Raw genomic sequence first — 126,357 nt, forward strand, 5'->3', positions numbered from 1 at the left:
ATCTGTAATATACATAAAAATATGTATATTGCAGAATCTGCAACAAATGCAGATACAAATCATTTCTGATGGGAACACAAGTAATTGTCGAAAACTTTTCAGTTTAAATTTATTTATGTTCCGTTTCTTAGTGTAATAAAACATTATGACGTGTATGATATTTTTAATATTAACATGAGCCCAACAAAAACAATAGAACATAACACAATTTCAATATCAAGGTAGCAAGATGCACTTAAACTCCATTGGGAGGAATGCTAAGGCAATCAACGTATCTAACAAACATGTATGGCTCTACTGTACATTGTACAACTTGTTTTTCAAATAAGCGTTTCAAGAAAGATAAAAGTAAGACGAGTGTCAGCATAAAACAGCCAAATATTTTCAGAATTTACTTTTTGCTATATTACTGCAGTCCCATCTTAATTTTTGAGGAAGCACAAGGTCATGTGATCTTTACTAATTGAATTAACATGCTAGTCGATAGTCTGAGATGTTGTGTTATTATCTTTTTTCTTCCATGTGTTGAGCATCGGATACAATGTCCACGATTATAAACAAATCTCACAGCATTTTTATATTTTGATTTTTTCATCATCGTCTAGTTTTTATCTAACTGGAAGTAATTTCAGCTCGTTTGTATTGCATCGTTTTTATTATTTGACGCTTGTATTGTCAAATATTAGCTCAGTAAAGATTACAGTCAGCAAGTCGGTATCAGTCCATTAACAATAAAGTTACTGAATGATTGCAATACACAGACAGGAAAGGCATTTACGGAGTAACAACTGAGAGGTGAAAATTTATGAAGTTTGCAATAGCAACGTTGTTCTAATTTTGTAAAATAGAAAAAAAAATTTACAAAAAAATAAAAATGTTGTTGAGACGCTTGTACTTCAAAGTACCAAATCGTCCTGCTAAACAATAAGAGACTGCAATGCTTCTCAACTGGTTTGTTGCTTGCCACCACAAGGAACTGGGGCAAATTGTGTAAATGCATTTGTTTCTTGTGGGCTGAAATGAAGCAGCAACTATTGCAAGGCTGGCGCTCTTTGCTGGATACTGTAATTTACATTTGTTCTATCACTCAGTGTTTCCTAAGCTACATTTAATCTATCAAATGTCTCGGGGTTAAAGTTAAATTGAGTTAAGTTAAAGTTAAGTTGGTTTAAGTTAATCTTGTCTAATGCAAATAAACGTTGATAATAAAAAAAGAAATATATCTCGCTGATTTTCATACAATGCTGATGTATAATTTTTGCCTAGTATCTCGTTGTATGATTAGTGTAGTACAGTATCTCGTCTAGCATGTCAATAGTATCTAGAAAGTATGGAACTGCAAAACCACCCCCTCAAAAACGACACCTTATTAAATTGAACTAAGCGAAACTAATCATTATATTGGCTGCCAATCCAGAGATGCGCCTTTGCGAGGTGAGAAGCAAACATTTTCATTACAGCGATGCTTAAAATTTATTTACGCTTAATTAAAATGTTTGTTTCGGAGTGTTCGGTTTGTTTGTTTCACGATACAATGGTTTGCATCCACGGATCGTTCTTTGTATATTGCAAGTATGAAGGAGTTTGCTGTTATGATAACTGTGAAATAGTTGTGCTGCAATGCTTGAGGTTACAATCTCCGTTCATACGCTATAGAGAATGGTTGTTAATTTAATCTTTTGAATTGTAATTTGGTTGTTTATTTTTCAGCTTTGTAACTATAAGATAAATAAATCTGAACTTATGGCTGTACTTAGTATAAGTGAAGAGTCATAATGATTGATAAAGCAGAAATCTTACTTTCACTTATTCTCATCTTTTCTTTTATCGATCTTACGGTAAGTGTTGTGGTTTTAAACTCATTCAACGTATCGTACTGCAGTTCTGTTTTATTAAAAAAGCGTGCAACCAAAATATAGTGTAAAACCTCTAAAAACATTTTTCACACATTAGATTTCAATCTACCAAAGGCGATAGATGCTTTGGTTACTCTGCTGTTGATATCCAAGTCAATGGTGGTTGTGTTAGAAAGACAACTCGTTTCTAACACTAGTTGCAACGTTCATCTGATAAAAGTAAAAGTGAAAGCAACAACAAACATGTTGATTTATTGCTTCAATGATGTTTCGTGCACCATGACAATGCGCAATTGCGCATCCTCAGAGGGAAAGATTCGTCATTTTTAACGCAAAATTAAGTGTTTTGCAGTGATTTAAGATTCAGTGATCACACTTTGGCAATTTGGATTCTCAAAACTATCATTTCAAAGAAATATAAAGTAAATTTAACTTAAAGTGAAAATCGCAATTACATCGGCCTTCAGTCAGGCTTCAACCTTGTACATTATCAAGGCCTTTATAATATAGATCGCTATGGGCATACAACGTGATTGAGCAAACAAAACTAGCGAAAAATTTTGTAACAAATTAAAGTAATTAAATTTGTCCTTTTTTTTTTTGAGATGAGAAGCGTGAACAAGTCCTTTCAGAGATCAGGTACTCCTAACATTAGCCTACTCATTGGATGAATCTAACTTTTTTTTTTGGAGCTATCTTTTACACAGCATTATCGTTAAAGCATTTTTTTAGTTGACAAAAGTCTGTGCAACCTGAGATTTATATTGCAGAGCTCTCAAAACACCTATAAACCAAACAAAGCTGCATTAGCTAAAATATATTCTACATCAGTCGTTGTAACATGGGACGCAGTAGATGGTGAAACATACATTGTCAAAGCAATAACAAACAAAGATGGTGTTGTGTCGAATTGTTATGGAGGGGAGGAAAACGCACTTTCTCCGGTAAGTATGTAGAGCAGCAACTATTTTATTTCTAACGTCACAGGAGCTTCAAAAATCAGACGTGACTTATGCTTGAAAGCGTTTCTTGTCTACTGTCTTTTTAGTTTTTTTGCTATTTGCGAATGGCTGTTCTTTGGGTAGTGGATGTATACCGAGTATGTTAACACTGGAAGTAGCCACTAAGTGGTGATTTTTCACCTATTTCATTTTCAAGTAAATCGTACTTCGTCTAATTCAAAATCTGAACTTTGACCTTTTATGGCATTAACGACTTTAACTTAAAATCATTTTTTGTTAAAGCGTAGGCTACGTCGGGGTGTACCAAAAACCCGACCTACTCTGAATGTGCTGTCAGTGGTTCCGAATTTGCATTTGGGTTAAAAAATAACTCAGTTAATTTTGTTGAAATCCGTTTGACGCTCTAGAAGTGACGTCATATTTTTCAAAATTTAGCGAAAGACAAAATTAGCTAAAAATTGCATTTCACGAAAAGAACTGAACATAGAGACCTGGTTGATGACTCATTTGAGTCAGAAGATACGATTTCCTGTACGACTTTATAATACATTTATAGTTCTTAATGCTCTTATTAACGTGCTTTTGTCAAAAACTGTTTTTTCATTGATTTCTTGTTTCTGGTACAGCCATTTTTTCTATTAACTAACCAAAATCACGGCGTAGCAGTTAAATCATTTGATTTGATACATTTACGAATAAGTTTGCGTTGCTGTCCAAGCTATTAAATTTCAACAAAGAGTAGCCAAAGCTAAAAATTGATGATATGATAGCCCTGCGGCCTGCACTGAAAGGTTAATGTTAACAGCAATTGATTGCTCAAGATCAGGAATAAGATAAAACTTCACAAAACACTCACAACGTCAGTCAAAATTTCTGGTGTAAATTGGGATAAAATCTGAAAACTACAGTATTGATAAAATCTGTGGTACAAATTAAATATTAATTGCTCTCGCTTTTCCGTAAGAGTAAATTTCAACCCTTTCCTTAATCTCCTCAATCCCAGTCTTTATCCCAGTTTACAGAATAGATTATGTAGTTTGATTTTGGAGCAAAACAATCAAAAGTTAATATCACGCAGAAAAGTTTTACTACTAGAAGCAGCATCACGGTTTTGCATGGCATTTTGAGCATGCCTTTTCAGCTTCTGTTTGTATGCATGCTTGACAGTAACTAATAGGCTACTTCTTGTTAGACTTTAAGTTTTGGGGCTGATGGTGATAAATGTATGTACGGTATGTCATAAGCGACAAGGCCTTTCAGCAGCATCATTGGTACAAGGCATTTTTTCGATTAGCTTTTTCGTGGTTATGTATGCAGGATTTTGAGCCCATTCTTTGGGATGATTCTGAAAGAATCGTGATGCACTTGGGATTAATTCTTTATTGGATAAGAATCTTGACTAATCAAATCTTTAATATGTGTTGAGTGCCTAATTTCTGGCATTTTGATCAACCCTTTGCCAACAGTGCCTTCATTTTGCTTCACTTTGTGATCTTTCGGCTTGCTCCATATCCCCGCAACATTTTCTGATATGGATACCTGGTTGCCGAAAAGTGAAGACACGACATTTCTTTCAGAGAGATACCACATGTGGTTTTGTAATTTTTTCTGTGCTGATTCAGCAAAATCATAATACAGGGTAGGGTATGATTTTAAAGTGCTTTGGTCAGAGCTTTTGATCATGCCCAAGTCCTTCCAGAGTTGAAGGTCATTAACTGAGGCATTTGTGAGTTAACATGCTGTGCACCAGTGTTTCACATAAAATAGTGCAAGAAATGATGCCAAGGATAACATTTCTATCAAAAAAAATTCACTTTTATACCCAGTTGCCAGAAGCTTCTGGTTAAAAAGAGCTATCTCTACATTGATGGGACAATTTTTTCTGTAATGTTTATAGTTTGTGTAATATTTGGTTTAACACATAAATATCAAGCGGTCATTTCTGACAGCTGTTTCAATTTAGACTCCGTTACTATGTAATTTGCGTCTATAACCTCCTTTTTTTTGGAAGATCTTTACAAAGAATAAAATATTCTATTGTTGCATGAAAACGAGGTCAACCGTTAAAAAAATACAAATCAAAAATTCTTTTTTTGTGCTTTAGTCCTCATTCGATTTTTTTACTGTTTTTCATTTTCTAGTAAATGGTATTGTGTTTATTTTAAAAATTGTATTTAGAGCACCCACAAGTTTAAATTATTGTTATTACAGTTTACGGTGATAAGTTTACAAATGCTAAAAACTAAAAACTATAAACAAAAACAACCTTTGTACTTAAATTGTACTAAAAAATATGTTTTCACCACAAATAACATTGGTATTTTGAAACAGCGGGAATTTGTTACGCTTATCTGTTTTATAGTTTCGGGAGAGAGTTTGCTTTTTTATACCAAAGACAGGCAAGACACAACAATAACACAGGGTTGAGCATTACAACAGTATATTACATATTTACAAATAGTTCAACATTCAAACGTTTTCGACTTAACTTAAGTCCTCATCAGGAATCTGTAAATAATTATAAACTACAATAAATTTCACTTCTTGACAGTGACTACCGTAACTAACTGACTAACTAAAAGCATCGAGAAACACGCACGAAAAGCACTGGAGTGGAAAACATACAGACAGACGAAAAATTACAATAAGAAGGCAACTGCATGACTAAGTTACAAACGAATTTGCACCACGGAGTACGTGATACAACTAGGCTAATAAATATTGAGGAGAATGGAGGCGCCACCGGCAAATAATTGTTTGTTTAGATTTGGATTGTAGCGTTTGATTAACAACGCTTCCTGAATTTTTGTGTCAAATTGGGATTTGCCTTTGCGTAAAATTTTAAATGATTCAGCAGAGAATTTTTGATCAGTGCAAAAAGAACAATCCATGATATGGTCCTTGATGGCACTTTTCTTTAAGTCTTTAAAGTTCAGATGCTCCCGTACTCTCGTGGTCAAATGTCTGGTGGACATACCGATGTACGTCAATGCCGAATCACACGGACATGTAAAACAATATACGACATTTGAGCAGAGAGACGAAGGCGTCTGGGACTTTAGTTGAAAATACGAACTAATTTTAAATGTTTTATAAACAGGAAAAACGTCCACATCAAATTTATTTTTCATAAACTGTCCGATTTTACGAGCAAACGTTTTGGATTCTTTTCCCACAAACGGAATGGACAAGCAATGTTGTGAAACAATCTCGATAGGCTCATTCTACATGTAGTGTTAAAATTTTTATTCATGAATTTTTATTTCATTAAATCGTACTTTGCATTTACGCGTTTTCATTCATAGATGTACAGTAGGGTGGCTCGTTTTTGAACAATTTAGTGTGTGGATCAGTTATTTATTTCAATATAGATGTAAAATCAGTTATTTTTTCGTTACTTGAAAAGGGCTAACATGTGTATGGCTGAAAACGTTCTTAGTCTATAGTTTATGTTCAGTTTAATATATTATATGTTAAATGCCGTGTGGTTGTTTGGTTTTATCTGTTTAACCACGATGGTTCTCAGTCTGAGCATTTCAATAACTTTGGCATTATGACTGAACAAACACCTCGACAGCACGATGCTTTAATACCGTTTGAGAATGGTTTATACAAAATGGTCCGTAACATTAGGTTCAAACCTGCTTACAATTCTTTTCAGAACAAACTGATTAATTAAAAAGAAAATATATACGTTAGCGTAAAATGGAAAATAAAAAGCCGACAATGGGAGATTTTTTTTATATAAGTTCATGTACACATTGTAGTATCTATTGGCACAAGATTAAGAGCTTCATGAGAAATAATACATTTCTTTCATAAATGAGGATATTGCTCTCAATTCATCCAACGTTGAAATGCAAAAAATGTTTTTCTTTTGTATATAAATTTTTTTTTAGTTTACATTGACAAAAGCTAGAGACGGAGAACCATTTCAATCTAGAATGAAGTACGACATTGGTGTGTGCACAGCTTCCCTTTCCGACATGAGTAATCCTGCAACCTTGGATGGTGTTGAGACAGGTGATATATTTACAATATTTCCAGACAGATTGCATGTTGTTTGTAAAGATTGCATTGACAAAAGATAAATAAGATTCTTCTTTTTAACTTGGAACCAAGCATGACATTGGTGCATGTGGGGCTCGATTCCGAAACCTTTTGGTTGACGAACATTTATGAGTGAGTTGAGAAGGTTCGGTGGGATCAAAACAGGTAACACTTCCGAGTGGACGAAAAATCGCAAATGTTGAATTATCGTATTTGAGAGTATTATGTTCAAATTGAAATGTTAGTCAAAATTTATATAATCTTGGCACATGTAGCCCTGCTTTGCACATCTTCAAATCAACATCACACAATTCTGGAGCATTTTACTTGTGAAGTTTACTTCAAAATGATGATTGCATCATACAACCAAGTACAACATAATTTTGATTTTCATAGTTGTAAATGCAAGTCAACAAGCTTTAGCGTTGGATTCATTATCAAATGAACTCACAAAACTTGATTCTTCGAAATTATTCATCCGTGTGTGATACACGTTAGAAATTAGCCTACTCTAAATTAGCCTATGTAGTTGGTAAGACAATATTTAATACACAAAAATTTTTTATGCAAAGTATATAATTTTAAAAAGTCAAGCATATGATAAAAAGCAACTCTGCTAACCCATGAAGTCTGCACCCTAGTCGTCCGCGGACCTGCTCAAACGTAAACGACTGCGCTGCGTCAAAATGATTTTCACCTAGTGCCATCATAGTCAAACTGCAAAAGATCACTCTACGGCCCAATCACCTTCCTTCAGCTTACACCAGACATTAAAGTATCACCTAGCTCAGACATAGACTTCTAAATAGTAGCATCTGGACTGGACACTCAGTGGTCAACATGAGGCCAAACAGTTGGTACAACAGTAGGCTAACAGTGGGCCAACAGGGTTAGTTACTTGGCTGAGTGTCCAGTCCAGATGCTACTATTTAGAAGTCCATGGCTCAGACCAGCCAAAAAAAAAGGGTGACTTTAAATTGCCTAGGTACTAGTGGTGGTCGCTTTAAGCACAAAATTGTCACTGCGGTTAGCGTGACTCACCAGACCGCGCTTATAGCGAACCTTAAAGCAGCGCAGCACATCATACACTATTGTGCAGTTTTTTACCTATAAAACATGTGGACCTCATGAACCCTAACACTGAGACAGTGCACTGGTTGTACCAGCTAAGGGATGTTGCCTAAACTGCTGTATCACGACCAAAAAAAGTGAGAATTGGGCTAGAAATTAAAAAAAGTTAAAATGATATCTGGACACCTTGTTTTTATACTTCATTTATTTATTTTTTAAATGATTGCTTCTAGTAGCCAGAAAATAGAATTCGAACCATATCCGTTTCAAAAAAGATTTTTGTTATGCTTTTTCGTTTACATGTCAAAATTCTGCCGCCCACAAGCTGCTGTCCGGGAGGGGGAGACTGCCTACTGGGGGGACCGCCCTCTCACTAGCTACGCCGATGGTTACCGTGAATATAATATGTTTATACAATAATTTAGAAACACGTCCTGCAAGAAAAATCTGACAAATTTTTACAGAAACAAACACTTGTTTCTGTTAATGTATCGCGAGATTTATATTTGACCATGTGGCCGGTGGCCTTTTAAAAGGCAAGCAAAAAATGTATCAAAAAAGAAAAAATCACCAGATTTTTTTGATCTAATTAAAAAGTTATGACAATACAACTTTGTGGCTGAAATATCACCTAAAAAGAGCAACGGAAACTTGTGGCGGCTTTTAATGGGTTAACACGAATGTCATTCACATTGTTGATGGAAAAAGTTCCCGATAAATTTTTAAAACTCAAAAAGGATTCTTATGCAAGAGACTTATTCAGAGAAAAATCAATCACTGGAATTTGACCATTAATGTGTAATTCCTATACCAAAATGGCAGAAAAAGCTGGTTTGGTGATGGAAAAAGTTCCCGATAAATTTTTAAAACTCAAAAAGGATTCTTATGCAAGAGACTTATTCAGAGAAAAATCAATCACTGGAATTTGACCATTAATGTGTAATTCCTATCCCAAAGTGGCAGAAAAAGCTGGTTTGGTTTGGAATCTTTATCCTCGGACTTACAAAGCCTTCATAGGTTATTCCTGGTAGTTTCGCATACTTGTAGAGGCTCTTGACGCAAGGTCGATTACCGAGATTGGCAGAGTGAAGTTTTCCGATTGTTGAAGTGTTGTTTCCGCGGAATTAGTTTATTCACTGGGTGCCGCTGAATGGAGAGCAGTTTCTGAAATGTTTCTGAAACGAGTTTTTAACAAGCTAAATTTATAGGGGGAATTTAGATTTGAATATTGACTAAAAGGGTCCACCGGATAAAAAAGGTTGGGAACCACTGTACTAACATCAGAAAATGAAAAAAAATTAACTTCTAGAAATAGGTGCGGCGTTTAATGGGTTAACCCTCTGTTTGCCGTGGAGTCCAATGCATCCCAAAACAAATTTTTAAGGACACATAGCATGTGTGATATTGGTATACTCTGACTTTTCACAGCTTTGCTTGATGTTTAGAAGCACGTAATAATTATTATTGATGTCGAACAATCGTTTTTAGAATTAAAAAAAACAATTGCAGTTTGTATCATGGGTCCAATAGACCTCAAGCCTTCCATATTCCAAAATAATCCTGTACTACAACAACACCAAAAGTGGAGGCCACACTCTAGTCTAGACAGAATGGTTAGAACATACAACTCCAAGATAATGATGAGAAGATGGCCGTTAGATCTATGATCGATGTCACTGCTGTTAATACTTTTGTGATATGGTATCAATTGCAAGCCCAAAATAGCAGCACATTCAGCATGAAAGAAAAAAAAAATGATAACTAGGAAAGAGCTTGAAACTATAAAACTAGGAAAGAGCTTATTGGATTATCAGCTTCGATTTCAACATCAACAAGACATTTAACTCCGCAACAAACTAAAAGAAATGGAACAGCTGTTGGAGATCAGGTGGCAAAATCAAAGAAGGCTAGATGCTATCTTTGCCAAAGATACTAAGACCAAAAATGCAGACAATTCTGTACAACTTGCATTCTCAACGTTTGCCAAGAACATTCGCAAATCCTCTGCAATTAATGTGATAACAAATAGACTCACAATATTTTTGTGAACTATCATGTAATATGCGTTTTGATGCTTTTTGTTTGCTATATCTCTCAATAGTTTGACCATTAGGCTATTCAAGAATAGATTAATTCCGTATTAGCTTGGTTCGTGCATGGGTTACTGTATGACTTGTTCGTCAAACTTCGTGTATTTTTGTTTTTTCTGTAGTGTTTAAAAGTTATTGTGTTTGTAATTTGTTACAAACCGACAAAACCAACACCAACATACACCTAATACACACAGCAAAAAAACGATGGTCATGAAATTTTTTTTTATACAAGAGGCAGCCAATGCTTGGAACCAAGTACGACAATAAAAGTACAAAAATCTGTTACGTCCTTTCCTATTGAGCTTTAATTTTATCATCGGAGCTGATTTTTTGTTCAAAACAAATATTAATATTTCATGTCTATTGGACCCTCGTGTATATTGTGTATTGAGTGTTGAGCTAGTCAAAAGCACTGTGCAGTTTTGTTCTTTTCTGCTGATTTTAACCATTGTGTTTTGCTCAGATGCAGACAAAACTACTGCATGTAATTCCTGAAGAGGTCATCATTTATGTTGAAAACATTCGATGTGTAATGTGTTTCTAAGGAGCTTTTATCTTCTACAAATGTTAAAATCAGCTTGAATATGTTAAATCTGATCACTTTACTCGACTTCGTATGCTTATGCTTTCAACAAGACAAACTCTCTACTCAAGCTCTAGTTTAAAACTGCTTCAGGAGCACTCAAGGAGCATAACTCAGTCAGTTTGTTTTACAAGAAAAGAGTAAACTTTGAGACTCATTTGAAAAATGAGGAATATCTACGAATTTCCCCAACTGCGCAATTACACATTAGGGATTTCTCCGTAAGCCGCGAAATCCTTGCTCTCAATCACGATCTTCGTCGGTATGTTTAAAATTGTTGGATAATTGATTGAGTTTCGCTTTTAGCAGCATGATCGTTGCTTACTTCACAGTGTGAACTTCATAGCACATGACTAGGGAACTGTGTTCTGAAAGCTCGTGTAATTCGATATTACCACAGCTAACTCGCAACATCAGGCTTAAACAGATCGTTACAATCTACACTGTGAAGAAAGTTGTTGGAGTTTTTAGCTGAAACTAATTCTTTGTAACGTAGACGCAAGTAGCTAGAAGTGATTACCACCAAAAAACATATATATTATTGGATTAAAGAATTAAAGAGTGGGTGAAAAAAAATATTTCGTGTTTTTGAAAACAAAATTGTGGTTAGGGAAATTACTATACCTGGAAGGGGGGCCGGTACTTTACCATCTGACTGCTGAAGTGGGTGTTTTAACCTCTGATGGCAATTCGTTTAGATCTGGTTATATTAAGATCTTGATAATGTTTGAATTCGCGGGGAATCTTTTAAATACGGGCCACCTAAATATTCCGGGCCCGGGTCCAAAAGTACCACCTAGACCCCCTGTCAACGCCCCTGCCGAGAGTCGTGCCAGGGCCACTTGATCTTAAAGGGGTACTAAAGGAAAAACCTGACTTGGCGATTTTCCACGTTCTTTGTGTTTAACATGCTACCATAAAACGATTTTCAATAAAATTTTGCCCCATTGCGGTCTGACCACCATTGTGGGCGTGCTTTTGTCAGAGCTTTCAAAATGAGATTGAGCCTGAGCAACGAAGCGTGCGACTGTGCAGTCTACGTCATAAAGGCTAGCAATCAACCGATCACGCAATAATTGTTACTGCGGGCGATTTGACTGTAGGCTATGTATGTATTTACATCAAAACAGCACATTTTAACATCAAAACAGCATACAGTTTGCTCAAAACATCAGATTGGTAACGTGGCTTTTGTTATTGCTGGCCTTTATGACGTATTCTCGAGCAGTGTTTGCACGTTTTGGTCATTTTGAAAAAAAATGAAAATAAATGAAACTCTGGACTTTGGGCCTTGCCAGCGCCATTGAAAACAAATTTTTTTCGGTAATTGTTTTTGAAATGTATTCTTGAATGTTCAGTTTACTCATTTTAATGCTTAATTCCGGTTTGAAATTTTCCTTTAGTATGCCTTTAAAGCTTCTTCGTTACAGAAGTCACGCACTAACCAACTGAACTATATAGGGGCGTACCCATGTCTAGCATATTGGGAATTAATGGCAATCTGTTCACCACATGCACTTTTTGCACCAACAACAAATTTAGATCGTTTTGTTTTGCGTGCAGTACTCACCTGTTTGACACTGCTAACGCGTAGGCTTATTGGCTTCCAAATATAGCTGAAAGGCAACCAAAAGAAAGTCTGCCATTCTATGGGAAAAGCGTGATCGACTGACCGGATTACTCGACAAGGACATTCTGATATGCGCGTCTTGACTTGAAAACATATACAAATACTGAACTAACTATAGACGAACTTTTCCTCAACCAATTCTTGCAAAATCATCTTGCAGTTGAGCCACCTCGGCATTAATTGATAACGACGAGGAAAATCATGGAGAGTCAGATTGGTTGTGGATGTTTATACGGTAGTTGGTTGTCAAAAATGCAACATATTGTGTCTCATCCATTAACCGGATTTATGTGTTGCAGCCTAAATCTTTCTGAAGTGTGTTATAGATACAGGAAAAGTGTCGGCTGCATAGCCGAGTGGTGAGAGCCCTGGAACGGCAATCGAAAGGGCGCCGGTACGACACCGCTTAAGATCATGCAGCTGTGTCTTTGGCAGGACACTTAAAGGCATGCCTGAAGGGGGACACTTGCCTTCCCGTCTGAAGGGGCTTCCTTGCCTTCCTGTCCACTTAATCTAAATCTTCAACCACCAGGTATAAGCCTGGATATGACAAACAAAACAGGAAAAGCTGCAGTGTTATACATGATGGTGCAGTTACTCAGTGACCTATTTCTAGTTTACCTCAAAACATTAACTTCTTGCATGGCAAGAACAAATTGTAGTCTATTTGGGGTATTGACAAAACTAAACATAAATGATCATTAATTTTAATTTACTAACTACAGTGGCGTATAAATAGTTAGTGCAGGAAATTACGTTACATTAATGTAACTTTATATTGTTACACTATGTTGGTCTAAAATTTTCCAACAATACTTATATCGCGTGCAACAAACAAATGACGAGGCTTTAATTTTGTTATTTTTCTCTTTAAAATCATTTTTACTTTAAGGCCCTTCACCAGCAACAAACTTGAAAACATCAAGTTCTACACCAAATGAAATGTTTGTTGAATGGCATGATGATGACGCAGCTTCCATTCATCCTGTCATACAATATATCGTATATTATAAACCAACTGGTAGCACTGAAGAAATTGAAACTACAACAACTGACCGCACTACAAGCATAACAATCGATGGACTCCAATCCAACACTGAATATACGATCAGTGTTGTTTCGATTACAAGCAAGCCGATAAAAACCAGTGATCGAAGTTTGGAAGCAACTGGGACTACAAGTAAGATACAAATAATTATGATAATAATTAACCTGCATCGTTTCAAACCAAAGTGAATAAAACCAATACTTGAAGTTTTTTTATAACTGGGACAACAAGTCAAGGATGAAACAATATAACATAGAAAGTATTAAACAATATAACAGATAAAAAATATGTTCCAAAACATTGATTCTTCTGGAAATCGATGCATGTAGAAGAGCCTAAATACCAAAGAGCTAAACGTTTGCGAACTTTTTATCAAGTTCCCGAAAAGCAAACATGAATTAACTAGTTTCAATGTAGCAGCGCTTTTAATTAATTTAAAAAAAGTTTTATATTTGTTTGTCACAAGCATGGACTTCTAAATAGTAGAACCTGGACTGGACACGCAGTGGACAACATGAGGCCAAACAGTTGGTACAACAGTTGGCCAACAGTGAGCCAACAGGGTTAGTTACTTGGCTGTTGGCCAACTGTTGAACCAACTGTTTGGCCTAATGTTTTCCACTGCGTGTCCAGTCCAGGTTCTACTATTTAGAAGTCCATGTCACAAGTAAGCCAAACCAAGTAACAGCCCGGCGTATTCCTCAAGCTTTTTGGCAAGTTTATTGCTCAAAGGGGAATCGTGTTGGATCAAATTCAATCAGCTGTTAAGTGTGATCCGTTGGTGTTATTTCACCAAACGTCATACGGTTCTGTAGAAAATTCATTTCTCTGTATGTTTGAAAAATTAATGTTTAAAATTTCACATGTTTAACTTGATCTTTTAATTTTTGAAGAGGTATCAAAACAAAAAAAGTTTGCTTTATTTCGGCACCGTTTAATTATCGCGTTAAACCGATTTCATGCAAAGGTATGGATAACAATGAGCTCAAACGCACAAATTCCGTCTGATTACTCATTGTAAGGACCATGATTTACTGATTGCGGGCAAATGTTGCATTACGCTTCACTTTTGATTATGAGTTTGAAACTAAACAGCATTTGTTATTCTAATAACTTCATGTGTTGTCTATTACTGGATAGAATATCTTATCGATCTTTTGTTTTATTTGGTTTACATAAGTAATATCTCAATTAACTTTGAGTTCTTATGAACTTTCCTCCATCGGCGGAGAGAGTTAAGTCAATTGAAATTTTATTTCATCGGCAAAGTGGCCTACACACGTAAAATATGCAACGATGTTAAATTTATTTTCCAGTTTGTATTTGATGGTGAGTATTTAATTTCAGTTCACCAATAAATTTTTCTTATGAATGAAGATAAATATTCAGCAAAGTAGAAAAGTCAGCTCATCTCTATTAAGTGTCTCAAACTATACTTTCTCACATTTTGGATAGAGTACGTTTTGTTATTTATCCTTCTATCCCATTAAAATCGGTAATTCCGCGTCAATTTTAGTATAATTTGACACTTTTTGCTTTTTAAACCACCTAGTGTAAAAGTACAGTAATTAAGCAAAAAAAAGCACATAACTATATCCAACTGCTGTTTTAATTTTGCACCTTATGCTTTACAGGAAAATTACAGAGTGGCAACTTATAGCATATTTTACCACTTTTTTTTAATTGGCAACAAAAAAAAAATAATACAAAATTAAAAATCTTATAACTAAAAACAAATCAGTGCCATGTTCGAATACATCACCACAAGTATACATCACGATTGATGAAACATTTAATATTACAAAAACTGCGTTGATGAGAAAATTTTTTACAATGTACAGCAACCGAGAGAACAGCGGAAAAGCGAACAGTACAAGGCAAAACACTTGAAAATGTTTTCTTTCCATAATAACACATGGACTCAATAGATTTTAATTTTTATGAATCTAATTTAGAAAATTATTTTTTATTTTTTCTAGTACCAAAGCAAGTCAGTCCACCAACAAGTAGCGGTATAACAAATTCATCGTTTGTCTTGGAGTGGAATGAAGTAAATGAAGGAACACTCGATAAAACCTACACCGTCGCGTGCGACTCTATTGATGACAGTGAGACCCGCGGTAGAGATGGAATCGATGCAACTTCATTACAAATTGATGATCTATTGTCCAACGCTGAATACACCTGCACTGTGGCTGCTGTTAATCAAGGTGGTAGCGGATTGAAATCTTTTGGGACGTCTGTTATAACTTGTAAGTTGGTGTAACCAGAATTCATCTACACGTAAAAGGATACTGTATTATATTTTATAATTGAATTTGCAGTAACAGTAAAAACAGATTAGATCTCATTTTATCATATAGTTCCTGAGCAAGTCAGTCCACCAACATGTAGTAACGTAACAAGTTCATCGTTTGTCTTGGAGTGGAAAGAAGCAGATGAAGGAACACTCGATAAAAACTACACCGTCGCGTGCGACTCTGCTGATGACAATGAAACCCGCGGTAGAGATGAAATCGGTGCAACTTTATTACAAATTAATGATCTATTGTCCAACGCTGAATACACTTGCACTGTGGCTGCTGTCAATCAAGGTGGCAGCGGATTGAAATCTTCCGGGACGTCTGTTATAACTTGTAAGTTGGTGTAAAAAAAATGAATTTTATGTAATTTGCGTTTTCTTGACAACTACTCAACCGATGAAAACATAATTTGACATATCTCCTTTTTACGGTGTGAGGGTTTTGTTTCTGGCATTTGTTCATTGTAATACTGCCACTTAAGGGCAGCAAACATTTTCTGTATCAAATCAAGTGATTTGATTCACTATAGTGCAGTAATCTACTGAATGCTTTTACCAAGTATAACACCATAGTAATTTGATTGTATGGTGATACCTTTTCTCACCATTTTACAAATCTTATGCAATAATATACTTTCCATGCCTTAAAATGAAATCGTCCCATGAAAAATAATGAAATTACTGTATCCAAAGTTCCAAAAAGATGATGCAATCAATCATAATCTTTCAAACATTTGGAAGAAATGTAAAGCTTTTGTTTGTTACTTGTTAGTTAGACTCTGATACAGTCTACATGTTAAGGTGTCAGTTACTCATATTTTGCTCAGAATACAGAAATTTATGTAAAGTATAGTTCAGCAGGCCATAGCCAAAGTTGTAAGCATTTTTGTCAAAAGCATCGTACTGTTACTCATAATCATAAGAGAAAGCAAGGGCTATATAGTCTAAGGATGCCACTCCGCAATGTAAAGCTATTAAAACCAGAGAGTTGATCAGACAACAAAAAAACATAAAAAATTAAAAGCAAAAATCAGTCTTACATTGTCATATTGACCCAGGGATGATCAAAAAATTGAAAGAGTAAAAAAAGAAATCCTCAAGTAAAAAAAAAACTTTTGAAGATGATTTGATGTTTTTTAAAGTATGAAGATTGGCCGAGTTGAGCAATACACCACGACATTAATCAATACCTGAAAGATTGAACGAAAAAAGCGTTACAGGAAAAAAACACTAAAAGATGTGGTCAAAGGCTGTAGTTATGAACACAGTAAAGGTTAATAGTAAACAGGAAAACAAAGAGAAAATCTAAAATGCTGCAGCAGAAGCAAAGATTTCAACTTAAAACTTCTGACTGAATTCTGTCTTTCAACTTCAACGCTGACCGCCGATTTTGAGCTTTCCTGAGTTGGTGAAGCATGGAAGGTTCATTTAGGCCTACTGCTTCATAAAACAGGTTAAAGTGAATATGATCTGCCCATCGGATTTTGGAAAGTTGCCTTTATTCAATAAGAAACAACGTTATTGTGATATAATTCACTGTCATATTCAACTGTTTATTGTAATGTTTGTTGTCACCTGTTATTATGATTTGTGTTACACTAACATGTGCTAACACTTCAAAGCAAGCTCGGTAGACCACTTTTTGACTGGATTTGACTGAGAAAGGTTCTTCTCAACCTTGAGTGGGAATTGCTTAAAATTGAAACTTCCAAGTTACTTGAGATTTAGATATTTCAAAGGCTTCGAGATAAAGGTTTTCCTTAACTTGCATCAGCTTCACTGCGTACAAGAGACCCAAAGAACCGTGGAATTTTGCAATTGCACAATCAAAAAAGCTTACGGCGGTAATATATATCATCCAGGAAGCTCAGGTTTATCCAAGAAGATTCTTAAATTTGATGGAAGCCTACATTGGAAGCGATGGCTTAAAGGCTAATTTACGTTTTTGAAGTGTGAAGTTGTCCATAAAGCAAGATGGATGGGAAAGTAACTTTATTGCTACAAAGTGATTATACAGCACAAGTCTATCTTACCAAGAATTGCTTCAAACTCCCAACCACAAAACATTACAAGATTTGTGGACTTTGTAGTTTTTTTTTAATAGACTAAGTAGTAGTTTAATTGCCCGCTTGCAACACCAGCACCACATGTTGATCTTGATTTTGTCAACAATATCAAGAGCTTCGCTGATGTTGATCCCATTGTAAGTGCTGCTGCAGTTAAAGCTTTTTTTAAGGCATACAAGGCATTTGTCAGGAAAACTCATGTATGAAGAAGCCTGTTGGATGAAGATATAATCTTAAGACAAAAGATATCTTTGATAAAGTTTTGTAAGAGTAGCTTCTGAAAAATTAATTCATTACGAGGTTTTGTGTTTAATTTGGCCAGCTAAAACTACCTGACATTCAAATGCGTTCTTTGACACAAAATTTCACGTTTGATAGCAAACCGTTTTTCAAATTTTGCAATCCTTCTTGCTTTTTTTAAAACGCCTGCAGTATAGTGGAAGAAAATAAAGAGAACGCCGTTTGTAGAGCGACTAGGAACTCTTTGAGAGCTTGCAAAGATTGAGAGGGAAGTGAAGCTTGTGACCAATTTTTTTGCATTCCTTTAAAACCGAAGAAAATTTTCAAAATTGTTTCCAGGTTGCGGAAAATAAAAGAAGGAAGATTCCCAACATGCATTTAACGTTCCCAGAGGTCTGATTGTGAAAAGTATTTGTAACGTGTTTGTATATACTTTGTTGGTTGTTTGAACTAATAAAAGTTTAGAAAGTTTTAAATTTTTTCCGTAATTTGTTACGGAAAAAATAGTACAACCAAATCATTTAAATGGATACATCACTGCCCTCTAGTGGCAGTATTACAACAGGCCAGCAACCGAAACAAAACTTTCACACCATAAAAGGGGGCTATGCCAAACTTTGTTCAAATCGGTTAAAAGTGGTTGCCAAGAAAATACAAATTATAATTTCGACACTAATGACAGTAAAGAGCATAAGTGCGTACTAATAATCCTTTAGACTCTAATAATATCTTTAGACTCAAAGGCTCAATCAAAGCAAATTTTTATGAGTGGTGCAGTGACACAAGAGGCATGTTTTAAAGTATATAAACTTTAATATTTTTAGTTACACTTTAATGATGTAATTTAAAACAGCGTCATCTAGAGGCAAAATAGTTAATTTTTTACTAAATGAGCTAAAAAACTGGGCCTGTGTCGTGGGGCAAACACTGATGAATTCTTTTGAAAATTGGAATTTATGATCAATAATCAGTTAACACGAAACCAAAAAAAAAATCCAAACAAGTTAAGATTAGAATTTAAACATTATGGGACGTGTGCACTGTGCAACACCCTAAATAACCTGATTTACGATAAAGTCTGCTAAGGAAAAAGCATGATGACACAATATATAGCAATGTATACCAATCAACAAACTCTTCTACTTGTGTCTCTGTTGTAATATAATTATTGCAAAAAGGTCTTTCACATCTTGAAGATGAAGTTCTCTACGGTTAATCAATTCATTAATCAATAAGTGTACATTACATTTGGTGTTAATTTTTCAGTTATTAGTTCAGCAATCAATTTGACTTATAACACAAATACTGAAACCACTAAAATGACAAGATGCTAAATTGTAAATATGACAACTCAATCTGCTTACACTTCTTGACACTCAGTGCCCAAAGTCCCACCACCCCCAACAAATACCTCAACATCAACAACCACAAAGATATTCCTACAATGGGAAGATGTTGATGGTGGCTCAGTTGATAAAACCTACTTTGTGAGGTGGCGTTCTATTGATAAGGTCACCAAAGAACTTAACACGAGTTCAAATTCAACCACGATTTCCGGATTAACTCCAAGTACAAGCTACAATGTTTCGGTGTTGGCTTTAAATGAAGCTGGAAACAGTTCATGGTCACTTCAAGGAATGTTCATAACGGGTTAGTTTAGTTAAACTAAATGTTTTGATACGTTTTGTTGATAATTTTTCATAGTCATGTTTAATAACTTATTGGAATAACTGTCAAGTTAACCAGTGTGCTTTCTCCTATTCGATGTTAATGTCTACACATTTGTTTGTTGTACAACAATCTACCAGTTGAAAATAAAACTATTTATTGTTTATGCTCAATTCATTAGACGTATGAAAGCTTTGTTGAAAAAAAAATTGAAGTTATTAACCTGTTAAGTGCGTATGACGACAATTGTCGTCCGAGACAGTCGCTCTTGCTGTGCGTAAGACGACAATTGTCGTTTTCGTGATCGCAGCTATTCATGGCACTTTTAATTTCGCTTTCCTGTATTCGCTTTGTCTGGAAGGCGCAATTGTGACCTGTGAAGAAACATAGATGCATTGTTTACACTACAATAACGATTGTAGCCTGACAGAAATCATTAATCCCTAAATCACTCTATTACAATATTTGGTGGCTTCTGCACTCACCTACAATATAACCACAATTGCAAGAATAAAAATATTTCATCCTAAACGTTTTCTTCTAAAATGGCTTCTTTCCGGTGTATAAAAGTCGTACCACATCATGCGCGTTCAGTCAGTGTGGTCATTTTCATGTAATGTTGCAAGCAGTTTCAGAAATATTTTGTTGTGTTCGAAAACATATTTTGTAACATATAGTCAACAAAACAATAGGGTTTGTGTTGCTGCTAATGTTAGAACAAGCGTCAGAAAATGATACAGTTTGAATATTTCCAAACTAAACTTACGTGTGCTTTGTTTAGTGTCCTATAAATGCTTAGAAATTTTTCTGTTCTGTGAACTAATGTATTTTTTTTTCATAATAAACAACTATAGTTGAATAATTTCACAATGGTGAAAGATATAATCACTTGAGATTTGCGATTACATCAGAAAACAATAGTCCAGCTGGAGACTTCTCCGCAATAGTCGATGAAAAAATAAACCAATATACACAAAAGGAAATTGAACAAAAGCGTGTTGTGCTACGTCATGGGGGTTCCCCAATATCTTAGCGAGCAATAATGCGACGAAAAATACTGCGAGTGATCAAATTAAATACGCACAGTAAGGAGAGTTTCGGAAAATTAATTACGCACTTAACGGGTTAAATCAAATAATACCAATTGACTCGTAGCTTCAGAAGTTTAAAGCGCAAAAATCTTTCCGACATAAAGCAAGCCTGCTGCATTCCAAAGATGACTAGGTTATGTGAATAAACTTAATTAAAGCTAAACTATCTTATTGTGCATTTCTCATCGCATGATTGGGGAAAATGATCGCATGATTAACGAAAAAATTGTTTCAACTCCCCAACATAGATTCTGTTGAACGACATAAGGGCTAATATTTCTAGTGTGGTTTTGCAGCTGAATTTAGTTTAAAATTAAAACCACTTCAGTTAGCCAAAATTATTCAGCTATACAAATTCTTTTTAACAAGCTATTTTCTACTACATTTCCAGTACCCATTGAAACAAAGCAATCAAAGCTATCATCTGTGCCCACCAATCCCACAACAATGCTGGAGGTGGAATGGTTGAAGCCTGACGGTGGAGAAGAGATTAAAGGTTATCTGGTTCAATGGATGGTTTCTTCTTCTAGTACATATTTTGACTCTCATGATGAACAACATAAAGGAAATATCCAATATTCTTACACGATTGCAAACTTAACTCCTGGAGAGATTTATGACGTATCAGTGCAAGCGTACAATTCTGCTAATAGTGGAAACCCCCAAGTGATGCGATCTACACTAGGTAAGTTGCGAATGATTGCAAGATGATTTATTTCCAGATGTTTGCAATACAAATTAAGAAAATAGTAGTAAAATAGATGAAGTAGTGGTAATCAGTCCCCCCATGTCTGGCTTTTCATTTTATATGAAAATATGTTATTATTGTAAATACTGCTTAACATTTTCAGCGATCATATAAATTGAAGAATTTACCTTAGGTTAGGTTTTCTCCTTTACTGTAAAGCATGCTTAAGTGTGACTGCTAGTGATGACTACATCTGAATGTAACAAATTCCACAATACGCAAAGTTTTCGTTTTAATATTTTTTTCTTTTTTGTTCAAACCTTGCCTCAAATTTGAAAAAAAAATTTGGTACGTTAGACTCATCATCATTAAGTTCCTTCCTCTCGTCGAGGGTTGGAGGCCAAGTTTCCCTATTGTGAGATTCTTTTACTGCAGTTTTGTAATTAAGTCCTGACCAGTCTTCAATATCATTAGTCCAAATTCTTTGTGGTCTGCCTCTATTTCGTTTACCGTTCATTTTTCCTTCGAGCAGTTGTCTTTGAATAGAATTGTTGCAAATCATGTGGCCAAAATATTTCAATTTTCTTGATTTAATTGTTTGTAGAATTTCCATGTTGGTTTGTATTCTGGATAGTACATCTTTGTTTGTGATTTTATCCTTCCATGAAATTTTAAGCATTCTTCTATAAATCCACATTAGACTAAGGCAATTTTAAAATTACAATCTACATTTATACTGGACATGTCAACATGTTTTATGAAGAAAACGTCTTAGCAAAATTTTCTCATCAGTGACTATTTTGCGCGGATTCTTCAAAATATACTTTTAGATCCAGAGATCGTTGGAAGTTTGAAGACAATTGAGGCGTCAGACCCAACACGCCGCTTGAAGTTAACTTGGAAAACACCAGAAGGAACAGGAGATGAGATTCAGGTGCTCTTTTTTGATTTGATAATGTTGTAACTTAACAGACAATTTTTTGTTTCCTTAAAGTGATGAGTGGTGTACAATGTTGTTGTACGATTTTCTTTATGAATTAACAATATCAAAAAGAATCAAAAAGCTGTCACAAATTTTTAAACCTCGAAACTTGACGCAGTGAACCAAATTGCAAAAAGTGCTTAAGAAAATTTGACTCTAGATGGTGATAAAGTTTAATTCGTAAAACAAATATAATAATAATAAGATTAAAAGTTCCTTTATTTCTGAACAAAATCGAGTAGCAAATATAAATGCTGAAAGTACTTAAAAAAATCTAAATAATATTAAAAAATATTTAAATTTAGTTTAGTTTTGAACAATACTGGGTAACAAAAAAGCCTTCAAAGCTCTGATACGAATAACACTTACGTATACATATACTGTTCCTTTCTGTCCAGGTAACCTACAACAGCACAACCACTGGCACTATCAGTGAACCAGTTGCGCTTCCTTTCACAACCACTGAAGGGGAAATCCCGGTTGCTCCAGGCAACAACTACACAGTATCAGTGAAAACTGTGTCTAATGGACTCTGGAGTAGAGAAGATGAAAGCACGAAACTTCAAATGAATTCTGGTGAGTTATTTTCAATACTGTCTTAATTCTTAAACGCCCAACTATTTCATCAACCATTATTAGCCACCTGCGACTCTAATGACCTGGTTTGTCGAAGCTCATAAATGTATTTTTCAACTCTTATATGTTTCTTAAACACGATTACGAAACCAATCATCTTGTTGCAAACTCAGTATTGTCTGCCCCAATAGATGATATCGTCAGACTAATAAAATAATGGCGTAACTCACTTTTTGACGAAATTGAGATATTAGTGTTTTGTAGGTCCCTAAAATGTAGCGCATCTGCCACATAATTTTCTAAGACCTACGTTAACGGGAAAGTGGTATTTTCGTAAAAATGTCAAATGGCCTAACTCAAACGCATGACTTAGGCCATTTTACAAATCTTTTTAATCGTTTGCTGGAAGTTAAGCTTTCCTCCAACAGAGCAGATGGTCAGAAGACGACGATCTCAATTGTACAGAAATAGAGCTTTCATTTTATCACAAGGCTAGACGATTAATTTAACACAAAATATTTATGTTTTTTCTATTCTAGGTATCGTAATCTTGGCCATTTTCAAGTAACCACCCTACTTAAATCAATCTGTTTTCTCTCTGTTCCTTTGAGAAGCTTCCTTTTCCTAGCACTCTGGTAATGCGACTAATCACCTCACACTGTGATACAGGTCAGATCTTCTCAATGCGCCGTTTCTCGGAGTCTTCTCGTACCCATGGCAGGTTTTTGTAGCAAGCTATTGTTGGATACGGTACCTAATTAATTCTCATCTTAATATCACACTTAGCGACTTCATAAGCTCGTTGCTGAGTTCTTCGCCATCATTCTTGAGTTTCACAGATGGGAGAAGGAGAACATAGGAAAACATAGATTTCAAAACGTTTGAATTGACTTTTATGTGTAGGTAGCTTAAATGTGCCAAAGTGGGAAAAGAGGAAAATCACTTTTTGGCGAAATTTCTCAATGACTTGCCTACTGTAGATTCCCATTACTGTAGAAAGGTCACAATGTACAGAAAGAAGAAATTCTTGTACTCTGGAACTATACCATAACCCAACTTCATCGGCAATACAAAGAGCTTCCTTCTTCTTCTTCTCTCGTTTGACTTGTAGTAGCTTAGATTGGCAATGCCTCATCGTGCAGCCATGATACGGTAGTTGGGTCCAGTTGTCGAATACCAATGATTTCACTTGGGGGCCGTAAGATGGGACATTCGTGGAGTATGTGTTGCATTGTTTGTTCTACCGCTCAGCAGACACATATCGGGCGGCGCATTATGCAACCCCCACCTAAACAGATTAGCTCCAGTGCAACCAACGTCACATCTGATCCTGTTCAATGTGACCCATGCCTTTCTTGAGAGGTCTGCTCCAGGAGGGATGGAGAGCGCTGGTATAACTGAAAACTGAGGAGGGATATGTGGCAGCTCGTTCCATTCCTGGGCCCATGTCTCCATGCAGCTGAAGTTCTTATCCACAAGCTAAAGAGCTTGCTGAATCATCAGGAATACTACCATGGAGCACAGTCTATTTTAGGGAAGTATTTCATAATGAGAACTTCTCCGTTTTCATCGTCGGCTCCAGCTCGTGTCCGAGCATTGGTTGATCTTCAAATTGAGTTTGGATGGTGATGTCGTATGTGGCTTTGGAGGCCCAGTCTGTGATGGAAAATACGTGGGCAAAAGGCACTGGAAGACGATTATCGTAGATCCGCCGCCAATATGTGAAACCGGGCTGGAGGCTTCCAACTCTACCACGCCTGTCCCCATTACCCGTGATATCATCGCCATTGGGCTTTGTTTGTTCTAGGTCCAAATTGAAACAATTTAGGCCATTTGCTTGTATGTTTATTTACGGTGATCGTAACTACGCGAGGGCTACGCACACACTCTTGGCCAGCTTCATGTCCAATGCGGCCCAATAAAATCGAAACGTGCAGCTTCAGGGGAACTGGTTGCAACGGGCTGCCGGGTGCTCTGTTCATACCACGTAAAAGGGTCAGTGCGACGTGTGTGTTTCATTCAAATACAGTATTACTACCAAGGAACAATACGATGACCATATCAAGTTGAAGAATGAAGCTTTAAATGAGAAGACGAAGACAAAGAGTCCGCTAGCACAGTAAAATCCGTATGGACAATGGATTTACAGGCTGTACTTCTGTGTCCTAAAACTAAGGCAAGCAGTATGTAGCCTACTATAAAACCAAGCTGCAGGTACACAATTTTACACTATTCAATCTTGAATCAAAAGATGCTTATTGCTCTATTTGGAATGAAACAGAAAGTGGAGTGATGGGTGTGGATATCAAAATAGTAACTCTAATGTCTCTAGTGCCTACTATGCCCTTGCATGGAAGCATGACATCACTATTACTCAGAAGGACCTCGTGGCTGGTCACACTCAAATGGAGTGCGATAGCATGCACATTGCACAGTACTATCGAGTGAAAATTGGTAAACAACATTTTTACGACGAGAGATTACGAAATTATCATCCAGAATGCCAAGATCAGACCGCATCCCAACAATGTACAGAGGATGCAACACAGTGATTTTATGAAAATCGATGGATGATGGTTGTTGAGTATTAGGCCTGGAAAGAAAGCTGAAGATCCCACGGTTCATTATCTTATAGGCCGAAATCATGAAAGCAGTGGAAAGGCATTGTACAAGGTCCCATTATGTGAGGCTGCACAGTGGGAGGATCTGCCACAGCGGTCACACACAAACTTAAACGACACTACATGGATTCCTATTTTTTCAAGCCATCTTCCAATCAAATTGAGGAAATACATGATCTCCAATCTATGAAACATGTAATGCCAACATTGTGCCACTCCTTTTTTGATAATTTGCCTCATTACTGATAATTTATTCAGCTTGTCTTGCCAACTGTGAACTGTTTTTGGGCGAAATATGCAGTCTAGCATGAAATATAACTCCTATCGTTAGATTGGAGTTGCTATTAGGGATTTTCCTGTTAATTCTAGTCGTATTATCACTGTTATTATGTCACCGTTAAAAAACTCATATTGATAAAGTCAAAATATCAAATGGCCTAAGTCATGTCAGTGCATTCAGAAAATGGCCTAAGTCATGCCAGCCCATTATGGGATGCAAAATGAAAAAAATCAAAGTATACATGCTCATTGTACTCCCATCGACATGCTATTTTCGTTTAACTGTACAATAAATATGATAAAAACAACCGTGTAGACAGTTTTTTTCGATTATCTCAAAACAAGAAAAAATGAGTTACGCCATTATTTTATTAGTCTGACGATATTACGATATAAACTGACAAAGTTCGAATCTCTTGCATGTGTAACGTTATTTCTTGTATAACAACTAACAATTTTAAAAACAAACCTGCAAACTGTCAACAACAAACAAAGAATTGAAGTAATGCGTAGCCTAACTTCAAAATACAACAAAAATCGAGGCAAAAAACAATCCATTGCAGTTCATTGAGTGCTAGAATGTGATAGCCATGAGGGCACTAAGGCACAAGAATCATGCTGCACAATAGAAGCACAAAACCTTGGCTTGTAGGCGATTGACACAACATCACCCATCATATTGAGTGCACACATGAGGTGTATTACGATCTATTGAAGATGGACAGATGTAACACCGTTAATTTTTACATTTTCCATTCTCATGTACGGTTAATTGAGCAGAGCCAGTGTCAATTAGTACCCACATTTTTGTATAGATAGTTTAGTAGCTCTTGGAAGTTATACAACTTGCACTCGACGCTACAGCAAAATGAAGCAACTCATACCTAGAGTTTGTTTATGTATTTTACGCACTTTTGTCAATTTGAGAAACGAAATGGTGGAGGCCACCATGCTGTTGGTGCCTGTAATATTGAAGCAGTTGTAGTAGACATTAGACAAGTGGCCAGCGCTTAGTCTCTTTCTTAACTCTGCAATTGTGGCAAAGGTGGTCAACAGCTGCTTCTGCAGCGTTTTTGTCCTGCATCATTGCAGGCGAGTCTTTATTTCCATTCACTGACGTTTTTCTTTTTAGAAAATTTTTGTTGAACGTAATTAAGAGCGTCTTTAGCTTTTTTAATGTATGCTCTATTCATTCTATTGTTTGTTAGCTTAGATTTGTAAATTTTCTTTGTTGCTAATCTGCCTTTGTTTGGAATTCATCAACATCATTTATTTTGAACATAGAATTAATCGTGCGTTTGCACAAAAATAATAGCACGTCAAAACCATGTCCGTAAAAATAGTCCTGGCCATTGTTGTATATAGTGGTGTAGATGGGTACGAACATAGAGCATGCTTCAATGAGGTAGAACAAAGGTCGTCGTCAGCGTATGCTCAAATTCTATGAATGGAGACAAAGGACCAGATGATGACCAGATGATTTTCGCTATAAATACCAGTTCATTTGTAGTGTTATTCATTCGCAATTCAAAAGTTGTACTGAAGAGAGCTAAATGCTCGAAATCCGGATATACAACAAATTCATGTTGTGTATGAATTGGAATTAAAAGCGAATTGAAGTTCATCTGGTCCTTTGTCTCCATTCATAGAATTTGAGCATACGCTGACGACGACGAACAAAGGTTAAAAAAATGCTTTAATTGAAACGATGAGAATTAAATTGAAAAAATTAACAACAAAGTTCAATCGTATGCTCTTACACGAATTCAATAGTAACCAGGTAAAAGAAAGTAAATAATCATGTTTCCAGAGCCTGAGCAAGTTATTATTCACAACATCACAACATCAAAGAACTCACTGACGGTTTATTGGACTCATCCAGAAGGTTACGTTGAGGGATACTACATACAAATCTTACAAGGCGACTTTGTACAAGTAGGTTTACTGCATAACTTCTGATGTGCACGTTAGTAGCAAACTTAAACTTTCTGCAAAGTAAACCAGTGGATAGGTTCTTATTTGTGTTATAGCAGAGTACCTTGAGTAATTTAGTGTTTGAAAAGAAATATTTTTCTTTCATCCCTGGATGTAAATGCAGAGACTGTAGATGACAACATTGTAACTATTATAACCCTAGAAATACCATATATTTTTTCTTCAAGACTACCAAAGAGGTCAATTGACCCTAGCACTTAATATTGCTTGAAAACAAGCTCCTGGACACTTTGCAGTTGAAATAATCCTAATTTAAGTTTATCTATCTGAAATCCGTTGACAACAAAGGAATTCAATTGTGTGATCAAGCGATATTTAATTAACACTTTAGTCAGAACTAGCCTACTGTTTGATATCTGATTGAAAGGCAGTTGTTGAAAGGAGGTTTGAAAGCCGTAGTTATGGCTACGTTATAGGTCGTATACAGGCAAATAATTAATGAACAACAGATGTTTGCAATTGCTTGCTGGAAGTCAGGGATATCTATAACTACGTCGGGATGGGAAACTCTGTGGAGCTGAAAACACTTTTATACAACAATAGGGTCACTGTCCTTTGCGTCGCTGTGATAAAGGTTTACATAAGTTGACTTAAAAAAATAGCAAGTAGTAAACAGACAAGGAAAAGTGTAACAATCAATGCACCTGCCGTAAACTGTAAAGTATACACTTGCCTTGTTTGTTTATTGTGTTTGCATTCCATTTGTGTAATCATGTCGTATTTCGTTTGCTGCTAAATAAATTCAAAACCGAGTATTAGTTTTAGTTCTTATGACATCTTAAACGTATTGATTTCGTAATTACTGGCTTGGTCTGTGAATAAGTTTATAATAAAAGCCTACGACAACACATTTCACTGATTGTTGAATATTCCTCGTTTACTTCTATTCCGGTTTGCAATACGCAAAATGCTGAAGAACAGAGAATTTTTGGATTCTTTGCATTCATTTATTTTTTGATTTTTTAGATTCGTGGTTTAAACTTTTATACATCAAATAAGTTTTGATGCGAGTGAACATTTTATATTGTTATTGCGAAATTGAATTTTATACATTCTTTAGTTGATACAAAAAGTATTTTCTTTAAACAATTCTTTTATAGTCATAGTATCATGTTGACCCTACTGATGCACTGAAAAGAGTTTCCAATCCCGTAGTTATAGATATCCCTGCTGGAAGTGCTACGGGAAGCTCATTATCAGATCGAAATATTATCACTGACTGAGTAATACCACTGAGCAAGTATTAGCAGTCTTTACTGCGTAATAATTTTTTGGGTAACTATGTTTTTGGGAGCTTTTATGAAAGGAAGTAGTCGTGGGGTTCAATTGACCCCTTTGGTAGTTGGCGTAAAACTGGACAAAAATGCACCATTTTTTGATCGAATTTTTTCACTATTCATTTGGAGTGTGTCATAACCAAAATAAGAAGAATTCAAAAAATATCATGGCATTACATGGAATGACAGGAAACCAACCAAATGGATACGACAACAAACACAAATCAAAGATATCATTCAAACAATAACAAGTTTGAAGTGGAATTGGGCAGGACATATCATGCAAACAACTGACAACAGATGGACAAGAAGAGCTACTGACTGGATACCGCTTGACAATAAACGCAAAAGAAGGAAACAGAAGACAAGATGGCGAGTAGAACTCTACCAATTCGACAAACACTGGACACAAACGTGCAAAAACAGACAAAATTATAAAGATATGGGGAAGGCCTTCATCCTGCAGTGGAACAACAATGGCTGATAATGATGATGATGATAACCAAAATAAGAAGAAGTTAAAAAATATCAACTTGCTATGTTATGCATGTTTTGTTTATTTAAAAACAAACAAACCAAAAGGGGTCAATTGACCCCTTTGGGAGTGCTAGGGCTAATGTGACAAACTTAAGCGACTTTTGTTTGTAGAGTTATGAGTATAATCGTCAAACATCTCTTCCTCAGGAAAGCATTCTAAGCAATAAACAAACATCGTATGTAGCTGGTGGGCTCACACCGAAAACTGCATACGTGGTAACGTTACAATCTTTTATCATTGACATCAATGGCAGCCCAAGCCAGACCTATGCACCAGCGTCAAATCCAGTCACGACAGAACCATCTGATCCAAGTAAGACCATTTGTTGAGATGATTACATTTATATGTGGGCCTTGCGCAGTAGGGTGGAGTGAAAATAACTTTTTTGCAAAATTCAAAAACATAGCCCCCTAAAAAGTTGCTTTTGTTCATAAAAAACACATTTGTGAAAAAAAAATAAATAAAAAATAATGTCTTAATGAAGCTCAATCCACAAATCAAAGATGGCCGCCAACTTTGCTTGAAAATACAGTAAATTCACCATAACTTTGCCAATAATTGCCCAATTTTCATCATATTTCAACAAGCATTTCTCGTTCATGTTATAAAACACTAGAAATACATATGATGACAGCGTGAGCAAATTATGACGTCACCAAATCCAATATGGCCGCCAAATTCAGTTTTTCACATTTCCTATCCATGTTACACACTTCTTTTTCAATTTGCTCCAACGTTTGATAGTTATATGGTTATGCTGTCTTCTGTCGTGGGTACGATTTTTCCTCTTGATAATAGTAAATACAGATGGAAGCTTTATTTAGTATAGTATTCATCTAGAAATTAAAAATACCTTCAATAATTGCAACAGAGTAGGATAGGACGTTTAGCCGTTAAGCCCGTAGAATTAACGTTTCCAGTTCACGCCACATGGAGGCAGTCCTACATGTGAACCTTTTAGGGGACAAACCGGGAATGAAATGCGTTTGTCGCCCAAGGGCATTCTGGGAAGTCCAAGGGATAGGAATTTCATCCCAGAATGACCTGTTCAATGTAACCTTCACTGAAATTCTAAACTTTGAAATCAGCGTTGCTGTCAAACTTTGGCATTTTGCACCTGTTCTCTAATCGAGCCCTGATGAAACCATCTCTGTTATATTCTCCACAAACGGAGCCTGAAGCCTCTGTCACAAGCTTAACATGGCGTTCCACAGCCTGGTTACGACAGGGGAAACTTTCAACTGTGAGAGGACTCATCGTGAATGGATTTGTTTTGATCTTACTAATCAAATCTTCATTGCTAAGGTTCTTGGTGTGGGGAGTTTCAGTGATATCTTCGGTCTGCCAGTCAATTATTTCTTTATAATTCCTAGCGTGAAGGTTCAAGGTTGGCACTCTAAAAACTCGCACTGTACTGCTGCTGCTCTTGCGTTCTCTGGACTTCAGTATTCGCCTGAGAGCCAGTTCTCTGATACTGATGTTTTCGTCTGCCAACATTGCCAGCAGAACGTTTTCAGGGTGCGCAAAAAAGGCATTTCTCTGGATAGCATTCATAACAACTTCCTTCAGCTCATCCTCAAGATATCTGGCCTTGTCTACCATGTTGTAGACATGTTTTGCTCCATCTGTACACAAAGATGCCTTTTTAATAGAGATCCACATCGATGCATACACTTTCAAAATAAAGGTGACGACAGTCTTCAATTCTATGGACGGTGCTTCTGTTGAAATATACAACCGCAATATGCGATTTGTTAACGTCAGCCATCTTGCTTGATTAATTGTACCAGGGCATTTGAGTGAAAGGTCCAAGGAGCAACAACCTTTGCTAATAGCCAGACAGATTTCAAACAGATACTTCTGATCGGTGCTTAAGTCTTTGGGTTGCAGTATGTGCTCTAAATCACAAGGTATTTTGTCAAAATTTACCAGTGGTTGACGGTCACAGGTATGAACAGCTTTGCCGATTGGTCCAGCAAATCCATGGGGGCCAGTAGTTGGACCATCGATCTTCTGAAAAAGATACCTGAGAGGAATCTCATTTGCATGCAACAGGCAAATACACCATTGTAATGGTCTACCTAGTGACTCTTCAATTAATCGAATGACTCCCTTCTTTACACCAGTATTGACGACTGTTCCATCAGTACTAATTACATTGAGTTCATTTGTATCTACCCCCCTTTTTTCTAAATAATCTAACAACTTTGAAGCTATCTCAGCCCCTGTCCCGTTACTTTCACAAACATGCCCGAAGTAAGATGATCCTGGTTCTGCTATAATTGTTATGTGTTCCTCTGATGTTATTTTACGGTGAAATTTGCCATCAATCTCTTTTGCATTAAACATTGTCTTATCGTTTCGGCCATCAAAATATAAACCTGTAATCTTTGTGCTGGCTTCACCTGACAAAGCTGTGCGTTTCTTCATCCTTTCCAGCGAACTTTGCTTCTGTCGATCACCAAGGAGTTGCCGCCTTGAACATCAGCAAGAACAGAACTCGCTATGGCTGCCGCTGCACTATTTGAGACTCCATATCTGTCACAAATGGTTGCCATTGTTTGCAAAGATTTGGGAAAGACCTTTCTCTTCTTTGGACAGGAAGCATCTATATATGTACCACTATTGTTAGGACATTCTGTGTCACTGTTACTGTCACTAACAGTGACACAGAATGTCCTAAGCTGGGATTTTAATAACTCACCAGAGATAAGGAGAAGAATAGCGCTGGGAAGAAATGCATTTGTTGGAATGAATAGCATTTAGAAGAGCAAGGATATAAAATTAGAAACAAAAAAGAAGCTGATCAAAACTATAATATTCCCAATTGCAACTTACGGATGCGAAACATGGACAATGAACAAAACAGACAGAAGAAAAATTGACGCATTTGAATTGTGGTGTTGGAGAAGGTTACTGCGTGTTCCTTGGACAGCCAAAATAACAAACGAGAAAATTCTTGAACAAATTAAACCGGACATATCCCTAGAAGCTAGAATCGTCAGGCAGAAACTTTCATATTTTGGCCACATAATGAGAAGCAAATCAATGGAAAAAGACATCATGCTTGGTTTGGTGAGCGGAGGAAGAGGAAGGGGGCGCCCGAAAACAAGATGGCTTGACACGATTGTAAATGACAGTGGCATGGGAGTGCATGAATTGAAGGAAGCTGCGTGGGATCGAGAGATGTGGAGAAAGATGACCTATAGAGTGACCGAGAGTCGTAAACGACTGAACGGATGATGATGATGTTACTGTCACTATGATAAACCTGAGATGATGCAGACGACTGAGTTGCACAACTTCTTGGAGTCATTTCACAATGCTTTAACAATGTTCTCCTTTTGTTTCTTTTTTCTAGCTTTTGTGTTTCTGCTTTATTAATACTACCAATAATCATTTGCCTGGCATTTCGTTGATCTATCAGAAATTCCTTTTCGACATTAGGCAATTTACACTCCTTCTCACACTTGCAGTTATACAAGTTAGCACACTTGCAAGCCGAAACGTCAAATAGATGGTCAGCTTTCTCCTTGAACTTGCAAAGTCTTTCTTTGTAACTATCTTTGTCTTTATCTCGCTTCTAGTTCTTCAGAAGAAGCCTGTATTCCTTGTAGATTGAGTCCATCATTTGTTCCATCCTAAGATACGTCACAAAAGGGATTGATTTCTGGTATAAGATGAACACTTTTGAACAGGTCTGCAATACGCAATTATACCCATTGAAGAAGAGAACGTAGCTTATACGTCATGGACTTATTATAACTATAAAAAAATGAAAGAAGAAATAGTAGAAATGGTAAAAATGCAAACAAAACATAATTTGGGGGCCATATTGGATTTGGTGACGTCATAATTTGCTCACGCTGTCATCATATGTATTTCTAGTGTTTTATGACATGAACGAGGAAAGCTTGTTGAAATATGATGAAAATTGGGCAAGTATTGGCAAAGTTATGGTGAATTTACTGTATTTTCAAGCAAAGTTGGCGGCCATCTTTGATTTGAGGATTGAGCTTCATCAAGACATTATTTTTTTTATTTTTTTTAACAAATGTGTTTTTCATGAACAAAAGCAACTTTTTAGGGGGCTATGTTTTTGAATTTTGCAAAAAAGTTATTTTCACTCCACCCTATTGCGCAGTTTTTACTTTTTTATTCAAGTAGCCTACGATCTGTAAATATTTGATTGTAAACAAAATCAATACTGAACTACCATTAAACTAATTGCACCGCAAATGACATCCTTTGGCAAAATTCCGGGACTGAGAAGGCCCTCAGTAGAAGAAGATAAATCTTACCCGCCATCTTCCTCTTTTGTCACATTTTTTATTATTTTCTTAGCCACTATGAACAAAAATTCTGAAACTTACTTATTAGAGTCTATTGAACTTCTACTACATTTCATCAAATTATTTCCATTAAGAAAATATCAATACAAATATTTGACATAAATTGAAACATCGAATGCTTTGGCCTGAACCTTCTGCAGCCTTGTTTATAACTCTTAGGGAATATAAAATGAAGTTCCTAAATTATTTGCTTAATTTTTTAGTGTGTAGTAAAAATTCTTCCTAAATTTTCGAACTTTTATAATTTTCTAAACTCCTTTTAATTCTTAGAAAAATGTTTGATTCTCTTTTTGGTATTTCCATTCTGCTTTTTTGCTTAATTTTTGATGTACACTACACGCATAGTATTACAATGAACCATCATTGTCGAATGTTACTTATTCAGGTTTAGCTTGGATTGCTGGTGTTGTCGTGGGATTGCTAGCGGCAGTGGTGATTGTTGCTGGGTTGGTTTACTACCGCAAGAGGAAAACGTTTAAGCAAAATGGTGACAGGTATAAATGCTATTGCCGCTCATGGAACAACAATTTATCGAATTATTGCAGCTTTATTTTATCACAGTTGCGATTGCTATTTGTTTTATCACAACTACTTTGTGCATGGAGTTGAGCTTTGTTGACAAAAGCAATGCAAAGTTGGCCTAGCAGTGCTTTGTAGGCCTATATATTTGTGGTTAAGACCGCGAACTGTGTAGCTCACTGGATGCATCAGAACTACCTCGACCTCACACACCGTGTATTCACGCACTGAACACATCTACCCACAAACACCACGTATTCACACACTGAACACCTCCACCAACAAACAACGCGTATTCACGCACTGAACACATCCACTCACAAACAACACGTATTCACGCACTAAGCACAACCACCCACAAACACCACGTATTCAAACACTAAATACCTCCACCCACAAACACTACGGGCTTGGATTTGCGTAATAGGCAATATTCAAATGAAAGTTCGAAGATACGAAAGGTATCTAAAATTATTCTGAGCGATGCATATGATGTATCTCTGGCGACGGTGGTGCTATCCAAAATGCGTTCTCATCGGTGGTTCAGCAAACGAGCTGACGTCAAAATGCAAACCTCTTGTTACTAGAACTTCATCTCCACAGCTGGTCATGTTTTTCTGAAGTTTGTAGATTAATATTAAATATATTACAAAAAATAAGATAAAGAATAATGCAATTATTAATAAATTTTGCAATTAATAAAATATATCATTGAAAAGATGCTAAAGTCATAGAAAGGATCAAGCACTAAGGCACTTCCTCTATGAGAGGAAGTGCCTTAGTGCCTGATCCTTTCTATGACTTTAGCATCTTTTCAATGATTTGATAATGTTTTGTTTTAGCACCCAGTTCCTAGTCGTCTCTATCATTTTCACTGACCGCAATGTTTTGCAGCCTATTTGCAGCTTTGCACGATTGTGAAACCGATCTTTTGACGTAGCTTTTATAAAAATCTCCTACATAGAATTACCTTATTTAGTTTTTTTCGCTCTGTTGAGCTGTTTTCATGCTTGATTGAATGTGTTTTGCCATTTCAGTATTTCATTTGAGATTGTTAACATTTGTTCTTTTTTGGTATATAGCACTACAACTTTTGTAATACTTCGTTCAACTTTTACAATCTGAAGCTACTGCTAAACTGCTATTTAATAGAAGAAAGTTAGAAGAAATGGAATGGCGGATGTTTATGATTTATTAAGTCAACCATGTATTTATTAAAATTACACTGCTGAGTGAAGATCCGTGTTTGGCTGCGGTTGGATCTCCTATAGGAAATGAAAATGACTTTAAAAAATGAAAATGAAAGTTTTCGATACTGCAACCAGTGATATTTGGAAGGTTGGGACATTTCTTGTTGGACAAGTAGCAGATGATAGTGATGTACAAATTCGCAAAATTTATGATCTTGCTGGAATTGGAGATAACTCATTCAATGTTGGACGATTACCTATTGTTAAAGCTGATAATTTCATCTCTACTTTGATTAAATGTTTATTATAATTTATTAATAGTTGTACCGATGAGTTCTCTATGAACGAAAACCTGTTCTGCAACAAATAAATTGTAAAATGAAATTGTAATGCTGTGTGGGAAATAGCTAGTCGTCGATGGTATAAAGACTGACTTCGAGCAAAAACTTTAGTGTTTTGTGTCATTTAATAAAATATATGTAGACTTACAAGACGTTTATTTATTATTCAGATTATCACCTCCATCGAGGGTTATTGCTCCTCCAATTACGAGCCCCAAGTAAGACTGATAAAGATCGCTACAACGTTAATACAACATAACTATCTTTTGTATTTTTTATGTTTGCCATAATCCTTATATTTCCATTATTGCTACTACTCTTTTAGAGTTTATCACTATCGCCAGAAGTTGTGCACAAAGATAGCAATGATGCGGCGTTAGTTCGGCTCTCGGGTTGTGCGCTTCAGCAAACCATGTAAATTGTTGTTCTCCATTCTGCGACACATAAAGTAGTGTATAAAATAATTCGCAGACAACAACAATTTAACAAGCAGAAATCAATCTCACTGGCAGAGTGTAACAGTCGTTGAAAGCCATTGCAAGTATGCGAAACTGTCAGGAGTAAGTTTCCAAACAAGTTTCTTCAATCCAAAGATATCGAATCCCACAATTAATTAATCTAGCCCAAGGGTCTCATACACGCGGCCCACGAGGACTTTTGGTGCGGCCCACGATGCATTTTTAAACTTCGAAATGATTAATTATTACAATGCACATTTTTTCTATAGATTTAGAAAGATAAAATTCATTCTAAAATTGCTCAATAAACCTGAAAATGCCCATCAAACTTCAAACGACTGTTTTGCACTATTGTGGCCCTATTTTATTTCATGCGAGAAACTTGTATTGTTAAATCACAATCACATTGCCTATTTACTTAACTTGGTATTTACTGAAGTGGTTTACTATTTTCTACAATTTTGAAAATTGATTGCAAGATTTTTATTCTCTATAGATCTGTCTTATTATTTTCATTCCTTTTCGTTTTTCTTTGCGTTCGTATTGTGTCTTTATATCTCTTTTCTTGCGATGTAAACTTCTTGGTGTGTTCTTACTACCTTTTTTATTGCATTTTAACTACAGTATGTCATGTTATTTTGTTTATTATGTTATGCGCAGTAGCCTATTTACAAAACATCAGGATTAAAAAGGCAACTTTTCCCGAAGTAGACGATGCTTTTAGTAATACTGCCTTTGGGTTGATTTTGTCAACAGCATGATTACCACCAATATGGCAACCGTGCCATATTTTAATCTAAAAATGTATTTCAAACAAAAACTGTGTTTCTAAGTTTCTAAAATGTGGTGTCAAAACTGCTTATAGGTCAACCTTGTTTGCCATGTAAGATGAGGCCTAGCGTTTGGTTTCCAGTCCAGATGCTATTATAGCGGCGTCTACGCACAGGAGCAAGTACATTTCACAAACAGATAATAGTGTCAGTATGACACAGGTCTACCCTTTTTTATCATGGGTGTTGTTTGAAATAAAATTAGTCGTCTGTATAGCATGTATTTAGTTTGTAGTATCACATTAGTTTAAGTCTCACATTGAACATAAATAGAGAGGTAAACTATATTCATGGTGGGATGGCGCAACGGATAAGTGATTAGCTTTCGAATAATGCAAACCTGGTTTAAACTCCGACTTCAGCTGGTTGCTGAAAAACATCCCTCATTTTTACACGGGGTATAATAAATTGGATGGGCATAGTTGTTAAGGAATAAAGTATGAGATCATTTTGATCTTGCCTTAGATTGTTTATTAACCCAGGACAAAGTGTGAGTTGGCTTTTGTAACAGACTGCTACTTAACTGAGCCATCACGTGAACGTTTTATGTATAGGTTCAAAGTTTACTTTGCGAAGCGAAAGCAAATTTGTTTATTTTTTAAATCATCAATATTCATCCGCTCAAACTACTTTCACTTTAATCAATATGAGCAAAACTGAAACCATATAATTCGTGTAGTACTACTCACCAAGCCATGATCATGACGACATTATGATGGTTTTTCTAATTTAAATCTTCCTTGTGTTGTTTGTAGGGCGAAATCAAATCTGCAATTTAAATACTCATATATCCTTCTATGACATGATAATCAGTTACCAGAGATGTACGTATACGCCGCAAATTCTACGCCGTAGACTTGCGGCGTAGACTTTTTGTTAATGCTAACGCTTACGGCCACATTTTTTTGGATAATTGTCGCTTGAGGCAACGCCGTAAAGTTTTCGTGGTGTTTTAGCATTTAGCGTCAACGTATAAGCTACTTTTTAATGTATTGTTTTCGCTACAACACGCCAATACCTTCCAGCGCTGCAGTTGAAAGAATGTTTTCAATGGGCAAAGACATATTGAAACCAAAACGCAGCAAAGTGTCAGATGAACTTTCAGATGCCTGTGTTTCTTCGTGGAAATTCAAAATAAAACTTGTTTGTTTCAAGTGGTTTATACCTTGTGAATATTTGGCACTTAACAAACAAAATAAGTTTACGCTAATGTATGCGGTGACGCTGACGCCGCCAACATTTTTTACAAGTTACGTTGACGCATACGGCGTATAGATTTTCAAACGTTTGCGTTTACGCTGACGGCGTCAATATTTTTTTGTATACGCGTACATCACTGTCAGTTACGAAGTTTTATAATAACTTTACTACTTTCTCTTTGCCTCATTGTGTTGTTAACTGTTAAAATAGTTCATTCACTGTGTAACTAAAATAAATTCTTTATGTTTTATGACCCAATAATGTGGCGAACATTGTCACACGATCAATATTTTCCAGGCCAGTCGCTTCGAGAAAAGTGAAACTGAGTGAATTTGATGGTCTTGTGAATGCAATGCACGCTGACTCCAATTTGAAGTTTGCGAACGAATATCTGGTAAGTTTCTGAAACAGCTGCAATAACGCGGTTCATATCATTGTTATCTTAGCACAGTTGTAATATTATGAAGATGAACGATTTCGATCAACCCATTAAAAGCCGCCACAAGTTCCCATTGCTTTGTTTAAGTGATATTTCATCCACAAAGTTGTATTGTCATCACTTTTTTAACTTTTTAGGTATATTAAAAAACTTGGTGATTTTTGCTTTTTTGATGCATTTTTTGTTTGCTTTTTAAAAGAACACCGGCCACGTGGTAAAATTTAAATATCGCGATACCTTAACAGAAGCATGTGTTTGTTGCGGTAAAAATTTGTCAGAAGGACGTTTGAAAATTATTGAACATATTATATTCACGGTAACCATCGGCGCAGCTAGTGGGAGGTCGGTCCCCCCAGTAGGCAGTCCCCCCCCGGTCGGCAGCTTGTGGGCGGTAAAAATTTTACATGTAAACTAAAATACTTAGTAAAAATCGTTTTTGAAACCTTCAGCTCGAATTCTATTTGCTGGCTCTTATACTTCACGCAATCAGGGGTGGAAAAATCATGGTCCTCTCGAGCGGCTTGTGCTGGTTGCACAGTAGCCTATGCTTTTATTTGCTGTGATAAGGTACCGTACAAAGCAATTAATATGTAAAGCAATCAATATGTCACACTTTTTTAAACCAATGTCACACTTTTTTCACTTCCGTTGTAGCCTACTTTCACACTGCAGACTGCACAGCGCACTTGAGCCTTGCAGAATATTACCAGATGATTCCGCTCGTCATAACGGATTTCTGGTGAAACTTTTGATCTCACCGCAACACTTCTCTTCTTGAACGAATGGAAAGCTAAATTCTGCGTGTAAAGTGCAGTAAATCCAGTTTTTCAAGCTCTTGCTTTTCACTGATTCCACAGTATACTTGCCAAGCTTTTTTCACTGACACATTGATTAACTACAAAAACAGTGGCCACCACCACTTTTTCATGCGGATTCCGATTTGGAGATTAACGATGTTTTCATCAATGCGATCGACTCCGCCCATGTACTTATTGTACATCTGAATCAAATAAAGTTGAGGGATATCTATCTCATTTTTTTCACTTTAGCTTCATCGTTGTGCCATACAAAGCGGAGCAACACCTGTGCAGTTAGAAGCAAGTGTCACTATATTGTTGTAGTGCCACCTCGCAAGCAAAGTTCCTGATGGATCGAATGCATAAGAATTTGACCAACGTGGCATGTTCTTCAACTCACTTTGATCGGTCAGTGTTGTTTTGACAATACGATTACTCCGAATGGTCCCGGTTCCACCAATAATTGGCTATTTTCAGACAGGTAGCCAAGCAATGGTATCAGACCAGTGACGTGAGCTTGTACATTACGGCGTATTGAGGCGAGGGCCGGTGCAGAGGTAGTCTAGAGTCTCAGACACTTTTCTTTATTGACAATAAAAAAGCTGAAATCAGCCAAAAAAATTTGGCCATGTGGCCGGTGTACTTTGAAAAGGCAACAATAAATATAAAGCAACATAAACAAACAAAAGAAGCAAAACCTTACACAAATTAGAGTGTAGTAAGAAGCACAACATTATAGAGTGTCAAAGTATGAACAGACATTTTTCATATCTATTACTATTAGGCAATAAAACTGGCATGTTCCTCCTCACTTTATCTCTTCCGGATCTTCTCATTTTTCAACAATCTTCGAACTTTCAAAAAATCCAGAAAAAGTACACTGTTCTCAAATTGTTCTCAGGCTGTTAGCTACAATAGAAGACGGTGGAAAACAGTGACAATACCAGAAGGTGGTAAAACAATAGGAAAAAAATATAAACGGTATAAAATTGCGAGTATACGATAATAATCCGCCTTCTACACAAACGAAGTAAAAGCAAATCTTGAGCAAATGAACTGTCAATGTTTTGTAATGAATTGCCAACTTGTTGATTATGTCTCTGCACATTAAAACTATGTGCAATATCTTGTTTAAATGTCCATAAACATTTAAACAAGATATTGGCTGTACCACAATAAATATTAATTGAATTTACTTCTACAGGAATTTTTGTCAGTTGGAAGGAACCAGTCCACAGAGGCAGGAAGCTTACCTGAGAACAAGCCGAAGAACAGATTTAAAAACATTTTACCATGTAAGTTTCATCACTAGGGATACTTTAAGGCGGTGGTGTTCAAATGGCAGATCTCGATCCGGTTCCGGATCTTTTCAACTTTTTGTGTGGATCTTCCAATGTTAACGGAAAACATAGGATACCAGTGAAGCATTTGGGTTTTTGTGCTTCAGCATCCTACTTCGAAAGACTTGTCGATTTATGACCTCATTACTATGAATCAAACACAAAATGTTTGCTTGCTTGTGAAGTTTTCAGTTCTTCTTCGTCGTATGAGCTGTTCTTCCGGACTATATGTTTGGGCATGATGTCATCAGCCACTCGACAGTCTCGTCATCCAGGGCCTTCAGTCCAAGTGTTCCATGTGGTGGTTGATTGATTGGGCAGTCATGGACGACATGGTCTACTGTCTGGTCTCTGGCGCCACACTCGCATCCCGGTGAGGGAGCCAGGCCCCATCTGCACATGTCTGAACAAAAGCGACCGACGCCGGTTCGTAGGCGGTTAAGCAGGACCCACGCAAGTCTTGCGAGGGACATTCCCGGAGGGTGGGGATCGACGTCGGGTAGGAAATCACGGAGTCGGGAGGTGTTGTTTTTCCACTCCATGTTCCATGTGTAGTTCGTCCAGTGTGCCGCACTTATTCCAAGATCTTCAACGTTGTTCAGAAGCTGTAGTGGGCGGGCACAAATGGGCGTATTGATTTCAGTCGCTGCTGTTCTCAAGGTAGGTGCTGGAATGTACTGTGGAGGAGGTGGTCGGGGTCCAGTGCGAGACGAGCAAGGGAAATCATGGCTCCTTTACGACGAAGCTCAGCAGGTTGGATGCCTGCAAAGATGGGAAGGCAGTCCGTTGGAGTGGGACGCAGGTACCAGTCACAGTGCGTAGTGCGTCATTGATGGCGGTGTCAATGTGGCGGATGTGGGAGCTGCGGCACCACACTGGTGCACTGTACTGAGCGGTAGAATAGGCGAGGGCCAAGGTAGCTGTGCGAAGGTTTTTTGCATCAGCTTCCCAGCCGGAACCCGCCAGTCGCCTCAAAAGTGCAACGCACGCAGATAGTTTTTTGCGCAGTGACTCCAGGTGTAGTCGGTACGTGAGTGACCTGTCCAGGGTTACGCCGAAGTATGTGGGTTCGGCGCAGTAGGGCAGGTGTTCGTCATCGGTGGTAATGTTGATCCCACGTTTTGCTTCCTTGTTGTTTAGATGGAAGGCCGCCGACACTGTTTTTGCCTTGCTGAGCTGTAGCTTCCACTTCTGGAGATATGTTGATATAGTTGACATGTCCTGGCTTAGGTTCCTCTCCATTGACTGCCAATCTCCGGCTGGATGCAGGAGAGCCAGATCATCTGCGTAAACATACTTCCTGGAGATGGTGTCAGGCAGGTCATAGATGTAAATGTTAAAGAGGAGGTGAGCTAGGACAGAGCCCTGTGGGGCGCCGTTCCTGAGTCGACGTAGTCTACTTCGTCGGCCGCTACCGGTGGAAAGGGTAAAGCTGCGGTTTTGCACAAGTTCCATAATCATATGGACCATGTGGCTGTCAGGAAGGAAACGGAGTAGTTTGCAGGTAAGGCCGCTGTGCCATACAGTGTCGTAGGCAGCCGTGAGATCGACAAACATGGCGCCATCCTTCTTTTTTGCCGAGAAGCTGTCGTCGATGTCTTTGGTCATCAGAGTGACCTGGTCTACAGTTGATCTTCCGTGGCGAAAGCCGACTTGTTCCTGAGAGAACTGAGGGTCTATTATCGGTTCGACACGGGCGTAGATAAGTCTCTCGAGTATCTTGAAGGGAATACAGAGCAGAGAGATGGGGCGGTAGCTCTTCGGATCCCCTAGGGGCTTTTTCGGCTTTGGGAATGCAACCACTAGGGCTCTTCTCCAGATTCTTGGCATGTGCAGGTGAAGCAAGCAGCAGGAAAGGAAGTTTTTAACCAGGACCTCATAAAGGGGGCAGCTTGGAGTATTAGTTCTGGGCATAGGTGGTCAAGGCCCGGGGATTTGCCTGGCTTTAGGTGCTGGAGGGGGGAGGCAAATTCTTCTGGGGTAAACTCACCAGAGATGTTGCCTTCGACAGGTGTTGGGACATTCCAGAGGTCCGTCATTTCCTTGAGGACGGACTTGTCTGATTCACGGTCTCTCGTTCTGTGCACTCCATTTTTCACAAGTTGTGAGGTGAAGACATTTGGTGAAATGGGGCATTGGCGACGAGAGGCACGTGATCTGCCAGTGAGGTCGTTGAGTGTATTCCATGCTGTGCGGCTGGAGTGCGTGAAGTCGATTGAGTCTATGGCTTCTGTCCAGCACTTCTTCCTCTTTGAATCCAATCTTGCCAGCAGGGCTGTTGCTGAGTTGCTGGTGGCGGTGCCCTGTGGGCAACGGAGGAAGTCGCGGTAGAGACTATCGCACTCCACATCCCAGCAAGGTATGTAGCTTTTTCGTCGACCTCGTGAGATGGAGTCTTTTGCCGCAAATATGATTGCATCACAGATGTCCTGGTAGGCTTCATCCACTTTGATGGTGTGTGGGGATGGGAGGTACTGCGTAGCTTCGTTTGTGAGGAAGCTGTAGTATTCCCAATCGGCTATTCTGAAGTTCCATCGCTTGACAGGCTTGCTCGGAATAGGTGTGGCAAGCAAGGGGGGGGGGGGTGATTAGCGAGGGTTGGTGTTGAGACCTTGGGAACTTCTCTAGCACACGTCTGTCCGGCTGGCGATCATTGGGGTCATCAATTGCGAATGCCAGGTCTGGGCTCGTGCCAGTGTTCCAACGACCCGAGTGGAAGCTCGGTGCGCCCTTAGGATCGTATAAGAGGGCGAGGTTGTTGTTGGTTGCCCAAGCGGCCAGACTTTCTTCGTCGGTATTGATGGAGTTGTAGCCCCAGTCAGTGTGGTGGCAGTTAAAATCACCAGCGTAGAGGCTTGGGTGGAGGAACACTGGTATGGCTGTTGATGTTATCCGCAAAAGTGGGGGCTTGTAGACATTGACAATGTTGTAGCCTGCTACATCTACACAAAGCCACTCGATCTCCGATTGAGCTTGGGATTGGTCAACCAAGGACCAGCTCAGCCGGTCGTGGACAAACGTGGCGAGGCCGTGTTTCCTGCTGCAGGTTGCGCCTGCGAGTGTGAAGTTGGTTAGTACCAACTTATCCACAGATGTGCAGTGAGTCTCCTGGAGGAGGATAATGAGGGCTTGATGCTTGGTGGCCAGGTGCTCGATGATGTTTAGCTTGCTGGCCGTGATGCTCTCGGCTGGTGTTCAGCTGCAGTACGGTGGGTCGTCGGTACTTTTCGACATTGCGAGCACTGCTGTGCCCTGAAAAGGGCATTTCCCTACCCACCCTGCGCTGAACAGTCTCATTAGCTCTTGTTGATATTAAAGTTGATATTAAAGTTTTCAGTTGATATTAATAGTCACGAAAATTTATGTTTTCAACATTTTATACAAACCTACGGTTTACCATACGTTGGCTTGACAACAGATTTACACCAACAGTTTTTAACTTGTCTATGCTTCAGATGACAGATCAAGGGTCTTGTTATCAACGGACAACGAAGGGCAAGGTTCGGATTACATCAACGCCAGTTATATTCCAGTAAGAAACAATTGTGTTCATTTTTTTAACAATAGCTGTCTAACATCCAAAGAGGAAAAAGCTAACTGAAAATGGCGATCTGGTACTGAGACATTTTTTTCACATGGGGGATTTACCTTGTAATCGGAAACAATCACTAACAAAACAAATCAATAGTTTTTTTTTTATGTTTCAACCTTAAAATCATTTGGCTAGGCTATCGCTCACAACAGTACTTCAATAAAGATTTTATGCTGCAGAAACGCGGTTTTTGTTCATCAGAACTCATCACAACAACTAGATTAAAATTTAAAAAAAAATACATTTCAAATTGATAATATGTCAGTGCTTAACTAAACCAAAACAAATTAAAATTAGATTTTAGAGTTTACTAAAAGATAAAATAATAACATAAAAGATGATCAATTTTAAATGTAACTTTTTTTAATTTCAAACTAAGATTTAAACTGAGAGAAAAAAGTAAGTTTTATAATTTGATTTTTTTTTGTTATTTTGGCCTGGGTTGAGACTCACTTTCTCTGGTTTAAAAGTTCCAACATTTTTATTTCATTATTCAAGACTGCAATAAATTAAAAAGGAAATTAAAGCCCAATGAAGGGAAAGATGAAACTCAATCAATTTTCTCGTTTTGAAGTTGAAATTTCTGACTTTTTAATTTTATTATTCAGGGAAACAACAAACAAAAAGAATATATTGCCACTCAAGGTCCGCTATCTGGCACTAGAGAGCATTTCTGGAGACTTGTGTGGGAACAAAACAGTAGAATCATTGTCATGGTTACCCAAGTGATTGAATCAGGTGAAGGAGAAGCACTACTCGTAACATGCAGCGAAATTATGTTTCTTTTTTATTGGCTACCACTACGATTCCAACATGTCGCATTTGGTTTTGGTAAGGCCTTCAACGTTTAGCTGCAAGATTGTTACTCCGACAGGAGGATGAACTTCTTTCATTGAATTTCTCTCAATACCACTACGGTTAACATATCTTTTCCTTTTAAAAGGCATATTATTGTTTTTCAGTAGTGGTTTTGAAAATCTTTTTTGCTTATAATTATTGCATCAACATATTTTTGAAAAAGAAAAGCTGGACATGAGAAGAAAAAGTAGCCTACCAATAACAAGTTTTTGGTTACCCCAGCTATACCATGAAACTACTTAGCGGCAAAAGGCTCACCACAGAAATAGTCTGATTGTATCAGACCATGTTTAATTGTACAAAGCACTGGACAGAAATATAAACATTCCGTTTTATCTAATTCATTCTATCCACATGTTTCAGGAAGATCAAAATGCGATTACTACTGGCCAGTAGATGAGTCACCAATACAAATGGAAGAACTGAATGTGATTTTAACTTCTGAAAGTGTGTCACCAGACTGGACCATTCGAGAGTTCAATCTGAGCAATGTGAGTACAATAAGGCTAAACTCTATAACGACAGTAACTACACTACGGTGTGGAATAAAATGTGTTTAGAAATATGAAAATATTCATAGAAGTATGAAAGATTCCTGACATTTCATCAACGAATTCTCCCATTTCAACGAATACCCTGCTTGTAAAACATTTACAGTATTTCAATGTTCTAATTAATGTCTAGTTTAAATCTTGAAAGAATCTCAATCTTATTTTAGAACTCCGAAACACGGAACATCAAACAGTTCCACTACACAGCCTGGCCCGATCATGGAGTTCCTCAAACTACAAGAACCCTAGTTAGGTTCGTCTGGAAAGTTCGCCAGGCTATCAATAAAGAAAATATACACAAAACTGGACCCACCACTGTTCATTGCAGGTAGAGTGGTTGTTTGAGAACATGTGAACAAACTGATTGAATCTTCATAGTTCGTTGTCTACGCTAAAGGTGCACACTAGGGTGGATCGTTTTTCAACTTTTTTTCTTAATCGCTTATTAATAGTGCGGAAAAGTTGTGCACTGACAATGTAAGCACAACACAAAAAAAAATTTTCAAAAATTTTAATATCTTGGATTGCCCCAAAGAAGTTGAAATATTGGAAAAAGCGGAAAATTTCCAAAACTTTTATTTTTTGTTTTAGTTTTTAATCGCTTTTTAAGAGCGCGGAAAAGTTGTGCACTGACATTGTAAGCACAACACAAAAAAAAATTTCAAAAATTTTAATATTTTGGGGTGCCCAAAGAAGTTGAAATATCAGAAAAAGTAGAAAAATTTCCAAAAATTTTATTTTTTGTTTTTAGTTTTGAACCGATTCAGAAAATTTCCGAAAATCAATATTTACTTCGCATTGCTGATTTCATGGTTGTCTGTATCCTGTTTAATGACATGAACATTCACCAACGTTTGCTTCCTTCCCCTTAGTGCGGGTCTTTTGTGTGTTATGTGTAGGCAACACAGCACACACTTGACTTACTGCAGGTTTCAAGCTGTATCTCTCTCACTCTCACGCAGCTACTGCAGGTTTCAAGCTGTATCGCTCTCACGCAGCTACACGGATCGCAAATCGATCTCATGACGACGACCATGACTCTAATTTCGTCCCACCATACTATACCACCAGACCTGTGGCGATGCGTTCGATGGCACTTATGTGGGATCGCTATGCCATCTCTGACCGAGCAGCGGCCGCTGTAGCGTCTGCTGCATTGCACAACGTAAGTATGGTAATGATTAGTGCTAATAAAACTGGTATTATTGATAGAAACAAAGTTCGGAGATCAAGAAGTAGAAATCGAGAAGAATTGCAAGAGTCCAGGTCGGACGTTTTACACGGTTTGTATTTTGATGGCAGAAAAAACAAGACAGCAGTTCATGATAGAGGAACAGACACCAGCTTAATAACAGCCGTGGGGTGTGATGATACTGTAGTAAATACGGGTCATGCAGGCGGTGTTATCCGACTGTTGAAATTAGAGTTTCGAAAACCGCTGCAATGGTTGGTATGTCAACTCCACGCAAACGCATTACCCCTGCGGCATCTTTTTGAGTTTTTGGATGGCAGTACAACTGGTCCTCGTGGGTATTCCGGACAGATTGGAAAGGCTTTACTTACATGTGATAAAATGCCTATCCGACGATTTGAATCAATACCAAGTAATTTTCCTCATATGGGTGTGACCAATTTAAGCACAGACCAAAGATACCTCCGGGACATTTGTCATTGCGTTTGTACAGGAGAAATTCCCAGTTCACTCGCAACAAGAAGTCCAGGTAAGCTTAATCACTCACACTGGCTAACTGCGGGAAATTGCATTCTGCGGTTGTATATAGGGACTACAGAACCCTCTGACAATTTAAAAACGTTGGCTACCTTTGTCATGAAGATATATGCTCCTATGTGGTTCGAAATAAAGTGCAATCTCCTCTGTATCAGCGGTGCTGTTCATCTATGGCAAACCATCAGAAAATCTTGCTACCTGTCGGATAAACTAAAATATTGTCGACCCTGTTATTCAAAGAAATGGATTTTTGGCCACAGCAAAAACAGACTTTTATCAATGCTGTTTGACAAAGAATCACATGAGCGTGAGCTGGGAATACTGCGTATACTGATTGCACGAGAAACTCCCGTTTGTACTGAAATCCGGCGCTTCAAACTGCCAAAATTCAATTTTAATGCTGTCAGTTATGTTGATATGATATGCTGGCAAACCGATAACGACTAAACCGAACCTCCAATAACTATGAAAATGACAACAGAAAACTGTGGTCGTTCAAAAACATCAACACAAGCCAACATTCTCTCAATTTCCCCTGCCACACGCAAGCAGTCGAGCGAGGTGTCAAGGTAGTGAGGTAGATAACCCTGAAAATACTTCATTTGGTGACACAAGCATGAAAATTGGCACACATGTACTTTGGACCATGTAGATTTCAAAAGTTTAATTAACCAAACGAAAATTCAAAATGGCGGCCCGTGACGTCAAAATTCAAAATGGCCGCCATGCAGGTAGTGGACTGACGTAGGAAAGTTGCTTTATGAAAGCAATGTAGATGTGTCTCATTTCTTACTACCTTGAAAATGTTATTTTTAAGACAGTATGAATGATTTAAGATGGTATTCAACAAAAACAAGTGTGTAACGTACTATGGACAGAGAAGGGGTTTTACAAATTTGACAGTCAGGTGTGCAGAATAGTCTAAACTTTGATACTTCCACCCAAACAGACTTAAAGTACTTTCTTAAAAAGACAATTCATGTACAGTCAACATTTCTGTTATCAGTTATTACTACTGTACGTGTACGTTATTGAGTACGTAAATCATGTTCATGACAATGATTCACATGTAAATAATATCTATTCATGGTCACAAGGACAGGAACATAGTGAAGTGCATGGTAAATTTGCATTTTTACATTTACAGCTTTTGCATTCTTTTTTACAATTGCATCGTCTTAGTTCTTTACGTGCTTCGGCTACGGGGTCGTTTTCTTGTCCACATAATGTCCCATGTTCCCCCATCTCCAGATTTCCACCCCCAGTTACTTGGAGATGGCAATTCTGGACTCCTTTCAAGAGCTCGTCCCCAAATGTGTCCGGCCTGATATGCTGCCCGAAGTGCATGCAATTTCAGCGCATCTTCTGTTGGTGGAATATTATTATATTGTTTATTTTTAAGTGTAAACAAAGTCATTCTTGCAGTGTCTACATTATCATCAGTGCTACTTTTATCATAAAGATATACCGTGAATTTTTGAAGGATTGCAAAATCTTCTGCATTTATTTCCTCTGGACACTGACTGAGCTTCTGAAATGTTGGCGTCACATCTGGATACACTGACCACGTTGCAAAGAACGACTTCTTCCCCTTTCCTTTCATGCCTGAACAAGAGTCACAGCCACTAAAGGCATGAAAGAACAACAGCCCTTTGCATTTCTGTGGACCCAGGACAGAAAATATCTGATGAATAGGAATCCATCTTCTTTTGTTTCCTCTCCCGAAAGATATCCAGAGTTTGTGAAGTCCATCCTTGCTCAAGTTTTCAAACAAGCCAATTCCAATAACGACCACATCAATGTCATTAGCCAGGATGGCTGCTTTTTGTATAGTTTTATACTTGAGACCATGATGAAGATGAACAAACATTTTGGTATCAGCTTCTTCTTGGTTTGAGCTTAAATTGACTAAAGCGGGATTGTCATTATTAGTAACAGCTTTTTCATTCTTGGAAGCGTAAACGATATCATCCGGTGGCATGAATTCTTGGATGGAATCAGCTAAGAATGGATAAAGTTCTTTTTTATTGTCTGTATTTTGCAAAAAGTTTGGCCAGTTCTTTGGGACTCTCCCATCTCGAGTAACTCTCCGCCTGCTACCATTACCCCTCTTTATACGAGCATGAGATTTGATGCTTCCGTCCTTGTAAGTGTCAAACACAACATCCGTTCGTTTGTGCTTTCTGGCATATGGCTTAGTTTTCTCCACGAAGTCCTTCTGGGCTTATTCACCAAACGTATGATGTTTTGGTGTAGTAGAGTGTACTAAACATGCTCCATCTATCACCATCATGTCTACATCGTCCAGTAAAGCAGGTTGTGCAGGTACCACATTCTCTAGGCAACCCATTAAATCTGCTTTCTATGTTTGGTAAAGATCACCTCCTGAACTTAAAGCTGCTGGGAATCGTTGGTTTTCATGGCTAAAAAATTCAGGCAGATCAACTTGTCGGATCTGGCATGAAATAAAGAGCTTTGAAAAAAGGCTGCAGTCACCCTTCAATGTGCTGTGATTCCCTTTTCGTGTTGTCTTTTTTGAGTTAAACAATGTGAATTTGTTCCGACCAATTGGTGAGTAGAATTTGTCTAATTCTGATGTGAAGTTTTCCAATTGATTTTTACCTTTTGTATCATAGTCTTTTAGCATATCTGTTACCTTTTGCTCCATGACATTTTCGTATTAAGAGTAAGCAGATCTGAAGTTGACTCCTCAAGATAGAGATTGCCCATCTCTTCAATGGTTCGGGTGAGAGAGATGACGTATTTAAAAATGCTTTCTGTGCTGATGGTGTTGCTTCATGATGATTTAGGGATACTTTCTCTCGACTTTTAGAAACACATTCATATTCCTGTATAATTCTACAGACTTCAGGGCCTGCTACCGTTCATCGTAGCAAGGCTGATTCGTGTTCTGTGATTCCAGTTATCCCTCCATCTCCTTTCATAATAGTATGATTCTGTTCATGGGCTTGGTCAATAGCAATCGCAGAATATTCTCTGTTGGTCTTCTGAATCACAAACTTCCCTTTCATGAACTGCTCATCAACATCAGAAAATTTATTTTTCAATGACAACATGTCAAGTAGGTGTATGGTCAGCCACCTTGAGTAGTGAGTTCTGTCACCACTAAAGAATTTTGGAAGGAGTATTGCCAGAACCTCCTTGTATCCCGGAAAATTTCTTTCCCGGAGAGTGCCCACAAAACCCAGTAATGAGAGTTCCAGATTGAATGCAGTGTACCAGTAGTTGAACACTGGAAAATCATCCGCTTTCGTGGCGCACCATTCTTTGAATTCCACCTCATTGTAAATCCAGCCTGGTGTCTCCACTTCTTTCGCAGAACGCATCAATGCATACAAACTACACGCTGTGACCAAGTTGATGACCAAGTTGCCGTATTCATCAGGCCAATACCATTGCACTTGTTTAGATAGTGCAAAAAGAGGTTGGTCAGCTGTAATGACTGCTGTTTGAGACGGATTAAGATACGACATAGTTTGCTGTACTTGATCCATAACATGCTTTATTGTAGACACACTGCCTGCTTTATCTCTCAAAAGTGGTAAAATGCACGAAAAGCTGACGTCGAATTTGTGATTTTGTATCTGTGAGCCATTGAATGCGGACCACGTTGCTTGCACCTTGTCATCATATTCTTCAGTGAGAAGTACGTGGTCTAGCCAGTTGAACTGTCTGTCAATCAGGAATAAAGATGGGCTAGGTATTTTCTGTTTGTCATACGCAGGTGGAAGTGGTTGTTTAGCGAAAAATGCAGGTTTGACAACCGTGTACGAGTCAGGCAAATCTGGTATCTTCTTTACACCTCGGATAACTTCTAGTCCATCACAAGAGGACATCTTGTGATGTCGAAAACGTTCGATACTTAATTTGTTGCGTAGTTTTATGTTTATGTAAATGTAATAAACTTGAAGATGTTAAACTTGATCACGTTGCTCGGCTTCGTATGCCTATGGTTCAACAAGACAAACTCTCTACGGAAGCTCTAACTTCTAGTTTGTTCTGTGGTATTCTACCAATCTGGCTTTGAAAATGGCTTTGAAAACCAACTGGCTTTGAAATCTGGCTTTGAAAACCAACAATCAGATTTTACTACAAATACCACCTCTGTTTGCTCGAAAAATTTACTCTGGTGACTTTCGAGTTGGACCCCTACTTCTGTCTCTTTTTAAATACACTGAATTTGAGGGTGAACAGTAACGAGGGATTTTGCTGAGGCTATCATTTTTTAAGTAACATATGACCACCCTTTTTTCGCTAAAAACACTAAAAAACGTTTTTTTCCTCGTTTTTGTAAAGACTTTTAATGAGAGGTATAATCTGAAATCATAAACACTAGCTAAAAATGTCACAAAAAACATTTTTAAAATAGTAAGAGATGAAAAACACCTAAATTGCTATCATAAAACAACTTTCCTGCGTCAGTCCAGGACCGGAATGGCGGCCATCTTGAATTTTGACGTCACGGGCGGCCATTTTGAATTTTCGTTTGGTTAATTAAACTTTTGAAATCTACATGGTCTAAGGTACATATGTGCCAATTTTAAATCAAATGTAGTTATTACTATCTGAAGCCTTTACAAATTGTTTCACCTAACGGATCATCAGAAGGTCTGCAAAAAACATGTAAACAGTAAAGAATCGATAATTCTGAAAAGATATTAAATATTACAACTGTAAATTATTCTGCCAAAAAAAATCTCTAAACCTGTACTTCCTGAGAAGATATTAAATATTACAGCTGTAATTTAATCTGCAAAAAAAACCTCTAAACCTGCATTCCTGAAAAGATATTAAATATTATAACCGTAATCCAATCTGCAGAAAAACAACTCCAGAATTACTAAGGACAGCCTCCATCCGCCACGATAAAGTATCAATCAATTTGTCCCAATGGAAACCAAGCAACAATGATGGCAACATCTATGACATCACAAAGAAGCAAAATGCTTGTTATGATCGGCTCAACCTGTAGTAATCTGCACAGAATGAATAAAAATTGTTTTTAAACCTGTAAAAATTAAATGAGATTTATAACCTGTAAAAATCAAATGAAATTTAATTTTTTTCAAAATTATAACCTGTAAATATGTGCCAATTTTCATGCTTGTGTCACCAAATGAAGTATTTTAGGAGAAATCTAAAGTTATCTGCTTAACTAAGGTTGTCACGGAGGCCTCTGTTGCAGTATGTGGTGCCGCTAACCGCGTTGGATTCATCAGAAGTCGGCTACAGTCCAGGAAAGACATGCCCCGTCTCAATAAAAAACAAGATTTTAGATTCTGTTCTTAAAAGGTTTGCGTATCTTACATGTACTTGTACCATAATTCTACTTGTAAAATATTGATTTTCTGCGTAATTTACAATGATTCGCGGAGGCAGTGCAGTTACAAATGTGTAAAAATGGAATTTTTAAAAATTTGCAATTCTTTTTTGAATTTTAAACTTTGTTGGGGCACGCCAAGATATTAATTTTTTTGGAAATTTATTTTTGCGTTGTGTTTACAATGTCAGTGCACAACTTTTCCGCACTATTAATAAGCGATTAAAAACTAAAACAAAACAAAAAAATTTTGGAAATTTTCCGCTTTTTCCAATATTTCAACTTCTTTGGGGCAACCCAAGATATTAAAATTTTTGAAAATTGTTTTTTGTGTTGTGCTTACGATGTCAGTGCACAACTTTTCCGTACTATTAATAAGCGATTAAGAAAAAAAGTTGAAAAACGATCCACCCTAGTGCACACTAAGGTTATGACATTTTCACAACGACATGCATCATAATTGGAGGAACGTTTGTTTCAAAACAAAGCAAATAACTTAGTTTTAAAATACATCACGCTCACGCCAGACTCAAATTTTCACTTTGCTTAACTTTGCTTTACGTTGTATACAGCGTAAGCTACAGTGGCAAAAAAAAACACACTTGAGTAAAAATGGACTGAGAACAAAAACAAGACCCACACGGCTACACTTAAGATGAAACAGCTTTGATGCAATGCAAGTGGTGTCGAAGAAATTTTTCACCAAACTTTGTTGCTCAAAATAAACCGAAACTGCAATGAGCAGTCGCTCCAAAAGAAAAATTTTTGTCTCCCCAAAGAAATATGTTTTGACACCATTGCATTGTTTTCATGCCATTGTAGTTCATGTCGAATGACGTTTGACCAGTGAAATTTTCTTTCTAGTGCACGTCACTGCTTGCTTGGAGGCAAGAATAGTTCTTGATATTTCACCTTGCATAGCTTCTGTTTGTAGGCTAATTTTATGGCATTGTTTCTCCTTTTTTGGTGTGTCTGCTGGAACTTTACTAAGTTGATAATATTCTTGTTTTATTTACATTCAATATCACTTTTCTGATGTGACATGTTTCTGTGTTAAACATAGTTCCAAATTGTTTTTTAAACAAACATCAAAGTAAAATGGTGAATTCAAGACGTTTGCCAACATGTGGAAATACAGACCTGCCACACTGCTCTAGCTTTAACTGTAAAATGTTATGTGATGTCATGCGTTGTGGGTTGTTTGTGACGCAACAAAGATCACACAATATGTAACTACAATGTAGCAGTTTCAATGCTTACAAGTCAACGATTATCCCTGCTGTACAAGACAATCGAAATGTTGATTTAGAGGTGACACTTTTAAACTTTTATAAAATGTAATTTGCTTTTGATTGTGTTTATACAATGTTCATCCATTGATGATTCAGGAAATGTTTAATATGAAAAAAGATACCAAATGTTATAATCCTAGTGTGCAATTTACTCCTTCATTGCAGGTATGGGGAATCTAAAAGATGTGAAATCAAACTTAATATTAAATCTGTATTTTGCATAAGAAGTTGTATACCAAAGGAAACGTTTGCAATGTTCCGCGTGTTATTCCAGCGCTGGTGTGGGACGCACCGGTACATTCATAGGCATGGATCGACTTCTTCAGACATTGCGATCGGAATCTTCCGTTGACATCTATGGAATCGTTTATGAGATGAGGATGCACAGAATGCAAATGGTTCAAACTGAGGTAAACAATTTATTGGTGAGAAATTTAATGCGCTTGATCTAGGGTAGAAGCCAATTTCCGCTGCTTATGGTGAAGTTGCACTTGCGATTTTTTTAAACAACATTTTAGAGCTTATGTCTTAAGTTTGGGCTTTGTCTGAATATTTCAATCATGTTCTAGTTTAAACTGAAAAACAACTTTTCTTCAAATTTTAAATCTTTATATTTTAAATGAACTGTTTCCATTCTCCAGAGCCAGTACATCCTCCTCCACCAAATGGTGCAGGACATCGCTAACAAAGCCTACGACGCTTATGACGAAGTGGATCCCATCTATGCCAACGCCACAGCGATGGAACCGGTATACGAGAACGCAGCGTTCAAGAATGACGTCACTCTATGAATCTCATGACGTCATCATAATTGTAACAACTCGTTTTATTAATTAAACTCTAAACTTGATTTAGATGACTGTTTTTTTCGTTTACAAACCGTTGGACTTAGCAATTTCCATTTGTAAATACTTTGAATCATTACATCGGTAGGCTATCAAATGTACAGTATGTTTGTGCTGTGTACTTCCGTTGATAGTAGTGTTATAAACAATGCATTGTTTCATGTTATGTCAAGGCATTTCGGTCTTCGCGTTTGTGTGTTATTTATAACATAATTTGTTGAACGGTTTACCAAATATGTGCTAGAGTTTGTAGCAAGATTATTTCATTTTGCATTGTTGAGAATTCAATATGTTCTTCTGAATGCTAAATAATGTAGCGATTGTTTGCTAAATACTGATGGTGATTTGTTTCTCCCAATTAAATTATTGATATATTGATTGTATTGTATCGTACATCACTCAATGATTAACAGCCGTCTTTGAATTAAACTTAATGAAGATCATGCATTGTTTTCATTGGGTTGATTGTCACACAAGCAATCAGAAAAATATTACACTATCTCAAATGTGGCACTGCTATTTTGCACACTTCGAATGCTGGCATTGCACAACAATCTTAGCATAATACAATTTTGATAGAGAGGTGATTTTCTTTAATAGACAGATAAAACCAATCTTAGCATAATTTATTTAAACATGATTTCGCCATAATAAAATCATCTTCAGCTAGCATAAAGAAAAGCGTAAAAAAAATAAAAATAATTACTTTTGGGAATGCTAGCTAAACGGATCATGATATCGCAAAGTAAAATAGTATTAATTCTAGAAAATTTTTTGGACACAAGTGGTGCAACGTACATCAGCCTTTCGTTGAGACATTGCTATTTTGATAAAATAAGACTTAAAATTAACACTCTTTATCACCGTTTCAGTCATTATCGTCCGGCCATTAATGCTATTCACCAATATTCGCTCGGTTTAAAGCATCAAGCCAACACTGCTAATTGAACTCTGAACTGTAGACTAATCTATACCTGAGTCACTAATGAAATGTGTTAGAAGAAAAATACGCATTTTAAACAAAATTTCAACCCATTTTTAACACAATTTTACGGTATTACTATCAGCAACTAATAAGTGCTAAATATCTAAAATTTAAAGAAAAATGAACGTAAAAAACTTTTTCAATTTCTTGCATCAATACAAATCATAAATAATTTACAAGGAATTAAACTTGATAAAAATTCCATCTTTTGATTCAACAATGAGCCGCAATTCTATCTCTGGTTCCGGTGTTTCATCAAGGTAAAGACAAAAAGATTCGAGAATTTGTGACAGAACAATTTTCATCTCGTTCAAAGCAAAGTTTTGACCAATGCAGTAGCTGAAAATCTGTTGAGCTGAAAATATGGACGCCAGTCTCTGATTTTACAATTCTATTAAGACAGTTAAGGTGCACCCACGCTAGTGTAGCGTTAGGCCAATGGAAAGGGTTTTGTTGTCAGAGATGAAGTGGTGCTCATCCCAATCTGTCTAATGCCCCCCAAGGTACAGTATTTTGGTGCAAAAGGACTGAGATTTTCTATTGTTATGGATATTTAGCTCACGATCAGCTCCCGATTTCGCAGATAGAAAAAATATGCTGCCACAATTTTAGTTTCGCTAATTTTCAGTCGCCATTTCTGGAAATAAGCTAATAGACTTTCTATTTCCTTGCTTAAGGTGTCTTTTTATGTTTTTTCATGTAATTGTGGAGTTGAGAATGGCCAGTTCGTCCATGTATGCGGATTTTTCACAAACTTTGTTTGGCAGGTCGTGAGTATAAATGTTAAAAACAAGTGTCCAAACCGATCCTTGTGGGACACCGTTTTTCAGGCGTCTCAGTCTGCTTCGTCGTGAGTTGTCGGTGGTGAGGTTGAAGCTTCGACTCCTGACAAGTTTCATAATTATATTATGAACCATATGTCGGTCAGGAAGCAGGCAAAGCCGCTTGCAAGTAAAGCCGTGTTGCCATACCGTGCTGAAGGCAAATGTTAAATCTAGAAAGACAGCGCCGGCATTTCTTTTTTCTCTAAGCAATCCAAGATGTCTTAGGAATTGGATGAAGGATTAGATTATGAAGCTGATAGAAGAAAAGTCGCAAGCAAGTTGCAGAGGCTTGCCTTATTCGTGCCCTCAATTCTAATACGGTCTCACCTAGTTTCCGCTTGAAGTTGCTCCAGAATCGGTAGCATTCACGAATAACGAAGCGCTTTGAGACAAACTGTGCCTTCATGTAAGTCGAAATTTCATCCATTGCAAGTTCATTGACTGGCTTTGAGGGAGACTCTTGAGAATCATCGATAAAAATGTCTGTGAATTATTGTGGTGGACATCTGCACAGGAATAAGTGTTTGTCTACATAGGCTTTTCAACTATTAAAGACTCAAGTCATGGATGTGCATGATTAGTTGTAAGCTGGCAATGTATAATTAACAATTTAACCAATCAGCCAATGTCACACCTCATAAATATTATCGAACATCTAAGATGCAATGACGATATGAAAAGCGAAGATTTGTCATACAGTAGAACTCTAATGCATGTTGTTGCTCGGATTTAGCGACGATGTATAGCGACTTAGCGAGGATTTGAAGCTGCAACCTTACTGTAGAACTTTGAATGACCAGCGCGGAACTCGTGTCGTCATCAAGCTGTGTCAATCAAAACGCTGTCGCATTGTATTGTTCTCACACTATCTGGGTTGATTTTCTATTTTAAGCTTCAATATTTTATTATACGTTTATTTGTATAAAGGCAAAATATAAACGATAAACACAACAATCATCTTCATATTAGACAACGTTCAGACAAAGCTCTCTGAAGCCTGTTTCATTCGTTTCTTAAATATTCGGCATCTTTGGTATTGGTTAGTTGACAGGAGCAACGCTTTGCCATCGAAAGAAACAATAAAATGGGTATCACACAAGCAAACAACAATAAAGATTTTTGCGAAAATACAATTCAACAAACTTTTTGTCACTCAATAGAAAAAAATGAGCCGAACTCAATGTTTTGGTGGCGTTTGTGATGTCATTGGGAACTGATCAAGCACTTAGATGACAGGACAATGGAACAAGTAAAATAAACAGTTTGCTTTGTTTTCAATTAAATTAATTAGAGTAACAAAAGTTTTAGTTGATAATAATAAATTATTGACAGAGCAAAACATGTTTTTGTGTTTTTATTTTAACCAAATTTTGCCTTAAATTCTGACATGATAAGTTGATGAAAACACAACTTTGACCGCACACAGAATACATGTAAAGCTGTTTATAAATGAAAGCAAAGCAATTTTACATTACATAAAAGATTTGAAAAACGGAGTTATAAAAGCTTTAAAGCTCTAAAATAATAATGCAATAAAATCACTGTTAAGACGTCATGGCCACAATATCCAGCAAGCAATATGCTGTAAGGTGCAAAAGATAGATCACTTTCCTTTCTATAAGAATGTGAAGGCGTTTTGCATTGTTAGTGCAGAAGTACAGACATTAAACTGCCACCCTACAGCTTTTACAACTTTGCAACATTTCTAGTTTGTTTAAAAAAATATAATCTAACTATGACATCATAGTCCACTGTTTCTACGGTGCTATGGGCAATGAGAAGGCCAACCAGTACGTGGAATACCATAACGCCACGGAAAGTTTTCCAAAAGGATTCGTAGAGATGCCCAAAACATATGCACAACATAAACATCATAATCGGAATCGAAAGAAAGTTATGGCATACCGAAGCAAGGTATTGTGAGCAAACAATATACTCTTTAGTCAAACTGGAAACTGCAAAGGGGGGTAAAATGGGGCACATTTGCAAATACAGGAAAGACTCCAGTTGGGGCGCCGAGGTCCAGGTCAACGTAAAGTTCCATGTTGGATCGTCGAAGTGCCGGGTCTGGCCTATGATGCCACTTATTCAACGATACCACTTGTCCACTAGATGTCACCACGTCACCATTCTGAAAGAAAAAAGGATATATTTAAATTTCGGAACAAAATTAGAAAAGAACCCAAAGTAAAAACCTCAACAAATTAAAAAACTAGAGAAAACAAGGGACAAGTGAAGAATCCAATAAAAAATCAATTCCAGACAGAATTGGACATGCTCAAACAGCCTTATCTTACGTTTCTTTAGTTGGTCAGAAGTGCAAAAAAATCAACTTATAAAGTCGAAATAGACTGAAATTTTTTTAGAGGTTTGTAAATCACCCTCAAACTACATGCATCAAAAACCTGGAATGTATTTCCAATCCATAATTCCACACTGGCGGCATTCCCTCTGTAAGTGGATTTCACCATGTCAGCGATGAGGTCAATCATGACGTCATTTTCAATGTCAGTCAACGTTCCTCCCTGGGACTGGCATATTTCGTCTCCTCTTGTAAAGTTCACGTCTGGACCTTTAGCGTAGGCCATTCGAATGCACAAACCTCCGTAAACCAAACCAACAAATTCGCAAAAACCTGAAATTTGAAGAACTATTTTAATTTGGGAATTTATTATAGTGGGTATGAAATAACCAAGAAAATCTGAAGATCTGCTTTTTTCAAGTATCAGGCAAATTATCTTTATAAAGAAAAATCATGTGAGAAAGCAACACCAACGTGGAGGCAAACCGTGCAGTGCAGTACACATCGACAGCGTTTTGAAGATATTCCAATTATGATTTTAACCTTTACGAGTTAAGGTACAACAAAATTTTTATAAAAGAAGTTTATAGAAAAATTATCAAATAGGCTAAGCCTAACTGTAGCCTACCAATAAAAGCGTAGAGTAAAAAATTTCAATACTCCTTTCTTTTCTATTACTGTTAGAACAAACCTTTTTCCAATCGAGTTATAGTTTTCTTTATTTCAATGGTTTGTTCAGCGTTATCCAACACATCCTGGATGAGGGCTGAAGAAGAAACCAGAATTAAATAAAAGTTTATTTAACTTTCAATTCGACACATTCGTTTTCTATGTAATGGTAACCTGAGAGTACAAGATTCAAGAATATTGTGTTACAAAGAAAATAACTTTCCTCACCATCTTCTGATGTTATTCCTTGAACATTATTGGCTCTCGTATTGTTAATGTGAGTTTCGGTGGCGTTAATCCTTATTTCGTGGAGCTTCGTAGCTGTCAATCAAAAAAAGAGTTATTGGAACTATCAATCTCCATCAAGGTGGTTACAGCTTCTTTAAAGGATATAAATTCTGTAGCTACCTCCTGGGCCAAAATTGAAGCTTAGAAGACCCAAGCATTTTAAAGCTTAACATTTTATTTTCAGTGGAACTCACCTCTTGATAGCCTCCAAGAGTGCAAAGCAACACGTCCAAGAAGAGAATGAAGGTTTTGTATTTCATCTGTGTTGTTTTGTGTTTTGACTCTTTGTTGGTATATATCTAAACAGCATCGTTGAGGTGTCTTTAACGCTAGTTTAAATTGAACAATGAAAACCGAAGTATAAACATATCTTTTTAAGAACTCAGTTCTCACCTCCGCGGAGTTGTGTCGTCTTCGAAGTGAAGTGATTACGAATCCAATCCTCTGTTTGCCTCAAAACATCCAACTCTAGATAGTGAGAAACAAACTAGAGATTATTATTAATTGAAACTAAAGACTTAATATTATAGATATTGAAGTAGAAGTTCATCTCTATCGATCTTTGTTCCTACTTCTAGGTAAAGCAGAAAATTCTAACTTGTTTGAAGGTTGATCCACTAGGCTGCAACTGAGCTTTGGAACACCTAAGTCAAATAAGGTAACTACAGTATTACAGTAGCCTAGTATTATATATATATACATACAGTAGCCTAGTAAACAGAGATGAAACAGCAAAATATCAATTTGACAATTTAACAAAAACCTGAATGTTTATGCTCGAACAATCACTCAAATTGACAAAACAAATGTTTGAAAATAACAATCACTTGTCATTTTGAACTCATAACTATATGATTAAAAGTACACTTTTTCTATTAGAGTTCAATGTTGGGTGGATCCTTGTCATTTATCACAACTCAAACTAACCTTTCAGAGTTGAGTTTCGATTCATGGAAATTCTTTCCTCAAGATCTTGAATTTCCAAAGAATTGATTCTGAACCTTCTGTGCATTTCTGCAAACGTGATTAAATTTCACTCAGAATTGGAAAGTCCAGTACCAATTACACGTAACACATTGCACTGCATGATATTAGAATATGCCAGTGTGAAGCATAAAGCTACATGTGTTATGAAATGAACGCTTGCAACAGATATAAAATTTTAATGGATTAAAAATGACTCTGTGTCAAACTCTTGTAACATGTAAAGGACAACCGTGTACAACTGTACATGAACTATACACTATATGATGTGAAATCTGACCTTCTATGAGACTCTCTTTGTTTTCTTCTATTGATTCTCGAGTGGATGATAACCTGGAATCAATCGAGTCTAGCCTCTTCCAGATGTTGTTCGTTTCGTTGGCGACGTCTGCAATGAAATGGTCGTTCTTAGACTACTTCTGTCAACGATATAGCCTGACGTGGAGAGAAAGGGAGCTTGCACATTCAAGTCATTTATATAATATAATCATGGAAATCACTTTCAATTACTTACACGTCATATGACGTTAATAGCTACATGACGTCACTAAAGTCACATAGCATCATTAAATTACAATTTTTATTACCATACAAAGTTTATTTTAATGGTGCAACAAAAGGCCCTTTTCGTATCGAGAGACAATTGTTCTTAAAGTAAGATCAACAAAAACTAACATAAAATAAATGAGATTTGCTGCTTTATTTTACAGAATTCAATCTTTAAATGTTTTCTAACAACTCACATTTCTTGAGAGCTTCAAAATGCGTCACGACATAATGTTGATGGTGCATAAGCTTCCAAATATTTTCGGCGTTATTGGACGTGTTCAGCTTGAGTATGAAAAGCTCTGTAATACAATGGATGGCATTGATGAAAATTTAGAAAAAATATTTGAAAGTAAAAAGCCATTTTTAAATTGGATTACTCATTACAGTAAATAAAACATGCTACAAAAGTTGCCTTATAACGTATAGTCGCATTGCATCTGTTCGAGAGCTGAATGCTGATATTCAACAAGAACAAATCTAAGCTCTGATTCTGGTACATTGAGTCAAGACTTACAAACTTACAATGTTAACTTACAAAACTTACAAATGTACAAATGTACAAATGTACAAATGTACAAATGTACAAATGTACAAATGTACAAATGTACAAATGTACAAATGTACAAATGTACAAATGTACAAATGTACAAATGTACAAATGTACAAATGTACAAATGTACAAATGTACAAATGTACAAATGTACAAATGTACAAATGTACAAATGTACAAATGTACAAATGTACAAATACAAATGTACAAATACAAATGTACAAATGTAAACTTACAATACAAACTTTACTTTACAAACTTACAAACTTACAAACTTTACTTTACAACACTTACAATGCTTATTTTATCTTGTTTGAGTTTGTTTTATTTTTGGCCTTTTTTCTACCCATTTGGCCACAAGTTGGCCTATTTTTTGTTTGATGAGTTTGTCCGTTTTTACAAATTTCAGTCTGGCAACCCTGCTCTTCGTTTCACCAGTAGCAAGTCTAACTTTTTATGCTCCAAAGCACACGCTTTCTAAACAAAGGTTTGCACATGGGAATCTGATGCTTTCTATATAAGTTATACAGTATGGTGCAAGTAAATGATCGATACTGGGTTTGAGGCAAAAACATACTTGCAGAAAATTCCTGGTCCTTTTGTAGCAGGAAGGTAAGTTGCTGGATAAACGCTTGACCACGGATATGGTGGAATTCATCGCTGTCGTTGAAGACTTCGGAGGAAAACAATGAAGAATAAAGAAAAAAACAAAACAAAATAAGAACATGACAAAAATATGCGCCCCGGCCCCCAACCCCCGGCCCCCAACCAATGATATTTTTGTTGCGCTGTTTAATTGTTAACATTGTACCATTCTGGAACCTGCTGGGGAAGACTGTAAAGGATACGTTAAAATATAATTTTTAAAAAAATCATTCAGACTGTCACCAAAATTTGGCCAAATCTGGAAAATTCCGCAGAATGTGACAAATCAGGCCTTATCTCTTGATAGCCGTGGTTGCATAGCCGTACGAGCCAGGGGGGCAGGGGGGGCAGCCGCCCCCCCTGTTGTTTCAAAACGTCGCAAATTCGGGCAAAATCTTGCAATTATTAGGGCAAAAATTGCTATATGAAAAGCGACAAAATTGCATGAATTAAGAAAAACTATAAATTAATATCTTTTACCTATCAAACTAAGTACAGCCTCTTATTTGCACAAGAAATGTGCCGCAAAATTTTCATTTGGCACATCCGTATGGATGTATTGTATTGCATGGTGATCAAACTGTAGTACGAAATGTGTTTTACCAACTGCATCATGCCAATTTGGGCAGCCACCAAAATATGTCTATAATACTTTTGTGAAACAGCCCAAATCAAAACACAAAATTTGCTATATAGCAAATTTTATTAGTTTTCACAAATGCATCGTGTTGATTTGGGCAGCTGAAAACATGAAATTATCGGATGAAACTGATTAGGCTAGCTAGTCTGTTTATGCAACTGCCCAAATTAGTGTGAGGCAGTTTCCCCAAAATGAACAAATTCATTAATTTTTCCCATTTACACAACTGTGTCTGTATCGTTTAGATTTGGGCAACAAAAAACATGAAATTATCTGATCATAGTCTATTTATAAAACTGCCTAAATTGACATGATGCAGTTGCCTCGGCATCAAAATTTACAAAGTCTTTAATATTTTTCATGATGTCCATAAATGCATCACCTTGATTTGGGCAACTACAAAATATAAACTTATATAAATCTGGTGAATACTTTTATAAAACAATTCGGGTGGAGAGGTTACAGTACTTTTTCAAACATAAACAGACATAGCTAAGCAACACCACAACATTTAACAAAAAATGTTATACCTGTTAAAAGTAATGTTAAGGTGTTGCTTAGCTTTGTTTGGTTACTTTTATAAAAGGTTCTGCTACTATTCGGCGAGAGCCTTTTTCGGCGATTTTTTGAAAATCCAACGACGCCTTCTGCAAATCCGACGATTGAACATTATTCAATAATCAGACATTGAATCAATGTAAATACAAACTGTTAGCCTAATTGGGTTCTTTGAATCCTATGTCACCGTCTGTATGCAAACTTAGAATATATTAGTTATTTTTGTCATCAAACTACCTAGCCTAACTATATTTTTAGAAGTAGTGCTGCCAGACCTTTTTATTTTTTCCACTAAAATTTGTATCATCAAAACTACTTTAATTGATTGAACAAAGTTTATTTGAACAGAAGTAGTATGTCTGTGTTTTATTACATTTAATTATAATTTCTCTATTGTTATGTACTTTTTCTGAATCCGCATGGTCACCCTGAGCCGGTTTCCTGCAATGTTTATTTTTCTGAGTCTTTTATGACATCACAACTGAATATTTAAGTGGGGTTGTTTTTTATTTGTGGTGTGTAAAACAATATTTGTTACTCCTACCTACCATGCCAAAGTGCAGAAGTATCGAGCAATGCACAAGCAAGGTATCTTCAAAAATAAATTCAGTTGTTCTATCTTGATTACTTGGTAAAAAATTGTAGCTAGCTGGTGATCAGTGGCGTAGCCAAAGGGGGGCTTTTGGGGGTTGCAACCCCCCCCCCTTTAGCACACGTGTGACGTCACGATATTGAGAATGATGCTTTCAGTCTATGCCTCTAAAACAAAGTTTGCCTAATTTTAAATAAAACATGCAAAGAGCGAGTTTGCCATTACCAAACATTCAAATATCTCAGCCAGGAATTAGCAACAAGAAAACATAGAGACTTGTAGCTTGATTTCCGAAAAATGCCGAAGAAAACATGATCTTATTCTTTTGCTATGCCACCGGACAGCACCATTTTACAGGAATATTCATACCCACATTTTTGTTGAAAATACTCTCAGAATGCACCAAATTCAAATTAATTTTTCAAAATTTTCTGGGGAGGCCCCCCTGACCTCCGCCGCTGGGTGTCGCCAAAATCGTCAAAAAACTCCCCCATTTTAAAATTCCTGGCTACGCCACTGCTGGGGATCTTGTTATGTTAGTTTTTCACTGTTGTCATGCACCGCATACATTACATTTGGGCAATTTCTATAAAAGCGTGCAGATTTGGGCAAATTTACGTTTTGCCCCCCCAAAATCGTTTGGTCTCGTACGGCTATGCGTGGTTGTATAGGGTGTTCCAATAGCTTGGAACGATGCTAAATGTGAATTAGGCTTAAACGTTAAATAATTTTTAACCTCTTCTTTTCAGATTTAACAAATTAAGTTTTTGACAATTTCACCCATGACAAGATTAACAATCGAACAACGTGTTAAGTGTTAAGCCTACAGTATTACGAAAACGGACGTTCAAACAGAAATGCACTTCGCGATTATTTTGGTCAGCATAATCGACTAACCGTTTGGAAAATTGTTTATAAATTCAAACAAACTGGGTCGGTCGCAGATGTGAAAACACCATTGCGTGCTCGTTTATGCCGTTCAGCTGAAACCATTGCTGCAGTGCGCGAGAATGTGGCCGAAAATCCAGACACCTCTATTCACCATTGCGCGCAGGAATTGAACCTCTCCGCAACCACGTTGCATCGATTTTTGACGAAAGATTTATCTCTACACGCTTACAAAATTCAAGAACTCAAGCCTGCTGACCATTTGAAGCATCGTACGTTCGTCGATTTGGCGCACGATTTGAGCGATATTATTTTTCACGCATAATTGTCATGTGCCAAGTAACATAATTCCATAAGAAAATCAATAAAATTTACTCATTAACATTGTTTTATTTACTGTTTTTATCGATCCGCCTTACTGAAACACCCTTTGTTAACCTTTCTGCGAGGTATTCTAAGGCAGAAGCAAGAAAATAACTAGTTATACTTTTCGTTATTGAACAATATCAGGTAACGCTGAAATCATTGCCATGGTGTGTTTTCTTTAGCTTGCTATTTAGCCTACACGCGTTATGGTGAGGACATTGTTGTTATACTTGAAAACAATTAAAAACTATTGTGCGCTAATTTCTCCTTGTTATAAACCAACTTTACTGTTTGGTACACACCTCGACATACACCATAGCATCTTTTCACATATAAACTAGGTGGGCAATTGCCCACCTAGTCCCTTTGCTTGCCCCCCTAGCCCTTTCTTTGCCCCCTAGTTTGAAACTAGGTGGGCAATTTTTAAGACTTAATTTTTGTTTCAATTAGATCCAAGTTAAAGAATGAACAGCTAATCAGTGGTTCTCAACCTTTTTTTGGCTGTTACCCTAATCTCCACCCTGAAGTGAGCCAATTACCCCCAGTCCCCCACGATCAATTTTCAAAAACAAAAGTGTTTGTTGCTATGTATTTCAAAGGGCTAACTATGACAATCAAAATGCAATACAATGCTGAATACAAGATAACAATGCGTGGTAAACATTCAATGCGAAGGTTGGGCCTGGACTTCAGTCGCCAGCTTTGTGATCCTGGGCTTTGTGGTACTGAGGGCGATTCTTGTGTCGCTTTCGACATCCGGGCGATTGCGCTTCTTTGTCCATTCCCAAGACAGCTGAAAACCTTTGTTCACAGCGATACGTTGTTGAAAAAGATGTCAGGATATTTAATGCAGTGTCGCTAATGTTGGTGCGTCCTGGTTACCAAACCAGAAGGGTTCCAAATTCCAATCTAAGCCTTTCCCCTTAAAATCAAGTTTCAACGCTTCGTTCATTCGGAGAGTGATAAATTCTTCTTTGGCCTGAAAGTCGTCATCATCCACTTGGCTGTCATCACATGTGAAAGGCTCAGTGTAACATTGGAGACTAGCCGTGTCCAAATTCGGAAAGTGGTTGGCAAATGTCCATCTTCTTGACTTGCTGGCCTAAGTGGTGAGCTACGTCCTCCTTCAACGCCGCTGTCAACTCAAGTCCATTGCCTTCGAAGTACATGTCAAGCGTCTGAAACTGCACTACTGTGCCTCTTCCAACTCGCTTGTTTCTCAATTTAACTTTCGCGATAAATGCCGCTACGGCTACTTTGGTGTCGATTACAGTTACATTCTTGCCTTGAATTAAAAGATTGCCTTTGTTCAATTAACCAATGATATCAGCCAGGTAGCACACCTGGGAAATTCACTGTTGGTTAGGGAAATATTTAGCCAAGTCGGACTTCTTTTCTATCAGAAAAACATAGACAGCCTTACGAAGTTCGACCAGGCGGGTTATCACTTTGCAACGAGACAGCCATTGTAGCCTATACTTCTGTGTGGTACAGTAATGCTTCGTATCTTTCTCCCATCTTCTTGCACAGCTCCTTGAAAACACGGCTGTTCAATTCCTTTGCTTTTATAAAGTTCACAACCTTTACTTGCTTCACTGTTTCCAAATCGGGTCTCGTTTCCCCCCAAAATTTGGCAAATTACCCCCCGGGGTTAATTTACCTCCAGGTTGGGAACCACTGAGCTAAATGGAAAGCTTTAGCATACGTTTAGAACTTATAAGCCTACATTTGACCTTACTTATAAAGTTTGTTTCCTGATTTTCATCAAAATAAAATACCAGCTCTTTAGATTCATCTAATTCTGCAAAGATTCAACTCATTAAAATATCTTAACACTTAGCAGTTGTATTTCATAGGCTATTATCATAGTTGTTTCTTTTTACTTTAGTACAAGAGACCTCTGCAACTAAATGTTGCTAGATTAAATTTTACTACATTATTATTTACAAAATATTGTGAGCGGGGATGAATATAGGAATCAATTATGGGTCTCAAAAGTTTAGTCTAGGTATAATATGCCTTTTTACCCACAATTTGCCTGAGAAATCTACATTTTTAAGCTTAGGCCTACATGTTTTACGCTCGGGAAAAAAATGCCCTTTTTTCAATCATTTACGCGTGAAAAGTGCCCTTTTTAACATAACTCTCGAGCTAAAAGTGCCCTTTTTTGAAAATTTGCCCACCTAGTCCCAATTTGTGAAAAGATGCTATGACATACACACCTTTAAGTAGGAACAAAAAAAATGGGTAACATGCTTGGAAAACCATTAGTTTAAACACAGTTTTGATTTCCCAGATTTGATGGATATTTAAAGATTAAATCACTTTTTATTTAGAAAACCTTAAAGTTTTAGCACAAATTTAAAATCAAAAATGCAAAGTTATGCCCGCAGTTCTTCAGATTGTTTCATTCCACTAAGCAGACTCACTATACAAGTTGCTATTTTATCTAACCAACCTGACGACAGATTTGCCACCGTGTTCATCAATGCTGTTTGTTCCTGGGTTGTCTTGGACAGTCTCACTTGCAAGGATTGTGTGGTTGTATTCAAGTCTGCACATGAACATAAGAATATTTTAGGGTCAAGTAAGTTGCGTTTTACTTCTAAATACCGAAACTTTTTGTATTTAAAGACTTATCGCAGCTAATATATTTTTAAAACTTGCTTCAAAACTTTTGCAACGTGTTGAGAAATTAATTGCAATGTACACAACTTGTACAAAAACAAGTTTTGAAGCTGTTGCGTTTACATATGGTTTGATTGAATACAATTGGACGGTATAACTCAAAATGTTTAATCCATCTAGCATGTTGTAGCCTATTTGTAAGTTTGGTTTTAGAATTTAATTACAAAGTTATATAAATCCTAATGCTGCAGCTATCTAGTTTTAAGCTAAATTGCATACAATCATAGTAGTGTTTTTTGCCACTTTCTTTTTACACCTTTGCAAATTGTTAGAAAATAACAAAATTTACCACATTCATTTGCATAATGGATAAGCTTATTTGCATGTAAGATAAGCAATAAATTCTCGAAGTAATGTTTTCACATGTTTGTTTGATTAAATTCGATCAAGCTTAGTGTATAAACGACGTTCTAGAATGCAAATAAGAAATTCCTTTTAATCATATCGGCAAAATAATCTTTTCTATGTAATGGACAGAAGGAAAAAAGGAAACTTTTCTCAATGGTTTGTTATTATTGTAAATAACCAATGGAGTGCAGAATTGCTGCAAATTCACCGCTGTGAAATTCCTTTGATGTTTAGATATTAATCACATAAAAAATTCCCTCATATTGGACAATGGTCAATTGTGAAGATATACTTACTTTTTAATTCAGTGTTGACCTTTCTTTGCAAATCGATAAGCAGAGACTGAAGATTCCTGACGGCATCTTCGCTGGCATATGTTTGATTGTCTACTTCTGCAAGAAAGGCGGGATGCGTTAGAGTTAAACTGAAAAACATTCAAATGTGGTAGGGATGTTTCCCAGAAGAAAAAAAAACACTAGAATAACTTCTTTAGTGTAAAATTATAACAGTTGCCTTAACAAATGCCTTGCTTAAAAGCAGGGTTTTGCATCATAAGCACAAACTGTTTATAACCGTAACACGCCTTGGATAATGAAGCGACCTTTTGTGGCTGATTTTAATGCTTTGATTGCATTGATTGATAAAAAATAGATTGCGCTGTTTATGAAAACATTTGCATTTCATCGCGGCTTTTCCACGAAATCACAAATGTTCTGTTTTTCGGTCATGGTTCAATTCCCAAACATTTTTGAAATGGTTTAGAAAAAGAAAATCAAACTTTAACCTAGATTTACAAGTGGCGACACGATATGACTAATAGTTGGAGAATTTTAAGACGGAAAGTTTATTTCGTCATTTCGTGAGAGTTAGCAATCATTTTTATCTGATCACTAGAAATGCACTTAGAAGCAATAAGAAGGATAATGATAAGTAGCTTTTATGTCCTGGAATATTTTAACAACGTTTAGATACGCTTCACAAAAGCCCGTTGTTTTGGATTTCAAAAAGCTAACTTGCAATGTCTATCGGTTACGCCTACGGATTGGAACAAAGATCACCTTGTGGAAACGTTAATGTAACCATGATGAACAAATAATGCTACCGAATGGCACAAATTAGATTTCCGTGCGGAAAAAGAAAAATTATTGGGAGAGCGTTTCTGATTGGACTGGCGTCGATTTCTACAATTTACTCTTTTGCGACTATCATGAAACAACTGACCAGTTGCGTCAAGCAATGTAGACGATGGAACCAGGGTGACAAATAAATAACAATGACGTCATAATATTACAAAAACTCAGTAAGCTACTGAACAAAACCATATTGTTTAACTTTATACCTAACATTTGAAAAAGATTAAAAGTCAACTTGCTCTGTTCATGAGACGCCAAACAGCTTGTCTATTGGAAATATGTAAGATAAGTTTTGCTTCTCAAAAAAACTCTTGCTGTACAAAATCTAATGCTAAATAATATTTTCCGCAATATGGCGCTAAGCCTTCATGCACAAATGGCTGGAAATGGTTTAAGTCAAAAACTTTAAATCAATACAATTTGTAAAACTGCAGTTTTGAAAAAGTCCAAATCATGTTAACAAATAATAATAATAATGATATTGATGATGCTAGAGGATGGAACACATCTCACCCTCTTCTATGGGCGTTGAAGCATTCTGAAGCGCAATCTTGCTGTCATCTCGCAGTATCTGATAATTACTAGGACTCCCTACAAGTCCTGGAGGAGTCGCTAGCTTCCTCGCCATCGCCAACTCGATTCGAAGATTTGAAACCTTATGACGACACAATAGGAGCGATTGAAAATGAGCTGATTTAATAAAACATCGTGATGAGGAAACTATTGATCAAAGACGTTATTATGACGTAACGGTTTGAAGCGTGATGCTTTACTTACAACAATGAGCGATCAAAGACACACCTGGCACATTCATTGGCTGACAATGCAAAAATAAGTGAAAGGAAAATATTTGGTCACAACGTGACGTCATAGGAAGTTGATTCATGACGCTTGAATTGCAACCGTACATGAGAAAACATGGTCTGACGAGTTATGGAATATTTATTTCTGTCTGAGAAGTCTCTTGCAGGCGTCTATGGAGGTGTGGCTGAGAATTGTGGGCGTGTTAGAGAGTGGTTACGTCATTGGGGGCAGCGGTAACGTAAAGTAACGAAACAATTTTTGATTATGTTTCCTTATTAAAAAGTAAATTTTCAAAGTTTGTTGAAGTTTTATCTTTATTACAATGATATAGGTTGCTAATGCACCTGTGTTGTCGAACACTTCGTAACTGTATTTGCTATATTTTAAATTTTATTTTTCGGTAGAATCATAAATATTGCAATGAACGTGTTAAGATAATAGAAGGTAAACGTATCCACTAACTTACATCCGATAACGCCTTCGCGGCCAGGCCAAGAGCGATCACAGCGGTCACCGACGCGATGAAGGCGACAATTGTGGACTTTGAACATTTCCTTGAATGTTTACCTTGATATTAAAATAAGAAATTGCATCAGCGGCTTTAACAACAAACATCATCAGTTATTATAAGTTTTATTAATATTTCAATTACATCATAGTTATATTCATAGCTTTTGTTAATTTCCGTCCAGAACTACATGAATTGGTTGAGCGCGCTTTTTTTTTGCAAATAACATGTAATATGAATACGTACAATTCATTGTGTTGCCTACAATGTAACAATTAACACGGAGTGTCAATCAAGGATTAAAATTTGTATGCCATCATCATCACCATGTGCTCGTATAAAGATTACTAAAATGCACTAAAGTTGTATTGTGAAGAGTTGAAAGTATTGCGGCATTGCATTTTCAATAATGATTATTTTAATTATTGATCAAACGTTTATACAACAACATTTGCAGATATCTCACCAGTGTCTACATCATCTTCCTCAAGGATCATGTGCGCGATTGTCTTCACCATTATGAAAGAACAATACAGTTTTGTTTTACAAGAATAATTTATTGTATTTGTATCTAAACATAATTTCTTTACAAGTTACTTCTACGGTAGATAACGTACTTTTGACGCTGATAGTGTTCACTCCATTGACAACGTTTGTGCCAAAATAGAGAAAGTAAAGAAGGATACTGTCTTATCACATTTGCAAATGAAAGATGTCAGCTGACTGCACAGCGGACCAGAAATATTCCATAACATCATTATTTGATTTTACATTAAAAAAAAACATTTAAGTTGACCTATCAAAAATTTCTCTCCAGTGTCATGGCATCTGGAGCAATTTTAAGGTATAACAATACATAAACTACAATTTTCAGTTTTAAATACGTAGATAATAAAATTTCTAAAAGCGTTGTTTAAAAAGGTATGAGATGTTTTTAATTCTTTATCAAACATCATCTATCTTCCTGAGTACACTCTTGTTAAATGTTTAGCCAAACTGAACTTCAGCATTACTAAGAGAACTTCGCTTCTCTGTGTTTTATATCAATATGATTCAGTACGTACAAGACTTTGTATAAATGTACGTACACAATTATGTGCTGCGCTCTATTCTGCAAGATGTGGTATATCTGAGCACGATGTCAAAAAGCAAATATTAATGTCAGTCTCAGTTGCTATAATTTTAAGCGTGTATTTGCGAATGTCCACCGGAAACGCCCACTAGCGTTTATATAATCAACCACCCAATTGCGCAACCTGGTTCAAGATAGTAAAGACGCCGAAGAGCGACCGCGCTCCTCTTATAGCGCGGACTTGCGTGTGGTAAAATAAACTCGTCACATCCGAACCTTTTTCTCTTTCCAGCATGAGTAACTCTGTGATGGTTATTAATGCTGCACGTTCAAAAACATGGAACTATCCAACACTTTATACAAAAACAAAATAAAAATTGTTTCAAGTTTTGTAATGCAGTATTTTGATAGAAGCAAAAGTGTCTAGAGGTAAGCTTGCAAAGAAAGGCAATGAGCCGACTTTAGTCTTGGTTGGTAAATACGACGTTTGCATCAATTATAATATATTGTGGTATATCATATTGTGGTGCTGTAAGTTCGCCTAATCGAAGTAAACCCTTAGATGCTTGATTAAGTTTTTATTTAACAAAATATTGTCACACACTAACACCTTTAGTGGAAGGGACATATTGGTTTACTTGCTTTGTTTTTTTCAATATCTCAGTTTTTATTTTTACTTTTTCAATTTCATTTTAATTTTGTCTTCATTTATTTTTCATCCCACGACAAAATTGAATAATTATGATTTTTAGCCGACTGCTTCCAACATTTTTCAACAACTTTCATCTCCTCTCCCCACATCAAGCAGGATTTGTCATGGCACGGATGAAGACGGTGCTACTCTTAATATTTATAAATGGCTTCTCATTATTTTCTCATAATTTTTTTAAATGTCAGTTTACTTAACAGTAATAATAACTACCAAAACTAGCTAACTACTAAACTACCAAAAATAACTACCAAAAAGAATTGAACATTTTTCTGGAAAAAAAGAAAAAACAATTCGGTAATTTCCAAAATGAAGTCAGTCAGAACAAGCAAAAATGAAAAAGTCTTTACAACTCAGACCGCGAATTGCTCTTGAAACTTAGATGCAACGTTTGTACAGTGAAGTCATCCCATGGACGATAGTAACTTTTTCGGTTTATGTAACGTTAACTTTATATTTAGATAAAGTTCCACAAGAAAGGGGCGTTTGGAAACAGTAAGATCATTTTATACTATGATCAAATCTGCCCACTTCCGCTCCTTCAAAACAACGACTTTAAGAATTTCTTGTCACAAGAACAAAGTTTGTGTGTAATTTATAATTCTAGGTTCAATCTATGTCATAAACGAAATATATGATCACGATTTTAAATGCAGAAATTAAAAACAACTTGAATTGATCAAGAACGCCAATGTAAGCACCGAAGGTTGCAAGAAGGTGGCGAAAAGTGGAAAACAAATCCTGATTCATGGGTTTAAGCGTGACTCAGCATCTATGATTGTAGTTGGTAGAGTAAACGTTTTTACTGTTCAATTGTCAATCCTTCAAGTGAAGCAACAACACAAGATTCGATGCTATTTTTACCCAAAAACAAGGCCAATAAATCCTCTACAAAGAAATAAGTCAAAGATTTTTTTGCATCTTTTATAGATTAATTATAACGAAATCAAAAGAAACAATAAGCGACTAGATTGAAAGTTTAAGTTTAGCGACTTGGAATGAGATTTTGTTACATGATTTGTGTCAAAACGATTTAACATGCTTAAATCTACAATAATTGTAAATCGCTATCTTCATTACAGATGAATGAGCAAAAAGAACAAGAGTCTCCAATTCTTTTTAAATATCAGACAAATTTTGTTGTTTTATAACTTTTGTCAATGTTTTGATTTGGAATTTGTTAGAATTTCTTCTTCAAAAATTGTTTTATTAATAAACTCGTTAATATTCAGATCTTCAAACATCTGCAAATTCAAAACACGTGTTTGTCCAATGCATGAATTCAGTGATGTCGAAACATAAATACGATTGTTTTAAAAAGTCTTCCAGCGTTGGAATCTGGAAAGCACCAATGATCTGGATTATTATTACTGTATGTTTACCAGTTTGCTGCAAGAATTGCTAAATATAGAAATCTTGTTGTTTAATAACAAGATTTACTTGAAGCAATGAAACACAAACGTTCAAAAGGAGACAGAATGTTCGTCCTTTTAATATTGATTAAATATTGATCGCATTTTGTGTGAGCTTGAGTATAGTTCAATAATGTTTGTCGTATCCAGGCTTACACCCGGTGGTTGAAGATTCAGATTAAGTGGACGGGAAGGCAAGGAAGCCAATCTTCGTGTCCACCTTCAGGCATGCCTTTAAGTGTCCTGCCAAAGACACAGCCGCATACTCCTGAGCGGTGTCGAACCGGCGCCCTTTCGATTGCCGTTCCAGGGCTCTCACCACTCGGGTATGCAGCCGACGTTTGATCCTTGCAGTTTGTTTAATCCTTGCAGACACTGATTCAATGTGAACACGAACTAATTTGCAAACTGAGATCAAATCTTCTATTGACAATCTTTTCGAATAGTTATGATTATAATTGAAATCAATGGAAACTCTTGTCGGAAATTCAATTCAGCAACAAATTCTACAATATCAGCACAAGTTTAATGAGTTAATAAGTTCGGATATTTCACCGCAACAACTTTGCTTTAACAAATTAGCAACTTTACGAAATTTGTAGCCGCAGATCGTACTTGCATGACTTTTAGTAAATATCCGCAGACTTTCATGCCATGATGGAAATACGTTGAATTGTTTCTAAACAATGTGCCACTATGGGTTCCTGTGACTCACAAGAGCGGGAAATAAACAAAACAAACTTCCTTATCAAAAGAGATTGTTTGATGACTGATTGTGACGTAACATTTTGACGCATTATTTGATGATGTTGGATTCCTAGTGTTCGTTTTGATAGAAAATCTTTCTCACCAGAAAAAAAATTAATGGCCACATTAGCAACTTGTATTCTGATTTTGGTATTTGGTATTTATTGGTATTTTTTTTGTATTCTGATTTTTTCTTTACTAGGTCTTTGTTGTACAGGAAAAATTATACCAGCGTTTTGTTTTGTTAGTTGGAACAAAATGGTATCATCAAATTTTAAAAAATATTTGAGTTTTGAACAAACCACTAAATAAACTGCTTATGCAATGATAACTAACCCATTAACCATTAAAACTACCATACGGCCAATTGACTGGTAGGGCATTTGTTGCTTGCAATAGTTTCTCAAATCAGCATATATTCGATGATTTTAACTAGTTAGGTAAAAAATAAGTGCTCTCTATTAAGATAACCACTTCTAACCCAAAAACCTATATAAAAAAATGTAAATATACCTAGAACTACCGCATAGGTCAATTGACCGTCAGTGAAAATATTGGATAAAGTGAAAGTGAAAATTATTCTTGTAGATATTTGACCAAAGTTCTGGCATATGCTTGGTTTCCAATCCCAGCCATAATAATTTATTTTGGTAACGCCTACAAACAACGTTAGCCTTTTAAGCTTTCCACCGGTCAATTGACAGGTATGGTCAGTAATAGCGTTGGCAGAGGTGCCCATAGGGTACTTTTGGACCCTAGTGAAAGAGTAAAATGATAAAAGTATAAAGTCTGCGCTTTAACCGATAAGGCGTCTATTCTAGCAAATATAGAAACGAAAAGAACAGATTTTATACTTTTGTGATTTTACTCTTTCGTGCCATTTTTTTTTTATTTCGCTTTTGATTGTTAGTATTTTCCGTCAATTCTTTGACGTAGAAAGAGTGAAACGTTTTTCAGTCTTTCGTACCTTCATCATTTCATTTTTTCTGCTGTTTGCTTTCAGCTTAACTGAAGATGATCTAGGTGTTAGCTGATCGAAATCGATTTTTAGCTATTTATGATTGAACTGACTCGTGTGAAAATAAATTCATTTGCATAATTTTTATGTGTCTATTCAATTTATTCAATTTTATTTTCTTTGCTGGCATATAGCGAATGACATTACAAACACACAACTATAGCACCAACAAAAGGAAAAGATGGCAAAACCTTTTTGCTTTAAAATATTCATTGGGGATTTGCGCAGCTACTAAACCTACTTCTTAACATGACAAACATAACGATGTAGGCTACTCTTGTAAAAAAAGGGGCGTTGAACGTTTAGTGTTAGCAGATAACTTTGAAGAATTGGGCTCAAGTTACTTCAAAAAAATAAAAAATAAATAAAAAGGGTAATGAAATACCTCAGTGTTGGCATGAATGTTATGTTTTATCTCTTGTGTATTTAGACTTTATCGCAGATCTTGTTGACAAAAAGGGATTCCTTGAAACCCCATATTCTACCAATATAGATCAGGAGTCGATTTTTACCAAAAACAGCATTCAGATATCATAAAATCTTGATGTGATACAACAAATTTGATGTGATCTTTCAATTCAGTACCCAAAATATATCCCAGAATGGCGTTTACTATGCTGACACAAAATGTGTGTTGGCTTGTGTAATCTTTTTGAAATTTTCTACACTCACTTTCTCATTTTCGTTTCTTGGGTGCGCTGCCATTTCTGGTGATTCTCGGTAAAAGTTTTTCTTTGCTTAATTTTGTTTTGTAGCGGTAACTGTTGCGAAGGCTGTTCCATGTCTGGCTCCATCTAGTGTTGACACTGAGAAATGCAACAGAGTTGAGCTCAAACTTTTCGTGAGGGCCATATTCAATTATATTTTCAAAATTTGCAGCTGGCCAAGAAATACTGAACCGTTGGCCCGCGGGCAGTGATTTGGTCACCACTGGATTACGACAACTTTGCGACCACAAACGTCACAGAATTTTGTCACAATTGAAGATTTCAATGCCGTCAATGGAGGTGGGGACACGTCACGTTCTCTGATAACCACTTCAAGTTTTTGTGTAACTTGCACTACTGCGTTCCTCACAACAAACCCCATTGAGCCGTAAATTTAATAAATTCAGCATTAACTTTCAAGCAGGAGATGTTGTGTGAAGGTTACTTCGAGCTGTTTTATTGGTCCTGAAGGCGTCTCGTATGTTCCTGTGTAAGTTGTGTACTTTATATTGGTTGTTGATGTACAATTGTACATGAATATTTACCCCAATAATAAATACTATTGATACTACAAAAATGAAAGGCCAAATAAAAGAGCTAAGAAGAGTGAATTACATCACAGATTTTATTCATTACACACCTAAAAATCTTAACCTGCTGTTTCACCCTCACTGGGATCGTGGAAAGATTACTGTTGAAATATAATTTTTCGCTAATTGAATAAGAACCTTCTGATGATCACAATAAGGGTGAAACACCCTTTTAAAGTATAAGTCAATATTAACTGAGTTTTATGCAATTGCACTTATATTGGAGGTTTAAAGTTTCATGGTTATTTGGAGTTTCCGCCTGATTTGTTGCATTTGGAGATTCTCAAGACTGTTGCTGACGGTTTCACAAAATGACAGAAATCTTTCGAAATTCTCGTTTTTCATTCTTTCCTGACGCGAATGTTGTGGCACTTTTTGTCACCCACAGAAGAGAGAAAGTGGCAACTCTGGCAACTGTGAAACACTTAAAACTTTCGGCAGACTAATAGCAGCAATCTTCAAAATATGACGAAATAAAGTCACATTTTTAAATGGCCATTACAGTTGTTTTATCAAGCGTTATATGTTTACACAAAGATGATTTTAAAACTATGCAAATAATATGTCAGGTTAGAATTATTCTTTGAACTTTCAAGAATGTTTTGCATCGAGGCCAGAAAATGCCTCTTGGTAGCAATTATGAGTTCGCCATTTTGTCAGGCTCAAAATTTTACGCTTCGCACATTCAATCATGAGACTCATATCCTTCCAAGTTTATTGTTTACGAAGCAGATTATCTCAGGAATGAATTCCTGCTAATAATCTAAAAGTGAAGTCCCGTGACATTTGAACGAACTTCAAATATTGCTGCAAAATAGCAAAACATCATCTATGGGTAGTTGGTTGCATTCAGCAACCCAGCCAGGCGTATCAATGTAATGTTATATTTTTATTGCATTTTCATTATTTTCAATTTCATGTTAATTTCCATGTTAGTTAATTTCATGTTAATTTCATGTTAGTTAATTAAATGGGGCCGCAAATCGTCAGTCGAGTTTAATTAAGTTGTAGTAGTAGTTTACATTGTATCCTACTGTAAACTGCCGACCCAACGATAGCATATAATTCTTTTTTTTAATACGGTTGCAAAATAAGAAGGTTTTAGAACCCCTGGCTCAGTCAAATCACTCATTTATGTTTTCTTTCACTAAACTATGTCCGTGCAGTGCATGTTTATCACTTTTGAATGCGTAGTTTAAGATTATTTGTGGAACTTGACATGGGAATGTCGTTGGTGATATTTAGAACAATAATATCGCAGACGAGATAACGGATATGATACAAAGCATCCCGTTCCGTTTGTTGTGAGACAATAGCTTCGCAAACCCATTTAGCTTCCGAATTTGCTGAAAGGTTTTGCATACAATATATAAAAAAATTATTTGTTGTCAAAAGTTTTACTGCTTGAAGTTAGTCATGCCACGAAGGCTGCTTACTACGAGACTTCGTATAGTGGATGATGAAATAGTTTGTCATGTTTTTATGACTGGTTTCAGTCATGGCTGATGGGAACGTGCTCGTGATGACATTACAATAAGGTTTGCATGGAGAAGAAGCATTCCTGAATATCTAAATATTCTGCTTATTTTTTCAGGATGTGTTCAGCTTTTCAAATATAAGACTGAAAATATTTTAATTCAAGCATTTAAACGTAGTAATAATTATAAGAGAAGATTCAACAAAAAAGTGCCATAATAAAACCATACTGTCGTAGTAGCTAGGCTTGCCATTGAGTCATTATGATCAAATATAAACAATAAGTCAGGCGAACTTAAACTGATCACATACACGGTACAACGAGGTGTGTTGTATTAGGTATATCGTTCCTCTCTTGTTTCTTTGGTTACATTCACGTTACCGATTGCTAAGATCTTAGGAATGCGCATAAAATATCGTCATCTTCGAACACTTGTTTTTGTCCAAACTGACCGTTATCGCCCCAAGCTAACTTTGTTTACTGAAATCTTTACCTCAACTATCCGTAAGGATTGAAATACCAAACACGCCTCATAATACGAATCGCGGTAGTTTGTTTTTGCAGAATTACAAAGAGAATTGATTTTGAACGAATTAGTAAAATGTGTTACCTGATTGAAGCACAACAAACTATCATGCTTTATACTGGAATTTGAAATGATTAAAAATTTTGAAAGTCCAGAATTCACTAACAGCTGCTGTAGTCAAAATGAAATGATAAAACTTACATGGTCAAAAAACAAGCATAACAAGTGAAACATATTACTGCACGGATGAGGCAAATTAAGGTGTCAATTAACAATCCAATACTGCAAATGCGTAGGCAAGTATGGCTGTGCGATAACGATAAGGTGGTGAAATTCTTTTAAGTTGAATCACTTTCACTACAGCTTTTTACGCCAAGTAGATTCCACCAAATATCTTGGTAAAATATTGCTCTTGACTATAAGCTATCATGGAAACCACCATGTATTTAGTTTTTGCACTAATCTAAGAAACCTTCTCGAATTTATGCTGCTGAATCATTTCCTCTTACTGATATGATCAGATGAAAGGTTACAGCTGGCATGTCTTTGTTTAGAATTCAACAAGGAATTCGCAATGTTCTTCTTTGGACCTAAACTATGGTATTAAGAAAAAACACAGACAAGTGAATACTTTTTTCCACCAATTAAGCAACTGAGCACAAAAACGTTAGGTTCCTTCTCATTGGTACTCGGGTACCTCCAAGTAGATGATGATGTAATGGTTCGTCATAGTTGCTTCATGCACGTGAACACTTTTTTTTATTTGATTTGCGACATTCATGCAATTGGGGAATCCTCACAAGAAGAGGTGGCGAGAAATGCAGATGTAGCGAGTGTAAGAAATATTCTATACCTACCAAATATTTCTTCTTAGTGTGATGGGTTTCGCTGATCGTTCGATGCTAGAGAGATGATTCATGAAGTGAACAAGATATAAGCTTTGGCGTGATGCCGGGGTTGGGTCAATCTTGGTCGGGCAGCTCATCTGCAGTCAAATCAAGTGTGGGAGTTCCATGACCTTGCTTACCTGACAGGTTCTTCGGTGGTTGCAAGCCTCCACACGACCACAACGTGTCGACCCAGGTCGTGGCGTTATCCATCTCAGGTTTCTCGACATGCAACAAAAAGGAGTGGATCATTTATAAAACAATTTTATTCCATCTATCCCGAACTGCTACCACTGTTCAGTGTTCATCGATTGGGCTATCGAAACACACTACTTTGTCTAAATTGCTAAATTGCTAGAAAAGCAGGCAAACTGTTGATCATTTGATTTTAGACTGTCCGTGAACTGCACTACCCAGTGGTTTCAACACAGTTTACCAATGTGGAGATATATTTAATAACTCGCTGAAAGACAACGAGCTTCAAATGTGAAAACGCCAAACGAAACTACACCACCTCAGAGATAGTGGGTAATGTTGCATTTTTGAAAGTAGGCTACTTTTGGCAGAAAAAATTTGGGCAAATTTTCTTTGCCACCTAAATCGTTTTACTCTCCAAAGGCTATGTATTGTAAGCCTAACATAGGAATTTAGTTCCAAATGATGTGTTAAACTAGATTTGGTAATGACTGAATATCAATGCAATTGCAATTATCTTTAGAGGTGCTTATCTATCAGCCACAACGTTATTCCCAATAGGACAGGATCCAAGTAATCTATAATAATTACTTAATTACTTATTTGAAAACCTTCTGAAGTGCAGCAATTTTAATATGCTGAAACTTAAAATTCAAAAATTACAAGATTCCTGTTGCATATATTTTGTATCGTTTGTCACTTTTGCGTAGTCTTACCTCCAGAGACGCCTCAAGTCAAAGTGTACCTTACTCTTATGATTTGTGAAAGCGGCACATGCTATTAATTCCCTTTACATCCACTCCAAAGAAAACGTGTCAGCTCACATAAAAAATAAATGGCTTTTTACGAAGCCAACAAAGAGTTTCACAAGGCTCTAGAAAATCAAAAATCCTGCCTTGCCTCTCTCTCCACCATCTTCAGTTGAAGCTGAAAGATGCGTCACTGCAGCTGGATTGTATTTTTCTAAATCCAGGTCTTCTCTTAGTAATAGTAGACTACAATGGCGGCCGGTGAGTTGTGATAGTAATGGTGCTGCGGACGGGCGCAGCCCATTCCGGCTTTCGCCGAAAGCGAGCGAAGCAATGGGAGATCTGGGAGGCCTTCTCCGGAAAAAATTGAAAATTATATTTAGTCTAGTCCATTCTGAGCGTGTTTTGAGCTCTAAATTGTGATGAAAAGTTGAGATAAAAACAAGTTATTGGCGTCTTGCTTCAGCAATTGGCGCTTTTCAGTTGTTTCATTCATCTCATTCCTCAACTCACTTGTTTACATGGTTAAGTTTGGTGGCCATGCTTAATTAAAATCATCGATACATAATATAATATACAAATATAATTATCCTATGAGCAATCTTGTACAGGCACGTTTTAAACCATTGAGATTTTTCACCTTTTCCTTTCGTTGGTTATGTTACTGTATTTATTGTTTCATCTGTATTTCGACAAAAAATAAACAAATTGAATTGGTAATGTAGCTGCAGATGTTATTGTTACAGTAAGCGTTGCTAAACACTTTTGCAAAGTATTGTTCTGTAAGTAAAATATGTTGGAAAATCGCCACAAACAATAAATTAAGTCAAAATCGGTTCTAAAAAATAGCCAAAAAAGACAAATTGCCAAACCACAAATATGTAGCAGCAACGCCTTTGAAAAACAGCAGATTTCGGGCATTTGGCGATAAAATCACCAATATGGCAGCCCCAGGATCACTGTTCCAGACAGCACTAAAAACGATGTTACCATAGTCAGACTGACAAACAAGCCACTCTCACGTGACTTCGATTTTATTGCTTTCATGACGCTTGCGCTTTGGCGCACGGAAAACTGTATCCCCACACAGAGCGAAATCAAAACGGACGGGCTTGAGGGGACAAGGGGGTCGTGTGACAACTAGATAGTTTCTCTATATGGGAAAGCGTTTCCAGTCAACGAAGCAAAAAAGTTGGAAAGATTTGTAAGTCTGAACAAATTTAATAAAAATATTGAAAACCACGATATTGGTTGTTACGGATGAAATGAGCCAAAATTGTTAGTGGTGCAGCGCCTCAGTACCATTACACGAACCGCCACTGATAGAATGTGGTTGATTCCAAGAAAGAGCCAATGAAAGAAGCACAACTGTAACCCCACCGAGTGGCTGCAATGACTAAAACCTTATATTTTCATTAAGTTATGGCTTTTTGAAGTCTTTTTCCTTAACAGATTGTATTTGTTTAAACTTTACCAAATGAACGTGATATTGCAACTGCCCATCTTGCCAAGACAATATCGGCAACAAAGTATCATGATGTAAACACTACAAATATGCATACACAGTTACTTCTGCTACAGTTACATTGTTTATGCTTGGATAAAATGCAGATTTTTTTTTAATTACTTAAGTAACTTGTTTTTTTTTCGTACTTTTTACTAATCAAAATCCTTTATTTGAATCCAGCCATAATTCTAAACCAAATCTCGAAAAACATTTGTAGTTTATAGCTTAATCCGCAAGCTCATTTCCAACGGGTATGAAACATGAATAACTGAACCAACTCAGGAGCGACCCAACCGGAAATAGTTAATTTTAACCTCTTTGTCGCCATCTTGCGATAAAGACTCTTCATCAATTAATCGACCTCAATGTGTTTTCAAAGTTCCTGCGAGACAAATTGCCAGGATTAGTGCTAATTTTTTTATTATTATTTGTATTAGCAACTAATCAAACTTAAAATCTTCCATTATCTTGTTATTATGAAGTCACTATTGCATATATATATAAAAACTAAGGCAGCAAGGTTATTTTATAAAAGTACGTGGTCAAGTAAGACAATTTTCAGATTTAAATTTTTGCTTAATTTCCAAACAAGATGCAACCGACTAAAATCAGAAATTATTGATGGATGTTTCAAGAACAGAAAATATCGGGAAACCGGTCAATGGTAAAGTAAGAGTTTAGTTTTTGTGGACTTCAGTTTGTTTGTAAATTCACAATTTATTTGTAATTATTTCAGTTTAATTTTATAAATTAAGTGATGCATTTTGAATTGTTCTTTTATACTTTAACATTTTAAGTTTGATTTAACAAAATCACCAACCATTAGTTATTCGGCAAGGTTAAATAGTAGCTACTCAATTCATTTATAAAGCTTCTGTGAAAACACGTGTTTTAGATTTTCATATCGTCGGGGTTCAACCACATTCTTTTAACTTAGTGGTCAATTTTCATTCACAACGTTTTAAGCCACCAAGAAAATAACTTGGTAGCATTCACTGCTTAAAGATTCTTGTTGTTTCATAATGTTTTTATTTGTATCTTCAATCATTTTGTATGTAAGGTGCCGCTAGGTGATGTGCTGAGCAAATCGTACTGCAATAGCTTGCATGAGTATAACCGATGACTCTCCATTACTTTCGGTTGCTATTTTCCAGCTTTATTAAGATAGATTTGAAGTCATTCTTTTTCACTTTAATTTGATTTTTTCTTATCGATAGAATAAATTTAGACCAATGCTCAGGATTTAGGCTAAATTTTCTGTTTGTAATACACTTCAATGAACAACAATTTAACAGCCAAGATGTATTCTCTTCAGTAGTTTCACTTTCCAAAACAAGCTTTTAAAACGTGGAATCGCACCGAAGCAAAATTCTTTATTTACAAGTTGAATAAAAAATTTATTTCCTTTTAGAGTTAGACGAACAATTTCAGACGTGATCAAACAGAACACTGTTTAACTATAAAGTAACCCACTTGGAATTTTGCAACGCTGAAAGCCTTCTTTTCATAGACCAGGAAAAGGTTTTTTGAGACTTGTGAAACAATATTTTAATTGTGGCGCATTATGTAAGACCTAGATAGAGACTGAAAAGAAGATGGCGAGATGACATTGAAGAAAAGATTGGCATCATCTTGATGAGAACAACAAAAGGCAAAATGGTGTATAGACATATGTGGAGGCCATCTGCCAGCAGTGGCATGATTGGCTGATGATGATGATGTCAAAAAATAGATGGAATTACGTCAAAAGAACTAATATGTCTAGCGTATTACAGCGAATCATAGCTTGGCAACCCTGATGAGAATTTAGCTTACATTTTGTGGCATGTGAAAGAGAGCGTTAATGCTTCTAAATAAACAAGTTGCATTTATCAACAAATTACATAATTTAGTAGAGTTGCCTTGCTAATCGAAGGAATATTTGGTTGTTTGTATTATTTTTTCCGCTTTTAAAACTTCAAACCTTTTAAACCTATTCAAAACCACAAACAGGAAGATGTCATTTGTGATGTCCTTTGTCAACACTAAACTGATTGTAATGCAATGGTGCCTCATCAATAGTGTTTTATAATATGTACAATAATTTCGTAGACAGCAGACGTGCATAAAACTTGTCTGTGCTCTGCTCTCAGGAATTAACTTAACCGCTGCATCAGCCTCTTCACTATTCACATGCCATGATGTTAAATCATAACATCGTTCTGACCTGACCAATTAAAGATTATCGCCTGTTTAGCATATTTGGACCAATCTTAAATGGGAATGTATTTATTATACCTGTTTCCAATATGTCTGCTCATTTATATCCAATCCTCGACGATTATTTGCAGTGGGAGTGCGGTTGATCCTGTGTCCATTTTTTCTACGGCTGTACATGCAAAATTTGGAATTTGAGAAGTGTGGTCCTTCAGTATGACACTTCTTTCAACAGGTTGAATGGAAGGAATAGTGAATAGATGTGCTTGTGACGCAACAAAGAAATAATGGAAAAGTGTGACATTTGTGTATTGCGTAAGAATAGCCGCATTATCTTTGTTATGTATGACGTCATATGTTGCTGTTACATCACTTCAACATCTGATTACAACAAATCAACAACGTTGGATCGTTTGCTCCAACGCGGAAGCGGGAAATGTTGGCGCGAAATTATTTATCACGAGTTTTGTAAAGAAATAAAGTGACTTCTAAAATCGACTAATTTCATTTACTCCTCTGTTTTGGCTTCAGGGTGTCAGTGATAGCAGTTTTCTTCAAACACAGCGAAGTGGGACCAGCATAAAGTGGACCCTGTCCACAATTTTCAGGTTTGTACATCAGTAGAATGAGTTAACCATCATCTAGTTAACCCATTTTTGTTCTGTGTATACACTATCCGGTGCTATTGCAACACCATTCTAGTGACAAAGCGTTAACCTTTTTTTTTTCTACGAAAATGTTCACTGGTAGATTCAGCTTCTATTTCCGGCATAATTTGTTTCAAGCTATGCAGCAGTCAAACAGAAGCGCGTGCATGTGCAAAAACGAAATAGAGGATTCACTGTAGTCTTGTTGTACAAACATTTAACAATCTTCATAATACCTGCCCAGCCAGTGATGACCTCCAATGGTAGCATGTTTACTTGTGGCAGGCTAATATGATAAAGTTCACGGTGACATATCAAATTATGACGTTGGAGTTTAAATAACTAGAACAGATTAGGAGCAGTTGACAAATAGATTATTACTTTAGGAAAGAATGTTTGCAAAGTGCACCAGGGACAGAATTCGATCGAAATGTAACAATTTTAATGTTTATTTTTATTTGATATCTAAACAAAATCACTTTACTTCCTTCCGAAACTGACACAAGAAATAAAGCATCGAAATGAAGCGAAATATTTCAGGAATTTGAAGTGTGTTTGTTTTGATCAGCTTTGGTATTAAGATAAAACCATCTCCGATTTTCCAAGTCCATTTTATGATTTTTAAATCGTGCAGAATTTCAATATTCTTCTCGAATTTTCTTGTTTGTTAGAGTATTACGGGTTTTATGTTCCATGTGGTTGCACAGAGCCCATGATTGGCTTTATTCAAGTTTATTCTTCTAAGATTTTATTGCAAGCGTCCACGCAAAGCCACTGAACCACGAGTAATTCTTATTATAGTGACTCACAATCCCTCTATTTCTACATAAAGACTGTCAATCGCGGTCACACATGGCTTCTTTATAGTTCCCTTTCTTCAGAATTAAGTAGTTTCTTCTTCGATTGAGCTACTCAATGTGACATCACAATTATAAATTTGATTCTCTTGGTTACTTTTCGTTGTTTGAACTTTATAACCAGACCTGACAACACACAATCGCACAGCAGAGGTTTCAAACGCAAAACAGAAACGCGACTTCCGGGAACGGAAGCAGAGTTTTCATTTTGAGCTCATTCCACTGCGTATTGTTGCGTTGAATAAAGCTGCTTCATATGTAACACAAATAGAGACAGTTTTTGTATTATACAAACTTTAGTTGGACTTGAGAGAATGTACAGTGTACACCAAAATAATAGCCAACAAATGAAGAAAGTATTAGGCTAGGTAAAAGCAAGTTAAAGAAGGTAAAAGCTGGTAAAAGCAACGTACTAGTCAAATGTTCAGTAGATTTTCTTTTCAATCAAAATAATTACAAAACAATGCTACTTCAATATACTTGGTGCTGCTATTTTGCATTTATCAAATGCTGACAAATGCACAACAATGTAATCTCTTAGTGTAATTTATTAACAATCGATTTCGCGAAAGTATTTTGTTAATGAATAATTTTTGTTTTATTGAGAGAAGGACATGAATGAATATTGCAAGGCATTGTAGAAGACTTGGACAACTACAATTTTTTTTAACTTTTCGAAATTAAACAGCTTTGGTAGAGAGTTTGTCTTGTTGAACCATAGGCAAATTCTTTTCGAAATTAGATTAGAGTTATAATTAGAGCTATTTAACTTTTCACAAACTAGACTAGAATTAGAGCTACGTGAAAAATTGACTGGTCATACAAAACTTGAAAACTGCGAGTAGAATGTTCCTCATGGTAGCTTGAAGCTGCAGGTTTTCGTCTCACTCTTCAGAAACGAAATTTATTCTGACGATATAATTCCTGAAGAGAGTCAGAAGAAAACTGCAACTTCTAGCTACTATGAGCATTGAGCAACATTCTACCCGCAATTTTCAAAATGCGAAATATTTTGGTTTTGGGCTGATGTGGCAATTACAGTAGAGCTGCCCAAGTTTTTAAAAATTAGATTACATTTTAAACTAGATTAGAATTAGTTTGACGCAGTGTCACATATCTTTTTCTAGTTGGATAAAAACGTCCATAGAAAACCCTCTAGATCAAAGTGTCATTTCACTATCATAGCACTGAAACCACTTACGTCATAATAGATACGGTGACGTAATGAAATTGGTTAATTAATAGATTTTTTCATGACCACTACTTAAGCGCGATAGAATGACACTTTAAACTTGATCGTTTTATTGCACTTTTCTTGTATGAGGTTGATAAGCAAGCAAGTTCCATTCATTTGCCGAAAAATATGTTGGACAAACTAGAATGTTTAGTAAAACCGAAGATTAGATTAGAACTGCAATTAGAGTAAACAACTTTTTACCAAATTAGATTAGAAATACCGACATTTCGCTCTAACTTATCGAATTAGACAACTAGATTTTAACTAGTTGTCCAAGTCTACATTTTAGAATGTTATGTAATAATAGGCGTTGTTATGCCACAGCACACGTTCTTTGATTTGTTTTAACTCTATTTGGATGCACACATCAGTGGTAGGCCTACTTCACCGGGTAATCCATAGCTTGCTTACAAGAACCGGGTATTCTATACCCATACCCATGTGTGTACCACTTTAGTATTAATTAGACATACTACTGATAAATTGTATACAAAGGCTTTTCAGTCTACTTATGAGCATTTAATACTATTTTGTTGTATTTATGAAAACTTTTCTAAAGTGGCCTGCGGTGTTAAATGACATTAGAAACCATCTCAAAACGTGATTTTTAAATGATCAAAATATGTAAACATGACGTTTAGAATACATTAGATTTCGTTGTTTCTTTTATCCAACAACAAAGTTTCGTCGAGATCAGCAAACACATTCAATGACCTTTGTGCCGGTTAGACTCCACAGAAGTGTGACGTCATTTTTACTTCAGCATCAATCTGCTGTCAAGCGTATTCGAAACAGCGCATGCAACCAACTGGATTTTAAGTTTTGTTCTGGTTGTTTGGCCTACTTATTTGTATTTTATTAAAGAAATTGAATAGTCTGTGTGAGTCTGAATGAGAATATAGTTTTCTATAGAAAATAACCTGTCCGACTTCATGGTTAGTCACTTGAATGTCCTTGGCGTATATTTGGGTGCAAACTTTCCTGCAGGTAACAGCAAACATATGCAAGCAAACTTGTGAATTATGCGGCAACAAGTGCAGTAAGAAGATGACGAGCCAACAGAGAAATAAGGTTATTGGGACTCCAAGCAGATTTAACTCATAAACTTTCACCAAGAGAAAATGGTTTAAAAGAGCTTTGTTGAACTAATATCTTACTAATGCCTTCAACTTATCTGTGCAAAGAATGAAGTTATTCTTCTTTGACGTGAGAAGGAGCCAAGGAGGTCAAACCTCACAATAAGCCAATCATTTATTGTTTTGTGGTGTAGTTCTCACTCTACATTATTAGAATTAACAATCGTTCACATTGTTATTGCTATGGTTTGCATGGATAAGTTTACGCATGCAAAGTACTAACGTATTATCCACGTTTAATATAATGGATATTTTGAAACAACCATCCTAAGCGGCCACTTGATTCTTTTGGGCTTTGAAAAACTTCCGTAGTTCCAGTGAAGGAAGATCACAGTCAAAAAAGAGCAACACCAAATTTGATCCAATTGTCCTCTGGTACTAAAAGAATGCGCCTTTAGCCTCATAAGCTCAACCATAGACGATGCTATTAAAACAACAAACATTTTACAACTACTTTATCACCAGCATACCATTCATATGTTTACACTGTTGCCTGGTTTCTTGAATAATATGCTGCAAATTCAAAAATTAATTAGAAATTATTCAATCATCAAATCGTAGTTTTTAGTTTATTGTTACAATGCAAAAATATTGTTGATATTACTACAGTAATTGTAAGATATACAAAGTTTTTAAAAAATCATGAACTGTGTACTTAAGAAAAAGTTGATAAACGCTTTTGAAGAGAGGAAAATTGAAATTGATCCATGTAATGCCAATTACGCTATCTTGTGTTAATTAGTAGGAAAGTTAACATGACGTAATAATTGATATCATTGAAAGGGTACTCCACGATCCGGAAGTAAGTAATGTCTACAGGACAGCATGTCATTATGATGTCACAGCGATCAGCATTGTTGTGTGACAGTTAGTGATAAGAAATCTTAATAGAATATAAATCATTTGCTAAGGAATTATAAGTTGTACACTGTAGCTTTGACACAAGGTAGTGTTACACTATTGCGTAAGGTGTTGCTTAAACGTTCTGAAATACCAGTGCGGTGGATCTTGTTGATAGAAGTGTAAATGTGGCTTGATATTTTATACATTCTTATAGCTGCAAGCTATTTTAACAGCAGATAATTGATTAGTGTTATTTGAAAACCAAAGTTGTTTTTGTTTGTCTCATTCAGGCTTACACCCGGTGGTTGAAGATTTAGATTAGTGGTTCTTAAACTGGGGGGCACGCCCCCCTTGGGGAGCGTGTGAGGCTCACAAGGGGGCGCAAGAAATTGAAAAACTTTGCATGAATTATGAGTAAACATGTCTTCACAACTACGCTGGACAATCGATTGTTGAAGATGAAACTTTGTGTTACAGTGGCACAGTATGTTTGTAGAGCGTGTTGTTGTCACATCTCGCATTTTTTGTGATGTTTTAGACGTTGCTAAATGTTTCTGCGACCCCTTAACTCTCGTAACACAACGGTTTTCTGGCACAACAGCCTCAAGCTCTAATTGTAATAACAATGGCAACGACTGACTGACAAGTGACAGCGGCTGGAAGTGCAGCAGTATCCCGAACTCTACAACAGTACCATGCGTAAACTTTTTTTTAACATTGATTTAATTAGGTTTATGTTTAATTAATCAATTCTATTGACATAAAATGAGTGGAAAAAAGATAAAGTATGACGAAGATTATCTGACTTTTGACTTTATAGATGCCATAGTTAATAAGTAAATGACCAAGTTGTACCACATTGCGTCATATGTTTTCAAAATCTGAGCAACGACGGTTTGAAACCAACTCGTTCGCAGCATCATCTTGAAAAAAAAACACCTTGACCATCAAAATAAACTTTTAGCTTTTATCCAATGCAAGAAAGACTCTTAAAAAAGTGAAGATCGCAAGTAGCCAGTGCTTTCGCCAATCGTCGTCGGAGGAAGTTGTAGAAGCGTCTTTCGTAATTGCTCACATGATAGCTCTGGAGAAGAAATCCCACAGACAATTTACAAGAGGAATTTTTGGAGCTAACTTGAAATTCTACTAAAAGGGACGACTTTGAAGCAATACCACTAACTGAGTTGTGAGTGAAACATGTACAGACATTTACAACAGTGTGGGTGCTGTGGCTATACGCACACTTCTTCCATGTTCATCCACTTACTTGCGCGAAATGTGTTTTTACTCTCATGAACATGAAGACAAAATCTATAGACACAAACTTGACTGTGAAGCCGATCTGAGATGTGCATTTTCTGCTACTAATCTTCGAATTAAACATTTAGTATCCAAAAAACAGTTACATCCTTCGCATTAATGCAACTTACCTGTAAACAAATTGCTGTTCTGCTAAATGTTTTTTGATTTTGAAACTAGGTGGGGCGCGAATTTTTTTAGAATTGTAAAAGGGAGGCGTGTCTCAAAAAGTTTAAGAACCACTGATTTAAATTAAGTGAACGGAAAAAAACAATGTAATTTACGAGATGTGACCTTCTTAGTTTATTTACTATTTTGTTAACTGAAGCGTGTTTACGGTAATTGGTAAATTATAAAATGAAAGATTAAGATAAGCATGAACTTATTTCTATTTCTAAAATAAAATTTTCCTTGTTTAACCTAGCAATGTACCGCATGTTGATATAGCAAAGTAGCGTTGAAATGAGACAGACACCGGGCATGCATTTGTATAAAAATTTACATTAAATAATATCGGTGGCCGTTAGTTTCATAATAGACAATTAGTCGTGAAATAAAGTTTATGTTTCATGTCATATCAACCGACATTCAATCATCTAATTGACTATTGCATGTAATTGATGATAGTGATTTATAAAAACTATTTTTTTTACTTTTTATATTTTGTCATGTCACACTTATTGTCAAAACTATAATTATGTCCATCAATATTGACCAAACCACTTATTGATGGCATTTGGGCTGTGATTGTGATGCAACACATGGGTCGCGTTAATTGCCACACAACTATGGCGTTACTTCGAACAACATAATTGTAGAAGCGTTTTGTTTACAATGAGATATTGGTTCGATTATAATCAAAACAAAGCTTTGGTTAAATTGAACAGGTATGCCGGCAGCCTTTGTTGTGGTTTAGGCTTTGTGTTTTACTGAAGATGACTGAGGAAACCGAACTAAAGGGCGTCTTCGAGAACGTGAACGCGACACAGAACAATTACAACACAATGGATGTTGAACAACAATCGAATCATCAAGTGTTCAATGTTGACTTGGAAGTGACAAAAGAAATTAATCGGGTATGATGGTTGGTTTCGGGATTTGGTTATAAAGCTTGCATTCGTTGTTCTTTCTGCTTGGTAACCTTATGAAAGAAACTGTTTGATGGCAAGAATAACAAAACTGGCACTTCCACCAATAGTGTGGCTAACACATTTTACTGACAATCTTCAAATTTCAGCCTGCGACTCTTTGTTGTTATTTTTTTCTTTAAATTAACATAAAAGCCCAAAATTAACTCTAATGAAGTTATTGCCAAAGTGGTTACGGTACAAAGCAACCTGATTATGTTTGTTTTGTTTAAAACCCAGCGATGAAACATTGTAGCCTATGAGTGAGATGAAAACACAATATGTTCACAAATTGTACTGAAATGCTCAATTGCTCAGGTTAGTATTGTTTTATTTGTTTTCAAGGATCCGAGACACAAACTTTGGCAGCTCATCACATTCTTTCGACGCGTCTTCATTTATTTCATCATAGTCATTTTTGTCGACCAAGGCCATCTGTTCCTTCCTTCATGGGGAAGAGTTATATTCAAGGTGAGGAAATCCTTGAAAATCAAGTAGCATTGTTTTGCTAGGAAACAAGATTTAATAAAATAAAAAATATAAAACAGCATACCACTTAATACCCAACAAACCTTTGAAAGATAGCAGTCGACTTGTTTACCAATGTCATCGTGTGTTAAACAAAGGATTTCACATGTTTTTGGAAAAGTCTTGATGGCTAGTGTGGAGGCTGCACCGGTATGGTTAGCGAAACACAATGCTCGCTGTTCTATACTGAGTAGTCAGGTATAATGCTGACGCCAGGAATATGGCTCCTTCTCAACAAAGGGTTTATTAGATACAGTTGAACTCTCTTATAGTGATACCTGAAGAGACTTTCGGAAAAGTGTCACCGTAGCGAAATGTCAATGTAGCCGAGTTCTATTTTGTTTCGGTGTCGATTGAATCATTATATTTTTAATTGGCATTGCTTGTTTCTTTGTCTGTATTGTCCTAAAGTTATTAACAATGGCTTGATCAATTTATCATGATTATTTTAGGTTGATTTTTCGTTTTTTAATATGTCTGTGTCATTGACAGTGTCTTCCTGTAATCACACTGTGCGTTTTCATATATCGCCAATTTGATTCATTTCGGAGCTTATGGAAAAACAAGTACGCCTTCTTTATTTTTCTCGGGATGAACTTTTCCTATGTTGGAGACGCCTTGTTGGTTTTCCAAGATAATCATTTTGGCTACTTTTTAGCAGGTAAGTTGCTTGCTGGTAAAGTATGTTGCTTAACATTTCAGGCAAGCAGCCACCAGAGCGGCGTATAGTTTAGGCAAGTCGGCTTATTTATGTTTATGTTAAAAAACATAAACATAAACTTCTAAGTATTTTTCAAGATAGCAGAAATAATTGCTCAATGAAATATTCAATCTCATAGTTTACGTTGCAGAAATTAAAATAAATGCTTTGTTGCAATACAAACAAATGTATTTCAACCGAGTTTATCCATACAAGCATTGTTGTGGGTTTGACACCTCTCAGAAGATGTTTCATTTCTTTGATTATTCGTCACAATAATAATTCTTCTACAATTCATTCAGGTTTAATCGCATTCGCTGTTGCGCATGTTTTATACACGGTCGCATTTGGTTGGAAGCCTTTCAAGTCCAGAATGTTGGTCAGGAGCATTATAGCCGGATCTTTAGTCTATTAGTGAGTGATTATAATTGATGAAATGAGTTGTGTTGCGATGCCAAGAAATTTATTGTGATCATGTTCCAATTGAAATATAAAACGTTTTTGCCACTGTTGTGTTTTCTTAAAGTCTAATCAAGGCTTTCATCAAGATGTCTTCTTGACTACTTTAGTACATTTCAGAGGGGATAACAATACAACAAAATATGTACGTAATTTGCGTCCCTTCTGCAAGTGCAACCACTGTGAGAGGCGTACATTATTATCTATGGTTTCGCATAGTCACGTGTGTTGTTGAAGCCGTAACTGAGTTTGAAGCTTCAAGGTGAAGTGAATTGTAAAGTTATATTTTAGTGAAGTTAATTTATCAGCAGAATTACAATCCTACTTCTATAGCAACACCAATCATCCGCAACCAACCATTGCATTGTTAAGTCATTTGTATTAGTTTCAGCTGAGATCCAATCTCTATTTTAAGTCTCACTCGCGTTGGCTGTTGAACACATTGTTATTCACTGAACTAGTATTGTTGTCGTCACAGAAGGTTGTGTTTGAAGTGTTGTCATTTTTTCAGCTACTTTTATTCTTCGAAGTTGCCTGAGAATGGAGTAGGTCTAGTCATCGGCGTCGCCTTCTACGTCGCCATCATATTTGTCATGCAGTGGAGAGCCTGGGCACGAGTGTCTTATTATGACATCACTGGCGGTGAGTAGTGGCTTATATAACTTAAAATTGTGCTTGTCAAGTCTCCATAATGGCATAGGCACAGAAAACAATAATTTCTGTTTCATTATCCTATCACAGAAACATCTTAGCAAGTGTTCAAATTACAGTGTGTTGAGATTGTGCGTTTCCTTTGCATGCTTTCCATCTGCTTATGTTTCAGGTCGATGGTACGAGCTCATCGGAGCACTTGGAGCCTCTTTCTTCGGCATTTCTGACGCCATAATCGGAATAAACAAATTTGCATTTCCTATTCCGGGCGCTGACTATTCTATCATAGCAACATATTATCTCGGACAAGTCATGATAGCGCTTTCTGTGGTGGATGGACCTAATATTGACTGGCCAGAAGAGGTCGCTGAAAGACAAGAAGAGTAAGTTTGTTTTTGCATGATACACAACCATGATACTCTATATGAAAGTATCACTTGTTCAGATAACCGCAATTTTGTTAAATGATATCACATCTAGCGCCTATTGTTGATTACAAAACCTCACAATGATTTTCATGTGTTCATAGAATCGATGGAATCAGAGAAAGCATCAAGAAACCAGCATCTTGTTTCAAAGAATCGTTTCGAAGATTTGTGGATTGGCTGTTCACCTGAATCTTCGTGATCCTTGTTCTTCGTCTTCTTGCACATCGCCCTCTTGCCGGTTGCCTCCAATTTAATGCAACATTGTACGACTTCATTATGACTGTGTTACTGGGTGTGGCCTTATGGCTGTGTTACTGGGTGTAATTTTGTAGCTGTGTTACTGGGTGTTATTTTGTAGCTGTGTTACTGGGTGTAACTTTGTAGCTGTGTTACTGGGTGTGGCCTTAAGGCTGTGTTAGTGGGTGTAACTTTGTGGCTGTATTACTGGGTGTAACTTTGTAGCTGTGTGACTGGGTGTCACTTTGTGGCTGTGTTATTGGGTGTAACTTTGTGGCTGTGTTACTGGGTGTAACTTTGGAGCTGTGTGACTGGGTGTCACTTTGTGGGTGTGTTAGTGGGTGTAACTTTGTGGCTGTATTACTGGGTGTAACTTTGTAGCTGTGTGACTGGGTGTCACTTTGTGGCTGTGTTATTGGGTGTAACTTTGTGGCTGTGTTACTGGGTGTAACTTTGGAGCTGTGTGACTGGGTGTCACTTTGTGGGTGTATTATTGGGTGTAACTTTGTGGCTGTATTACTGGGTGTAACTTTGTAGCTGTGTGACTGGGTGTCACTTTGTGGCTGTGTTATTGGGTGTAACTTTGTGGCTGTGTTACTTGGTGTAACTTTGTAGCTGTGTGACTGGGTGTCACTTTGTGGCTGTGTTAGTGGGTGTAACTTTGTGGCTGTATTACTGGGTGTAACTTTGTAGCTGTGTGACTGGGTGTCACTTGGTGGCTGTGTTATTGGGTGTAACTTTGTGGCTGTATTACTGGGTGTAACTTTGTAGCTGTGTGACTGGGTGTCACTTTGTGGCTGTGTTATTGGGTGTAACTTTATGGCTGTGTTATTGGGTGTAACTTTGTAGCTGTGTGACTGGGTGTCACTTTGTGGCTGTGTTATTGGGTGTAACTTTATGGCTGTGTTATTGGGTGTAACTTTGTAGCTGTGTGACTGGGTGTCACTTTGTGGCTGTGTTATTGGGTGTAACTTTATGGCTGTGTTACTGGGTGTAACTTTGTGGCTACATTGCTGGTTGTAACTTTGTGGCTGGGTTACTGGGTGTCACTTTGTGGCTGGGTTACTGGAGGTAACTTTGTGGCTGGGTTACTGGGTGAAACTTTGTGGCTGGGTTACTGGAGGTAACTTTGTGGCTGGGTTACTGGGTGCAGCTTAAATATTTTTCGCTCTACTGCCTTATTGCTGTTTGATATTTTTGCATTTATGCTTATGAATATTTTTCTAAACAATTTGTGCTCGAACTGTAAATTTTAGGTCAGAAAACTCAGCTTATGCAGCGTGATCCTGACAGGTTTGTCAACTTGCAGAGAAACTTCTTATGGAATAAGTTTAAATACTGCAGATAGGGTAGGGATGCACAATACAGAATACCTGGCTATTCTAGAATACTTAATTTCGAATCCAGATTTTCGAATCTATTCTGAAATTATGCGGCAATTTTTTCCAAATAATATCGAACAAAAAGCAAAAAAAGCTTTTTTTTAGCTAGTCAAGCTAAAGACTACTAGTACAACTATTAAGAAATTCGATTCATCATTATTAAATCCTGGAATAAATTCCCAATAATTGATGCTTGTGTTACTGTTAATATGTGATTTTTATCAAACAACTCACTTGTTTAAGTTTGTTGCAACATACAAAAACTGCTCATAGTTAAGACACATGGATATTGGATATGTGTCATTGATTCAAGGTCATCAGCTGTTAAATTAACAGAAAAATGGAGGCGGGTACGGGTACGTTGTCTGTCACTTTCAGGAACCAAATTTTATAAAAGCAATTAGGCCTACTGGTAATCCCTTACACCTAGGCCCTATGGACGCATAAAGAGTGAATGTTGTAGCAACAACAACGGGAACGCACTGCGTGTCTGCAGTTCTGATAACTGCATGAACCCTATGAAGGAAGAAAAAGGCGTTTGGAACAAACAGTCCATGAAGAAAAAAGTCGGCGCGCAAGACGGAAAATATCAACTTCACATTTGTTTAACGTCGCACACTGTTCATTTTACAGATTTATTTTCGAATCCTGATATCCGAAAAGAAACTGCAAATGCAATTCGAATACATTGAAATTCGAATCTCTAAGATTCGATGTTCTGTATTGTGCATCCCTAAGATAGAGAAGTCATTTTAAGCGTTTATAAAGTTAATTCGGTAAAGTAAAGTTTATTACTATTTTATTGATAGCATTATTTTATTAAGAAAAATAAAATCAGAAACGGCCTATAATTAGGTTTGTTCAGAACCACAGTTCCTCTAACGTCATCTTCTTAGGTTTATTGGGAAAGCCATATACTGTACTTCCCTACGTAATATAATTGTAACAATATACAGATTTCAAAACTGGTTGCTATGAAAATCAGCTAATTAAAATTTATCACTGTAGTCACTGTAACTTTTAAATGCCTTAATATAAGAATTAATAAATAAGTACAATACAGTTAAACACAAATAATAACAAAACAAGGCAGAAAAAAAATTGAAGACAAGTAGATAGTTCTAACCACGTGAAACTGGCAACAATTCATGTTTTAAAGGAAAAACGACTTTTGCTTCATTCAATGCTCTTCGAGATATTCAAACTGATATCGCTCAACTCTGACCTGGCGTCAAATCGAAGAATTGCACAAATTTAGGTTTTTGTGCCAATCCACTCAAGATCTTTCCGGGAACTTACCAATAAATTTGTATTCTTGAAAGTGTTCATATGACGTCACAGAGTAGATCTAAAACTATGAAATCAGAATGACACAACACGAAAATCACCTTGTTCGCTGAACCTTAAACAATAATAATTGCACAGTCACGTGGTATCTATATCTCATCGACGTATCAAAGGTGACCAAGGCAACAGGCATGGCGGTGTCGGGTTGCATAACTTCATGGTGACTTGAGTTTCTTTACGTATTGCTGGTTGGGGATGACTACTTGAAGAGAAAAACATTGCTGGAATTAAGAAATGACCAAATCAAAAATAGAATATATTAACATATTTGATCAATCAACGTTTGTTTGCATGCAAACTCTGTTTACATCTTTGAACGGTGAGATTCAATGGACTACAGCTTTTAAGTTGCTGCTGATTTGCTTTCTAAATTAATGAAGCAGATTAAAACTGGGCTACTGTTTCTTCGAGAAAATGTCAGACAAATAACGCACAGGCGAAATCTAAAATATGCAAAAAATTAACGTATAATTTGACGTTAAAATAACGTTAGATAGGAACTAAACTCGCTAGTAATATGCTTATTAGGCCGTTTTCTAATCACAATTCTAAAAATTAATAACATTTCTAAGCATGTTTTTGATAAAGGTGTTTACAAAAGGAAAATATGATTTCCCAATGTAAGCTACAATCAAGTGTGTACTGTCTGCCTCAATCGTTGTCCTCATTCCCAGCTATTCCAACAGCACGCAAATGTGAAGTGGATTATTTCAACAACACTCTGGATTGCATATACGCTACACTTACCAACACGTCGACAACGACGGTTTATAACAATTGTTGAGATAAACACTTTTGTCTGCATTTAATTGTTTGAGCATCATGTCAATAACAATAGCTAGATTGTGGAATTAATTTTATCATCGTGCTGTCGGTTGTAACTTGCTGTGGCATTGCTTTCATTCGGCTGAAGATTTGGAAATGTGACAGTCAAACTAGCCTAAATTCGCTTTTCAAGTTATCTCAGTTGCAAGTACTGTTCTGAGTAGTAGATACTTGGTGCAATGCTGCATGCAGCATTTGCCATTTAATTTTTATAATTCAACTTTGGTAGTAAGGTGATTTTTTTAAACCATAGACAAATAAAACCTAACAACCAGACGGCATTTAACATACCGGTAATAACATGAAAAAAAATGTGTATGTAGATCAGTTCTGTAATTTCAATTTATGAAGAACATCAGTCAGTTGTTACTTGAAAAGGGCTATCATGAGTATGGCCGAAAATGTTCGTAATTTTTAGTTTATTTTTATATTATTGTGTTAAATGCCGTCTGGTTGTTGGGTTTTATTTGTCAACTTTTTATAGGGATGAAAGTATTGTAAGAACAATTATCAGACAATACACAAATTACATCTTTTATAACTTACAACCGAAAATGAGTTCAAAGAAGGTTGGATATTCGTTGCTGTCAACCTTATACAAGCATAACAAACAGGATTAATACATAACGGGAATCCAATCGAAACGATGATATATTCAACATCGCGAGACGTGTAAACAACAACAATGCTACGGTAGATTTTACTCGCGGTCTTCATTGTTTGAAACAGAGGAGGCGTGATTCCATTGTAACCGCGTAATGACCTTTAATTAGCGAGACAGACCCTTCAATGCCGGTAAGTATGTTAAGGTCGCCCTAGGGAAGCCTGTTCAGAACACTCATAGACGATGGTCAGATTATCAGAGGATACTTTGTGAAGCCTAGCAGAGCCTTAGACCGGGATTCCGAGAATTAAATAGTTTAGTTAAGTGAAGTATTGATTCTCAAAAGTAACAATCTGATTTCTAATTAGCTTTAAGAGTTTCAGCTTCTTCAAAAGACATTTGAATATAAACTGAAGCTACTGAGCTTACTAATTGGTTTGGTAATGAAGTTTAAACTTGTGAGAGCACAGCACCACAATTAATGTTGCCATCAACGTATTGTTTGAAATGCGTTGCATAAACCTTTCTGTTATAAACAGGAAGCAAACGACCGAGAGTAAGAATTCACTTAGATTAACTGGGAAATAAAGTCGATAGCAAGATATTTAGCGGCTTGGAAATAAAAAGGGATGAATTGAATGAAAGAATGGACACCTGGCATAGGCGATTGCAAACATTTAGTTTAATTCGTTATCTTGAAATGGCATTATCTTACGTTGCTCTTTAGAAGTACTTCTTAGGCTGTTTAGGCCTACTTACAAAACAAAACATTGTAAAGGTAATACTTTGACAATGTGGTGAACTGATTGAAGCAATTTATTGAACTATTTGAAGTAATCATTTAGTTCGTCCCCATTTATTTTAACTCTGTACTTTGACAAACTGAACTAATATGTTTTAACCTCATACATCACACTTGGCGGCGTTAATGAACACTTACAGGCAACGCAATCTCAGAATAAAGATTTTACATTTTATACAAATATAATTTTCAACAGAAAATTTACAAGTTTGTAGTTTATCTATTTGTCTAATACTGTAGTTGCTCTTGTTTAAAAATTTATATTAAAAAATACCATTTGTCCGTGTTAGATCAAGCAGCGGTTTGTATGAATGGAAAGGGATACCTCAATAATCTAACCTTGTTTCCATAAGGAGTAGATGGGTTGACGTGTTTAGCCTAGATAGATTAGGTAATATGTCTCCCAATCCCTCCCGAAAGTTTCCAACAATCTCTCATCCCCTTTCCCGGTTAGGGAGCAGAGAAGGTCTTTGCGTGTCTGGGTAAGTTTGTATCGTTGTTGCAACGTTTGAAGACATCAACACAACACAAGCAAAACATTTGTTTGATTCCATAAACGAACAAATGTTTCAAAAAAATTAACAAACCTCAAAAGAGTTCTATGAAGTTGAGCTCATGTCACTATGGTTTAAACATATTCATTTGTAAAACTTGAAAGCGTGGTTGAAGAAGTAATGAAAACTTGCTACCATACCTGAATGGTTTAAGTGTCTTATTATTCAGCTCTGACTGATGAACAAAAATCTTTGCAAACCTCAATATTTTTTTTTAGTTTTAACTTCGTAATGTTCGTACGTATACTATTTTTGGTTTATGCTTTGGAAGTTTGAAACACAAATAAACGTAAGTTTACAGAAATACTTCAGGCATTTAGAAAGAAACCAAGACAAACGTTATTGTGACAATCTCTGTTTCTTGAAACGTATACCTTTCATTGCAGGCGTGTGCAAGAAGGGGGGCCCTCTGAACATGCCTCCTCAGTGGATTGGTCATTTGGCTCCCCCTCGCCACAACCAGTCGATCATCAAAGGTCTCAGAGTGTCGTAGGTTCGATTCCTGCATCGGTCAGGGAAACCAGTGTCATCTCGCGATGCTCCACATCACATGATAGCAGACGAATTTCAACTGAAGAAGTAGGCTATAATAGTTAGGTTTTAATATTTTTAGGTTTTACCCTAATCAAGTTAAAAGTTTCCAGTAAATAGAAGGTGAAAAAATTAATTAATTACTTTTCTGACCGACCGTTTTTCAAGTGTGAATGTTAGACAATGTTGATAATGCGTCTCAGATGTAGTAGCCATCCAAACACACAAACAGTGCAAGCAAACTAAACACATTTAATGAAAAATGACCATACTCAAGTGGCGAAGTGGTCATTTATCTTTGCTACCTGTAAACTTATTTCATCAAACAAGTAAAATTCATTTCAAGACATAGGAATGACATGAATAAAAACTTACATTGCAAACCATTAAGTGGTAATCGATTTCACAAAATTTATTAAGCCTCAAGGATCGCGTGGTTGCGTCACAATGAAAGAGCTCTTTTATTGTTCCATTTAAATTGTTTGCTGTAAACAGAAACCATTGACATCGCAGACTATCTATTACACAATAAGAAAGTTTTCTCTATGTCATTGTGAAGGAACAGTCGATCTATGTAGGCTACTCAAGATAGTTTGTAGCACGCTTGTAGCTTCAACATTAAAATTGGCAACAAACAAGTAAATATTCCAAGAAATAGCTGTTTTCATTTGTCAATTTCTTGTTCATTTGATGGGTCTTCATTTTGTGGGTCTTCATTTTGTGGGTGGTGCCTGGGTGGTGTATTTCTATCCGTTGAACTACATCCAATGATTTTTTGTCCGTAGAGTTTGCCACATACACAGGTTTTAGATTGATTGATATGCCTAATAGTGCTACTTCACCCAAAGCTGAGGCCCTGACAGTTGCTACTGGTATAGGCCAGAGCAGAAATGGCAGTAATTGAAAACTAAGGAGTAACTCCATATTTCCCATAATCCAATTCTCCCACCTGAGCGTTTCCTACCAGTTACAGTTTTAACGTCATGCTCAGTATGTATATAACGTTTGTTACAATGACTATATTTCTTGGGAATGCTTATGTTGTAATAATATAGGTTATGTAATAAATATATAGGCCTGTAGGCTATTTGTCACGGGTTGTTACAATTTCAGATCATGGCTGTATTGGAAGAAAAACTTCGCTCCGGGAACTTTCACGCTGTTAGAAAATTGTTTCGGTCAAATGATCCAAAAGGAGAAGGAAACATAACAAAGGAAGCGTTTTCTAGAATCCTCTGGCATCTCTGTGGCTACTTGTCGACGAGGAAGATAAGTCACGTCATTAGAAGGTGAGAGATAAAAATAAAAACACACCAAGAATGTGTTAAAACAAAAAAACATTAAATATTAAGAAAATGCTAAAAAATTAGACAAAAGTGTGACTCAAATAAAATCATAATAAAAAACAAAGTGGTAAAAAGTATCATATTTTGTGTACAGTAGATAAAATCGTTTAACTTTTAGAAGAAAATAGAGGATTTCAGTGTTTTTGAACAGTTGCAACAAACAGAGCATAATGATTCCGATCAGAAGTGTGTCATGGCTTGTAAATGATAGTTGCATCATATGCGAGTAACTACACAAATGTTGCATTATATTACAGACTTGGTCTTGACAAGAAAAATCTCATTTCCTTTGAGGACTTAATTTCTTATTTCCGCCACCCTCCATCTCACGATGACGTTGCTGAGCCAGTATTGAGGTCATCTTTCCATTCCCAGCCCCTCAATTCTGCCCCAAGCCACATGGCCACAGCGACTCCGCGTTCGAACTCGGTAAGAGTTGATTGTGGCGTTGAAACTTAACAACAATTACAATTATGTAACATCAATGACTGTCGTGAACTAATACATACTTTATTACAAGCTTTTATTAGCTTTAACAAACTAAATGGAACATCTAAATAAATATAAACAAATGAATTAAGCTTCCTACTTCAGACAAATAAGATTATCAACCTGAACCGCACCTGAACATAACAAGCAAGTAAAGAGAGTGGGAGCGCCATCTCAACAGTTGCGTTGGCCAATGGCATTATGCGTGGCAACACTGTTGGTACTCTTCAATCAACCTGGTTGAGCGGGTGGTCCGATTAAACTTGAACCAATGTTTTGAAACCTAATGGTGAAATAATGAAAAAGAACAGTCCGTTCAGTGATAAATAATGAGGTAACATTAAGAAAAATAAAATAATACGTAATTAAAAAGCACTCAAAACAGTAATGAAAAATTACTCCGCCAAAAGAACGGATAACGCGTTCAACGGGGATTTATGATATTCCTTCGCGTGTACGCCACCGGTTGACATGGAATGCTTTCAGTTGGATAAATGAGGAATTCTATTAAAAAGTTTTAGTTTTGCACCCAGAATTTAATTGTTTGGTCAATTGGTCGTGACAACCCAGTCGGTTGCTGGATGCCACATTGAGAATTGTTATCGTGGGGCCTTAGACTTTCTAATGAACTTATCAACATTAAATTTGCCGTCCAACATCTATTATTATCCATTCATTTCTCTACACCGCAAACAATACTCCTCTGATTGAAGCTAAGTTGATGTCTCGCTAGCGTAGTTTATGTCGTCATCGTTGTTGACGTATATTGTACAACAATTACAGGACAAGCACCGTCGACCAATCAGAACAAACCCCGAATCCACAGCCAACCAATCATGGGAAGCCTTCAAAGCAATGGCAGCAACAGGGTAAGTTGTTAGCGCAACTTCGCTGATTGAGAGAGCTCTCAATGCAAGAATTTTCATTAACACAACAGACTTGCTTGAAAAGGCTTTTCATGCATTAAGTTCTAATGGGCACTGAAGTTTTCTTTTTGATTATCTTCAGCGGAGCTATAGGCTATAATTGTGTTTTTTCAACAAACTTTCTCAAATAATATACGAAAGCCATTTGTATCGCTTAACTATTGAGTATATGGGTAAAGTTATAGTTCGATGGCTTTATCTTTCATATTAAAAAAGTCTAGAGCAAACGATTACTTTATGCATGGTTGGTTTATCGGTAAATGAATGATAGGTGAGGTGCAATGTTAGTGTTTGAAGTAAAACGTTTCTTCTCGTATGCTTTGCAGAGTTTACATGCAGAGTATGTTAGTCTCCTCTCATACTTCATTCAGAGGTTATATCATTTATTTTATAGCATTTTTTCTGGTCCAGCTTAGTTTTATCACGTATAATTTGCTTAACTTTGATTACTGTAAGCTCAGTGGTATTACATCACATATAACACATTACTTTACTGTACCATGCAGGCAACTTGATTTTCAAAGTCTCTTCCCTCCCATGTGCTTTGGTGAAGGAGCCTACGTCATACCGGGTCAACTTCGGGAGTGCCTAGTGAAGCTTGGTGTCGAGTCATCTGATGAGATCGTGGCAAGGATACTACGGAAGTGGGTTGAACCAATAGAAATGTTTCAATATTTTCATCATAAATGCTGATTTCTGCCAGATTCCTACATCAACGAATGATTACGTATTTTCCAGTTGTATGAGTGAGTTGATCATACCTATCCTGTTTGTAGATGTTAAAATATGTGGAATGGCTGAATTAGTTTCACTCGGCTTGTTTAGGCTATAATCGCTGTTTCATTACAAAATAAACATCAACCTGTTTCTTGACCATTATGCACTCAGCTGTGCCTTTTACGGCTGCCATGACATTGTCAACTTTGTAAACCGCTGAGAAGCAACGTATATCTGCAATGGATATGGTACTATATGAAAACAAGTATTATTATGATCATTGATTAGACTGGAAGGTGGGAGTCCTTATGCCATTCACACAAGTCGTCTGTTTAAACACCTTGGCTTGTCAGCTGAAGGAAAGTTGCTTTCAAAGACATCTACCGGGGGAAGTACACGTGTAACTGAAACACCGATGTCGCTAGAGAGGTATGGAAACGTGCGATAGGTAAATCTAACAACTCGTGACAGAAAAATTTGAAGAAGAGAACTTTTTAAAACTGAAATAAAACTAATGGCACCCAGTGATTTGTGTTGTCGTTCTTAACTTTAGTTTTTCATCTTCTTTATTTTTAAAACTACCTCACAACGAGGTTGTGCGAGGATAACACAAAGTTGTCAAACTGACACTTTGTTTCCAAACTTCATGAGTCGAGTCAAATTTTGCTTATCCCCATCTCGATCTTGGCCGACCATGAGCGCGTGCAGAAAGTTTAAAGAGTGCTAAAAGTAGTCTACCAGATTCCAAGTTGTTATCGACCGACGAGTAGCAAACACGCGTGTAGGGACCAATCTAGTACGATTATAAGGCAAAAGACGAAACCATTGAACCAAACACGCTAACGAAAAATGATTGCATTCACACGGTATAAATACAAACTCTTTGCGAAGTAGCAAAAAGTTCGTGGGAACAAAATTTCGCGTCCGTCCGTGCGTCAAGAGCCTCTACAAGTTTGCGAAACTACCAGGAATAACCAATCAAGGCTTTGTCAGTCCGAAGATAAAGATTCAAAACCAACCAAAGTGTAATGTGAAACAGTATGTACAATTAGACATATAGTTGTGTATTTAATTAAATTGATCTTTATAGGAGTTCCTTTCTTTTTCCAATTTGTCAGTCCGGGGATAAAGGTTCAAAACCAGCCAACGTCCAGATGCGAAGTGTCCTTCAATCTAACCAAGTATTGGCCCAAAAGAACTAGATTAAGTGGCCTCTAAGCATCTTTCATAACTTTCTACTTTCATCACAAAAGACATTATGAAATTAGCCTACAAGTTAATATTGTTACATAAGACCCTTTATTGCAGCACAATGACAAGACTGCCCCAGCAGAGCAAGCAGTCGGATAGACAAAGACCAAAGACATCACAAAGCAACGGTGAGGTGTTTCCAAGTTATGAATTGGCGAATTAAGGTTGTCTGTTGTCACTGGAATTCTTCCGGAAATCCGAGTCTTCTTATTTATAATAATGTAAAGTTGGAACCGATTTATCTCGATTAGATTGTACCCCTACACATCAAGCAAACGGCACTGTTGATAAGGTCAAACGTTTTTTTAACCGTTAAACATAATTAAACGAAGAAATTAGTTGGTTAACCCATAAACTTATTTCTACCTGTATGTTACAGTAACTGTGTAATTTTCATCAGAGCCTGTTGCGCCACTACGCCCCCATACCAGCGCCGGCATGGCTGTCTCAACTCGTCCAAAAACTTCCCTTGCAAAGCTTTTTGATGGAGACGTCGTAGATTTCTTAGCAAAGAAGGTACTTTCCTCTTTACAACTGAATAGGTGTTAGGCGTTTGAGGTTGATTCTCAAGAGGTACATTTTTAGAGAAAACTTTTCGTTGGGCAACATTTCCTAGCCAGCAAAACCCGTCTTTTTTACATTGATTCAACGTCGGCAGACTTCGGCAGACATTAAATCAATACAAAAATGATGGGCTTTGCTGACTGGATTAGCACTGGCTTGCGTCAGCACTACAAAACCTTAGAAAATATGCAAATCTGTCACGATTATTATTCAGAAAAGTGTAAACTTTTCTTTGTTTAACAAAAATTTGAAATTATTTTAAAAACCATTTTCATTTTTACCCAGCTTGATGAGGGCCAAGCTCAGTTTACGCGCGCATTGGAGGCGAAAGATACGAACAACAGTGGACTTATCAGCAAACCTGATCTTCGTAAAGTCTTTAATCTACTGGGCTTCAATATCAAACCAACCAACATAGAACATTTCCTTGCCAGGTAATGTCTGAAGCCGTTAAATCAATGTAAAAATGATAAATTTTATTGCCTGGGAGCGATTCTGCGTCGAGAGGAAAATTTTCCTTGCTTCAACCTGGCTTTGTTTTTGTCTTTTTAGAAACGGACTTCGTCGAAACGACGGCACAGTGAACTACCGTCTTCTTCTCCGCCGTCTTCAAACGCGATCAGGAAGAGGACTCCTCAACAAAGTGATGCGGAATCAGAGCCACGTGTAATTTCTTATGTGGATTAGAAATTCAATGATGACAACAAAATATGATTAATTCTTTTATACAAAGATAGTTTTCTTTATTGAGCTTTTTTCTGATTTTTATTGCTTTTTTTTCACTAAATAAAAACATAATTTACGTAGATTTCATGAATCTGATCCTCCACCTACGCCATCAGAAGGCGCCACAGCTGTCTTGTTGGAAACCAAACTTCTCGATATCTTCCAGAAGGACTTTCTTGGATTACTGGCAACTTTTAAGGAGTCAGATCTCAGCGGAACTGGATTTCTCACACCGGTGCCACATAAGAGATTCTAAAGATTCTGTATTTTTATTGTCCTATACAGCAATTCAGTCCCATTTCACATTGATTCAATGAAAGTTTTAGACGTTGAATAAAGCTGATTTTCTGTAGTGACATCAGTTTTGTGAAAACCCTATTAGACTACCACATGGCCAATCACATCCATAACATTACTATCGAATTCGATGACGTTAAAATCCAATAGAGCTCCAACTTTGGAATGTGCATTAATTGGGTGTCTATCTTAATAAGGAAATAAATTAAAACTTGCATGGAAAAATCAACAAACTTTACATTTGAAAATTTTACCATTGAACCTACATGTGACTTTGCTAGTCATTTCTCATTCAAGGAATATCATTGAAATAGAATGTTTGTTAGGATGAATTTCGATTTGCCATTGAGGGGAGATTTGGAATAAAAATGACCCCCAATACATGGGACCAACTTTTGGGGAACATCCGACTAGTTAAACCCCCAAACAACGCCACCCAGGGACAGATTGGTTACGTCAACTACAACGACTTTCTCGCCAAATTTGACGTCATGTTGAGGTATGATTCGCTATTCATGACACACAATGTAAATATTTATATTTCTAAGAACTTTCTTAAAAAGTTCCAAAACTTTGTAAACCCCGGTTCTCGATAATTCATCAGTTTGTTGTTAATGCATGAAATAGTTGTTTTTTAAAGATTCACGTTAGAGCTGCAATAGCATTTCACTGAAGCGTTACAATTTAATTGACATAAACAATGAGAGCCTATGAACAGACCAGCCACTGCGGATGCAGAGGATCCGTGGATTGAAGAGGAAGCTGATCTGAGTCGGCTTAAAGAACACAAAGATCGCTATTTGAAAAGTATGGATGTTGATCCAGCAGATCACACTCACCGGTGAGATGGAAAATACTTTCGACTCTGGAAAGAATAATTTGTATATGACCAACCATTGTGGTTACCAAATTTGTGTATCTTGGTCGTCAAGTTGTTTAAACGTAATTCTGTTAGATGAGTTGTCTTGCGACTTTAATGATTGTTTTCTTGTGGTCGTCGAAGAATTATGACATCATAGCGGTAATGAGACTATCAGCGTATAATAGTCATCTTTATTTTGTAATAATCATATGATGATTGTTATATGAAATTATATGCACCGAAGCATCACATGGAGACATAACTTAAATTTGATGATTCTCTTACGTTGCAATTTTTCTTAGCCACGAGCCCCGTCCATTAGATCAATTGGAAGCAACTTTAGTGGATGTGTTCTTATACAAGTTTCAAAACTTCAAGAAGGAATATGATCTCATCGTGAGAGAGGACTTTTGTCGCGTAGATAAAGAAAAATTTGATTATATTCTCTTCAGGTAGATCAAATCTCAAGCGCAATAAGTCAAATGTAACCATATCATGCACTGTATGATTGTGGGTGTTGATGCCAAAATTGTGATAAAGATGTCACAGGAAAACTGAAAGAATCACTCACTTTTTTCACGTAAATGCATTTCTCTAGTGATCTTTAGTGACGTTTGAAACTACTTCATTTAACATCAAGGTGCTTAAATTGTTATTTTGTAAGTGTGTTTGTTTTATTTATTTTGTATGTTGTTGAGCATATTGTGTCAAACTTTGTGAAATTATCAAATTGTTTTTAATGTTTTGTTTTTGTTGTTGTTGTTGTTGTTGTTCATTTTTGTTTAATTGCCCAATAAAGGTTTCTTACAATCTAGGTGCGGTTTCGTTCTCACCCCTAGCGAGCTCTCCCGGTTGTGGCTGAGCATGCCCATAACTCGACCTATGGAGTCACTTTCCATACCCACCATACTCCAGCAAGTCATGAGGCTCTACTACTCATCAGCAAAACCAGGTAAGCTTTCACAGAAAGCATGATCCGAAGAATATAAAGGTACTTGATGGGTTCGTCTAACTCAATTTTACAGCACGAATAGGGCAATTCAGTACGAATAGGGCAATTCAGTGAGCTTGTGCGTCTTCTTTCTTGAAAAAATTTATAGGCTATCGTTAATTAATGGGTTACTGTCTAAAAGTGAAGGCCTTCTTCAAACAAAATTTCAAACATGGCTGGTAACATTGTGATTTACGATTTCAAGCTATCACCGCCTATACCTACACTATATCTATATGTGCCTCTAAAATGAGATTTAGTCATGGAATCTCTTGCAGGAAAGTTTAACAAATCGTCACGTGACAGCACGATAGTGACACACGTGTTGGAAAAAATACGCAAACCGATTGTGACGTATTGGAATTTGTTGAAAAAAAAGTTTCGATACTTAGATCCTATGGGAACATCAAGAATTGAAAAGGTTGGATTGATTGGTTTTGTGAAATTGAATGATATCAAAGCTGTGTACTTAAAATTAAAGCGCTCTTTGTAATTGCGCAAAAAAGATCGTTGTAGTAAGTTTTGGAATTCATTTCTTTCGGGTTGCGGAATAGCAAATGAAAACATTCTGTTCTGCCTACCAGGTCTCTGAACATTAACCAATGTTTTGCTGATGTTTCCATAAACTAAACTTATCCTAATTTTGCAGGAGGAACTGCTACAAATTCTCCGTGGCCTTCATTTAAGTATCACCGATTTGGAGCTCCATTACCTGGTAGAAATGTTGGAATCAAGGATTCCAGGAAAAACCAACTACTTCAGATTAATGGAATATTTTGTAAAGAATCCCAAAAATAAGCGATCTATAACGCAAGGTGGCGATAGACAGCCGCTTCTCTCTTCGGATTCGCGGAGAGGTTTGTCAGATAGTTTGATTATATTACCAAGGAAAGTTAAATCCTTTTCAATAAAAATTTATTGGTTTAAATCCTCCCTGTTCTACGCTCCCTTTGCATTTGCTCATGGTTGTTTGTTTGTGACGTCGTTTATTTGCTTTGATTTAACAGAAGGAAGCCTATAAGGATATTGATCAATATATTAGAAAACAAGATCATATGGACAAAAGTATCAGAAATTGTCTTCATGCTTCGAAGTTTAAAGCATTGGCCCTACGTACAAACATTATACCATCTCATTTTATTTTAAATATATAATTTAAAAAAATATTTTTATATAGAGTTCTGTCCACTGCAATTACGTGTTGTTCTCAACGTTTTACAAAAGCAGACTGCGCATGTGCAATCGTATTATTAGCCTACCTTGAATGACAAAGTCTGCAGAGTCTTTTTACTGTGATCAATGTCTAAGGAATTATTTCCCCTGTAATCATAAATAACATAAAGTCTAAACTATCTTCATAACTTCATTCAGTTTATCCAAAAGTTTATGGAGGTAAACAGCCTCTCAAACAACACGATTATCTACACCCCCATCATGAACCCCCGGAATACATCACTCTTCGTAATGCTCCCATGACCCCGCCATTCAAGCGTGTCAATGTTGCTCCAGGAATGATGAAGTCTCACAGAAAAAAATATGAAACTCACCATAGCAAAAGTGAGTGAGCAAATTATAGGAATACACAAACCAAATTCTATCGAAGGAAATGGTGTTGATTTGAGTGAAAAAATGAGAAAAAGTTGCGAGTGTAATCGATTTTGCTAACTTATACTTCGATTTGACTTCGATTCAGTCTTTCAGGCTTCATTAGCTTATGTCTTGAATCTTACGTTAGTTACGTATAAGAACGTTGCATAAATTACTAAGAAAATCTCATAGACTTATTTAATATCAGACGTTTATTCTCATACATGTTCAGAACCAAGTCAATCAAACCCGGAAATGAGAAACTTCAGCTCGTATCGTGGGAACTTTAATACTCTCGCTCGCCACCCACCGTCCAGTCTCGATTCGTCTTCTTCATATGGAAGTAAGTGAAGGAATAAAATAGCCATGGCAGATTTTGATATTATAGTTGATTCATCTTGCTTCAAACTAAAATTGTTTTTGCTATGAAATAAGCTACTGTGGGCCTACTATACATAGCTACATTTCTGGTGAAATGTATTCCTGAAGAATTCTGCCTGATAATAATAATAATAATAATGCGTGTGTTTATATGGCGCAGTATCCATCGCAGAATGCGTTGATCTTCAGCGCTTTACAAAGCAGACAGTGCCAATGCAGCCGTATAGATGAAACACCACTGAGTACTTGATTTACATTCAAACTTTTTTTTGTGTACTGTAAGTTAATCCACAAAAACGAAATCACGAACCGGTGCAAATGTTTAAATAAAGAGTTCGATCTTAAGGAGCAATGAGGTTGGAACGCCTGGTTAATCTAATCAAAAAATAAAGACTATTTATTGTAGATACTAAATTCAGGTTTAGCAAACGTTTTCGAAACTATACTGTCTTCATCTTCAGTGCAAGAAATGATATTTATAGTAGTCTACTGAGGATGACGACAGTTTAGTTTTCGAAACGTTTTCTGAACATGAGTTTAGTATTTACATTTGGGGTTCTTTATTTTTTGAATAGTTCAATTCCTCATAGAAAACAACCCAGAAGAAATAGAAGATAGGTAAAAAGTTGCTAATCACTTATTGTAGATTTTCGCTGACGATATTTTATACATATCCGGTTTAAAATACTTTATTTTTGTTATATTTTTTATTATGACATATCTTGTCATTGCAGCAAAAGAAAGCCTCGTGCAAAGAACAATCAAACCACGCGTTGGTGCCAGTGAGCTTCCATCTGTGGGGCGAGCACTTCGCCGTGAGGATACAGAGGATTGCGGAAAAGTGTCTGTATCTGCATTCCGGAAAGTATTGGCTAACTACGGAGTGGCTTTAAAGGATCCGGACGAGTTGTATAAACTACTGAGTCGTTATGATAAGAAGATGAAAAATGAAATATCCTACGAAAGATTCTTGAAAGCGATGGCTTGATTGAAAGAAACAACAACAACACACACTAATGTTAGAAGTTTGAAAAAGTTCCAAATCAAAACCTTTTGTAAATTAAAAAAGTTTTCAATTTTATTTTAAATTGCAAAGTAGCCTACAATGCTTGACTTCTTTTGTAAAAGGGTTTAAATCAGAAATTTCTGTACCATTCTATAAAAACAGCAATAGTCTAAAGACTCTAAATTGTGACTTGATGCCTATTTAACCGATTTTCGTCCTGCATAAGTGCCTATTACATTCATGTTTCATTGCTAAACGTTTTTTCCGGTAAATAAAATCTAGCCTCCCAATAGCGAAATAGGCCTCACTCACCAAATATCCTATAAATCCTAGGAACAGTTTCATTTGATCCTTTTCTGGTCATTTGCTTGTGTCTGAACAGCAGAGCGGATTGAGGCTTTTGCATCACTTCATTGCAAATTTATGACAATAACTCTTTTATTGTGATTTACATATGTACTCTATTCAGTTTTTACATGTAACTTCAGTGTTATTTGAAAAGTATTTTTCTTTTCTCGTTGTTTATAGATTTTTGTTCCACCTGGCCGAATAAATTTTGATTTGAAAGTTCAGGCTATTTACAAAATTCCCAATAAATGTCAGCCTGGTGAAAATACCACCAATAGACTTTGTTAGTAGTGTGAATGCTTTAGTTAGCCCGCCAGAAAAGAAGATGTCAACTTTTGCCTTTGTATATTCATCAAACAGGATCAATATCAAACCTACCAAACGAAAGGACAGCTACTGAAACAACAACTCAATTTATATCATCTGAGCCTATGGTGAGCGAAAAGAGCAAACGCTACACGCTAGGGTAGATCGGTGACCAGCGGGAGACTATAGTAGCCTACTGCCATTTTCATGAACCGTGGTGAATGTAAATGGTTGTAATTTTGGGTGTGGAAGCAAGATACTAGTCGATTTTGCTTAGTAGGCCTATAGTTTGATTGCAAAATTTTGTAGTTCAAAAGTGACATTTTTTTTTCATTTGTTGAAGTCAACAAGAATGTCAAATTTCCTTTATATTTTGGTTCGAACAGAAACTTTGTAGGAAGTAGTTTGTTGATTGAGTTAATCTCTATGCAGCAGTAAAAGCATAAAACAGTTTTCACCTGGTTAAATGGTATTCACATACTTCACCTTATAATATTCGGTCGATTCTGACTCATGGCGCTTTTGACCAAGAAGGATATCTGTACTCCCGATACTTTAATAATTCTAACTGTAATTAAAACTGCCCTAAAAGGTAATTGACGTGATAAAAATACTTTCCAAACTTTAATCACAGCTAAACTAGACTACTTCCCAATCATTGTCAAACTGGTGCAGCTAGTTTTGCCTCAATAGGCCTACCTGCTGAGAATCTTCTCGTTATAGCTAAATTAAACTAGTTGTGTTTTAGTTTGGCGCCTACAATACATAAAATTCAAACATACGCCATAAAACCGGCCAACTTTGGGCATTTATGGAGGAGCAAGGGGGCCTACAAAATGGCAACATTAGGTGCCAAATGGGGCATTGCTACGTCATTTTGGGTCACAATGGACGGATCTGGATGTCTTTGGCAGTGAAAGTGTTGTTAGTAATTGCCATTAATTAATTGGTGTAGTACGTGTTCTAAATAACTGCCTCTATCCAGTGAGTAAACTACAACTTTAAAGTGATCTTGATTTTATTGTTCTTCATGATCAAGATCACACGAAAAAAGTGATCTTAGATCAAGATAACCAAAATAAAAGTGATCTTCAAGATCATGCCTATCTTTGCTTGTAACACACAAATGCACGAAAGAAAGCAATGTAAAATCTTTGTTTTTCATTTGCATCTAGTTTCTGGTTGCATTAAATTCTTTTCTGAAGTGTCCCACTGCTCCCCTCCCTTCCGTTAGGCTCGAATGGGACACTTTGGTGAAGCATTTAAAACTTAAAAATAAGCATCAAAATATCAAAAATATTAGTTGGATTATTTTGAAGATGTGAGTAAAATGTGGAACGTTATAGAAAACATGTTGTTTGATACAAATTGTTTGTGAATTATTTGAGTTATTAAAGAAAAAGCTATTTTTATCCCACTGGTCCCTGACTTCCACTATTTAACAAATGCTCAGGCCAATTTTAATTTAGAGCCCCTGCAACCGAGGCCTAAAAGATATTAATGGCATTTCGTGTATCATGTATTGCAGATTGAAGACTCTGGTTTTAGCCTAACGTAGCCTAACACTTTATAAGCGGTCATCACAGCTTGTGGCCAGTAATGCAGCCTATCTTAGCTATTTAGCGGTTATTTCAATGAGAGAATGGTGGGAGAAAATTGGGACCTATGACCATAGTTCGAGCCATGATCCTCACCTTTCTTCAATACAAATTAATTTGATCACAATTTTTCATGTCATCATTTTTTTATGCTTGGATAACTTTTTCTCTTAATTCTTTTCTTAATATTGTGGGCTACTGAAAATTAAAGACTCATGAGAATTGAGGATTTGTTGTTTTTCTGATGAAAAAATATTTTTTTTGGCCAGCATTTTTATTTTTTTCGATGATAGTTAATGCATTTATGATATAATTAAACTGATTTTAGATAACAATGCTTTTTTTCAGCATGTTGTTTCATTTTGGAAGCATCAGGTCAAGACCTTTTAGTCATCTTACATCAGGACCTGCAAGCCGTGATAGCCTATATTGGTCTGCGGTCATTGTATACAATATAGCTAATGTACGTTTGCTATTCTGTTAACTTCCTTGTTTTTTTATTTGGATACATAGCCTAGTAGGCCTACAGTTTTGACAACTTTTATGCCATTTTATAGGACAATTTTGACAACCTATTCCAAGCAATCATTTGAAGTCTCTATGCTTATTTTGAAATTTAGCTTATAAGGTTTAAAAACATTGATTACCACAGAAATGGTTCTATTTGAATAAGAACTGAAGATGCTCATTATGTAGCGAAATATATATTCTTTTTAAACATGAGGCTGGTTGAACTTTATTTTAATAATTCTCAAACAAAATTTTCGATGTGATCAAGTCAACCGCTTCTTGCTGACGGCGTGCCAGGGTTAGGTCTCGGTGTCTCAGAAGACATTCACTTTATCACAGAAATGGTAGAATTAATTCTTAAAACTGTAGCCTATCTTCAATATAGCATAGTAAAAGTATGCTACCTTATTTGTTCATAAAGTAGGCTAATTGCGTTCTGTGGGTCCCAGCACGTTGGGACCGATAAGCCGATTGGCACGTGTTTATGGTTGCAATTGTAGCCTAAACTAAATATTGCTGAAATGATGGCTCGTGGCTTTGTGGTAAAGTAGGTTGCACCAAAAGGCATAACAAACCCATTCTTGGAGAAAACATTAAGAAACGTAGAATAAGATAAACAAAAGTTGCTTGCAGGTCCCTAACTTCCATGCATTTGCCTTAAAAATATTAAACTTTAGTTTTAGTGTCATATTTTAAAGCTGAAATCTTCAGACGACGCTTTTGTTGAGGTGCTGACAGCTCAATTAACGTTCGCAAGTAGTGTTGTCATTTATTTGGTTTAAAGGCGTTTAAAAATACACTACTCAGATTTGTGATTAGTCTTGATCTTCAAAGCATGATGAAAGATTTGGTTTCCAATTTTTACAATTCTTCAATATATATTGTTTGAAAGTATGTAGGCTATTACCAGCTAGAAGCAGGTTCAATTGCACTACGGGCTAGCTAGTCAGTAGCCTAATCAATTTCCACCACGTCCGTCTTCTTGTCTTAACTTCGTGATAAACCTTCTATGTCTTTTTTTTCCCGCGCTTTTACAAAGTAAGCAGCAAAGATTTTGCTCTCCAGATCTAAATATATAAATTGGATTAAAGAAAAACTTAGGCCTGGAGAATAGCAAATTTTAGTCAAATTTAGAAAGGAATTTAATTGTGGTCATTTCAGTCCAAAAATTTTCGAAATCGATAAAGAATTCGCAAAGGCAGAACAATTCAAAGAAACCCATATCAAGAATCCAAGTCTGCGGTTGCCGCATGTAACAAACAAGCAATTGACTCGCCAGCCTCAGCTTTGAAAGAATAGGGATGAGGAAAGTAAATTATTATCCAGTGAAGCAATTGAAGTACAGTACGGTAGAAAATTTATCAAACAACCATTAGTAAGCCATGTGGATTAATTGTTTTACATTCTATTGTGTAATATCTTGTTTGCTGCCCATTATCAAATCGGTTCAAAGTTTGTCCTAAAATTTTTTGTTTTAAATTCAGTTGTTTTTTAAACTTTTCTGGATTAGTGTGTGTTGTATCGGTATAAATCAATTTAATTAAACCAGCGCAAGAGTTTTTAATGATAATTTACTTAGTTTTTGACATAAAAATCGAACGTTGGCCAGCAATCAAGCCTAGTCAGTTTTTAAGAAGGGCTGCCAGACAAGTTTGGATCAATCGCACTTAGCCTAAATCGACAAAAATGCTTTTTTTTCTTGCTTTTATTTCAATGCAAAGTGTTTGATTTTTTTAATTGAATTTAAATTTTGTTGCTTTATGTCAGTAGAAAAGTGACAAAAATTGTCATAAATTGTTATTTTGGGCTCAAACTTTGTAATGATACGTCGTCTGGATTTGATTTTTGTTAAATTTCGTCTGAAGAAAACATTATTGACCTATTGTGTTATTCGGTTACACTCAATTATTTCTCATTTACATTCTATTCAATTTGTTTGTCAAATTATATGGTCACATTGCGCTAGTTTCATGCAGCCTAACAGGTACCACTTAGAGTCACTCAGCCATTTCTTTTATGACGGAACAATAGGCCTAGGCTATACCTTTGTTTTAAATTGTGATTATTTTTGTATTGTAATACTGTTACTGAAAATGTTTTTACTCGTAGCCTTGAACTATTTATTGGCTTGAACTTTTCTTGGTTGCACTGAAGTTTAAACGCCCTTGCTACAAGAGTTTATTGATTTCAAAAGTTTTTCCTATTTTTAATCACCCGGAATAAAGTTTATATTTGAATAAAACCACAGGACTTCACTTAAGGATCGCAGCAGCACATGATTTTTTTTTCTTTCATTAATATTACTGAACATCAGCCTATCTTGTTTCAACGTAATTTACCGATGCTTGACATTTGTCACATTAAGAACTGGGAAGCAGCTGACTCGATGACTGATATAGTCTTTCGCTGCTTCCTGTCTGTTGTGGTATTTAGATAGCTATGGTACTATTTTATTCGTATTGTTTATAATTGTACCGTACTATTGTCGCAACAGACGAAATAAAAGGTTTCTCTCTCTCTCTCTCTCTTCTGGCACTCCATTTTGTTACGGACAATCGTTTCCCAAATCAAACGTCACATAAAACCGTTAAGGTCTACTTAACCTGGCGTCTTACGTCATGGAATATTGCTAAAAATGAGCAGAGATTGCATCATCTCTTCGTAACACCTGTAAAACATTGCACAATTCGTTTGAACACCTGTGAAATAGCTTAGCAATGCTTATCTACTACTACTACGTCACAGTATGCAAGTAAGGCCTATGTGGTTTGAAATATCTCAAGTCAGTTTCGTCATTTTAAAATCGCTGTTGAAAAGGTTGGTAGAATATTAAAACTGTTTTGCTTGTGCTTACCAACTAGACGAAATTTCCATCTTTTAGCCTATCCTAGTAATTTGTATTGTGGTGACAAGTTTTAGTGCGTACGTGTTGCGCCCCTTTTCGACAGGCTGTGGCTATTTTTTTAAATAGCCTACAATTCGTGAAAAGACGTTTTCAGAAGAGTATTTTTTCAGCGTTATCGCATACAGACGAAAGGATTCGGGAATTTATATTACAACTTTCCCACGAAGATATTATGGTTTTCCGCTGTGACCACATTTATCAGTAGTTAAATACCCTGATTTGGCATAGCAGCAAAATGAGTTACTCATCAGGCAAAACCGAATTTTATGTAGGCTACCGTATCCTATCTGTGTGACGGATGTCCATAGGCCTATGTAAAATGCAATAGCTGAACCAGATGTTAGGCTATTCCATTCAAATTTAACCAATAGGGGAGACCGGGGATAGTTCGGACGCGGGGATACCTCGGATAAGGCATTTGACGTCACAGTAGAGTATTGTTAAATCACGTTTACCAAAGCTTTGTGGCTCCATTACAAATCAGGATAAAGTTTGCAAAGGTGTCTGGTTTTCTTAGAAAGTTGAGGCCGAAAAAGTAATTTTATTAGTGATATCGAGATTTTAAAATTGTACGTGTAAGGTCATAATTCCGTTGCAGTTAACCAAAACAAACTTTTTATTGATTGAGGTTGTAGTTAGTAAGCTATACTCAGATAAGCAAGTGATGATTTTGAACAGCAGTTAATCAGGTAGCCATATTTTCTTCATTTACCTGTAATCACGTGGTCGGGGATACTTCGGACATAATGGCCGCAGTATCCCGGTGGAGAAAAATCAAACTTAAACAAAATTTTATTTTCAGAACTTTTGAATAATTTATTGGATTTTAAAGACATAATGGTTCGGACATATAACAGAAAAACAAATATTCTGTATTAACTGTCAAATCAACTCAAAACGTCTGCATAAAATTGCTGTCCGAGATGACCCCAGGCATGTCCGAAATTACCCCGGTACCGGGGTGACTTCGGACATTTGAGGACCGTAGAAATTATGCTTTTTATAAGCATTTCCGGTTTTCTGAAACAAACAATACTCCTACCCTTTTTTGGCAAAGCTTTAAGGTTTACAACAAAATAACATTCACGAACTTGCTGTGTAATTAAAAAAAAATATGGGCCGTTTTCAAAAAATCGTCCGAGCTATGCTGATCAACCCTACCGTACCTGACGAAGGTTGATCAGCATCGGATCCACAAGGAGGTACTTGGTCACTTGTAGGCAAACATTTTTTGCAAAATTGTTTCGCTCGATTTACAAGCTAAATTGCATTGTAGTCCACTGTAGCTTAACAACCGCCCGGTTAGCTTAGTGGTTACGCGCCCGACTCAAGATCAAGCGGCGCTGGTTTGGCTCTCAAGGTAAGCGCTTGACCAACGCATTTTCAAGGACTGTTCTCCGTTCAGAGGTACCTAATGAATGGAATAATTCTCCAGCAACAACGCTTCAACAATTAGAAAACTTATAAGACATTATCAAGATGAAGATTCAAAAATCAAACCAACCGAACCGACGGCATAGCGTACGCTGTTGTCTTCTCATGTTTTGAACAAGCAACAAATTATTAGTGTATTAAAAACTTAGAAAGATTAAGTTGAAAAGAATATTCTGAAGCAAAAACCTTGCATTTTTTTGCTTTTTCTTACATTTTATGAATTCTTCAGACTGTGGTGCCCCTTAGACATTTTAACCAAGCAAAAAATAAAAAAATAAACATCTGGCATCTCGTTTTCAAACAAAATTATTTTATTGTCCATTGCGTCGAGTCATGCTCATGCTGACTTTTTGTAACCTTTTTATTTTGGTGAAATTTGATGTTTAGGTTTAAAATTTAAGGCAGTTTTGTATTGTATGTATGTAGCACAAATAAACAAAGGCAGTTTTGTGTTTGTTTATTTGTGCTACATTCTACAAACAAACATTCCGAAAACCCCAGGTATAGGCCTGGATTTTTTACCGTACAACACTTCGATGTTTAACCATAGTCTGGTCTGGCTCCCTCATTAGTCTGCAAATGCGACGGAGAGGAACAAACTGCTGACCGTGTAATTCTTGAATGTCCCATTTATAAAGTAGCCTATGGTTAGGGTAAGGGTTAGCAGAAACTGCGGTTAGCGGAAACTGCGATGAGCGAGGGTTAGCTTTAGGGTAAGGGTTACAGTTAACGGAAACTGCGATCAGCGACTTCCACTTTTTTTAATTCTTTCTCTCGATCTTTTCAGGGGAAAAATTTTAATATGTTTGCGGAAACTGCGATCAGCGACTTCTATTTTTTAAAAATTTTTCTCTCGATCTTTTCAGGGTACGAACTGAGGGTACGAACTGTTCAGGGTACGAACTAAGTTGCATCCCTTTCCAATACCTGCCCTGAAATCTGAACTGTAGTGCTGTAGACAAAGCTGAGACAAACGCTGAAGTTGATTTATAAGTTTAGCCTTGCCTAATTTAAAACACTCTAATTGCATTTTCAAAACCTGATTAATAATAATAATACTTCTGAAATTTGCAACAAAAGAAGTTTCCAACAACTAAATTGTTTTTTTTTGGAAGTGGCTACATTTACGGCGCCGTAAATACAGCCGTTCCATGCCTTTTTTTTTAATCTTTACGTCGCTTTTACTGCGCACGCGCGCTGGTGCGTATTTTTTCTTCTTTCTCAAAAGAACAAATGAAAAAAAGTGCATATATAACTTCTAAATTCAACCGCTTTTGCCAAGTGAATCTGTAGCGCGTGCGATCTTTGCTTGGCTCGAACTCCCAAAGATATGAGTTCGATACCACCACGAGGTGTTTTTTTTTTAAACTAAATTCGAACCCGAAGTGACTGAATCGTTAGGCTACGCATTTTTGTGGCCGTTCAGTTTAGTTTGTTTTTAGTTCTGACCATCACAACGAAAAAACAATACATGACAAACATAGCAGAGTAAGGTAGAAGCGACAAAACGCGGACGTTACATGCTAGCGTGCATGATACCAAAGCAGGACAATCAGTTCAAAATATGGCACGGTTGCAACACCTTTAATAAAAATTTTATAAATTGAGAACAAAGAGTAAAAAAAAGGCTAGTGAGTTTTTTTCTTTAACAATTAATATGAGTAAAAAAAAAATTCTAAATTCATAAAATTTTTAAGTGTTACGACCGTGCCATATTTTAAACTGATTGGCCAGCTTTGCTATCATGCACGCTATAACGTCCGCGTTTTGTCGCTTCTACCTTTTTCTAGACCTCTGCTATGTTTGTCATTGTTTTTTTGTTGTGATGGTCAGAACTAAAAAAAAACAAACTGACGCAGGCCCGGTCACCGAGATTGACAGAGTGAAGTTTCAGATTGTTGAAGTCTTGTTGGCGGGGAACTATTCATGATCCATTAGATGCCGCTGAATGGAGAACAGTCCTCAACATGCGTTGCTCAAGCGCACACCCCGAGAGTCAAACCAGCGCCGCTTGATCTTGAAGCTTCTTCGTTCCAGAAGTGACTCGCTAACCAATTGACCCCATTAACATTGGATTAGTTGGAAAATGTTTTAACCCATCTGAAGTTGGCTACCTGTATAATATGCATTATTAATGTCGCAATTGGCAATTTTACAATGTGTGGTAACCATAGCCTCTGAGACTACCGTATGGTCCCCACCTGGTCACTTGGTGTATCTGAGTGGTTAAGAACAACACACTGGACACCGTAATATAAACTCGACAGGGGTTCAATTCTCTCTCAAGTTGGAGACGTCCAAAAATCCCTAATGTTGAAAGTTTTGTATTTTTTGTTAAACTAGACTTGCTGACACCAAGGAAGGTTGCTCCTTCTCAACAGTAAACTAGACCCACTAAAAAATTTCAAAAGATTTATATATAAATTACCTAAGCAAGATGTTTTACCACTTGTGGTTATATACGTGCTTGCCCCTTGCCCTTAATTTCCTTCACTCTTTTTAAAATCATGCTACACATCCAGAAATTGATTTTTCACTGGTAAGCTATCAGAAGAGCATTAAATGAAAGTATTTTTGTTGAAATGTAGAGTTTCACCGCCAGGATCAAAGCTTAACAAGTCAGAAATGGGTGGTTTTGACAAAAAATAGACACACAACATTTGTTTAGTGCTCTTGAGGCAGTGTATCCCATCATCGAGAGCAAAATGGTTGTCAATTTCCAGTTTTTCATAGTCGAAACCATGGGAATCAATTGTGCCCTATACAAAAATAGATGACCCGGACGCCATGCACATTGCACAAGCCTTCAGAACTGAAGGCTAAATTCAATTACAGTTAAACGTGTTACTTGAGCTTTATATTTGTCTAAAATGTATTTAGTAGAAGCAAATCATGCTTCTCATGCTTCTCACGCAAATCATGATGATTTTGGACAGTCCTTCCACTACAACTGGCAGAATATACACATTTTCGGCTCCAAACATGGAAACTGTGAATCGTCGCTTCATTTGCATTCAAGATGAGCATTGATTGGCTTCTATTATGTTGGGTTTGATTGCCTGAAATTGCTGTCTAGGTCTTGACTAATGTTACAATAATGGCATGCTGTTCTATGTGTCCAAGTGTGCAACAACCTTTGTTCATTCATGTTAATTTATATTTTTGCTTCCTCTCACAATGCTTAGTTACTGTACATGCTAGAAACTGTGGTTTGCAGTTTATTCGCATGCATGACAATCCGTGTTCAATTGTCTAGTAATATGTGCACAAAATGCTGCCCTGAGCCTTTGCTGGCTGCTTCATTTTTGTAAACGAAATTCACCATCATAAAACCCGTCAGAACCAAAAGAATGATTTATATTTGCCTTCTACAACGTCAAACTCTGGTAAGAAGATGCTATGTTTTAATGGAGTGAAACTATGGAATCAAGTACCAAAAGAAATGAAAGAAAAGTCTTTTAATGTTTTTAAATTTAAATATAAATGTTTATTAAAGAATTTGTACAATGATCACTCCTGAAACGTATCATCCGCTTATTTCTCTACACAGTTTTTTTATGTTGCCCTGTGCTATTCCATCAATGTATTATGTAAAGTGCTGGTATTGTGCTATACAGTATATTATATGTATGTGTTAATGTTCTTAATTTTGTGCCTTTTGTTTAAATGTTTGGGTGGCAGCTGACTTTGGTGACCTTTCGGTCTTTTGGTGCCATCCCTGCTGTGCGAATTATTTTGTGTTTTTGCTTTTTGTGTCTTTCTTTTTCGCCAACAAAATAAAAAATAAACTGAACTCTCACATGTTCAGCTACATGGTAGAAACCGTGGTTGTCGGTTTATTTACATGCATGGCGGCCTTTGTTCTTGCGCTTTTATTCATTCCGATTGTTGCCCCTCACATGTTGTAATGGCTCTGCAGTGAGCATATTTTGTCCAGTGTCACATAATGTTAAATGCAAAATGGGATGCACTAATTGCACTAGTTATACATGCAAAACTATAGGTTTACTTTATTGAATACTTTTTAATTGTATTTTATTGCAGAAAGTCACTTAAAACTATCTTTAATGTTTCGTACACTTCTTGGCACTAATAATCTTACAATGATGTATGTATATATGTAATTTTACAATGATCAGTGCAGACAAAGCCCATATATTCCAATTCAGAAATGATAGCAGAAATGCATAGACTTGTAGTTATATCCTCAGAACAGTGTGACTTTATTTTGCAATGTATACTTTCTTTCTCAGATTGTTATGTATTTCTTAGATTGTTGCATATGCTGTTCTTTAATGTAACTTCTGACAAATTAAAGTAACACAATTGTACTGTGCACACTGTCCTACTAGTAGCAGCGAGACATGTTAAGAAAATGATATAATTAATTAATTATGTCCCACATAGGACAAGCTCATTACATCCTTTCGATGTATTAAACTCCTTCATCTTTATGTCTTGACTCCTTCACTTTGTGTAATAGTGTATTATACTACAGTACTGTACTATTCTTTGCTTGACATACAGTGGCGTAGTAAAGGGGGGGGGGGGGACCACCCAGTATGGACTGATGAATTGTTAGTGATTAAAGTGGAATTATTGGAATAGGAGTCAGTTATCTACGTCAATATTAGTATTGAGAAAAAGGCTTGGCTACAGTTTTGCTCATAAAATAGTTGTAATACAAGTAGTGGTAATGGAATCTAAAGTCTTATCTCAAAATTCAAAAAAAAAAAAAAAATCCAATGTTTTTGACTATTTTAAAAATTCTGCATTTTTGTGCACACTTTTTATTATGAGGTTGTGAATTGTAAGTGATTTAAAAGATATTTTTGGAATATAACATCTATGCTAATAATAATGATCAAAAAAATTTTGAAAAAAATGTGTGGCCGCATGGCGAAATCGGCCATGATATCGAAGCACTACAAATGTTTATATCACAAAAAGTGTAACTCCTAGCTCATTTTAACCTTCATTTTTGAAAAGCCCACCCCTGAAAATGGGGGGATAGATACCAATTTTATGAAGATTGGGCAACTAGGTCCCAAGATATGAGCATTTTTATGCGGCTCACTAAAAAAATCGCCACCTGGTGGTCAAAGATTAAAACAGCGATAAAACAAAAACCGCTCGACCAATTTTGACAAAATTTGTGCCAAATAACTCAGAATTTCAAGCATTTTAAACTGGGAAAAAATGGGACAATTATAAATTTTATGGTTCCATGGCCTGGATGAATTATAATGAAATGACCCTTAGGCGAAGATCCGGATTAACCGAATCCGGATTAACCGAGTTCTACTGTATATATATATATAATCAAGAAAATGAAGTAGGCTAGGTCTATCTTCTGACAGATGTCAAACCCACAACAATGCTTGATATGAACAACTCGGTTACATGTCTTGTAATGCAAAGAAATTTATTTTCACACGAGTCATTTCAATCATATATATTATATATAGCTAAAAATCGAACTTTAGCTATATGATATCATATATGATTAAACTGATTCGTCTGAAAATAAATATCTTTGCATTGTGTGGTGTTGTTTTGCATACGCGCTGACTTTTATTTTTGCACGGGGTGGCGGATAGCACAATATGGCAACCTAATAACTTTCAAACTGCATGTTTTTGTTTGATTTTTACTAAGCGTGTTTCGTAGATGCAATTGTTATTGCACACCTGATTTGTAGCTCGATAATTTACAAAGCAACTTTAAAACAAAGCACAGGAGGTATGTCGTGAATTTTATTGTTACGTTGCTGCTCTGACACTTAACACTTGGCAAAAGTATTTTTGCGAACAGCAGCTCTGTCAATCCAACTGTTAATCAACTGGTCAAGTTGTAACCGTGAAGCTTCAGCTTGATAAACATTTACAATTAGGACGTGGTTCAATTGCTGTTGCGTCATGGTAGATCACAAGTAGGTTTTTAGGCGCCTGAGTGCACTAAACGATCGCCTCGCAGGTGGTGGAAGGCAACGATAAGTATATTTTCACAATGCAGACCACGTTTGGAAGCATTAATGAAATTGTTTCATTGCTTGCAAATAGATCAAGCAGTTGCGACATAGTTGCAAATCGGACAGAATGCTCTATCTTTGCATCTATCGTATTCTAGCCACGGGAAGTCGCTCTCCCACGATTTTTGATAGCTCCTCCCTTCAACAGCGATTATCCTGCTCGTGCTCGGTTCTTCCACTTCCCTGATAATGCTAACGCCTTTTGGCAGTGGCACACTTTCGTTTCGTTCAGGCGTTTGGTCACTTTCATGCTGGCTGAAATCCTGACTAGACGGTAGACGCAACAAAAAATGACTCAATGGAGGGCTGCAATTTTGAACGCTTTTCAGTGGCATCTTTAAGCTGAATAAAACTGGAATGTCGGCGAAAACTTTTACTGGACGACTTTTTGTAATTTTTTCTATGATGTAATGTAACAAGCAACTCCTGTGTCAGACCAATAAATTCCCGCCTCACAGTTTGTCACGCATTGACACGGTGACGCA

General features: G+C 36.6%; 4 protein-coding genes across 5 annotated transcripts; 3 read left to right on the forward strand and 1 right to left on the reverse strand.

Annotated features, from left to right (window-relative positions):
* Positions 1–1,775: 1,775 nt before the first annotated feature.
* LOC145770154 (receptor-type tyrosine-protein phosphatase H-like) lies at positions 1,776–55,689 on the forward strand. The gene is made up of 22 exons (XM_082581742.1): positions 1,776–1,838; positions 2,627–2,800; positions 6,718–6,841; positions 13,138–13,425; positions 15,273–15,545; positions 15,657–15,929; positions 19,282–19,551; positions 21,052–21,345; positions 22,179–22,282; positions 22,729–22,906; positions 27,617–27,741; positions 29,763–29,928; positions 34,354–34,462; positions 36,189–36,236; positions 38,804–38,900; positions 40,947–41,037; positions 44,538–44,614; positions 45,283–45,412; positions 45,896–46,023; positions 46,251–46,411; positions 54,720–54,855; positions 55,087–55,689. The coding sequence occupies exons 1-22, from the start codon at positions 1,776–1,778 to the stop codon at positions 55,234–55,236; spliced, it is 3,459 nt and encodes a 1,152-aa protein (XP_082437868.1). The 3' UTR covers positions 55,237–55,689.
* Positions 55,690–57,997: 2,308 nt separating this feature from the next.
* LOC145770155 (uncharacterized) lies at positions 57,998–72,129 on the reverse strand. Its single transcript, XM_082581743.1, has 15 exons — positions 72,078–72,129; positions 71,570–71,670; positions 70,813–70,954; positions 69,463–69,558; positions 68,589–68,684; positions 63,019–63,114; positions 62,086–62,190; positions 61,623–61,730; positions 61,286–61,372; positions 60,752–60,826; positions 60,553–60,657; positions 60,299–60,391; positions 60,093–60,167; positions 59,505–59,734; positions 57,998–59,230 (listed from the first exon to the last, which is right to left on the reverse strand). The coding sequence occupies exons 1-15, from the start codon at positions 72,127–72,129 to the stop codon at positions 59,039–59,041; spliced, it is 1,653 nt and encodes a 550-aa protein (XP_082437869.1). The 3' UTR covers positions 57,998–59,038.
* Positions 72,130–83,753: 11,624 nt separating this feature from the next.
* LOC145770156 (lysoplasmalogenase TMEM86A-like) lies at positions 83,754–97,050 on the forward strand. The gene is made up of 9 exons (XM_082581744.1): positions 83,754–83,876; positions 85,935–86,011; positions 92,339–92,498; positions 92,895–93,020; positions 93,570–93,738; positions 94,080–94,191; positions 94,748–94,878; positions 95,060–95,270; positions 95,417–97,050. Exons 1-9 carry the CDS (start codon positions 83,829–83,831, stop codon positions 95,502–95,504), a joined length of 1,122 nt encoding a protein of 373 aa, XP_082437870.1. The 5' UTR covers positions 83,754–83,828; the 3' UTR covers positions 95,505–97,050.
* Positions 97,051–100,865: 3,815 nt separating this feature from the next.
* LOC145770356 (uncharacterized) lies at positions 100,866–113,310 on the forward strand. Of its 2 annotated transcripts, none has more exons than XM_082581975.1 (21): positions 100,866–100,994; positions 101,453–101,645; positions 102,711–102,886; positions 103,201–103,372; positions 104,216–104,301; positions 104,865–105,002; positions 105,364–105,504; positions 106,384–106,454; positions 106,727–106,842; positions 107,176–107,324; positions 107,443–107,556; positions 107,698–107,851; positions 108,240–108,412; positions 108,632–108,754; positions 109,078–109,227; positions 109,591–109,727; positions 110,045–110,187; positions 110,416–110,623; positions 111,138–111,323; positions 111,586–111,696; positions 112,469–113,310. In XM_082581975.1, exons 1-21 carry the CDS (start codon positions 100,909–100,911, stop codon positions 112,720–112,722), a joined length of 3,081 nt encoding a protein of 1,026 aa, XP_082438101.1. In that variant the 5' UTR covers positions 100,866–100,908; the 3' UTR covers positions 112,723–113,310. The 2 variants fall into 2 exon arrangements, with proteins under 2 accessions (XP_082438101.1, XP_082438102.1); XM_082581976.1 differs by having other exon boundaries at positions 109,615–109,727.
* Positions 113,311–126,357: the final 13,047 nt, after the last annotated feature.

Source organism: Aplidium turbinatum, chromosome 5 (genome assembly GCF_918807975.1).
Source record: "Aplidium turbinatum chromosome 5, kaAplTurb1.1, whole genome shotgun sequence".
In the NCBI taxonomy this organism is placed as follows: domain Eukaryota; kingdom Metazoa; phylum Chordata; class Ascidiacea; order Aplousobranchia; family Polyclinidae; genus Aplidium; species Aplidium turbinatum.

Coding starts and splice junctions, on each gene's coding strand:
- LOC145770154 (XM_082581742.1), top strand. CDS start 1,776: ATGATTGATAAAGCAGAAATCTTACTTTCACTTATTCTCATCTTTTCT. Junction 13,426..15,272: donor GGAAGCAACTGGGACTACAA/GTAAGATACAAA, acceptor TATTTTTTCTAG/TACCAAAGCAAGTCAGTCCA. Junction 29,929..34,353: donor GACAGAACCATCTGATCCAA/GTAAGACCATTT, acceptor TTACTTATTCAG/GTTTAGCTTGGATTGCTGGT.
- LOC145770155 (XM_082581743.1), bottom strand. CDS start 72,129: ATGGTGAAGACAATCGCGCACATGATCCTTGAGGAAGATGATGTAGAC. Junction 63,115..68,588: donor GGTGGCAAATCTGTCGTCAG/GTTGGTTAGATA, acceptor TTTCCTCCGAAG/TCTTCAACGACAGCGATGAA. Junction 59,231..59,504: donor GGATTGGAAATACATTCCAG/GTTTTTGATGCA, acceptor TTTTTCTTTCAG/AATGGTGACGTGGTGACATC.
- LOC145770156 (XM_082581744.1), top strand. CDS start 83,829: ATGGATGTTTCAAGAACAGAAAATATCGGGAAACCGGTCAATGGTAAA. Junction 93,739..94,079: donor TTTTGGCTACTTTTTAGCAG/GTAAGTTGCTTG, acceptor CAATTCATTCAG/GTTTAATCGCATTCGCTGTT. Junction 94,192..94,747: donor GCCGGATCTTTAGTCTATTA/GTGAGTGATTAT, acceptor TCATTTTTTCAG/CTACTTTTATTCTTCGAAGT.
- LOC145770356 (XM_082581975.1), top strand. CDS start 100,909: ATGTCTCCCAATCCCTCCCGAAAGTTTCCAACAATCTCTCATCCCCTT. Junction 104,302..104,864: donor AAAGCAATGGCAGCAACAGG/GTAAGTTGTTAG, acceptor TGTACCATGCAG/GCAACTTGATTTTCAAAGTC. Junction 109,228..109,590: donor TTTGATTATATTCTCTTCAG/GTAGATCAAATC, acceptor CTTACAATCTAG/GTGCGGTTTCGTTCTCACCC.